At 40.1% G+C, this 144,179-nt stretch overlaps 4 protein-coding genes across 4 annotated transcripts; all 4 read left to right on the forward strand.

Annotated features, from left to right (window-relative positions):
- Positions 1-19,560: 19,560 nt before the first annotated feature.
- MDM1 (Mdm1 nuclear protein) lies at positions 19,561-42,416 on the forward strand (the record flags this gene model as incomplete). Its single annotated transcript, XM_079545843.1, has 15 exons — positions 19,561-19,578; positions 20,084-20,189; positions 23,021-23,379; positions 23,823-23,957; positions 25,985-26,137; positions 28,521-28,654; positions 30,719-30,818; positions 35,105-35,143; positions 35,510-35,685; positions 36,519-36,797; positions 37,972-38,120; positions 38,222-38,352; positions 38,780-39,038; positions 40,157-40,225; positions 42,307-42,416. The coding sequence occupies 15 exons, from the start codon at positions 19,561-19,563 to the stop codon at positions 42,414-42,416; spliced, it is 2,217 nt and encodes a 738-aa protein (XP_079401969.1).
- A 10,560-nt stretch (positions 42,417-52,976) lies between these two features.
- On the forward strand, positions 52,977-54,987 carry IL22 (interleukin 22; the record flags this gene model as incomplete). Its single annotated transcript, XM_079541288.1, has 5 exons — positions 52,977-53,180; positions 53,859-53,924; positions 54,020-54,163; positions 54,401-54,466; positions 54,874-54,987. The coding sequence occupies 5 exons, from the start codon at positions 52,977-52,979 to the stop codon at positions 54,985-54,987; spliced, it is 594 nt and encodes a 197-aa protein (XP_079397414.1).
- Positions 54,988-68,372: 13,385 nt separating this feature from the next.
- Positions 68,373-74,937, forward strand: IL26 (interleukin 26; the record flags this gene model as incomplete). Its single annotated transcript, XM_079545191.1, has 5 exons — positions 68,373-68,543; positions 68,949-69,005; positions 70,412-70,543; positions 74,709-74,774; positions 74,851-74,937. 5 exons carry the CDS (start codon positions 68,373-68,375, stop codon positions 74,935-74,937), a joined length of 513 nt encoding a protein of 170 aa, XP_079401317.1.
- Positions 74,938-96,796: 21,859 nt separating this feature from the next.
- On the forward strand, positions 96,797-100,077 carry IFNG (interferon gamma; the record flags this gene model as incomplete). The annotated part of the gene is made up of 4 exons (XM_079543019.1): positions 96,797-96,919; positions 98,744-98,812; positions 99,159-99,338; positions 99,955-100,077. The coding sequence occupies 4 exons, from the start codon at positions 96,797-96,799 to the stop codon at positions 100,075-100,077; spliced, it is 495 nt and encodes a 164-aa protein (XP_079399145.1).
- Between the last annotated feature and the right edge of the window lie 44,102 nt (positions 100,078-144,179).

Below are 144,179 nucleotides of genomic sequence, written 5' to 3' on the forward strand. Positions count from 1 at the left end.
ATCTCTTTTTTTTTTTAACATTTGATTCAACGGTGTAGAAATTATGCAGCAAGGGGACCATCCTTTCCCCTTGGAGCTAACCCCCATGTTTTATTACAAACCTGAATGGGACAACATTTGCAGTTACAACGTGCAGGAACATTTTCTAATGCAAGTCCTAGAAATGGAGTTTACAGAAAATCATCCTGCATCCCAGAGAACCAAAACTGCATGGTTTAGCCTGCGGGGGTGGATGCCTCGTGTGGGACTCGCCCATCCGCTTCTGTGACCTGGGCTGGATATGGGTCCTGCTGTTCAGCCACTGGCTTCAGAGGGAGATTTGCCTCACAGAATATGGGGTGAATACAAACTTTCCACTCATACATCTGCTAGAGCAGAGCTTTTTCTCCAATTGCTGATCTCTCCGATCCTGCTTGCTCTCTGGGGTGATTTGATCTCAAAGCATTTGAACTGAGACTATTCTTGCAGTTGTAAAAACAATGCAGATTAATAAGAGTCACTCCCTACTAGGTGACCCCTAGAAAGCCTACTCTGCAGACACTGGAAGGCAAGAATTTTTAATCCATTTTGGTCAGACAGCAATTAAATCACTGGACTTTTTTTTCCCATCAGCAGCATCTTCAGTGTGGAAACTCTGTGGTCAATTTTTATGGCCATTCAGCAGGGCTGTACACAGCACTGCACGTTTCCTGGTAGGCATGCACGTTACGTGCTTTTAAAATTCATTTCAGGTAATCTGCTGTAAAGGAGAATATTGAGGCCGTGTATCTTGGCCACCCAATCTATACTCTCCTGTTAGCAGATCTATTCGCCTCCGCTATAATAAAAGCACCATCGAGCAGAGCACATGTGGAAGTGTTCCCAAGGAGATCACTGCATCTTAATCACTGCCTTACGCCCTGCTTAGCACCACGTCTTCCAAAGCCATGCACATGTCCGTGCAGCTGTATATTTTCATCGCATGTCACTCCCAAATAAATTATTCAGCACTGTTAGATTAGTTATAAATGACACCAATCAATTAACACCACAGCCGGCCGTCTTTGGGGCTTTTGTCACAGGCCAGGATGGTAAAGCTCTTGCCTCCACATCTCCCAGTAAGAAGGATTATGTTAATGACAGCTTATTTTTATAGAATTTTTAATTGATGAGCAATACGTGTGGACTCACTGTGCTAACATTAGGTCTAGAGAGAGCTAATCTCTTGAAGGAGAATGCGATACGAGCAGAGCTGCCCTTCCCCAAACAAAAGCCCCACTTGTACGTGGCACCAAGCAATAATATGAGCTTGCTGCTGTCAGCTGTCAGAGCGTTTCACAGGACTTTACACTAAATATATGGGCCTTTTCCTGACAGAGGGCTGAGCAGGCCTTTGAGAAGGCCACACACTGACATACACTTCGTTGCTGCTCTGTAATAAGGTGAAAAACTGGGGTGGCTCCGGGTCATGTGCAACAAAGACAGCAGGAGCCTGTATTGAAAAATACTCAACCCCAGAATGGCTTTGCTGTTGTGCATGTGGAGTAAGTAATGAAGAGAGCTGTGTTTCAGTGCTGGCAGAGGATAACACAGCTGATCCAGTGTCTTCTGTGCTTTTTTAAAGAGCAGTAAAGCTTCACGATGATGGATAAATGCTATTATTGTGCATTAAATGTGTGTGTTAAGAACAGAGAGCAGTATGATGCTTACTTCTTCAATAAAGACTGACCATGCGTCTCTAACTGCTTGAGTGTTTTATATCTAAACCATTCCTGTAGCCCGAGGACTGAAACCATGCTGCTCACAGTCCAGTTGAATTCACTGTGCAATGTCACCAAGAATTGTTCAAAAACACACACATGGTACGTGGACATGGATTGATTCATTAAAGGTGATAGTAGAGTCTGAACTGGAGGGTGCAGTGAAGATGATGGTGAATTTTAATGTGGCCAGTGGCTACTGTTCAGCAAATATGAAATTGGAAATCAATGCTAGCTGTTAAATACAAATGGATGCTGCTTTCTCAGTTGAAGCTGTCTTCCATTCCTAGTCTTTCAGTATGCCAGGGGATTGCTGGTGTGAGTGAAGAAATCTCAGCTTCACAGCAGTGCCACTGCCCAGGAGTTGCGTGAATGCGTTTGAACATAAGGTTATAACTGTTTATAGATCTCGTGCTCAGGGGGAAACTTGAGGGAGTGTTTGATGGTGCAGTGGTGCCTGAACCTGCTGACACCTTGACACTGGCCTGAGGCATGAGATCAGAGTGCAAACCCTGCAAGCTAGGAGTGACCACATTCCAGCTTGGAGGTGGTATAGGAGAAGTGTGACATACCCAGTCACAGGTGCAAGGAAATGCTACCAGATGTCCCCTGGCTGCTGGTAGGAGTGGCTGGAAGGGAAATGTCTGCCTCTGCCTGCCCGGGAAGCAAAGTCCCCTGTGGTGGAGATGCAGCGTGTACTTGGGAGCGCGGAGGAAGCACCAGGAGGTCCGTGCTATATTTTGTCTAGGGCAGCAATCTGCCACAACCCAGCTGTGTTCCTGTATAAGGTGTTTTAGCCTCTGATGCAGTGGCATCTTGTGTTCTTCACTTCTATCTTCAACACATAATGTGTACGATGGAAAAAACGTTGTTTTCTCATAATAAAATACTAGAGAACACAGTGACCCCCTCCTCTGAAGCAATGCAATGAAGGAATGAGTATCCCAACCTCATTTAAATGTTTGCTGGCTCTGTTGACGCTGAAACATGGAGCAAATTCTGTAATTAAATGAGAAAACAATAAACACAAGTAGCAAGCTATTGGTTTTCATTAATCCCCATCTAGAATATTTTTAAACTGTGTCTAACAAAACGAGCATCATATTTTAAAAGCTCATCCTCCAGATCTCTCAAGTGTAACGAGTGATGTTTATCACTTCCTTTATGAAAATGTAGCTTCTCTCTCCCTTTTGCACTGCAGCAGCAGAGGAAGATTGGGGGCAATTCCCAGGTAAGGGTAAGGTACAATGGGGATTTACAGTATGTAACTGGATGTGCACTGGAATGTGCACTGGAAACAAACATGAATACTCCTGTGTGAGTATGATAGCGGTATTGGTGTAATCAGCTCTTCTTGGGTAAATAAACAAGATGAGCTGATCTGTTCACAGTGAGGGACATGGAAGACGTGGTCACTACACAGCACAGGGAAGTCAGGATGGCAGAAAGACTTTGAGAACTTCCAGCCTACAGCCTGGCATTGGAATAAACCAACATGGTCTTATGTATTGAGTCACAGACAAGCTCCATCTAACACAGCTGGTCCTGCCACCAGGGGCAGAACTCACGTGAGGACATTCGCAGGACATCAGATGTGGTTAGAAGGGACAGTAGTGCATCAGCTCCACTGTGTTATACTGACCCGTGTCAAAATTTACCTGCCTTCCCCCACTGTTTATTTTAATTTTACCTTGTGTTGGCTCCCACATGACAGCAGTGTTTTTCTCATTTCCATGCTATCCTCGAGCCTGCAATGGCAACTGGGTATCTATTTCTCCTTGACTAGTATGCAGGAATTGAACTAATAAGGTTGAAGCATTCATGATTCCCAGCTACTTTGGCCAACATTTTAACACTATCAGATGAAGTTTCATAATTTGAAGTTTATTGGAGCTGATGATCAAAATGGGAGGGAGGAGTGAAGTGTTGCTAACACATCTCTAGAAATTATTCATTTTGTGAATGTTAGAGGGTTTTTAAAAAATAAAAAATAAAATAAAATAAAAAAGATATTTGACATTTCAACCAAGTCTGAAAGCTTCAGGATTTAATTGCAGTAAAATCAATGGTGCACCAGAAGTAATGAAGTGTGCCTGAATTATTCTGACATAGATATAATTGCCGTATAACTCCCGCAGCAGGGCCTGGTCCCCCCACCACAGTCAGCATCTCATTGTTTGCCAAGAGTAAAGATGTCAAGAGCCAGTGGGGCAGAGAGCAATTAGCCAAGGTGATCTCCCTGCCTGCTTTTGTGCTTTTGAACGATGAATAGCAAACAGCATGTGTGAAGAGGAAAGAGTGCTAGAAGAAGATGGCTTGCTGGCATCCTGAGCACGCTTCACACTCCAGTGGTAGAGAAGATGAGTGTGGAGGTGATGTGGGAGTAGAGCAAAGGCTGGTGCAGAGGGTTTTGTTCAGGTGGGAGGTGTGGGTAGAAAGCAGCAGTGTTCTCTGTTGCAACTGAGTTTTGACTTTCACTGCTGTACAGAAAAATCAGGATGAAATGTCCTGCAAACTATCATCTGCCACCTCTTAGAAGCATGGCATTGCACAGGGTTAGGGGAGAATAAGGCACAGAGCCAGAGAGTGATAGAAACCAGTGTGAAGACTCTGTCCTCCTAAAGGACTCTGTGGGGCAAGCATCTCTGCTCAGGGTTTCTTACTGAGTTGTCTCTGTTGCCTTTTCTTCTCTTGGAGTGAAACATATCTAAGACGTGGTGACAGCAAGGTGAATGTCTTCCCTGGCGTGAGGATACTTTGCTCCACACCTCCTCTGCTGGAGATAAGCAAGGCACCAGGTTTCAGCTTATTTTACTGCAGAAGCTCCCTTATACACAAAATTACTGTGCCTTCGTTAAAAGCACTTAATTCAGCTGGGTGAAATGCAATGTAGGTCTGCCTACTGATGCAATTCCTGAGCCACAGGGGCAGCTTTTGTGATGAATAGATAGAAAGATAATTTGATAGATTACTATTAAGCCTTCCCTCTCTCTTTCTCTCTCTCTTTTACAAATAGATCATTTACAAGCTCAGGGAGATGTAATGGGGATATACAGTCATCTGGACTTTTTCTAAAAATAATACAAGATAAATTTAGTTAATGAGTTCAGCATGTATATGTTTTAATAGCTTTCATCTGCTACAGTGTCATACTGGTTCCTATAGTATACATCATTGCTTCTTTCAGCACATGTAAATGGAATAGAAGGCATAATTCAAATTCCCACAGAAAATAACTTGCTTTTAGTTAAGAATAAAAACAAATGCAGCAGCAATCGTACAGGCAGTATATCAAAAGTTGGGCAAACTTCTGCACTTTTACTCAGGAAAATAATCCCTACTGACTTCCTAACCTCAGTATGATAAACAGGGCTGTATTTTCTGAAGAAATTTCATGTTGAAGTATATTTCATAGTAGCTCCTAATACCAAAGGCGCTTAGGAAACTTTCCATATGTGTAGCTGAAACAGAGTGGATGAGCTCTCTACATTAATAGACAACACAACCAATCAATTAGTATAAGGACTATCTCTCCATAATCACTTGACTTGTTCATACATCATCTAACTACAGTGCTACTAAAGCAAGATGTTATAAAAAGCCTGCATTTGTTCATGAAGTCAACACTTTTAGACAAGACTCCTGTACCTATCAGTATAAGTTACAAGAACAACTGGTCTAAAACAGTGGATTAAAATCTGAGGTGCAAGATGAAATATGCTGCACGTCTCCTAGTGGTGAACTAGGCCTACTCTTTGGACCCACTTCTGCTTATTAAGACAGGGCCACGCCAATGTTGCTCAAATAACTGGATGGTGGCCTGCTATACACAACTATGGACAAGGCTTGCACTTGCAAGCTGAATTTGCAAAGAAGTGTTAAGAAAGTTATTTTCAGGCTGGCCTTATTGCATATTGGTGGTTAAAGTCATGAGGGCATCAGTAACAGTGTAACCCTTTGCTTCTGCCTTTGGAACTAAGTGTTTGAGATGTAAAATGTGTCTCCTCTCTTCTCACAAGATCGTTATTTTGTTTCATCATGTTCTCTGTTCCTATGATGATGTCCCAATTCTTAGCCGGGAAATCAGTTGAGAATGGGCTGGTAGGGGTAAAGAGTGATGTACAGAAGCTTGCTGGCCAATATTTTCTAACTGCAGGTACTCTTCAAAGAATTTTTACCTGGATAAAGTATTTTAATATAAAATATACCAATGGAATGAGATATTCAGTATGAAACTATGAAGCAGAAGTTGGTGTATCTCTTCCCTTCACCTTGATCTTAATCTACATCAGCAAGGTTTGTTCTTGTCCACGTGAAGATGGCTGCTGTTGACTTCAGTGGGATTAGGTATTAGAAATGTGCAGAGGGAATGACACAAGACAGCATTTCACAGCCTTTCTGCACAGAAAGAATTAAAATACCAGGTGCAAATTCAGGGAGAAGAAAGATGCAGATGTTGCATTTGCTGCGTTTAGAAATAGGTGGCCAAAAATCAATACTCCTTATGCATAGCTTTGAAATATGCTGCCTAAGGTGACTTGGACGCTACAGTGATGTGTGTCCTAGAGATCTGATCAATACAACATCTGCTCCAAAGGCCTACCTTAGTGAAAACTGGTGTGACTCCTGACTTCTCAGAACGTGGTGAACTCCTGCAGAAAGTAAGCACAAGCGCACTCTCTAATCAAATGTGATTATTGCAAGTAATGTTTCAGGTACAGTTTGCTATATAATACACTTATTGTACTAAATTCTAAAAAAAAAGATCAGATCTGTCTGGAAGATTTTTTATGAGAAGTAGAAAATACGTGCTCAATGCAGTAAACTTGGCTGATAAATGTACACTATTTTGCTTTGTTCAAAAGTATAAGTTTGTTCTTCTTCTACTCCATGCCTAAATTCACTGTGTAGGTATGTACAAGAAATGCACTAATTTAATATGACATCTTTCCTTGTACCTCTTGTCTTCTACTATGACCTTATAAGTCTTTCAAATTGAAATACAGTGGGAAGCAATGAGGCAAAGATTACAGATGAAGAGCTGTAAGGGCAATGGAAAATCCCTTAGGCGTTCCCAAAATATTTCCACGTCCAAAGGAAATTCCTTTTATCTTGAGGCTGATATTGTACCAGAACACTTTCCATTTAATGCCACTTTTATTCATGTTCATCGAATCACCAGCGTTCCTAAGAAACCCACACTTAAAACCCATGGTTAGATTTGTCAGAACTGTAGAAATCATGGAGAGCAAACTTGTAGGAGGACACTTGTGTGTAAGGATAACTGAGGCCCACTAGCATAGATATTCTTACCTTCCTACTGCAAAGAAACAAAAACACGTTAGAAATTCCCATACTTTACACAATAATGAGAGAGAAGTAGAAAAACAATATCAAAATGCCCCACTGCTCCCAACTGGAACTGCACAAACACTGATATTTTCTACACACTACTGCTTCCTTTCTAAAAACTATTTACAATTCAACTCTCTGAACTCAGTTAAAAACAAATCCAATAGGAACAATGAGTTCAAAGGCAGGATTCCCTTATCATCATCAGTTGTATTTATGGGCACTGGTCAGAAATGTTTTGTGCATCTTTGAGGTCTCCTTTCAGTTAAATATCTGCCTTCTTTAGCTGAGATGAAAGGTCTTGGAACTACAAGTACACTGTGCCCTTCGTTGTCTTAGTACCAGAATGAATGTATGATAGAAAAGAAAACCATTTGCATTTATTTAATCCATCAGGAAGATGGCACAGTTTGAAAGGAGTGTATATGAGTATAAGAAATTGAAAGAGCCATTCTGCTTTCTGGAGCTGAGGCACATGCATTTATTACTTTTTTAAAGGTTACTTTTAATGATGCTATTGGGAAGCACTTTCTGAAAGGGGTATTCTGAGTGCAGCACTATTATTCATAACAAATTAGTCATACTGCATCATCAAAACAGAAAACAATGAAACTAAGGAGTCAGGGCTCTAATTTGCTCTCATGTGTGCTGGTGGGACTCCATGGGACTGATTTTCTGGCTGGGCTGAGCTGTATCAGAAAAGACAGTTGCAGCCTGGAGGCTGTTCCACACTGCTGAGGCTGAGGACCGCAGGTGGCCACTTCCCTGCTCTCTTTCCCCTCCCATGGGATACGCAGCCAGTCCAGGAGGCTGTCTGTCTTCTCCCTTGGTGCTAGTGGGGTGGTATGAGGCACTGCTGGATGAGAAAGAGTCACTCTTCTTACCAAGATTAAGGAATTGCAGAAGCCCGTTTTTTTTCATGCCCCCTGAAAAGCAAGAAAGACATAAGAATGTTATGGCAGAATATGTAGAAAGATACCTTTCTGCTCTGTTCAAATAATACAATGTTCTGTGTTCTGATTAAGCTTTGTGGTGTTAGCATTTTTAACATGCATTCTTAATTAAAAAGAGCTGGAACAAAAGTCCATTCTTGGTCTGGGGCTGTGCCGGAGATCACAGGTGGATCTCTGTCACATAACAGAATGAGAACTCCAAAGACCGAATGCACATGCTTGGATTGGAACTGTGCTCTCAGCGAGGTTTCCAACAACACAGTACAGTTGACAAATTGTGGCACCATTTTAGAGAAGCAAGCTCAAAATCTGCCCTTGACATTTGAGCCTCCCTCCAGTTTAGACCAGAAGTTTTGATTCTGACAAACTAGTATTTCATTCTAGGTCTGTTGTTAAAAAGCTTCCTCCCTGCTCTTTTTCAGCATCCTTGCAGCATGCAGTATATAAACTGCATAGTAGAAAATCAAACAAGTAACCAAGCTAGTAGCAGTTAGCTGGTGCATGAGCTATCATCATCATCTGAGCAGTTCTCCCCCTCCCCCTGCTTGCCTGCTTGTTGCAAAGTATTAAATCACTGTAAGAGCACTGCCCTAAAAAGAGCTCCCTAGGAAAGCAGCTGTAGTAAGCTGGGGCTGGCTTCATCTTTCTGTATTTGTAACTGTGGTGGATGGGGGTGAGACAGCTATGTGGGCAGGGAAGTAATTGGAAGTAATCACAAAACAGACTTACATAAGTGCAATGATGCATACAAGTAGTCTTTGGAGATTACAGATATTTGGGTTGGGAGAGAAGCTTTAAATGGAACTGACCTTGTAAAACATGCTCCCTTATGCTCAGGCTTATAATCATGGGTGGGCTGGATGATCTATTTTAAAAATGCCTGGCTCACATTAACCACACAGTTTTTATAGAGAGTTTTCAGGCACTTGTTTGAGTACCGATCTGGCTTGCAAGTGGTTAATGGAAACAAGCATGAATATTTTGTGTAGCACCTCAGACAGCACTCCCATGCAATGTTTTGACATAAGAAAACACTTTCTTTCAGGAAAATAATGTACTAATAATACAAGGGTTTCTACTAGGACAGTAGATTTTCAGTTGCTGATTTGGATTTATTTTTAGCAGGAAGAGGAATTAGAGAAAAAGATCTAATAAGCAGGGAGATTCTCCTAAGAAGAACTGGTCAAAATTAGTTCCTTTTATTATAGCACAGAATCTAATCAGCCCATCAATAATAAGCAAGCCATTTAGCTTGGTAAATTTGTGCAGGAAAGAAATGCTGCATCTTTTTGCATTTTGAGTGGAGGCAGAGCTGGGCTGGAAGGGGCAAAGCAGAATTTATAAAGAAGTTCAGGGCTGCGCTTTTCAGGCTCTGGCTGCAGCAGCCAGTGATTCACTTTAGAAAGGAAGAGCATGAGTAGAGGATATCTTCAATTTGTGGAGTTCTGATTACATGTACCTGATGTGAACTTTTACACAGCTCCACTTTGGGGCAGAATGAAAATTTTCTTAGGAATAGCTTAGTTTCCTCTGTGACATGAAAAAAAAAAAAAGTATTTTCTTTCCCTCTCTTTCTAATTGCTCAACTAGAATTGAGAACATTGCTAGTTTTCTGCCAAAAATCAAGTTTCCTGTAAGGAAACTCTTTCTTATCCGTGTGTCCAATTTCTGACTGCCTTCATGTATACAACATTCATCACTTCAGTGTCTGAATGCAGCATCACACTTCCAGGAAACCAAACCAAATTCACATCTGACACCAGTGACTCAGGAACTTACATCAGAGTAATGTACTAAAACATGCTCTTTGTATAAGAAATGGGAATTGTTAAAAGTGTTTTCAAAGAAGTTGCCTCTGATCTTTTGCTTCCTGCAACCTCGGACTCCCTTAAAATCCTTCACTGTGATTCAGTTTTGTTTTTTTCTTCCAGCCAATCTTCAATTGCTAACCTCTACACAGGCTTTCAAAGTGGATGCTGTCCAGAAATCCTATTACAATAAATTTACTGTATTAGAAAAATCTAGAGGAAATAAGATATGGTCTTATTATTAAGTCTGACTGTTCACTATTGCCAGTTTCTCATCTAGCCCTTTGCTTATTGTCATTTTATTCTGCACTTAATCTCATTTAAAAGTATAGGTGCTTTAGTGTGAGGACCTTCCATTTGCTTTCTTTCAAGTGCCTTCTGCATATATGACACCACATTTAAAGGAATTATTTCAGAAACAGTTCCTTCCATGTTGTCTCTCTTTACTGTGCTTTCCATGTTTGTGATGTTAAGGACATAAATTTTTGTTACAAAAGCTTAATTAACAGTTGTGAGCCCAACTAGAACATATTTCTGTAACTTTCAGTTTCCTGTGTCATAAGCAGTGGGGCCAGATTTCCTGAACTTTCAGAGAGACTGACTATTGTAACAACCCCAGATCCTTTTCTTCCTTGCTGCTTTCCAGCCACTCTGCCCCAAGCCTGTCACATTGCCTGGAATTGTTGTGACCAAAGTGCAGGACCCTGCACCTGGACTTGTTGAACCTCATCCCACTGGCCTCAGCCCAGAGATCCAGCCTGTCCAGATCCCTCTGAAAGGCCTTTCTACCCTCAGGCAGATCAACATTTCCTCCCAACTCGGTGACATCTGCAAACTTACTGAGGGTGCTTTTAATGCCCTTGTCCAGGTCATCAATAAAGATATTAAAAGGACAGGCCCCAGTATCAACCTCTGGTATGCTCCATCCCTGGAGGCATCCAAAACCAGGCTGGATGTGGCTCTGGGCAGCCTGGTCTATCGGTTGATGCCCTTCCCACAGCATGGGATTGAAACTAAATGATGACTGAGGTCCTTTTCAACCCAGACCATTCTATGATTCTATGAAATGAACACCACTCATGATCGGTCTCCAGCTGGATTTAACTCCATTCACCATCACTCTGTGGGCCCAGCTCTCCAGCCAGTTCTTCAGCCAGCAGAGAGTGTATATTTGCAGATGGATCAGATATCACCAACTCTGAATTAAAAATGAGTTGTATGTGAGAGTGCATATCTCTGAAGAAGTCTTTCTGACCACTTACTTGAGCAAGCAGATCTGTCCTACTGAGGTGGATGACCACCCCAGGCTTGCAGGCTGACACTGCACCAGAGGACACCTGCCCCAGAGAACAGCTCTTCCCACTTTTGCAGTGCTGGCTGGGAAACCAAGCAGTGCTGCGAGCTCTGAGTTCAGGCCTTGAGGCCTGAAAGCAGGGCTGCACCCAGTGAGCAGCATGGCTACTGCCGGGCAGTGGGACAACAGTGCCAGTGTGCTGGCCTTGGTTGTGCGGGCAGCCTGAGCCTTGCCTGTCATGCAACTCCAAGAGGGAAAAAGTGCATTCTTTACTGGCTGCTGGAATATAGAAAAAAATTACAACGAGTTTTTATGCTCTGTTACAAAGGTATTACGCCTCCCTCCTTCATCTTTAAAACCGGTTTGCAAATCAAAATAGAGAGGGTTTTTTTCTACCCGCTGATGGCTGGTGAGGCAGTGATCCCTTCCCCATGCAGGATGCCGAGTCCCAGCAGTGCTGGCTGCTGCAGCACTTCGTGCCACCTAGTGGCGACAGCGACATCGTGCCGCATCCTGGCCAACCTCTTCCTGAGGAACAGCAGTAACCAGCGTGCTTTCAATTGCCGAGCCGCGGTGTCTTACGTTACCGTTCCGTACCCTGTATGCTCATGTAAGTTTGCCTCCAAACTGCACTTTAGCCCTCAGAAGACTGTAGATAACACCCCGTTGAAAGTAAATGCCAGAGGCAAGTGCTGACATTTGCAGCTTCGCCTGCCCACTGCAGGCAGCCCCTGCCTGGCTCTTGCAGCCAGAGGCTACGTGCTTGTAATAAAGCAGAATACAGAGTCATGCAGTCCTCCAGTGCCACTTCTGTAGCTCTCTACTTTTGACTAAGTCATAATGTAGCTGTGAATGGCCCCTATATTGCCTGGAAACCCTGGAAGGTACAGTTTGAAGAGAAATGTTTGTAAGTTTTATTTAACTGATTTTGTATTTCATGTTCACTTATGATCATTGTCTAAACTTTGCTCCGACTAGGTCTGCTTAACAACTGGCTGTCAGCAAACCTTCAGCAAATTCTAAATCGCATTTTTTCCATCTGTCTTTGTTCACTGACCCTGGCAGCAACGTGCTTTTGAAGGTTTGTTATCTTTCTGCTGTGTGATTTTACCCAGAGAGTGAGAAAAAAGTATCTATCCACACTGTGTCATTGGAGTTACATCAGGAAAGAATCTGCATCAGGACCTTTATCGACCAAAACACAACAGAAGAAACTGTTGACTTCCATCATTCTGCACTGAACAAGCCAGAGTACAGGCTACAGCTTTAACGAATAGACTGCAGTGGAAAATTTCTCATATTGTACATTCATGCACAGTTTAATGGATTCAGGCCAAGCCTGAAAAGAAAGTCAGCACTCAAATCTTCAGAGAAACTGCCGTGCCACAAAATCTGCATTGTCCCCACCCAGAGACTGCAGATTTGCCCTGCCTGGTGCCAGGCAGGAACCATCCCACAACCCATGTGCTGCAGAAGCCAGGCCCTGGGGGGAGTGGGGGTGGGATGACAGGAGGACATGGTGTTGCTTCCACTCTGTTCTGGAAAATATTAGAGATGAGCTTTAAATTAAAACCCCTATGATTTATTCTGGTAGAAACTGCTGATAAAAGGTGTTGCTGGACCTAACCCTCATTCCATCACATTAACAGTTGTTCCTGCTCCCTATGGGATGTGCAGGCCCCGGCCTCCTCCTTACAGCAAGGTTTCTGCTGCAAGGATTAGCCAAGTGCCCAGGAAACAAACACCACTTTTGAGTCTGACATAATGCCAGTAAGGCTTTCAGGCATTTTCTCTGTACTTCTTAAATAATCCAATCCAAAACACAACAAAAAGTATGCCTGAGAGATGAGCTGCAGCTCTCAATGAATGTAAAAAATGGATTAGAAAAGTATCGTTTATTTTGTTTATTGAGGATTAAGCATTGTATAGACAGAAGAAACATGAGAAACATATCTTCTTTAAGCTGTCTTAATACCACGCTTTCAGTGTTGAGTACATGTCAAGAGTGGAGTAAGTAGACGTAGAAAGAGTAGGAGGAAAATCACTTGGAAGAGCTGCTGCATTACAGTTGTATTGTAAAGTCATAGAACAGATGCAGCATGTTATAACAGGAACTAATGTAACATCTCCAAGAGCAAATTGTTTATGTGAGGATGACTGTCTGGGAGGGAGATAAGGCTGTGAGCAGAAAAAGACACCAAACACATTGACATTCAAATGATTTTTTAAACTTGAAAAGCCATTGATTTCACAGAGACTGCCAGCAAGTCCTGTGCTTAAGGGAGAGATCCAAAATGCTGAGAAAACCAAAATGCTCATTTTTGTGTAAGACACAGCAGATGTGACAATAGAATCAAGTTGGATTGCCTTATTCGATCCTGTTGCTACTGCTCAATTAACATGTCCAATGATTTTTGAACACTTTTTGATATTATTTCTGCTAAGTCCAATTTCTGATAAAAGCAGGGCAGGTGAAGACTTTCCTCTTTCCTTTCTTTTTTTCTTCCTCAACACAAAGTAAGGTTTTTGAAAAATCTGAAGCTTTTGCATTGAAAAATTATGATTTTATCATCAGATGATTACACACGAAATATTTAACTTCCAATTATTTCCACACAGTATTGTATCTACCAGACTATGTGGGAGGTAAATACCATCCTGGAGACTATATGTGGACAGATAGATAGCTATTTGACTACTGTTCAGCCCCAAATACTAGGTGACTAGAGGATAAGAGGTTATTATACATAATTCTTTTTAGGCCTCTTAGCAGAGATGATGAATCAATGACGCTATGGCTAGATCTGGCATGCAAAGCAGCTAATGTGGTCTGTGGAAAGGAGACACCTTCAGCAGACTGTGCCTCTGAGTTTGCTCCATTGATTTTACTGAGAGCTATGTAAGAGAAGGAAATTGCAGGACTTGCTTCCAGGTACTGTTATAGAAAGAAAAACCCTAATGAAATTATATTTGGACATGTACTTCTGCAAGTCAAGTATTTTGAAAGGAATCCAAACTATCATATTTAGTGGCACGCATTTTCTCAGAAGTACTGAAAGCACCAGTGTGTCTGAAATCGAAAAGGCATGCGAGATTAAGTTGATTGAAACTGGACTTCTGGGCATCAAGACTGAGTAAACGTGATAAGGACCAGATTGCTGGTTGGGTGGCAATTTCCAGCAGTGAATGGGAGCTTTAGATTTTGCTACCAAAAAAATGCTATAAAGCACTCTGTTTGTTCAAACCAGTTGTCAACATGGCAAAGCCCACTGTGCTCATTTTGTGAAGGCCCTGAGAACATCCACCTCTAGGATGCCAAACTCTCAAGGCCTGGGAATGATGCCATCATGGATGAGGCACTCCAGGAACACCCTCATCTTGAAGAAATAATTTCGTTAAGAAATTCAAGATGACATGTCACAGTGATGTCATGTCTGCCTCTGAAGGTACTTCAGGATTTCTGCCAAATGCAGTTTACACAGAACTCTATTAGAATGGTGTCCTGGGGAGCTCCAGGCAAGGCAGGAGGTAGAATACAGTTGCGCTGGTAAATATTCAATTTCTCTGTGCTCTTGTGTGTGCCAGGCAGAAGAGAGGCTGAGACAATTAAGAAAACTCAGTTTTAGGGAGGACATACTGACAAGACCATTAAGATTTGATTAGCGTGGTACTGTTATCACCTAGCAGTCCAGGACTGGGCAAGAGCACATGCTTGTGCTGCTGCTGAATTATCCAGAGTGCACAACATGGTATTTATACTTTACATGGTCTGCAGGGAGCTGACAATACCTAATCGGACATAAAACTGGAGTGGTATGTGCAGAATATACTAAAACCAATACAAGCACAGATTTTTTTTTAGCGCCACTGAATCCCTTGCAGCACTTTGCACCTGCAGTGTTTTGTACCTGCTGTATTAAGTGCCCTAAAACATTCTTATGTGTTGCCTAACTTAATCCCAACTGAAATGCTGAGCTGCAGAAATGGAAAGCTTATGTAGAGTTCAAAAGCTCTTGACCTTGTGAACAACCCATCAACAACAGGCACACAGTAAACCAGATTCTTTTCAATAGCTAAATAAAGCTGAGACATTTACACGACCTCCTGCGTGTACCTGGTGCAAACAAAGAGCTGTTCAGGTTTGTGCTAGCCCAGATCTACGAGATCCTTGCTACTTGCAGGTTTGAGTTGATTTTGGAAGGCAGCTAGAACTGGGCTTTTTCAGATGCCCTAGTCACTTTGTATGCTCTTTGATGGGAAACAAGCTTATAAATCAGTCTTTTACAAACTTTTAAAGCCAGGTACCACCAAGGGCAGGGACACTGGTGGCAGAGACAACTGCTAGCAGCAGTAGTGGTGGCCACGGCTAGCAACAGCAGCTCTTAGTCTGGGCTGCAAAAACACAGTTAAAACTACTGGTACAATGTATTTCAAGCTATTAGTGCCATCTCTTTCAATATTTACATTATAAAAAACAGTTCTACGTACATTTTACTCAGAACATTATTCATTATCATTGTTTTATAGATAACAGATAAGATGCAGATTTTAGCACACATGATGCCACTGGCAAATTGCCCTGATAGATGGTTACTACCAAAGCAAGAACAATTTGTACAAGTTTCTTTGTCCTGGTGCTGCCAGATGAAAAATATTTGCCTCTGTGTTGATTTAGGTATACAAAATCAGAGTTTGAACACTTTCACACTGTCCTCTGAGGTGTTAGAATAGACTCATCATTCCATTTCCAGAAGGACATCAGTGGGGTGTCTGGGAAGAGGCAGAGTTGTACATTTAGATTCCAAAAAGTAAAGGGCAATGTCCTCTGTACAGTTTGGTTAATTTCCACTCTCCTAATGAGCTTTCCTTTTTAAATGGTTATGTGGCTGTTGAAGTTAGTGCCATGGAAGGGATTTGTTATTAGTACTTGTACATAGTGCCAATAGTATGACAGCAGATTATTGTTACAGAGAGCATACAGAGCCAATGGAGAAATGACAAAATTTCATTATACAGAAAGTTCAGCAAGTCTTCTATAAAACTTTTTCTGAATATGTCAGATAGTTTTGGTCACCTACCAGATGGCCCTCTGCAGTGACAATTAGCCACTTCTTCTTCCCCTTTGAGATTGAATTGCATTACCTTGCCAACCCAGCTGAGTCCACCAAGCCCAGGCCTGAGAAACTCGAGGCCACGCTTGTGTTCCCATTGTTACGGGGCCGTTACCAGTGCATCAGGCCATCCAGGGATTACACACACACTGCCAACAGGAGTTACTCCCCGAGGGGTTGTCATAACACATTACTCATGCCAGCATTGCACAATTTTGCTACCGTGGTGTGTAAATCTTAGGCGCTTTTGAAAACAAAAAGGAGATTATTACTGCATTATGAACAGTCATGTAGATTGGGAATGATTGAGTGTGTGCAGCCACAAAAATACGACAAAGCTTCCTATAGAAATAGAGACCACTTGTTTACAGCTATAAGTTGGGTATAAGCTTCTTCACTAGAGGATAAGCAGCTGTGGTTTTATTCTGCTCTCAGGCAAATGTTAGAACAAAATTAGATCAAAATGACACATGCCTTACTACTTTGCTCTTTCTTCTGAAGCAAGAAATGAAGTTAACCATTGTCACCCTTGCATCAGCAACACATTTGAGATTGTTCTGCTTCTGAGCCTCTATCCTTCTTAAAAATCTTGTGCTTTTATAATCAAAACAATCTCACAATTAGCAAATATCAAACCATGGCTACAAATCTCATGTTGTTCTCCCTTAAGAGAAGGGAGAATTTCAGAAAGCCCAAGGATGCTGATTTCAGAAGGGATCTGATCAGAGTTTCAGGATCACCCAGCGCTGACATGCAGGCTGGTAGTTCTTGGTTATAGAAGTGCTGCAGCATGTGCCTGGCCTCAAGTGGCTAAGAAATGAAGTTCTCAAAGGCAGCAGTCACTTTCGACAGTGATTTGTCCTAAGAGAGCTCACAGCGTACAAAAAAAAAAAAGTGGATGGTGGGCAGAGAGATGAACCTTCTGTCCACATTTTATATTTTTTTACTTCTTTTTCTGTTAGGATGGTGAAATACGTAGGCTTTTCAGCAATTCAGAATGAAATTGTATCCAACTGACAGGCCAGTTTAAGGTAACATCTGATGTATTTGCCAAGCCCAAGAACTATTACTGTGGCACAAAGCCAGGATATCTTCGAATCCAGATCCTTGTAAGCAAAAAAAGTGCTGTCCTTTAACAACAGCTGGATCAGCTCTGTGAGTTGAAAATAGGATTGAAATGAGTAGTAAAGTTAGAGTAGTTTTGACACTACAGTTTCTAAATGAGTTGTAAAATAAGCTGGAACAAGTTTGCACTAGAAATATTTGCTATTAAGAGTAAAACTATGGGACTTGAGGCAGGCCAGCTGTGCTTTCCTTCTTTACTCATGTACCAGTAGGTGCCAGAGGCTACAGACACTGGAGGTAGAGAACATGTTTCACTGCTCTCATTTGATTCCCCGGGGCTGACACACAGAGTTGATGGGCTCCACAGCAAGCTGTGTCTAGCCACCCTTGGCTGGAGGGAGGATTTATGACATACTGTGTGTTGTCTTTTGGCAGGACAGACCATCAGTGCTAAAGCAAAAGAAAAGAAAAAGACTGATTACTGGTTACTGATTCTTTAAGGTGTTGCTTGTAGTATAGAGGTTTGCAAGGAGCATGAGCAACAGGTCATAAGGAGGTCTCCATTTACTTAGATGGAATAGAGAACTATTCACAAGCTAATGTTCAAGTGAAAGGTGCTCAGGGAAAATCTAATTCAATCATGCACTTGAAGTCAAAACTCAAGACTGCTGAGGCCAAGAGACCCAGAGAAGGTCAAAGATAAAGATCGTGACATGCTTGAGGGATAGTGAAGCAACTGGGCAAGCAATCAAATTGAAAATAAAAATATATGAGTCATAAATTATCTATTTGAAATTGCATGTAAAAAAAGAGAATTGTGTGATTTAGAATGTGAAAATACATCTGTTAATTCATTTGAAGAACAACAATAACATCAAAATCTGGAATAAAAATCACTTAAGGCAAGATGAAATACTGATATTTGCTTCATAGGAAACAAAGGAGGACGATGGTCATCCTCCCAAGTGTTGAGGAAATCTGAAGTGACTTGAATTGCACTGAAAACTATTTGAATGTGTTATATGGAAACACTAGTTTTAATGCTATTTTTTTAACAATGGGATTCAATAAATAACAGAGACCAATTACCAAGGGATGTACATTTACATCACTCCCAGCTCATTTATTTTCCAGAAACCTCTTCATAGGTTTTCGGACACAATATTTTCCTTCTTTTCTGTGCCATAAGTTTGTGAGTATGTTGTGACTTTTTCTACACATGGATTCATTTTGACGATTGCATTATTTATTCAGCACACATGACAATATTCTTACCTGCTTAAGCATTTTAGCATTCTTACATTATATAACCTTAAACAACTGTGAATTAATTAATGTATATGCACTGAATTCAAAGTAGCTAGTATGCGTCAGCATGGTAAGGAGCATCAGGTAAGGATCCCAGCTTCCTCACATCAGGTAGTGACAATTCTTAGCTGAAAGGAGGAGAGTTAAAATACAATTTAAGGCAATCAGTGCATTCAGAGGAATATGTATTCCACTGATTCAGGATAATTTATTTTATGAAAATAGGGAAGACACAGATAAGAAATACAATACCTGGTATTTCAGGATGGAGTGGTGTCACGTTATGTATTTGCATTATAGAATCAACCTCTGAAAGCAGACAGCTCCAAACCATCTACAAACATCATCGTTTGGCTAATTGCAAAGCACTCCAAAAATACACTGAAATTATCTTTGGCCACGTTTCCTCACATATCAAAGCTGAGAGATTCCGGGCAAACCTGCAACATGTGTACTGAACAAGGAGCACGCCAGCTGGCTTTGCATGGCCTGTAACAACTCTGTGTGTTACTACAGAAAAGGTACTGAACTAGACCTGAGCAAACATCACAAATAGCTCACTGCGATTACACAGCAACTGGTTTCTTCAGTGATCCTAAGAATCTCAAATTTGATCAATAAATAAATCATAACTTTATTTTTTCTTTTCTAAACACCCTCTCTGTTTTTTTTTTAAACTCCATGCACTCTAACAGGGGCTGAGGGTCCTCGCGGGAGGATCAGCCCGAGGAGGCGAATGAGGAGCCCGGCTGAGGGGGCAGCGAAGCCGGGCTGCTGAGAACGCTGCGAACACGGCCCCGCCAGCAGCGCCGTGAGGGAAGCGGCGGGGCCCGCCCCGCTGCGCAGCGCCGCGCAGGCTCGCTCGGGCCGGCGGCTTTGCCAAGGGAACGGCGGTGCTGAGGGCCGCGGGCCTGCGCCTTGTGGGCCGCCATGCCGGTGCGCTTCAGGGTGAGGCCCCGGGGCCCGGCGGGGAGTGCGGGTTGGCCGGGCTGAACTGAACCGGGCCGGCACGAGCCGGGCCTGAGGGCCGTTGGGCGGGTGGAGGCGGCGGCAGCGGTTCCGGTGCGGCGGGGAGCGCGGCCGCAGCTGATCGTGGGTGCCGCTGGCTTTGCGGGGGTGGGAGACCCTTGTGCTGAGGAGCTCGTAGGGGGAGACAGGCAGAGCTCAGTCGTGCTCACGGAAGAGGTGTTTTAAAGCTCTGTTTAAATATTTTGTGTGCTCTTTTTTTCTTTTTTTTTTTCTTTTTTTTTTTTTTTCTTCTTCTGCTATTTGGAGACTAATACCTTGGTTTATGTTCTTGGGTGGGATTTGGTTTTGAGGATGAAGAGCACCTTCTGAGTTTAAGTGAATCCTGCAGCGGCTTTCTGTATTTCCCCTTGGCGATGAGTTACCTGTAGGTGCAGAGGAGCTGGACCGCCGTCAGTTGCTTGACAGGCATCTCTCTTTGCTGCAGGGCTTGAGTGAATATAAGAGAAACTTCAGGTGGAAAACCCCCGAGCTGTGTAGCCCATCCCAAGAGCAGAAGTCCCCATGGGCAGGCCTTCGGTCGGATCAGTTGGGTAAGCACCTCCAAACTGCCCCCCCTGATGTTATGTAGAGTTCTGGATCCAGTTCTGAACTCCCCAGTACAAGGACAGGGAACTTCTTGAGAGAGTCCAATGGAGGGTCACAGAGATGATGATAGGCCTGGAGCATCCATCTCCCTTATGAAGAACAGGCTGAGAGACCTGGGGCTGTTCAGCCCAGAGAGGAAAATGAGCAAGGGAGAACTTATCAGTGCTTATAAATATCTAAAGGGTGGGAGTCAAGTGGATGGGGTCACACTTTTTTCAGCGGTGCCCAACAGCAGGACAGGGGGCGATGGGCACAAAATGGAATGCAGGAACTTCCGTCTGAATATGAAGAAACTTCTTAACTTTCAAGGTGGCAGAGCACTGGAACAGGCTGTCTAGACGGGCTCTGGAGTCTCCTCCTTTGGACTGCCTGGATGCTTTCCTGGGTAACCCAGTCTAGGGAACCTGCTTTAGCAGGGGGTTGGACTGGATGATCTCCAGAAGTCACTTCCAATTCTACAATACTGTGATTGCAAACTGCAGCTGCAAGGGGTTGAGAGAGGTTCCCTTTGAGTGTGTGAGCACAGTATGGACACTTTACTGAATTAAAAGTATGTTCTTAATTAACATAAAGTGAAATATGTTTTTTGGATGGTTTTAGTGCTAGTGCTACTTACATAAAACCTGAAAAACACGTGGTTTCTGATGTGTGGCATCAACTAAATCCCAAATGTGAAGCACAAATGCATTAGCCCATACAGAGTGTGTAGAAGGAGGCATTGGGTTACCTGTGGTGCACAAAAACAGCAAGTAAAACTTTGTATTAAAGAAGAGACTAACTTGGGTCAAAGTTTAGTATAAATTAAAACTATTTGGAAGGCTCCCAGGGACACTAAGTGAGACAACAAAAAAAAATGGGCATTGAAGGGTGAAGCTTGTGATGCTGCAGTCTAGGATTCAACCTTATACACAGATGCTATTATGGCAGGAAAATGTGGGATTGGAACGTAGGAAATGAATGAAATTGCATCTGGGTTGAAAGACCCATAGTGAGTAGAGGAATAGGAGTGATCTGTAGAGTGACCACAACTGCAGTGCTTTGAAAAGGAGCAGCAAAATCACAAAATAAACAGTTGTGCAATTCAGTGTGACTGTGCTATGCAGTATGTGTAATTAGAGTCCAGTATATTCATTCTGTGTTATTGTAAATGCTCTAAATTATGACCTAGTAATTAAGAGCCAGCTGTTGGATGTACAGTTGTCTTTTTTTTTTACTGAGATACAAGGCATTCCAATAACCAACTTTGCAAAAAAAAAAATATTTTATATATAAAACTAGTTTTTTCCACTTACTGCAGAATATGTATTTCTTTAGCCTTGTTTTCCTTAACACGTGGTTGTATGTATGGGTACCTGTATTTAAGAGAGCAATTTCCACAAATCTTGAAATGTGAGAACATTTGAATACGTTAACTTCTGTTGAAAACTGTAAGTTGTGAATCATCTCCAGTCGTGTGGGGTGGTGAAGCTTTATACTTACTGCAAATACTACCAGCCTTGCAGTAAATTTATGAGTTAGCTGTACAGCAGTTTCTCCTCCTTTAGTTTTCTTACATTTTTTGATTCATTTTTACTCCCACCTTTTTTCTGGCCACTTAACAGTGTGTATCTTTGAATGTCTCTCTTGACACCTTGTAGGACTTCACCATCTGTGCAGATTGCAGTTAATTCACTTGCTGGTTTTGTTGAAATGCATAGTTGACAGTTTTAAGAATGACTTGAACACTACCAGAAAAATAGGTGCAGATGCTCTGAGGTTTTTTTCTTGCAACTTTTCCAGCGTTTGTCCACTGGAGTTATTTCCAAGTACCTGTGTGCAGTTGGAAGTTGGACAGAATTGGATAGAATGTCCTGTTGAACATTTGTATCCTGTTGGACATTTTGTATACTTATCACTGCAGGCTATTGTCTGGTTTTACTCTGATTTTCTTTCTTTTTTTTTTTTTTTTTTTTTTTTTCCCCATAAAACAGGAGTTTCATTCCCTCCAAGAAAATGTTTCTTTCAACCAGTTATAATCCTTCAATTATTTTTCCATTATAGTTTCACACTTCACAGCCAGATTGTCATTTCCTACTTTAAATGAGTTTAGCCATTCAATCTTTGTCCTAAAATGTCAGGGTATATTTACTTTCATCTGCATGTGTAAAAGTCAGAAACTTTAAAATAACTTGATACCTTGTCTTTCTATGTGATGTTTTTAGAATTTTGAGAACTACTTTATGTTTGTGCTGTAAAAAGTTACCAGCAGTCTGAGATAAAAGTTTTAAGTCAAACCTGCAAGGTGATTAAGGATGGAAATGAATTCAGGTACCTCTTCTTTATTGGTCTACAGTTGTATTAAGGGTCTGTCGTGGTCCCTGCACTGTGAGTACCTGCCTAGCAGGTACATAATGCTGGTGTAGGTAGAAATGCTTGTGAGGTACTTCATGGCTGCAGACTGATTATTCTGTATCTGCATTAACCACCACCTCTGCTTTTCTATTCTCAGAATCAGCTTGGAGAAGATTGTTTGTTGGCTGTATTTTATTTATAGGTTTCATCCAGTGTGGTCCTGGAGTGCCATGTTACGGTCTCTCTTTAGTGGAAAGGAAAGGCATTTACAGATGTGAAAGAAGCCATGATTTTACAGTTGTGCCCATAATTCATAGGCTCTCGTTGCTCAAAGAAAATAGTTTTTCTCCACTGGATGATAAACTTCCCGTTTCTTCTTGTAATACAGTAATATTATATATCCAAGATTATGTCTTATGTTAAGCTTAGTATGTTGTTTTTTAAGGAATCACAAGAGAGCCAAACTTCATTTCGAAGAGAAGAGTACCTTACCATAACCCACAGATTTCAAAGTCATTTGAATGGACAGGGGATTGTGATTTGGATGACCCAGGTGAAACAGAGGCTCTCAAGACCGCAGAGTCACATGCAGACCACAGTAATGATGTGAATCAGGAAAACACTGAAACACCAGAAGGACCAAGGCTCCCCCCAAAAGTTCGGTCACATTCTTCAGATTCTGGAGTCAAAACTGCTCTTGCCCTTGCAGAAAATAGTATGAAGAAATCACCACCTGTAGCTCCACCTAATCAAAAGGAAGCATTTGTACCTCCAAAAAAGGAAGCAGAAAAGGTGAACAGAGGGGTAAGAGAAGACTTTTTTTAACTGACCGATATAAAAATTACTCATCTGTTATTTACAGAAATTTAATACAGTAATTTAATACACTTACACCAGCCTCTGTTGTTTAACTCTCCTTAGTTCTGTATTTTGATGTTCTTCTACTCCAGCTTCTCTGTTGGGGGAACTACTTTTGAGACCAGATTTTGGTTCCATGTAGATCAGTTGGGCTTCTTCCATTCATGTGCAGTTTGGATTGATTTCAGTTAAACAAGAATTTAGCCAATGACTTACAGACTTCTTGGAATTGTTGACTAAAATGAGAAAATGTACTTTGCATTCATGTAATTCAATTAATAACAACAAAAATTGGTTTCAAGATGTGCACTGAAAAGATTTCTGACTTGCAAAACATGGTAGGGAAGGGAGCAATTGGTGTAAAATTTTCTGCTTTTTTATGTTGTCAGCTTCACAGAGTCCTTCAGAGGAAAACAGGCATGAATATTCCCCATTTAAGTACTTTCCCTAGAAATTCTGAATATCAAAGTCAATTTGTTTGGAAGAGTCCTCAGGAAAAGTCACCAATACTTGCAGCTGAAGAGGTAACTCAAAGAAGTTTCGAAAAGTAGATGAATAATTTATTTTATGTTATAAGTTGCATATTTTCCCCTCTTTCCTTTTTTCTTTCCCTCTCTTTCTTCTTCCTCTTTCCTTTCATAAACTGGCATGCTGTTATGTATATTTTTTTTCACCTCCTTTACCATCTATAGATGTGCAATATGGTTATTTACATGTTTCCCCATGAATTTTCATTGTCTACTACTTGATCATCTCCTTCCTGGTTGTATTCAGCTCTTTCAAAGACCATTTTCTTCAATTTTCATGAATTAACTTTAGTTGCTCTTAAGTATTACTTTTTATTTTCATAGTTTTTATGTTTAGTATGTAGCTAATCAGCATAGGAATGTTCAGGTGTTCAATGTTAGAATAACATCTTGCCACTGAAATCATGCAGGTTTCGGTATTTATTCTCATGATCTTTTTTGGGTTACCATAGTTTCTTGCTTTCAATCTGTGTGCACATATGCTCCTAGGCCCCCAAAGGCAACTCTGTAGTTATTCAGCTGTAGTTTTCTTTCAGGAGAACTGCTTATATGTAGAAGTGGAATCTCCTGATTATAAAAGACCCTTGTGGCGTTTCGATGCATCACATCCATTTTTGGACTTTGTAGGACTGAAAATACTGCTATTTCTAATCTGGCCATAAAGAATAATTCTGACTGCAAGACTGCTTTGGGTTTTCCGTGTATTGTTACTGAGGTCAGAATGAGGAGATCCAGTCTGTCTTTTGGCCCTCTTACAGTGTAGGCTTTCCTGCAGAATTTGGATTTCTAAACTTTGTTGTAAAAGAGAATTTCTATCCTGTCTTCTGTTTCCTCACAAAAGGTTGCAGATTGCCTTAGTAGCAGCTTTCAAAGGCAATATATGATAACTAGGAATAATTCCTCCAAAAGCCGTTCCTGACTTTTTTTGTTGCGGTGCCAAGCAGGTGGGCATGCTTAGAGATACCTGTTTCCCAGCAGTCCCTCATGCAAAGAAAATTCACTGATAAGCATGGAAATAGTGTAGACTGGTTGAGGAAGAGTCTGGTCCCAGAATGTCAGTTTGATGCTTGTGAATACTGTGCTATTTCAGAGGAAAGAACGTAGAAACTAAAACAGCAAACTTTTTTTCCACACAGATTATAGAGAATAGGAAATCCTAAGAATAAGTTGTAAGTACTGTAAATGCTTAGATAAATATACTTAGATTTTTTCTAACCTCTATTTAACTTCAGCTTTTGAGCTTAAGGCTACAATGTCATGATTAAAAATTAAAATATTAACAATCTGTTTTTCTTCTGATTGTTGAGATGATGGAAAGCACGGCTGGGTATTGAATCATGACAGTATTATCTCTCAAAGAAAGTTCTGTGGAAATGACCAAGTTATCCAAGTTAGGTTAGAAGTCTGACCTAAACGTAGTAAAGCTGAGGAAAATGTGTGCCATATGTAACATGTGGCATCGTCTTTTAACTCTCAACACCCTGTGAAGGAATGACACCAGAAGACACATTGGGCCAACTCTGTGCCTTGCCTTACAATAAATGCAGTGGTGGTTGGAAAACTGCCTAGGTAAAACCACCAAACCCTAAACATCCAGTTCTAAATTGAAGAACAGTTGTTACTTAGGACAGGGCATGTACTGAGGACTCCGCGGAAGTTCTCTGGCATTTCTATTTGAAAAAGAAAAGATCTTTTATGAAAGTCTGAACTGCAACATTCCTCCACTGCTTTCCCAAATAAAAGTAACTTCTGTTAATGGAGTTCAGTAAGAATAGTATTTGAGCACAGGTCTAACCTAACCTGATTCTACCTCCTGTAATGAATGTTTTTGAAAATAAGTTTCTGTTCAGTTTGTCCTAGAAGTTAGTCTGCACATGTTGTGTATTTACGCATGGCTGCCTCTCTGCTGATTTGTGAGTACATCTGTGTGAATTGGTTAACTGATTTTGAACATTTAGCTTAAATTAAAGCAAATCACAATGCTGATATTACTGTTCTTTTTTATTTCCCCCTCTCTCCTGAAGGCTCTTTACAATGTGACTAAATCTGTACCTTCAGTTAAATCTCCTGCAATTACTTCTGAAACTGAAAATGTGAGAAATTTCAAAGGTTCTCCTGCTGCTAAGGGTCCTCAAGAGAAATCTACAGAAGAGAAAGAATTTCTGGTTTGTGAGCAAGTAAATATTTCCCTAAAAGAAAGACGTATATATTGTTTAATAGTTTTGATAGTTTTTTTCAGTAATATGGGAATGGGTTTTAAACATTTTCTAAAGTTACATTTTATAGTTGTTAATGAGTCTGGTCTCAGGCAAAAGTAGTTTTGCTGTGGAGGACTGGGAGTAACACTGTTACAGCTCTCTTTGCAATAGCAGTTTCTGTAATGCTTTTTTTCTATTTACGAAATCTTTTTTTTTTCCCCTTGAACTGCCACCTTAATTTGAATTTTCAATTTTATTTTATTTTTTAATTGAAACTTTCTAATTCTCCTGTTCGTTCTTTCATTGCTACCAGTGCAGTCTCTTAGTTATGAGCAGGGCTGGGTGGGAGAAGGTCTGGAACTTTTTGGGTAGGTCAGACAGTGTGTAGATTAAAAACAAAGAAAAAATGTGTAAACACAGATGAAACTGATTTTTAGACAACAGTTGTAGTGTAAAGGAAGATGGAGGAAGAGTTATCATTAGTTTATCTTTGCTATCATCTTTTCGAATGTCGGGGAAGTTCTTTCCAGTGATGTGCAGAGAGTGGTGAGGTGCTGGCACAGGCTGCCCAGAGAGGCTGTGGATGCTCCAGAGAGGAGGCTGTGGAGCGTGTCCAGAGAAGGGCAACGAAACTGGTGAGGGGCCTGGAGCACAAATCTTATGAGGAGCAGCTGAGGGAGCTGGGATTGTTCAGTCTGGAGAAGAGGAGGCTCAGGGGAGACCTCATTGCACTCTACAACTTCCTGAAGGGAGGTTGTGGTGAAGAGGATTTGGCCTCTTCTCCCAGGCAAAGAGCAGCACACGGGGTAATGGCTGCAAGTTGTATCAGAGGAGGTTTAGGTTGGACATAAGGAAGAACTTTTTCTCTCAAAGGGTGGTCAGGCACTGGAATGGCTGCCCAGGGAGGTGGTGGAGTCGCCGACCCTGGCAGTGCTCAAGAGGCGTCTGGACGACGTGCTGCATGATGTGGCTTAGTGCTTGTGGTGGCAAAGGTGATGAGGAGACGGCTGGACTAGATGATCTTATAGGTCGTTTCCAACCTTGTGATTCTATGATTCTATGATCCCTGCAGGTGTTTGAGGCCAGCTCAGATGGAGCCCTGGGCAGCCTGGTCTAGTACCAGATCTGGGGGTTGGTGGCCCTGCCTGTGGCAGGGGAGTTGGAGCTTGGTGATCTTTGAGGTCTCTTCCAACCCGAGCAGTTCAGTGATTCTTTGATTGTGAGTTGAAAGGCAAACAGAGGGCTGTAATGGGACCTTATGCATCAGGTAGAAGGGCCACCTGTGAGTCTCTTCAGCACACATCTGTGATCTCAATAAAAGAGAGTTTTTGTAAAACAAGATGTTCACTAGGACTGTTGCCAAGTAAAATGTGTTTGACATGGAGTGCCTTGGCTCAGTTTAAGTTGTTGGTACTCTTGAGGTACTTAAAGATGATTGTCAGCTTGGAGGCTTTATCATTTAGAACCTAGGCTTTTCTGGTGCTTTAAATCTCCTTTGAGAGGGACAGGCATTATGTGCTCTTTTGCCTCTTGTAGCAGATGTGAAGACAGCCTGAAGGGCAGGAAGATTTCAGGAAGTGTTTCTTTGCTTCTGGTATTGGAAATTCAGATTATGTTTTCCCAAGAGAACTGATAAAGTGAGTGTCAGAAAAAGAAGACATGAGGAGATGATGTATGGCAGAAGTGCTCAAAACACTTTTGGTTTATACCCACGTATTCACTTTGATGAATATCTTAGGGGAAAAAAAAAGAGATTTTGTGATGCTTTGGGGTTTTTTTTCCCTTTTTTTCATTTGGGTTTTCTTGAATTTGAAGAATTTCTATAAAGATCTCCAGTAGAATCAGAAAGAATACTTGAGATTTCCAAGGGCATAACATAAGCAGGAAGAAAAAAAGTCTTTGCTGTGAAAGCTGAATGAATCAGTCTGACCCTTCCAAAAACAGAATGGCAGCAAATGAAAAGTTTTCATTTTTGTTTATTATAAAATAGTTTCCATTGCCTCACTATAAGACTGAGAACATCATTGAGTTATTTATTTAAATTATACATTCCAGAAATTCACATGTTAACTCCAGTTTCAATGCAGGGGTATGATAGTCTTTTATTTCTGTTTCATGTTAAATTCTTTTGGTGAAATGTGCAAAATACATCATGGGTAACTCAGAATCGTAGCTTTGGCATTCTGGTGATTTGTTTTGGTATTAAGAGAGGAATGTAATATGCTAGCTTCTTTTTAATATGTGGAAGAGTTAGTATTTTAAAATAACAATCAACTGTTTGCAAAAGTTTGGTGTCAGAGGGAATAGGAGGGTTTTCAGTTTGTTAGCTAATACACTATTTTTAAAATTATCTTTGCCTCAGACTAAGAGGGAAGAACTGTTACAAAAGCCAGCAGAAGATGCATCAAAACAAGGGAAATCAGAGCAGAAACACCCTAAACGAAAAAATAAGCAGCATATCAGTCAAAAGCCCCTTTCTTTACATACAAATCGTGGGTATGTATAAAATGAGAAAACCTGCCTTGTGAGTAGGTGTGCAACTGCCTGTTTAGAATGGTGGATGATGACCTTTAACTGTGGAGTCCTGTTGTCACAAGAGCAAATGTGCTGTCTTTCCCCTGCAACACAGGGGCTGAGCTTCCTGTGGTACCTAAAAATCCTGGTGTGAATTTGCATCTTTTTCTCCAGGCAGTGGAAGTGGATGCATTTAAACACTGCTGCTTCAGTTAAGCCTCCTGGTACAAGAATAATATGATTATAAATAAATAAATAAATTTAACATGAGCGAAATTAAATTGCTGTAGTGCTGCTACTGTGTTTTCAGTGCGTGCTTTGGAAGTTGTAGTCACCTTGCAAACAGCTCTCTTGTGCTTGCTCTACACGCCTTAAAACTGTTTGGATTGTGCCTGATGTCGTCTGTTTCTGTTCCATACCACCATCTGTCCCATAGAGGAGTGCAAGTAAACACATGAAGTAAAAGGCAGTAAAGAAATTTGTCCTGTACTGGGTATATGATAAGCACTGAAAGTAAGCAGTGTTGTATATTGCTGAGAGATATCTAAGCATCTTTTTCTTCTGCCACATGCCTTCTCTGTAAAAACGGAAATCCTATTCCCATTTTCCACACATTTGAGATCTGTCAGAGAAATAAAAGCCCAGAATGGATGCAAGTTTAAAAATGCAGAAATCTGTTCTATCTTCATGCTTCGTATATCTCCCAGTGACTGCTTTCATTCATATAATTTTCTGGCAATGTCAAGGCATTAGATTGGAGGTGGGCAAAATGATCACTAAAGGTACTGTGGGGTAATATCACTTTGGGAAAAAGCATGTGGATATAATGCACTTGAAACCTTAAATTCTTTGGATTTTGTGGTTCCTTGACATTTTAGATCATTCAGTTGACTTTTTTAAAGTGTAAAATTCTGTGAAAAATTCTTGATAATATTCTGCCCATTTAAAAACAGATTTTTGCCTCCTAAGCTTTCAGTAGAACAAAAACAGAAGTTTCCAAAACAATGACTGGGCAAACAATTGAGGAAAATGTGCAAGTTCTCAGCATGCAGGCAAGGCTTGCACTTTGTATGCAACCTGCGTTGCGTGACCTGCCTGTGATACAGAACTACTGGGACTGAGGCACAGCATCGATGTGTTTCTGAGCTAATCAATTGGTTTTGTGAATAAAACAAGAAATTCTGTGAGTTACAAAAAAGAGACGTACAGAAAGAAGTTCTGAATATTTTTTTCCCCTGATACTTTTATTTTCACAAGGTGCGTTTTATTCTCTGATGATCTATGATCTTTTTCTGAAGGACTGAAAAAAGTTTTTATTCACTTGATATTGAGTATACAAAAATAAAGTTAGCAATGTTTTAAAGCAAGATTAGAAAGAAAAATACTCAAGATTTGAGCTAATCAATCCACAGTTCAGTGGTTAAAGGACTAGTAGCATTGCTTGAGCTTAGATGATGCTCATTTTTCTCTGTGTGCGTGTGTGTCAGAAGGGGAAATGACTGTCTTTAGGAACACTGAACACTTCTGAAAATCCCAAACAAGAGGAAATAGATGAATTAATACTGAACATTGTTCTGGTAGTCAGATGGATCTGCTTCAAAAGCACACCCCACTCATATGCAGTGTGTATTGCCTTTACATCAGCATTCATAGAAGGAAGTATCCTGGCTGTGTTAGTGCCAAACCAGGCATTTTACTTAAATGCACCTTCATCTATGATGTAAAGCAAGGTATTTCATTTTATATCAAAGTAATTGAGCCCTATGTGTGCTACTGTGTTCTGCTGATTTGCTGAGAGGACAAAAGCTTCCGACAGAAGTGCTGGTAGTAAAAACAAATCAGGAATAATGACCAACTGAAGGAGCTTTTCATGTCTTTCCTGGTTGCGTTGCTGTGAGTGAGCTGTGTTTCAAAAGAGTTTTCATATCAGCCCTGGGATTTAAGTGCAAGAATGCTTTTTATTGTTGATGTAACTTATAAAAAGGCATCTTCTGGATATCGAGGATAATTCTTTCTATTTTCTCCTCTTTATTTTTGATGTCTTAGGAAGATGAACACTGAGTACAGGTCAAAATTCTTGTCCCCAGCCCAGTATTTCTACAAAGATGGAGCTTGGTCTCGTATTAGGAGTAAAGTCCCCAATCAGGTGAGTGTTTTTAAAAAAAAAAATAAAAAAATCAGAGGCCTGAATATAGTTTGTAGTATGTTTTTTGTATGTAAAAGAACTGTGGTTTGACATTGTAATGCTAACAACTCAGGCTTCCCCAGGTGACTGCAAAGAAGGTTAGATTCTGACAAGACAGTAGTAAGGAAAAATAAGTGACAGTGTGATTTAAAAAGTAAATTAATTAACATGATGTGGAAGGCACAGGAGAAAATGTTTTCCTTACAAATCAGAATCACTCAGAACAGGGCCTTTTCAATTGACAATTGCAGTGTTGATGTTCAACCCAGCAGAATTTTAAAATATGTTGAATTAGGTGGTAGCAGTTTTCAAGAGAATAGGAAGAAAAGACCAATACATGTATCAGCTTAAGTCTGTTTGACAGCTGAACTCTGTCACCTGCCAAGATGAATTTATTCAAAGCAGTTGGCTAAATTCAGTCATATACAATATAAAATACAGATTTCTCTGGCAAGTTTCACTGTATCTGAGTATTTTCTTTTAGTTAATTCAACAACTACAATCAGTATTATACCCCATGGTAACTCATTTGACAGCCTGAAAATGCTCAGCAGCTTCAGGAGCATAGTATTTCTTAGCAGGTTTACTGAGAATAGAATAGAATAAAATCATTGAGGTTGGAAAAGACCATTAAGATCACCTCATCCAACCACAGCCCGTCACTACCATGCCCACTAACCATGTCCCTCAGTGCTATGTCTCCACATTTCTTGAACACCTCCAGGGACAGTGACTCCACCACCTCCCTGGGCAGCCTGTGCCAATGTCTCACTGCCCTTTCTGAGAATAAATTTTTCCTGATATCCAACCTGAACCTCTTCTGGCACAACTTGAGGCCATTACCTCTCATTCTCTTACTGTTACCTGGGAGAAGATGCCAACTCCCACCTCACCACAGCCTCCTTTCAGTCAGTTGTGGAGAGTAGTAGGGTCTCCCCAGAGCCGCCTCTTCTCCAGACTGAACAGTCCCAGCTCCTTCAGCCACTCCTCACAAAACCTTTAGCAGTATGTAAGAAACTGTTAGAGCTAGGTCTGCAACTGTCAAATTTCACTGAATTGACTTAAGCTTTGCTCATCTGATAGAAGGAGTCTCTTGAGATACGATTGTGCTGCTAAATATATGGCAAATACTTGTAAAGTGTGAATTGTCTTGTACGGATCAAGCTGACATGGAAGGCAGAACTGGAGTGATTCACTCTAGAGTGTTTAGCAAGTAGCATTCCCTAGAAAAAGCAATAGTGTGTTAGCTTTCAATTCGGTGTTATCTTACTAGACTTGATCAAGCAAGTCATTTTACTTTTCTTCTTAGGCAAAAATTTATGTATATTGAAGCAGTTATTATATATATATATCATCAGACAATCCATTATGCAAAAACAGTGTGTAAGATGTTGGAGAACTAAAAACAACAAGTATTTTAATTTTGATGAACACTGATGTATGTGTTAGATTAACACCAACCATCACTAAGGCTGTAGAATAAGCCAAGCTCCTGCATGCAGCCTGACTGTAAAGCAGCATGCAGAAAGTTTCTGTACAATATATAATTCTTCTGGCATCTAGGGCTTTTGTCTGGAGACTGGATGTTGTGTCAGTAATTTTTGAAACTGGAGCTGTTATCAGCTTCGGGTGTTATGCTTTACCAGGCAGGATCCTTTTTATATATAAATATATAACATTTAATTAGAGTGCACTGGAAATGAAGAATTTCGCGCATTTAAGGATGTGTGTTTTGGATGTATCTGGCTTTATGATGGAGATTTTCTTGCTGACAAGAAATGCAGAAAAACAGGAAAACAGTCACTGCATGAAGAATTCAAAAAATGTTTGGATTTTTGGGACCTTCTAAGTGAAGGAGTTGTGCCGGGTAGCTGGAAGAACCAAATTTTAATATGATAATAACGAATGCTTTATTGATTACTAGTGTATGTAATGTACACATTTTTAATATATACATACCTGCATTACATCTCAGTATGACTTCATATAGCAGAGACTTTTAGAATTGGAATTACCTGAATTTTTCCTCTGTTACACTTTGATTCAGATGTGTGTGGGCATATCACACTAGTTTGTCTGGAAGACAAACAATGTTTAGCTTGTGCAAATGTGTTACTTGGTGGGATTTTCTGTGTAATCTTTTTTTTTTTTTTTTTTTTTTAATTGTAACTGCCTTGTTAGCATTTCTATATAAATCTCCTGGGTTTATCACTCTCAAAAAGAAGGTTTTTTTTTGGCACAGTGGAAGCAGACAACAAGCTTAAAGCTTGGAATTTTCCGGTTGTACAGATAGGCTGGGAGAAAACCAAGATTAATTATTAAAACCTCTGTTAATACAAGAAGAAAAATTCTGGTAGATCCTTTGCTGTGCTTTATTATTATTACTATTATTTTTAATTCCTTTGAATGAGTTTGAATTACAGGATGAAATCCAGCGTGTCTGAATTAGTAGAACTGAATAAAATATTTCCTTCACTACTGAGATACAGGAAAGAATGTAGCTGTTTGAGGAGTATATTACTGCAGGTTGTTCCAGGAATGTATAACTTGGAAAAACTGCCAAGCTAATCACTTTTACTAAAGGCAGCAGAAATACTTTGGCTATTCACAGTACAGGCTACTACCCTACCAGTTTCTTAACAGTTGTTCTGGTTTCTAAATGATTCCATACCCACTCCCATACTAATGCACTGACATGACTGTTCTGCAGGGCTCCGTCTTAACCATTATCTCTAATTGCTCTTTGAGGCTCATCCCTGCTGAAGGTGCCAACAGAACATTTCTCTGTAGTGTGATTAGATGATGAGCTCTGGCTGCTCCAGTCTGCTTTCCCAGTTGAGACCTTACATAGATAACTTTGGGTCCGAAACATAGACTGAAGTTTTGAGCTCAAACAAGCAAGGAATGCAATAGAGTCCTGGTGTGACCTTAGCTGTAGTGATTATTGCTAAACTGCTACGCTATAATATATTATTAAGGGCTGCTTTTCAGCAGTAGAATGAAAAGATCTCTTTGAATTATGCTTTTGAAAAATTAATGCGGACAGTTCATAATCACATTAGGACTCTCTGGGGCCAGTGTCCTGCTGAGATAACGCTGCCTGCTGAGTCGCTGAAGGAGTCGGTTGTCCTTTGTACTTCTTCACAACTCATTGGAGACATAGTATTCTTCCTCCCCCTGCAGTGTCCTGTTGCTCTGGTTTTGTATTCCTTCTGTTGTGACTATCATAATTAATTTATCGTTCTGCTATTTAAAGTGAATAATCCAGTAAATCACTCGCACCTTTAAATTCTCTTTGTAAAATGACAAGTATATATTTTTAATTGACTACTCCTTGGAAGTTTAATGGGTCAACTATTGGGATATTAGCTGGTGCAGGCTGAGTGGATATTCATCTTCTGTGTCCAATTACTTTTTAGTAGGATTTGTGGAATTTGGCCCACTTCTTCCCCGTCTTTGCAGGAAGGACTTTAAACCTATCATGAAATTAAAAAAAAAAGAAAATGTACTAAAGGAAGCATCAGTATTGCTTCCCTTCTGTTTGATGAAATGCGTAATTCCTGTGAACCATTTGTAGTGAGGCAAAATTCTTACAATATCAAGAACTTCTTTTGAATCAATTTCAAAATAAAAGTAAATTTTTATTGCTGTTTTGTATTCTTGCTATTTAAATTGTGTTCGAAAGATGGAAGAAAGGGAGTGTTCAAACAGTATTTAACCAGTGTAATTTCAACTTTCATATCTGAAGAGAGGGTTTGCAATTTTTACTTTTTGAAACCAAAGCTGACATTTTAACAGTTTTACATCTCATTCATGTAGTTACTGCTAGCCTAGAAGGAAAGATTTTGATGTTATGACTTATATACAGTAGTACCAAGAGATCTCATGTAGTCATGAGCTCCTCACTGTGATGCGATCAGTGTAGCAAGAGACAGGTACAGTGTTCACAGTTTATGAACTTGGTATTACACATGCACATAGGTGTGTTGATTTGAAATACAAATTAATATACAGCAAATGTATTTTTACATGTTAAGGCCTAGAAATGTAGTTTCCTCAAGCTCAGTGAAAACTGGTGTAATGGCATTGTTGATGTGTTTGTTTTACAGCTTTTTACTGAATCTCAGGGAGGCAGCATAGAGCTGTGTACTTGGTTTGTTGCTTAGATTCTGATCAATTTACAATGGTAATACAATGTTGAGAGAAAATTAAGGAATTTTGAATTAATTCTGTATTCCTCTCTTTAGGCATCACAAAACCCCCTAAATTCCATGTGGTATATGGAGGTTTGTTGCATCTAAGTTCTTGTTCTGAAGTTTGGAGCACTGTGTGCCTGAACACTGATGGAAAAACTAGAATCCAGTACTAAGCTTGTTCATAGCCGCTGCATAACTTTTTGTGCTCACTGAATGAGTAATTGATAATTTTGCTTTGGCTTAATGGCTCAAATATGCTTGCTAAACACAAATTTCTGTTGTTCTTGCTTTTCTCTTGTCGCATTTACTGCAGCATGCAGTGTTTGCTCTGTGGGCGACTGCATTATGAGTAACTTGCCTTTCTCTTTTAGCTGCCATTAGCTAATGCGAGTACTTGGTAGTAAGATGTAAGTCAACTTTAAATTGGCACACGGCTTATGTAACCTTGGTGTGCAGGTGAGAGAACTTCGAGCAAGAGCAAAGGCTTACAGGCAACGAATAGAGGGAACACACTTCTCTCGGTACCATCTCAACCAGCTCCTGTCTGATAATAACAGTCTGTGGGATGTATCCTCAAATTCCAGTTCTGAAGAAGGCATCAGCAGTGACATCAGAGCACTAGATCTTGCTGGGTAAGGGAGTCAGTTCTACATTTTGTTCTGCAGCTCTGAACACAGGGCAAAATGCTTTAGATTGGCTTAGCATAGCTTTGAGATCTCTCTTGTTAGACTAAATGTAAATTTTCTGGAACTGATGTGGGCATTTACTGTTTCACAGATGCATTGGTTGATATAAGCTCCAATTTAAAATGAGGAATGGTCATGTCTTCTAAAAGAAGAGAAATGCTACTCCTTTATGGTTAACCACAAATGCGTATTTAGTGTGGCAACCTTAGTCTTGTCAAGTACGGAGAAATTTATCTTTGAATCATACTGAAGTAATGTTCCTCTTTCAATTGGAGTGGTATGAAGTATATTTTGCCTGCTCAGATTTTGTCGTTGTTCTTTATTGAGATTAATTAATAATCTGATGGTTGAATTTTAGACACAGGTTACTTCTGAGATGTAGGCTTATAAACTGGAATGATCCGTTGTTTGAATACCAGGTGGATTAATAAATATTTTGCAAGGAAAATTCAGAAGTAGTATTTTACTGAAATGTACAGACAGCTATTTCCCAAATGAAGTGTGTTAGGATAATTTTATTATTTTCAGTTTGGAGATAGTGCACTAATTTTACAGTCCATTTTTTTGAAGTGGTAGTTCAGAGATTTCAGTCTAGTTTGAAAATAGTTTAATCATCAGTTAAAGTCTCAGTACATATACATTATGTTAACTCTACTACTTTTTAATGTCTGAGCTGTATTTATTACGAAGGACTGAACTGGATGAATGTGCTCTGTATAGATGCACAATATGTGTTATGCAAATCAGTGGTATAAAACAGTGCTTTCTTTGTTACCCAGAGTTTCTGAAAAGGAGACAGCACCAAAGCCAAAAGTGCTGCAGCAACCTGGCTCCAGAGAAGAGTCTCACCAGGATGTCACTGAGAAGAAAGACCTGTCAGATGCACCAACTGTTCCAGTCAAAAGACGTTTAGTTTGGGGTGAACAAGAAGGCACTGAAGAAAAAGAGAGTCAACAATCAAGAGAAGAAGAAGAAAAAGAAAATGAGCAAGCTGCAGTTGTGACACAGAATTTAGAAAAAAACAATAAGGGTATAAATGAAGATAACAAAATTGAAGGGTAAAACTGAACATTCTTGTGTCATATATATTTTTTTCTTCTAACATCTCAGAAATGTGTAAATTAAATTATTTTTGTTTTAAAAGCAGACTTACTTATGCAAGTATAATTCAGTGTGACTCTGGTTTGGTTTTTAGTAGTTAGATAATGGACAGGAAACCTCAGAACACTGAGCTGGATGATGGAAATGGATCCATCACTAGGAATACTGGATTTCTAGCTTGCAAGACTTAAGTTGTAATTTGTATAGACGTGTGAAAAATTGGAATGAATTTTTCCAAAAGCTTTAAAATTTGCAGTGTAGGCCTATCAGAAGAGTCTGTTCATTGCACAATAGCAAAGTGTAGTGAAAATCAAAGCCCAGTTTGCTTCAGGCTGACAGTGTAGTGCTGAAAGGATGAAGGACATTCTAATCTTGTTCTTATGTGTCTGCATTTTTTCTGAAGAAAACTCATGGGCAAAGATAGAGGACTTAGGAGAATTTACTAGCATCCAGAAATCACCAGTGAGCCCAAATGGGCAAGATGTGTAGGGGAATTTAGAATAAAAAGAGGTCAATTCTGTGTGCATAGTACAGTGTGTATAACTGTATTTGTCTGTTGAAGGATCCTTAATATAACTGGTTATTGACATCTCTGGCTTTCTACTGTGCAACTTTTGTAAACTTTTTGTAAAATTTTTGGTTGAGCAGTCTGTTAGCTTGGCACGTATTTAAATCTGAGTAACTTTGGCCATCATTATCACACTACCTAAGCACGTTGTATTGCCCATTGTGTTTGGTTTCGGTTCTGTAACATTGACTGAAAAGGTAAACCCACATTCCAACTTCTGAGGTGACTATTAGCAGTCAGGTTCAAAGTTATTCTGGGTGAGATCTGTGCTTCTGCACAGCAAAGTGTTCAAAGTATAGTGGGAAACAGGCAGCCTGAATTTGAAGCTTGAGACTGTTTATGTGTTACATTTAAAAAAAAAACACCCAGCGCAACAGAAACTGAGGCTCAGAGGCTGGAATTCAGGGTTCCCCATTGCACACAGATATTCTAGCTACAGGATGTTGGTGCTTTATGGCCCTATCTGACTTGCCTTTGTTGTAGGAATGTATTAGTAGCAAAACGTTTGAATGCAGGATGCCCAACACCTTAATTAATCCTGGAATCATTTCTCATTTTTGCAGTGAGAATACCTGCCTGTTGAATTCTCCTGCAGCTGTGTCGGATTCTTCTTCTGTATCCTCGGAGCCTGGTGGCAGACTTCCTACTCCACAGCTGAGAGCACTTGGCCGAGTTCAGAGAACTCATCATGATCTCACTACCCCTGCTGTTGGTAATAGAGACTTTTGAATACAAAATCAAGAACTAAAGAAAAACAGATATGTATGAATTAGTTCAGCAAGTTTGCATTTTTTATCTTCTCCACTACAATAGGAGGTGCAGTTCTAGTGTCTCCTCCTAAATTCAAGTCTTCATCTTCACGGCAGAGAATGAGAAGTTTAGGAACAGAGCCTTCCTCAGCGAAGCAAGGTGCAAGAGAGGCTTCACAAAGAAGGTCCTTCCGGGTGAGTGAGAAAAGGAACTTAGTGTAATGCTTTTTAGGAACATGCTTCTAAAGTAATTCTGAACAGTAACTTAATTTTTTTTCTTGAGTTGTCATTTGCTATTGTAAAATTTTCAGCATCTGTGACTAAAAGGGCTGATGTCTGAATAAAAAATACGTGTTTTTTTTATCAAACCAAGGAGTGAGATTAGATGAGCTCCATTTTGGCTATTTCTACTAAATGTTACAATTTTTTTTCCTCCATACCAGGAGTTGTTCATTTTCCCATTAAAACATTAGCTGCAAATGTGAGGGACTGTATTGGAAGGCTGTTAGTGTATATGAAGTGCTTTTTTTTTTTTTTTTTTTTTTTCCCTTTGCCACTTGAGAATCCTTGAGCTCCCTTCCAGTCTAAGCTATTCTATGATTCCTTCTCTATTGTGTTTTAGCCTGAAGCAGAAGTGAAAGCTGTTTCACTCCTTACCTCGCCACCTGCTGGGCTGGGAACTGTGGATCTTCTGCCACTTAGGCAGGATCAGTGGCATCCTAACGGTGTTTCTGGTGAGACAGTTGCTATTAATTCAGCATATCAAGAGCAGTCCTCTACACCTCCTGTGCTGATGTCAACCAAAAACCACCCTGTGCCTTGTTGGAGTCCCTCTCCTCGTATTCAAGGGACTCTCAAGGATCCTGAATTCCAGCATAACGGTGCGTATTGTTTATTAACTGGCTGTGTTAAAGAATGTCACAAGATGGAAATAGCTACCTTGCAATATTCAGGCCAAGGGAGTGCTGAGCTTGCTGTCTTACTAACTTTACAAAGAGGAGTTTATAAACAAAAAATTATACTAGTATGTTTAGTCTTGCTGAGGATCTGAAGGAAAGGTGTGCAGGACTATCCACCTTAGTTTCAGATTCCACTAATATATTTCTATTCTGTGGTTTGTTGTCTAATTCTGTTCTATTAGTATCAGTAAGTACCCACTTACAATGAGAACTATTTGGTTTACCACAGACAGTTGTAATATTTAATCGTTAGGCTACAACTGTGTAAGTCCATCCAGTTGGAGCAACCAACAGAGATATGGAACAAAACTTTTAGAGCATGTCGTTATATTGCAGAGGTGATGAATTTCTGAGAAATAAGCTCCTTAACTATTTCTGCAGAACTTGGAAACAAAACAAAACAATTATTAAAAAGTTATGGGGTATTGAGGAAAGTCATGCAAACGGTGTTTTTGATTCTTCAGTGAAAATTCTTTGCTTAGGAGGAATTTGTGCTGGAGCATTTCAGAGATTTTTAGCAACTGTTGAAGGCACATTAGATAAAGCAGAGTCCTTTACCCCTTAGTCAGAATAAAGCTTATCTGCTTACATTGCCCTTGTGGTAAGGCTTTCAGTAGCTGAAACTGTGGGACAGTAGTCCCACAATTCTTGGTCCTTGTGTTATAAAGACTTGTTAGACTAAGGTAAAATTTCCATTCTAGAATGGAGCAAGTACTGGTCAGGTTAAGTGGATTGGTGGAATCCAGAGAATTTCCCTGCAAAGAGTTAGAACTGGTGCAGTGTTTTATCTGTGCACCTGGAGTGCTGTTCACGAAGTAACTGTTACAGTGTCTGTGAAAGACAGGCGAGGAGAACACGATGGAATAAATTTTACCTCAGCCTCAGGTAAATGGGTTTCATGCAGTTTTTGGCACATCTGTTATTTGGAAGACTGATGTTGATGAAAGTAATAATATTCTAACATTTTAGAATGTTCTGAAATGAAATCCTTTGCCTACTTAGAAATTATTCTAAAAAGCAACATGACTTTTTGCTCTTAGGAAATATTGGGAATCCGAAAATGAGATCTTTCCAGCTACCTCTTCAGGAAAAAAACTACAACAATGAAGGTATTTATAATCACAAAATATTATTGCGTATCATATCTATGTTATCTGGATTGACTTCAACTTTTGCACTAATGTGAGAGGTCTACTACTGGTTTATTATACGGGTAGTTATAATATCCTGGTAGTGCATAAGTACCTCTTGGCTTCACAGAAAGAAAATTAAAAATGTTCATCCCAGTAATGTGAAGTAAGAGCATGAAGTTATGTTCCAGCATAAACAAACATTATGAACACAGCTGAAAATCAAACAAACCATTGCGGTTCGGTATGCTTAATATAGCTTGCTCAATTCCATACCTAAATCATTTCCTCCCCACACATTTTTTTTAAAATCTTTGTGTTGGTAGCAACAGAAGCAAGCTTCAAAATGAACACAGCTCAGGTTGCAGCTTCAGTAATTACGGGTGCAACTTAAAAGGTACCTCATGTGCTTGAAACTTTACCAGCAAGTATATGGCATACATAAAATGATTCCTCTGACTTCACACCTATTCCTCAGATTTTCACACCTATTCCTCTGCTCCTTGCATTAGGGATACTTGTGGCATCCTGCTACTCTGATTGCTTTTTTGGCCTTTTTTTCCATTTACTATAAAGCTACTCTGGAGGAGCAGATGGTATGTGTGTGGGCCACCAGTGCATCTTGGCCCTTCTGTGAGCAGCCCCAAATAAACTCTTGTAGTATTATGAATCAACCAAAGGCTCTGTAGCTTCAATAATCTGGGCCACTTCACATCATTTCATAGCAGGGCATTTGGTGTTTGGTGCTGTGCTACTTGCAATCGCCTGCCTTTGGTTCAGAGCTTGGGCAGAGTGAGATTACATCTGACAGTATGCTATTTATAAGTATACCCCAGAATAAACACACGCTCTTTTTTGTACCCCTTACGTTGGTTCTCTCCTTGGTTTTAACCAAGGTTCGGGCCGATTCTCTGTTTTAGTCATTGCATTTGGCTGGAAAATGTGTGGGTTGTGCAGATGGTTCAGCCGAGCATCTGTGTATCTACATAAAACATGCAATATCCTATTGTACTCTGCAGCTTCCCACAAGCTTTTCTGTTCAGAGTTTAAGTGCTGTAAATACCTTTTGTTTTTTTAACTTCTTTTACTGTGATCTGAGTAATGATGTCTGAGCTTTCAGAAGCGTTGCAGTGTGCCAGATATTTTGTATGCTGGTATTTGTTGATGTACATACAAACCCAGGAGTTATTCCAATGATGTGCCTGATTGCACAAGTACAGTCAGCAGTCTTCTCATACATGGGAATATAGTTGTTATGCATAGCTTTTAAGTCTGTTTTGGGCTGTTTTCACTGGATTTCAAAGATTAGCAGATGCCACTGAAAAATTACTGGCACACTGACAAAGAACAGATCCTATTAGGGTTTAGTTGTGGAATCTTTGTTGTTTTCTGGTGACAGGGCTGAGAAGCAGTGCTACAATTTTTGTAATCCATTGCAAGAGAATTAATGTAATTGAGATTTTTTTTTTTAGAGAGCATCTTTACAGAGCTATGGCACCCTTTTAAAAATGTTGTAGGAATATAATGTCATGCTTTGCCAGAGAAGCATGCTCCAGGCTGCTTAGTTTTAGAAGTTCTGTTGGGTATGAAATGAATCTTGTATTGAAAAAGAAGACCTTTCAAAAGTTTGTAAAGCTTGCTTACTGTTGTGCTAAACTTCCTGTTTTCTTCAGAAGACACATTTCTTTCAGCAGTTTGTTGCACACAAATAAGTTTTGGCATAAAAGGACATTTTGACAGTGTAGGTTCTGCTATTTTAGTTGTAGCATTCTAGGGTTGTCCTGTTTGCTTGAAGTGATGAGTTGCTTTCATGAGTATGTTTTTCTTAAGAGTCTAGTCTGTACAAAGGTCAGTGGCAGAGGGATGATGTTGAGATCTCCTGTCAAAGGAGACTATATGTAAAGATGCCTTGGAGAATTGGGTAGTGGTGTCAAAATTCCCCAGGTGAGGCTGCAGATCTCAATTCTGGAGTTTGTGCTTTCCAAACCTGCCATGAACGTAACAGTGTTTTAAATGCATATTGAATTTTTCTTTATTTTCCCTTGTTACTCTTCCTCCAGATGACAGGCTGTCTCAGATTTCTGCTCGCTCAGCAGCCTCTAGCTCACTTGCATCTCAGATACTGGAACGAGCTCAGAAGAGGAAGGAGGATTTCTGGGGCAAGACATAATCTCTCTCACCTGTTTTCTACAAATTGTTCTGTAAAATGATTTATTTTTATAGGTTGTACATTTCTAAAAGTTGTAGATATCATGTAGCATCCTTTCACTTGTCACTACTACAGTTCCTCTTTAGAACTTGCCATCCCAATTTAAAATTTCAATATTTAAACCAGTGTTGAAAATGCAGATCCTTTATGTTTGGGAATTGTGTTACAGAAGATGGGTTTTTTTGTTTGCTTGTTTGTTTGTTTTTTAATGCAACCTCTTCAAACTGAGACAATTATTTTTGTGTAACCTGTGTCTTTATTATCAAGATATTCTGCTGCAGTGAGGCAGTATGACCTGGGGCAGTATTCAAGGGCAGCATTATTGCTCACAAAACATCTCAGTTGCTTGATTTTTTTTTAACCAGGTATCTTAAAGGCAACTGTGGTACATTTCATTATGCTACTTCATGAATGTGAGTACAACACAGTGCTGTAACAAAACCTGTTGCTTTTGCTACTTACTACTTTTAACCTATTACCAAAAACTCCTTATTACTTCTTAAGAAAGCTGACATGGCACATAAAAGAATTGGAGAAAAGGACACTAAGCTTCAGGGTTTGTTGATTGCCCACGTTTTATTTGTTTTGGCCGGGATGACTATTAGAGGTCAGTGCAGTTCTGCAGCTTAGCAGGTGTACTGATGTTCTGTGGGCAAGATCCATATTTAGTATTAATGTCAGTTTCTCTAGAAAAAGCAACCTTAACCACTTGAACTGTGGTCTGTCCCAGCATTGCTTCAACCTCAGGTACTTAGGACTAATTGATACCTTTAAGTAAACTCCGAAGAATGTTTTTTGACTTTGACGTTTTAATTACCTCTCTTTCCAGTTACCTGTTTATAGGAAACTGGAATACTGTTACAATTGTCAGAGCAAAAATATTTGTGATTTGTGCTGATAGCCTGTTTTTCCTTTGTATGTGATGCAGACAAGTTAACATGAAATAGAAGAAATGGATGGCTAGCAGCCAATTCTTTCAGTGGTTTGGTTCTTCTTACCTGGCTTCAATTTTCCGTATTATTGAATTTGAAAATTTTGTACAGTAACAATCTGAATTTTGTACAAGTTTGTATACGTTTTGATTTTCTACACAATTAATGTCCATGTATTACTTAAAATAAAAAAGGTCAAATTTGTTTTGTTGGCTTTGTTTCTTTTAGAATTACACAAGATAAATTGCTAGAGTCTGTTAAGTTGGTACTTCTCTATTTAGTGGAATATTTAGCTGTTCAGGTGGAATGTCAGTGGTCTTCTGAAAGAAAAGAGGTTTCCTCATAACTAGTCTTTAGGAAGAATAATTTACTAAATCAGGTATGTTCATATTTGGAGCAGATGAGTACTGCACAAACAGAAGGGCTGCAGTGCCCAAAGGGCCAGCCCCCCAACTAATGAGCTGTTGGCTTACAAACAGCATGATATTCAGCTATGATTATGTTAGAAATCAGTGTCCACATCTTCCAGATGTTCTGCACTGGAATATCTTCCTACCAGTAGAGTTGTTTCAAACCAATCAAGATATTTTATCTCAAAGACTTCTGGACTTATTCTTTGGGATACACTTAATACTTAAGTTATAATTGGTCAGGAGATTCCTACTGAAAATGAAACTTTATTTCCTTGTGACTCAACTTTTATGGAAACTGCCAGTTTTCCTGTAAAATAATGGTTTTACAATGGAAAATGTAATGTCTAAAACTGGAAAAGTTTTTGTTAAGATGGAAGTGTTACTGCAATACATTATGGCAGGGTTAATTTGTCAGTCTTCTGTCCATGTTCTACATACAGTTCAATGTATGTAAAAGCCAAGAACTCTCATCTTCCGTTACTTCTCTGTGATACCTGTAATCTGAGTTTTATTAACTGTCCTCTTTAAAAAAGTAGAACACAATTGAAGCCTGGAAGTAAAAAACGTTTTAACAGCTTATGTGCCAGTTTTGCTTACAGTGTTGCACTGTGAGTGATGGATGGCAAGAAGAGGATGAAAATGGTAGAGGAGGAAGACATTTTTGTTTCAAGAGTGTACAAACCAATTGAGGGATGAAAATGGAAGCCTGTGGCATGCTACCTGCCATCATGGCATTTCTCACGTGAACAGATTTTAGGCTTTGCTTCAAATGCTCTAAGTGAATTTATTTTTGGACAGAAATGTTTAGGAGAAATATAGACAAAATACCCTTTTAAAATAGTGCTGGTGTAAAGCGTCTGAAGCCTTTGAGGCAAGCACAAAATTCTTTATGCCTGCTTTCTACTGTTGTTTATCTAGTTCTTTCAGTTGTGTTTTTGTTTTTTTTTTGTTATCCTTACTGTCTCAATCCAACCTTCAGACATGCTTCCTGTTATGATTTCCAGTTCAAAAGTGCACACTTTATTAATAATTACAAATGCGTGCTATACAGTGAATGTGTATTGTTTTCTGACAAGGAAATCCTAGAAGCCTTGAAGTGGAGAGACAAAAAAGATAAAGGAGGAAGGCAGATGCTAATAAGTGATATATCTGAGGAATAAACTGCTTTGCAAGTTTGCCAAGGACAAGATCTACAAATACAGCGCCCTAACAATGGACCCGGTCAATAGCTGTTGAATTGCACGGTTTCAGCTCCCGTGTTTTGTAAATCTCACTGCTGTGGGTTCACAGCTCTCCACTATCTGTAGAAGTAGATAAGGTCCAACTTCTCATGGACCACTGCTAGCAGGGAAAAGGCCTTCCATTACTCGGTATTCCCTTACCTGAGCAACCCAATCTAGCACTTACATCAAGTGGTTGGCAGCTCTGCCTGCTGCAGAGAGGTTGGAACTAGGTAATCTTTGAGGTCTCTTCCAACCCAAGCCACTCTATGATTCATGCCAATAAGTAGTTAAATAGGCTTGTGTTTCTGTATTACTTATCTGGATCCCTGTGCAGTTGGTAATAGCCTCCTGATAATGGTTTTGCTTTCACTGATACTTGCAAGTAGTCTGAGTTTTCCCTGGGCCTAAGGGCCACAGGTTGAAAACATGCCTATGTTGTGGAAGGGTCAAGGGATGTGAAGCCACCAGTCATCCACTTTATCCTTCATTCAAATTCAAGTCCATATACTAAGATATTTTCTTTACCTGACCCACCATCGTTCCTGACAGATAGCCCTGGGAGTTTCTTTTTCCCTCTACTGCTATCCATAATAGCCAGTGAACTACTTCATAGTATTTGAAGATAAGAATCAGAGTAAGTAAGTAAGAATCAGAGCTTTGAAATATCTGGTGTGCTCTTGTTTGCATAATGCCATAGTGCCTCATTACAACTGCCTGTTCTGCCAGGCTGGGCAGGCAACTGATGCTCTGCTGTCAGAGCAGCTCTTACCGTGTGGTACATTTTGTCAGCAAAGAGCTTCGTTGCCATCTGTTGCAAGTGGGAGCTCTGCTATGCACTAGTCAACCGACTTTTAGCAGAGCTTGAAGCAAAACATAAATGAGAGAGAACAAAAAGTTCTAATTAGTATTTAAGTTGTTTTACTAATTAAGAAAACCACGGCAACCAACAGATTGTTTCAAACAGCAGCTTTCATTTGAAGCAACCTAAATAAATGCCCCAGCTCCAGCCATTGCTCAGGCTCAGGCCTTTACAGATCTGCTGAGGAGTGGGGAAGGCTGTGGAGCTGCCATTAACCCACTGGGCACAGCCAGCACTTCGGTGCGGATCCTGTCTGGCTTTGAAACCCAGTAGGAAGGTGTTATCTCACGTGGCAGCAATCCCACTGGGAGCAGAAGCTGTAGAGAGGGTGTGGGGCTGGAATAAAAATACAACAAAGCACTCGTTTGCTTTGTAAATGTACTAATTACATTTCTTCTAACTTACCTTTCCTGCGGTAACTAAAGTCATAAAATATGCAGGTTCTTGAAAGGGCCTCAAAGCTTTTCCTTTTAACTGTATTTATGTCTGAGGTGTACATATATTATACGTGTGTACATATGTATATATATCAACACTTTTTGCTCAAGATTTGTGTTTGTGTCCTGGGGTGTCTCCAGCCAATTGAAGCTGGATGGTAATGGCTGACAGGATCCAGAAAACCCATCCTTCTGGGATAATCCTATCTCTGGTCCCTTTCCAGTCACTGGGCTCATCACATACGCACAGGAGCGCACTTCCCGTCCTGGGGCGTTGCGTGCCCAGCTCTCTGGTGGAGATGGGGGATAAGCAGACTGCTCCTGTCCTGACAAGCCTTGCTTGTGTCCTGCCAGGCTGTATGGGGCTGCGTGCTCCCTGAGGAGTGCTGTCATGAGCAGTGTGCAGTATGCTTCCAGGGGAAGCCGGCTCTTGCTGGTTTATCCGTTTTAGCTTACACAATATGCAGCTAAAAACAGATAACCCAGGAAAACAGCATCCTAAGTGCTAGGCAGCAGTTGTTTTCTTTGGGACTCCTTTTGGCTCCATAAATCTTATGTTTGATCCATAAATCTTTATGTTCTATTATCTATGACAATAGCCCCAATCCAACAGGAAGCTCGCTGGCTACATTATTCTCCTGAGGATGGACAATTGCATCACTTAGGGCTGGAGAAGGGCTGGGGCTCGGGCTATTGGCTTCCTAGAGACAGATGCTAACTAGAAGGCCACTGTTAAGGAGATAGGAGCTGTGACCTTCTCTAGCACCCTGTCGTACAGGGTAACTGAGCAGCTGAGGTCTTCTCCAGGAGCCTCAATAGAAAGTGCTGATGTATGGGCAGTGTCTGTGTAAAAGCACTTCACCTTGAATTTGTTGCTTCCTTTTAGAACATTTTTAATTACTGAAAATGATGTGAAATTGTTACGTGATAAGCCTTTACTTGGTAAATCAAGGTGCATGATGCTGAGGTTATTTCTTAAACTAAGTAACCATGTACCACTGAATTTCAGATTATAAGACAGCTTGCGTAATTCTGTTCCTAGTTAGAGTGGTTTTCTTCAATGTGCACTATGTCAGTAATTCCACTTTGCCATGCCACTGAGTCACTGCTGTGCAAGCACACCACATTAACAGGAAGCACAGAAGTTTCAGTTCACCTGATCTGACTCTTTGCGAGACACAGTTGGATATGTAGGTCACTATACAAAGTGACAGAGCGTGTGCTTGATTTTACATCCTGAGGTAGGAGAACTGTTTGGTGGAAGGATGAGTAGTGGTACCTATGGAGGAATGGAGACGTGTGCACTGAGATGGATTCAGCACTCTTTTCTCCCATCCACGTAGGCTACATGATGGATCCACTGGGAAGTCCAACTAAAATTTTCTTCATGTTTTATCGATGTCAGCAACAGTTTGCAGAAGAAGAGCCACTGGGCTAACATCTATTGCACTTCCACTGGCTCCGTTAATTACTGTTTTCTTTTTCACCATGGAATCCTCCTGACACTGCAGTGGAAGTTACAGCATCAGGGATCCTGGGGTAGCAGTAGTACTATCAGAAACATCTGCATAGTGTTGTCTCAGTGTGACTTTGGGTGGCTTTATCTTGGAGCTCCACTATGTCAGCGTTTCTGAGGTGACAATAAAGGCTTTCATGCCAGGAAGGATCACCTGTTGTAGAATGTAATTGAAAATTGAGACCACAGTGAAATTATTAGTTCTCATCCACTTAGACTTTATATAAGATGAAATACCAATTTCACAATTTTTACTATATAAAATCCTTTACTTAATAGATCCAGAGATTATGTAACAGAATTGAGTGAAGATCAGAAAAAGTGTTTGATGGAATACCAGATATACAAGCAAAAGTGTTACTGACGGAGGAAATATGTTACTCACTGTATAAAAGTAAGTGGTCATGGGAGGTATATGAATCGCACATCCTCTGGAAAATGCCTGAGTCAGAGGTATCTGCTCTGAGAACTGGTGCGTCCCCATACAGAGGTCTTGTCCGGATTCAACTAACGTTCCCAGGCAAAGCAATTTTAGTAATATAATCCTCCTTCCAACAAATTCTCTCTGTCTAATTCATCATTAGGCCTTTGATGAAGACAGGCAAAAATATGAATTTCAAATACTGTATGTACTCTGTAAGAAGAATCAATTTTCATTACTGATGTTTTCATTGCTGGGCAGAGAACTGACTAAAATAAGGCTCCTCTGGAGATTTATCGCCTTGAACCTCACTCCTCCTTCACCTCTGTTCAGTTCTGGTGAAGCCACATACGGATTGCTATGCCCAGTTCTGTGCCTCCAATACACTAGAGACATGGATGTGCTGGAGAGAGTCCAATGCACCACTGCTATGAAGAGAGGCCGAGAGGGCTGGAACTGTTCTGTCTGGAGAAGGAGATGATGGGGGGGACCTGATCAGTGTGAACAAATATCGGAAGGGAGGGTGCAAAGAGGATGCAGCCAGGCTCTTTGCAGCGGTGCCCAGTGCAAGGACAAGAGGTATGGGCACAAACCTGAGCACAGGAGTTTGCCTCTGAACAGCAGGCAGCACTTCTGTGCTGTGAAGGTGAATGAGCACTGGCACAGGCTGTCCAGAGATGTTTTGGAGTCTCCTCCCCGGAGATCTTCAGAAGCCACCTGGAATGGCCCTGGGCACCCTGTGCTGGTGGCCCTGCTGGGCAGGGAGTGGAGCAGATGGACCCAGAGGGCCTTGCCAACCTCAGCCACTCTGTTGCTGTGATCTGAAATATTTTCAGAGTCTGCTTTACTTTTTTCCAACCTTGAAAGACTAAGAAAAATCTTAGCTTAGAAGAGCTTGCATGAAGTGCAGTGAATTAGCTCATTCATGAGATAGTGCATTTTAAAAGTATTTATCATAATAAAATAAAACTGTAATCCAAAATTGATTAAGTAAATAATGGAGCAAAGCGAAGGGGATGAGAGTGACCTGAAAAATGGAGATAGATTCATAGAATCATAGAATGGCCTGGGTTGAAAAGAACCACAATGATCATTGAGTTTCAACCTCCCCTGCTATGTGCAGGGTCACCAACCAGCAGACCAGGCTGCCCAGAGCCACATCCAGCCTGGCCTTGAATGTCTCCAGGGATGGGGCATCCACAGCCTCCTTGGGCAGCCTGTTCCAGTGCATCACCACCCATCCATTCACCAGTATGTGAAAAACTTCCTCCTAATATCTAACCTAAACCTCCCCTGTCTCAGTTTAAAATAATTCCCCCTTGTCCTATCACTATTCACCCATACAAACAGTCATACTCCCTCCTGTTTATATACTCCCTTCAAGTATTGGAAGGCCACAATGTGGTCTCCCCCGTAACTTCTCCACATTAAACAAGCCCAATTCCCTCAAACTTTCCTCATAGGAGAGGTGCTCCAGCCCTCTGATCACCTTAGTTGCCCTCCTCTGGACCTGTTCCAAGAGCTCTGCATCTTTCTTGAGCTCAGAGGTTTTGCCTGTTCAGTTTTGAGCACTTTGTCATCTGTGGTATATTTGTACAAATACTTACGAGAATTACATTCGTCGGGTGAAAGACCCAAGAGGACAACGCAGAGTCTTCAACATCTCTGCTCTTGACAATGTTTCCAGTCTGATGCTTGATCCTGAGGATGTTTCTAATAATACAGTGCAAACCCATCTAATTGAACATGTATTAAAGCTGAAGGAACCTCCTGCATGGCAGTGTGCTAGTGATACACAGATTGAAGTATAACATGGAAGTACAGTATTGGTTATTCACCTGTGGCCTCATTCAAAGCAAGAAGGAAGTGCCTGTGGCTTTTGAGGTAGACGTGATGTAGGGTTCCAGTCCTCCTCAAAAAATCCTCTGTGTTCAATATGGGTCAAGAAGTCATTGTCGAGAATATTCAACCGCTATGGTTTCTTAATGAATTAGGGAAACTCCACATAATTGCGCTTAAAAATTATATTAGTGAGGTCAGTGGTAGGATAGATGCATGGTTCTTGGAGAAGAAAATGCAATCTGTGAACAATTTCGTAATTATTTTTGAAGTGATTACACTCAGAAATGCAATGCAAAAGACACTTTATAGAAGAGGAGAGGCCTTTGTTCTTTTTGACTAGAATAGAACCATAACACGTATGTTCTCTCACTAATTTTTTTATGTTCTCTTATTAGTTTTTTTAAACACTACTAGTAGCCTCAAATATTAAAAATAACATTAAACCTACAGAAAATCACAAAAAGAAAATGAAAATGGGCCCTCCTGGCGATATGGGAGGCCTATCTCCATTCCCAAACATCTTATCTTGACATACTAAGGGGAATAACTGCAGACATGACCATTGCTGTGCCATAATTCAGAGGTACATCAAGAACCAGCAGTCAACATGTGAAAAGTGGTCAGGAAACGTCCAACTGTTGACTGATGTGCAAGGAGAACCATGTGAACTGCTAAAATTAGTGCCCAAAAAGACTCTGAAAATTCATTTTTGGGCTTGGCCATATTCTCAGCAAGCTAGAAAGAGGGAAGCAATGTTGTTATAACCCACAAAGGCAAGCAAAAGATTAAGTAATGCAAAGGCTTTACAAATGTCATAAAAAAGAAGTTCATGAAGTATGAATTAATTAGAACTTAATTTTCCTCTCGACGTCTGGAAAATAAAGGTGAGTATGAGCAGCAGAGATAAAGCAAACAAATGAAATAAGCACATTTTGCAAGTCTCAGAAGGAAGACAGCATGGCACAGCCAATGATGTGTGACTGAGAGATTTCCGACAGCACAGATGGGAGGGAGGCTCATGAAGTATGACTTAATGCTTCCTCTGGAAATACATACATCCCAGTCTATGATTTGCAAATACTAGAGAAGCCAGATAGAAGAGATCCTGTAATCACTGCATAAAAGAGGGCAGGAGGCAGATTCAGCATCTAATTCCTCATCCATCTGCCTGATGTTATTTAGATATCCATCACTGTGGGAATCCTGAGACCATGTGGTCTCCTCACTGCAATTTGAACAGATGTGTGTAGTACAGCATGTGCTTGCACAGGCCACAGATACTTTCCGTGAGATCAGAACTACCAGAAGAGGTCAGGCAAACTGGAACCAAGTCAAATGAGAGTGAGTGATCGGAGGGATGTGAGGTGCTATCTAGAAGTTCAGGAGGTCAGGATGTGGAGCAAGATGGGGGCTATTGCTCCCCTTGGAAAGGGTCAGAATTTCTGTTCGTGGTTTTTGTTCTGTGCTTGGGACATCTGAACTGCTGATGAACTGGTAGAGAAATGAGAGAAACCTAGCTTAGAATTCAAAGCAGGCCATGGTTATCAGATTGTGTTAGCCCTTGAAGAGGAGTTCATGGGAGTGCATTTCAGAGCCTGACCTTTTGAAACAGCCTCTGCCTGTATTTCTCCCAGTTTGTTCTTCACCGCCCAGTTTGTTCTCCACTGCCATTCTACCTATAATGCATCCTCCCACCTTCTTATTGACCTGCTCCTCCACTGGGCTTATTCACCTGGCAAATGACAATTTCACAGAACAGAGTTTATAAACATGTTCTTGAATAGTCTTTTGGTACATCTGACATATGAACTGTGTGGTCAGCATCCTGAATCCAGGCTTGCTGTTGGAAGCCAGGTATGAGAATGGGTGGGATACATTTGAGAGTCCTGGAAAGGGTCATGGTGATGGTGGCTCTGCTGGAAGCAGCTTCAGGGTGAGTAAGAGCAGCTCCAAAGGCTGTGGAGCCATGCAGAGATGAAATGGGATGTAACTGGGGTGACAGAGGCATGGAGAATTGAAGGATGTGAATGTGTCAGAAGAAGATAAAGTATAAGTGTATTGCCTCAGCTCTGGTTATTACCCCTGGTTGCAACCTGAAAAATGGATCATTTTTTGGAAAATGGGAATGTGAGGATAAGGAATGTGATGAATTCAGTGTTGGTCCTATACAGTTTCTGATGTCCCAGAGAGAAATGCAGTGATGGGCAGACAGCCCATGGTTCCAGTGCAGCCCAGTGTGGGAAGGGATTTTTTGGGGTGAGAACCACACCTGGTCAGAGTGCTCAAGGTCAGGAGCAATCTCTGACCATTTGTGTTCATCCATCAGCTCCAGTGGGTCACTAGTCTTGTACTACAGAAGATGAACATAAATATATGATGTTATTTGCCATGGAACTGCCAATGCAGTCAGTGTGGCACAATCAGGACAGAAGGCACAAATCTATGAACTTCTCAGATGTTTTTATGAGAAAAGGATACAAGATCCCAGTCCCAATAAAAGCCCCTGCTTTGTCCCTGCATTAAAAGTTGGTTTACTTTATAAGAACCTGAAGATTACAATTGCCTTGAAGTTGTATTTGTGGGTTTTGTAGTGGTTAGGAAGTTCTCAGAAGAAGATACAGGAAAGTAAGAGACTTGCTGATGTCATTTTTAATTCACCACCAATACTCCCCCCCAAAAAAGCTGAGAGAGATGTTGATAGCCCTATATAAGGCGCACCTCACCTTCTTCAGAGCACATCTAGAATCACAGCAAAGGTAAGGCTTACAGCCTGTGTGCCTCTCTCCCTTTGCCCTTGCTCTCTCTCCCTGATGCTAACACTGTTCTCTCTCATCAGTGCTGAGTGCTGTAACTGCAGCCTCTGGGACAGACGTGAGCCATGGCCACCCTGCACACCCTGACCAGGAGCTTCTCAGTATGGGTCATTTTCTGCTGCTGTTGCTGTCTCCCTCTTCTTCTCACCAGTCCCCTGCCTCCAAAAGGGACAGGGGTGGCTTCCAATGCCCATCAAGCCTGCAGCCTCAGAAAGATCAACTTCCAGCAGCCCTACATCAGGAATCGCACCTACACCTTGGCTGAAATGGTATGGTTACCCACTTTCCCTTCATGGCAACACATGAGGACCTCCTTCTGTGCCCTGGTTTCTTGCCTTCATCATTTCTCTCTCCTTCATCTGCACTTCTCCAGAAAAAAACCCACAGACATTTGCAGTAAGACAGAAGTTGTCATGAGGAATAGTCCCATTGTCCACCGGTGGTGTGGCCGAGGGAACTGCTTAGCTCCTCTGGAGTGGCTGCTGCTACACAGGGACAGCTGTGAGACATGATCTTTAATTACTCTTGTTCTCAGAGCTGGGCATGTCTGGCTTTCCAGCTCTATGCCTGGACAGGTTTCTTGGCCATCTCTACCATGTGTGGATCCCCCTCACATACATCTTTGAGGGCTGTATTGTGGGAGACAATGCAGCACTGTGGAGATGCTGAGGATAGCTACCCGCAGTTCTGGTTTAGTCATCATAACCACTACGACCTCTGATGTTTACAAGAGGGACAGGAATTCAGATTTCTGCTTATTTACTTTCCTGTGACCTTGATTCTTATGCAGTTCTGGAGAGAAACAGCCAAAATTTCCAAGCTTATCTTCCTGTACCTTGTCTACCTGCTTATAGTGTCCATTTCTTTTTGTCACTGGAACTGTTAATGATGAATCCTCAGGGTTCACTGTTAATCCTCACCTGACGTTTCCTTTTTTTTCCCCTCAGGCCAGGGTCTCAGATCAAGACACTGACAATAGATTTATTGGTCAGCAAATCTATGCCAACATCAGGGTGAGTCTCCCAGCTAGAGACAGATCCCATGTCCTTCTGCAGCACTCATTGGCCTCTTTCCACAACTTAACATGACCTCTTACTTGCATGCGTAGGAGAACAACCGCTGCTACATGATGAAGAGAATTACAGAGATTATATTGAAGGACGTCCTCCTCACAGAGGCCAAGGAGCGGTACCCGTATGCTGAGGATGTGGCACAGTTTCTGGCATCCCTGACCTCGGAGCTGAGCAGATGTGTAAGTGGTATTGGGTTTCTTTCCCCTGGCTGTGATTCTTGTCACTACTCCCGAATCTCAGCTGCAAACAGTGGCAAGAGGCAGTGATATGAAAGGAAACCTCAGATCTAAGATATCAAACTAGAGGTTGATAAAAATGTATGAAAAAGGGGAAAAAAAAAAGAAAAGAAAAAAAAAAAGCAGCATATTGTCACATGCAGCTGTCAATGTTACCTCTGGATATTTTTTCTTTTTTAGAAATACTCAGGAAACAGAGAGCATATTGAAAAGAACCTGGAAGAAATGAAGAGCAAAATGAAAGAGGTATATTTTCCCCCTATTTTTAAAAAGTGCAGTTCAAAACTCCAGTTGTTTAGCTAAATTAAAGCTGACAAAGTTTTGAAGCGAGCTCTGGAATTTATGTAAGAGGTGAAGTTTGCAGGGATGTTAAAGAGGGGACGAGTGATGTTTCCAGTTCCAGAGTTCCTTCATTTGTGATGTTAACTCTCTGCATGTCTTGTAGTAATTAGCCCTTAGAAATTGAGTTGCAAGTCACTGCGTATACTAGACTGGATCTGAATGAACTAGTTTATATTTTATGATATAACGACTTTAACAGAACTGCTTATGAGAAAGGAAAGTAAGTTCTCTATGCAGTTTCCTCAATGAGCCTAATTTTAATCTTCTGAGAAATGTAGAAATTTTAAAACCTGTGTTCTGCTCTTTTGTAGTTGGGAGAGAATGGAAAGAACAAAGCCATCGGAGAACTGGATTTACTGTTTGACTACATAGAGAATGCTTGTACTGATGCCCCAAAGAAGGGAGGGAACAAGAAGAAAAACTGAAAAAAAAAAACAGATTAGTCTTGAAGGAATGTCTCCAAAAGCTCTTACTACTACCCAAATTGATTAACTACTGTGGAAAAAATCCCGCCCATAACTGCAGTACATTTTTTAATCTGTACCAGAAATAGCAAACCAGGTGGGCACAGATGGATAAGTATTGCTGCCTTCTTTGAAAACGAAGACTGCAGAGCAGTGCTTTTGGTTCCACTTCAGTGTTGCACACTGGTTACCTTCAAAAGCATGCTCCTATCCTTCTCATCCGCACTGGAATAAGACAACTCTTTCTGTATTTCATAGGCTGAGATTTGACACCTCTGAGTCAGCTTTGGCCAAGGTAGGCAGTGCTCCGTAGCCAGGAAGTTTTCAGCCTTTGACTTCAAAATCTCTCTTGTGTATGTTGCCCTCTTCTGACCTTTACCTGAAAAGCTGGAACTTTAGACATTCGTAAATTAGTTTTGTTGCTCATATTTAATAGTAACTTATTTTAAGGTAATAATTTTGTATTAATTATACAGTACTTGTATTTATACAGAATAATTAAAACATAGTCACAGGAATGTATTTATGGAGACCAGAGGCTTCAGAGTGAACTTTAAAATTAAAACCGCCGTGTAATATTTATATGCAGATGGATTGCTTTATAAATGCTTATTTTTTAATTTATTATAATAAATATATTTGTTTTCAAATACTGCCATCTTATAGAGCTTTTCTCTTTTACTGAAAGGCCAGGGAGGTGAAGTATCATGCCTGGGGGGCTGCTGGGCTGAGTGGCTGTATTCTTGTGTTCAGAAAGGATCCAAACTCAGTCTGGGGACACCAAATCTGAAATTCAATTTACCATAGGCCAGGGATTTGTGGGGAGTGTGTGGATCAGCCTTTCTTGTGAACAGTTGTTGGAAAAATAGCACTTCTCCTGAGAGTCTTTGGTGTGGTTCGCTGAATCTGCCTAAGTAATTCTCCTTAGGTAAGGTCCTATCTTGAACAGCTGATAACAGAAAGTTTCAGACTGTCCACCCTTGAGTCAGATGAGATGGAGATAAATGGACAAGTAGTAGAAGCTACAGGAAAACTCACTGACCCATAGCGCTAAGACGAAAGAGTGCTCAGCAGCACCATCGATTTGGGAGCACTTCAGAAGAGAATTGCTTGGTGTCATTATCTGTTCCTTCAGCAGTGTCCCCTGGGCAGACAGACAAGTCTCTCTGGTACACCCAGGATCTTGCCCACATCTTGAAGAAAAAAAAAAAAAAAAAAAAAAGGAAAAGAAAGGAAAAAGAAGGGGAAAAAAAGTCACCAAAGTTTTCCTCAAATAAGTGATCCAGTTGAGTTGGCAGTACAGGTGAAGTTTTGTGAACACAGCATCTTAGGGAAATCCAAATTCTAAAATGTGTGCTAAAGAGGCATCTTAAAGATTCCTCAAGAGTGGATATTGTAATGTGCTAAAAATACTGGCAGGAAAATATTTCTGCCTGTGTAGCTTCCTCAATTACTCAAAGAGAAATCGAAGCTAAACCAGATGTAGTCGCAATGTATTACATCAACTATTGTAATGAATTAGCATTAAAGCAGGTTAAACTATGCCTTGTTGATTGTGATCCAAAGGGATTTCAAGACAGAAGCAATTGTCCATACCCACTATTGAAAAATTTTATGAGAGCTGAAATAACATTTGTAGGAACTCACATTCTAAACTGATACATGATCCATCTGGGTAACAATGTCCATCACCTGTCAAACTGGATACAATCAACATGGTTTGCTTTGCTCCACACTCTCCTTTGTATCTGACGACATATGAATTACATGCCTGTTCACAGTCAAGGAAGAAGTGACCCAACAGTGATAGCCAGCCAGGTTTTGTTACCATATGACAGTTCTAGGGATTTAACCTTTTATTATATCGAATAGGATATTTATTTTCTAACTTGTGGGATAAGGAATTATACTGTCAAGAGTTCTTGGCTGACATCCTTTCTCTTATCATTCAAACTTGCAACAGCTGACAGCGAAGAGAAGGAAGCTAAAAACAAATAAGGGAATTTATCTCACTGTCTATTCATGACCTTCTCCCAAAGATACACCTAGCTCCCTTTACAGGTGATGGAAGGTAAAAGGAATTATCCAGGTGTGATTTGTTTGATCTCCATTTGAAGTTTATGAAGGTAATGCCTCTGAACAGAATAAGATGGCTTTGTTCTAGAAGTACTTGTTTTCTTCCTTATTTAGAAAGACGAGATCAAGAACTACTTGTACTATTGCTCACTGATACAATCTCTTTACCAATGGATGATTAACTTTCTTCTTTCTTCTACTTTTTCTATGCTGCCCTCTTTTTCAGCTGCCCTACCTATCCAGAAATGTCAGGTGCATCTCCTGAGCTTTCTATGTTCTGGCTCAACATAAACAAACCATTTGTCCACAGATGCAAAAGACAGTCATTCATCTATTTATTAACTTCTCTAATCTTGAAAACCACCAGCTAAAAGATTCTACAATGGAAACCTAATGAGCTGGAGCCCTGGAAATGTCACACAGCAGAATATGCAGAATGTCCTACTAAGTTTTTCTTGCAAGACACATGTGGCTTTTGGATGTGTGAAGGATGGTGGGTAGGATTTCCCTTACAGCAGGGGAAATGTCTGGGGCAGTTACTGACCAGAAGAAAATAAAGAGGTTCTTTCAGTCAAGCAAGTTGTGTTTCATTTCAGTCAATAGTTACAGCTCAGAAAAGGGAAATCAAATTGAAATATTTCATTCTGATGTTTTCTAAAGAAAATAGTTTTGCGCTTGGAAATAGTGCTTTGGTTTAGAGCTTTACTTACATTTTGTCTCAAGTGATAAAAAGAGATTTGAAAGCAAAGTGAGATGTTTCATTTTGAGTTGGATGAGTGCTTTGGGCTGACTCCAAATTAATTTTTTTGTTTGATTTTTCAGTTGGGTCACCCAACAGAAACTCTGTTGTTCACACAATTCTAATTTCCGTTGCCCTATTTTCCTCTCCTCACTCCTACCCTAGGCAAGTCACAGACAGTTTGCAATTCCAAGATGTCCTTGACCTAATGTTGTTAGGGAGCGCATCTGCTCCACGTCCTTCACTGTGAACACCTCTGTTGTAGATGGTGGGGGACTTCTCATGGGGCAAAAAATGGACAGAACTACCTACTGTCAAATTTGCTTTTTGTTGACTTTTCCTCCCTGTTGCTTACACTTGGGGATCGGAACAGACATTTTTTTTGCTGAATAGGTAACTATAAAACATTTATCTAACTCTGAAACTATGTGTAGAGAAGACAAGGGAACCCAGTGCAGAAAAGTTTCCACATCCTGCTCAGTAAGTATTGGTGACATGTTAGGAAACCTCTCTTAAATACATCGTATTGAGCATTACTCAGTTACAAGATTTACATATTCAGCGTCTGAATATACTTTTAAAGTGACCTAGAATAAGAAAGTGTCAATATTTCCAATTTGCTGCTGGAATTGTATTCTAGAGAATGCAGAGCTGAAGCTATCCCAATGGTTACCCAGCAGCCCATGCTTTAAAGCACAGCTAACTAAACTCTGCTTTGAAGAGCATATGGATTGCATTGAACAGCCATAAACACCTGATAATCCTTTCATTTATAATCATAATCAGTAGCTAATAGATATTTGTTAAATGAGTGTGATCTGGAGCAGAACTGGCCTGTTACTGTGAAGCAAGGTTGTCAGAGACATTGATAGTCGGTCTCAAGCTCATCACTGATATTGTTGATTACTGGTATTGATGAAGAAGATAAAGGTGGTTGTAAAGAAGGAAAACCTAATCATGGGTCTTGGGACTCTGGGGATATATAGGAGGCTGCTACCCAATGACATGGTACATAAACCAAGATATTTGGATTAGAAAGTAATGCAGCCTCTCATGATCATGATTCCGTGTTGTTCAAGAGTTTGTTAGCAAGACTGATTTGGAAGAGAGAAATGGTTAAATACAAAATGTGCTGAGACTGATGATATTTCTGGGGCCACATGTGGCTCTAAAATTGTACCTATTTGCAGCAACTTTTTCTGAGATAACACATAGCCAGATCTTATCAGATAAACTGTATGAATTTCACCACTAGAAAAAGTGCTAAACTAATGTGTATGTGAGAAGTTTTATTCTGAAGTCTAGGAAGTTGCTCTCTGCTTAACTTACACATTTCAAATCTCTAACCAAATTCACAGATATATTGATATCTGCCTTTTCATTTGTAATACACTGATTAAAGATTTAGAAAGGAAATCATTCTTGCATCTTTCTTTCTCTAAGAGAAAACTGAAAAAGAATCAACTTCAACAGATTAACTCATTAGACCTAAATGTGAATGTTTTCTTGGTTACAAAGTTTATTAAGGCACAACATGTCTTAGGTTAATACTTCTCATCAACCATGTCTCTAAAATTTCTGGTTTGTAGTTCTTTAAAATGTAATTCCTTCAAGTCCTGAACAGCAGAAGAAGATTCAGATTCTTTCTCTCTTTTTTGTGTTTTATCCCCCCAAAAATGAATAACTGACATTTTAGATAGATAACCCCAGATTTAGAGGTTATCAGATCTGATATTCATTCTTCCTCGAGTAACTAAAAAATGGAGAATACTTGTTTGTCATGCACAGAATTTGGCAAAAATACATGTCTCATTTATAAGCATTAGCTTGTTAACTACATCACAGTGGTCATTGCTGCTGCACATAACAGAAGATATCTAATGTTTTTGGTTTGGTGGGACTCATGCCTTTCTCAGAAAATGCAAGACAGCTACTTAGACATCCATCTTAGCTTAGGCTAGGGTGGAATTTTTTTCTTGAGAGTGTCTGGTATGGTGTTCTGTTTTAGTTCTAGGAGAAAAACAATGATAACACACAGATGTCAATAGTTACTGCTAAGTAGCATTGTATAGAACCAAGGCCATTTTCAGTGAAGGGTCCAAGGAGATGGGAGGGAACAGAATTAGGACAGATGACTTGAATTGGCTAAAGGGATATTGTGTACTGTATGACATCAAGTGGAAGGAATTTTAAAGGGAGTGGGAGTTCATCTGGCTCTCTTCTGCTGAGCTTTGGTTGGGGGATAATGAGCAATTCCTTGTTCATCACTTGTTATATATGTTCATATATTTGTATATATATGTATATATTTATCATAATGATTATCCTTCTCTTTTTCTCTAATTTAGTAAATAGTTTTATCTCAACCCACAAGTTCTACTTGGTTTTTTGATTCTCTCTCGCATCAAACTGGGAATGCGGTAAGTGAACAAATGACTGTGGTGCTCAGCCACATGCCAGGTTAAACCACAACAACGCCAACTGTTTGATTTAACCTGACATAAGGCTTCCATAGCAGTAATCTGCTCAAAAATGGCTTCATGCTTTCATTTTGAATCTGTCAGTGATCCAGCTGTTATGTGACAAGAACTTCTAGTCAGTGACTGGGAATGAAAAACAAAGCAGCGACCAACCCTCTGATCCAGCAAGCCAGTACAATTGGCTTACACGTTTTCATAGTGACCTTGTATTAGTCATGTCCCTTACCTTGGGTGCCAGAAAAATAGCCAACAAAATCTTGGTGCCCATAGGCTCCCACAGAGACAGTGCTGTAGACATATATCTCCAGAACCTTTGGCAGCAAGGATGTCAGGCAGATGAAGTGAGGTGTCCTCTGAGGGCCTGTTCTCTTCTGTCAGCCACAGAGAGAACCCCTGGTGATGAACATGCATTCAGAGATCCAAACCCCTGAAGTTTGTGTCCAGCCATGAGAAATCCCAGTCATAGACCTCAGGATATTGTGTTCTTACCAGATCAAGCTACCAACAAGTGAGAAAACCAGCAACAAGTAGTATTGCCATTTTACTTTGGAAACATTTGACATTACAGAATCACCTGGGTTGGAAGGGACCTCAAGGATCATGTAGTTCCAACCCCCCTGCCTAGCAGGGCCACCAAACATACACATTTAGATCAGGGACATTAAATTTAGATTTTGTTTTTCAATTCTTAACCATTTCCCAGTGGCATTTTTAACATTACTTGCAGTTATGAAATCTGATTTATGTTGGTAACCTAGTGATGCTGGAAATGTATACTTAATAATAAAGAATATGTTTTAGACTAGAAGAATGCACAAGTTTCTCTGAAAATAGGAAGAATAGGGCAACTCATCTTTTCTACAGTTCTGAAGAGTAAAACAGAGAATGTCTCAGAGATGCAGTTTGAAGTTTTGGCCAAGAAGGTCGGGTTTATGCTGTAACCTCATTATCAGAACTGAGGTAAGAGAGAGGTTGCAAGTTGACAAATTAACTCCTGTTCTTTGCTGTGATAAATTAAATGTTTGCTTTCAAAGTGACAGAATAGTAAGAACAAACTTCAGTAGAACTCAGAGTTTGGGTCAAATATTTCAGACCTGGGATACTTTTCAGGTCTGAAATATTTGGTATATTGGGGTACAAGTATGATTGGGGTACAAAAAGAAAAATGATGACAGAGGATTACTCTTCAATTCTTTTATTTTTTCTTTTTTTAAAGGTTTGATTAATAATGGAAGTTTTTTTTTTTTTTTTCCATTGAAATATTTTACTTTGTTTTCCACTGGTAAAAGATGGGCTTTGTGAAGAAATGAATGTTTTTGCTGCTTTTCTACTGAAGTATTGATTTTCTCCTGGAAATTAAAAAACCGAAAAGCCAAGTAGTATTTTGAAGAAGTTGTTCTTCAAAAATGGAAAAAAAAGCCAATCTGCCTTCAGTGATGGTTTCACAGTAAAAGGTGGATCTTTATTTTTTAAAAAAGAAATTATTTTCATATGACAGTTCAACAATTTTAGAACTAGTTTCAAATTCAGTCCTACAAACACTTGAGATTCTTCAAACTTCTGTTACGGGTACAAGGTTAATGGAATATATGGGGTTTTTAAAGTTAGGGCTCAGGTGTGTAGTTGTCATTTTGCACATGAGGATTCCCTAAAAGCTTTACTAAACCTACAAGCAATAAAAGTTGGAGTATTTCTGATTTCTTAAATGAATTAATCACCCCTTTTGCCATTTAAAATATTGGGCTTCAGACCAAATAAATAGTGAAATAAACAGAAAAATTCAGAGAAGAGAGTTATGCAAAGTTAGATATAATCCGTGTTTTACTTTATCTTAAGTTTCTAAAATTACTTCAAATGTTGTAGAAAATGTGAAATTCATTGTCTCCTGATTTTCTAGATCTAGTTACAGTCATAATTAATAGCTACTGATTTATATTTATTTTGTTATACTTATCATAATGGTATATTGTAAGTCAAAATCTTAATGCATGTTTTGACATTTGGCACATCTATCTGTGTGATATTCATATTTTGTGATAATTTTTTCTGTAAGTTATAGAATTTCTACAATGAACTTTCATTTAAATACTGCCAACAAGAAATTTAGATTTTACTCTATCCCCAGGTATTTTTTGTGCTTATTTATGTGACTTATGCTTGCAGGATTTTATGAGCCTTGGTAAATAAATCCAGTGTGAGTAATTCATTATTTAGCCCCTACATCTTTTGCTGGAAAAAAAAATCACCAGATGTGGTCACATCTAAAAAATATATTTCCCTCAAAAAAGACCCCTACTGATGAGATTCATTCAAAGTGATATTTCACAAAGAAAGCATGTACACAGTGGGAACTGGAGAAATCTGGAGGCACTGAGGGCTGTTGGATGAAAGCTAGAGGAAGGGTGCCAAGGCAGCAATCTCTGATTTTAGGTCACGGAACCAACAAGATGGCTCCCAAGGGAAATGTAGCGGAAGGAAGCACTTCTATTACCATTAGGTTTAAGTTCACCAAAGGAAGGATGCTACCTCAAATGGAAAAAAGCTTAAGAAAATAATTTTGTTACCCACAGTGCTGTTGCTTCCTTTGCTGTTGTTTTCTGGGGTCACTGCTGGGGAAGTTTGCAGCAGTACCATGGCAGTAGGACCAACAGTAGCTGGGGTTCACATCTTCAACAAACTTTTTTTCCAGTGTCCACAATCCAGCTCCCAGCTGACATGGCTCAGAGAGCCTTCTGAGCACAATCTATAGGCGTTGCCAAGATGATCAGGGATGGACTGGGAGAAGAGAACAGAGGGGAACCACTTTAAAAGCTAAATTTTATAAGTTAAAAAAAAATTACACAAAGCAAGAAGGGTAAAGAACAAACAAGCAACAACAAGGAGAGAAAGCTGAAGAAAGAGGCACAAAGGTAGAATGAGAGAGATTCTCAATGTGAATGTGGTACTATACAAACCAACCCACTTCCACCAGCCTAGCAGATGTAGGCATTCTCCTCTCCCAAAACCACGCTCAGGTTTCCGTGTGATTTGGTTTTTCCTTTTGCAGGTTTAGGACTACTTTTTAATAAGGCTGCAATGACATTGCAACAGAAAGAAAGTCACAGATGTCTGAATATTCCTCTATGTGCAAGAGCAAGCAAAGAGTTTGGAATAGACATCTACCAAAGTGGGGAAGCTGAGATGTCTGTTACTGCCCAGCATGCCTGTAAACCAAGGAATAATCCCTCTGTATAGAAATTTCCTAATAAAAGTTGGATGGCATCAGACTAACATTTTATAATGAGGTTAGAGGCTGAATATCTGTCATTAACTGAGATCACTTCACTGGTTGATGGGAACAATGTGAATGCGCCTGAACATTTCCTCATATTCAATATTCTCTCAAATAGCATTATCTCCATCAGACTACAAAAGCATGACTAGTAAAGGCCACCTACATAAAAGTTTTATGTCTAATACAGATCTTTACCTGGCCATGAAGTGATTTTTAGTTGCACAGCTGAAGATACTGAACAGCATCCTGAGATAGTCAGGTAGTGCTGAGCATTCTTCCAAGGTGCCTAACCAACGGGTGCAATGGTTCACTACTGCTATGAAATCTTAAACTCCTATTTATTTTCTGTGTGTAGAGGGAAAAGATCAGTTTTAGCACCTTGGTGATTTCAAACTGGACCCTCTGTGCACTGCCTCTGGGGAGACTGAGCATGCTAAACATGGCTGAAGTAAGAATTGCTTGGCAGACAACTGCTGGCTGCCACCAAACTGAAATACAGAACCAGACCAGTAGCCTAGAGAGACCCACCGTATGAGCCTGTCTGTGTCTTTTCCCGAAGATGAGAGGACATTATCAGTATGTTTTATAGCAATTCACATTTGAGACTTCTTCATGAGATGTTACTCATACTGAGCAAAGAGATGCAAATGCCTGGAGGAAATGTAATTGGGTTTGAGGTTTCTATTTTTTTTTTTTTTTTTGCTTGGTTTTTCTTTTTCACCTTGGTTTGATTATGATTTCTGCTTTACTTAATATCTTAAAATTTTTATTAGATTCATCTAAGGCATAAAGTGAATAAATTCTGTCTGGACACATGGTCTTGCTGGTGCATAGACACAAAGATGATTAAGAACCTGGAGCATCAAGAACAGACTGAGAGAGCTGAGACTGTTCAGTTTGGAGAAGAGAAGGCTCAAGGGGGAACTTATCAGTGTACAGAAATATCTGAAAGGAGACTGAAAGAGAATGGAGGGAGGGAAATGGTACATTATGCAACACAGGAGATTGCCTCTGAACACCAAGCAGCACTTCTGCGCTATGTGGGTGACAGAGCACTTGCATAAGCTGCCTAGAGTGGTTTTGGAGACTCCTCCCTGAAGATCTTTCAAAGCTGACTGAACACAGCCCTGGGCACCCTGTGCTGGTGGCTCTGCTGGACAGAGGTTGGAGCAGATGGACCCAGAGGGCCTGGCCAACCAAAGTCATTCTATGCTTCTTGGATATATTCAACAAAGGTAGTTGAGGAGCATCCAGGCAGGCACCATAGACTGTGAGTGCACCGTGGGAACAATTGTAGTCATAGTTAGGGGTGGGAAAGGCACCAGACTGACATCCCATATTAGGCATCAAATGTTTGCAACCTTTCTTAGACTATCCCAGTTTCAAGGTGCACTCCTTTCCTTTCCTTTCCTTTCCTTTCCTTTCCTTTCCTTTCCTTTCCTTTCCTTTCCTTTCCTTTCCTTTCCTTTCCTTTCCTTTCCTTTCCTTTCCTTTCCTTTCCTTTCCTTTCCTTTCCTTTCCTTTCCTTTCCTTTCCTTTCCTTTCCTTTCCTTTCCTTTCCTTTCCTTTCCTTTCCTTTCCTTTCCTTTCCTTTCCTTTCCTTTCCTTTCCTTTCCTTTCCTTTCCTTTCCTTTCCTTTCCTTTCCTTTCCTTTCCTTTCCTTTCCTTTCCTTTCCTTTCCTTTCCTTTCCTTTCCTTTCCTTTCCTTTCCTTTCCTTTCCTTTCCTTTCCTTTCCTTTCCTTTCCTTTCCTTTCCTTTCCTTTCCTTTCCTTTTCCCCCAAACCATAGCAGTGTGCATACAATATTTAAGCAAGAGCTGCTCTGCTGATTGTTGAAGATGTATTAGTGAATGACTGGGTGCCCATGTGCTGAGTTTGCATGGTTAGTCTAGGCCCTCATGTCTGAAAAGTCGGCTCATAAATGTTTAGTAATTGTCAAAAATCTGTACCAGTTCCAAAGTCTCATACTACTTCAGATAGCGAAGAAGGTTAAAAGGAGAAGTTCTCAAGTGCTGATGGGTATTTTGTGCCTACCTATATGACTATATTCATTACAACCATGTTCCAAAAACTGCAGAATCTTCTTTGGATGATAAGAGATGCTCCACTCCAAACTTCTGTCTACGATGGAGGTATTAGGACTTTTTTGGGGAAAATCTCAATAAACATCATCATTACTCATCAAAACATATTTTGGTGCATAAATACTGCAGCTCTTCATGTAGAATACTATTTTTCAGAAGATTGAAGTTAACTGAAAAAAATTGTCTATAGGAAGCATAGGGCTAATTTAGTTCTAGTTCTAGTTCTAGTTATGCTAACAGGAAATAAAATCAACAGAAATGTGAAAGATGAAAAGATTCAGAAGTAAGAGTGGGGTATTTTATGGATACAGATAAAAAAGCCAACTAAGCTGCAAAATAATAGTATGTTTGTTACCTGAAATTGACTGAGAACTTTGTAGCAGTGGTAGATGTATCCATTTGCTTTACACAGACCAAGAGAATTTAGTATTAATAATGTCTGGTTAACTCATATAGATCGAGTCAGTTCCATGATTCACAACAAGATGGTGAAGAAAAGATTCCCTCCATGGTGATGTTCCTGTGCACTGAGCCTGCGTTGACGTGGATTGTTGCACTTGTAAATCACACACAGTCCTTTCTGAAACTTAGTCCCCAGCCAGGGCAAATTCAGCAAGATTTTCTTCTCTAATATGTTGGTCATTCTGTTAGTTTTTTCTTATTCTTAGTGGTTTACATCCACCTGCATCCATTTACAGAACTCTATGGAAAACTAGATGGATTCAGCAAGATGTGTGCTGAGTCACCAAGGAAGCTCTCTAAAGCCTAGTGCATCAGTGTAACTACTATAGCACAATGGTAGGAGCTTGCAGAACAGACAAAATGAAACTTGTGGGTTCAAGGGTTTTCCAGCAACAACAGGAGTTTTCAGAGATGTTTAAAATTATTGATTTTCTCGTGAAAAGCCATTACAGTCTGGCTACATGACACATTTATTCCATCTAGAATAAAGCTATTGATTAGAGAGTACCACACCTTGGAGAAAGTAAGGCAGTTATGCATTCTGATTCTGCTTCTGGTATTGCCTGAGATCCTTCTCTGGGAACAAACTAAAAGAAAGTGTTTAATCTGCTGTCCACATGGCTTGAATGCTGGTCTTTAGTGTATCTCATCAAACAAATCTGATAGCATTTAGAGAGCTTAAACACAGACCAGAGATCAAACGAGCACTGAAGTGCATATAGGGCCTCAGATCTCCATCATCTCCACTTAACCAAAAGTCTTAACTCTCCTCCTCTTGTCAATTCTTTGGTCCTGAGCCACAGGAGCATAGAGTGAAGCTACTGGAATATGTGGATTGGTCCATAAGTAATAAAATTGGTTCATAAGTAATAAAACTCCTTTCCAGGAGATGTTACAAGCGAGATCCCTGGAGCTGAATGTGAGTTCATCTTGACTGAGAATGCAGGCATATTTATTTGCATAAATAAACAGTGGGATCAATGCTGAGGGTAAATTTACTATCTAACTTGTCTCATCCTTTCTCCCAAACCTGCTATCACTGTAGGTGGAAGAGTTGGTATGCTAGACCAGAAGCTGCTTTCTCCTATTTCTATCATACATAGAAATGGGGGTCATACAGGTCATTGGGGTTTTGATGGCTGACTTCACCAGTTCATTATTTTATGGCCTCACACTGATGGTATCACTTCAGGATTTCTAACTCCATCCTTGGTGTGACGTTCCTTGTATGAATGGAATGGTACCTGAGATGAATTTATCCCAGTCACCCAACTGGGATGGACAGCTCTGTTATTCCCAGCATGTGGCAGGCTAAAAGCAGGCTCAAAAGCAGGCCAGAGATACAGACTGCCCAATTTCTGTTTGGGTATGAGTGTAGAAAAGCAAGCATCAGACTCTACACTTTTAATTTTATAACCTTCCTGGTGGGTAGGTTGGGACCTCTCATGTCATTTCCTGACCTTTACTTGGTGTGCTCTTAAGGAAGCTTGGTAGCCAGGCATGCCCTGGTGCATGAGGAGAGCTCCAACTGGAGCCCTGCCTTTCATGATGCACAACCTGCTGCTACTACAGGTTCAAATCTTGCCCCAGCAAAAGATTCATTAAAGCATTAAAATAAACAGCAAAATCCTTTGCTACTATCTGCTGTATACCTGAAATACACTTCACAATGGACTAGACAATGAAGAATTAAAAGCAACATAGTCTAGCTTCCTTACACATAATGGATTTTCAAAACTATTTTAGTTTAAATTAGCAAAGATTTTTTTGTCTCTGGGCCACTACGTGTTAGAAAATTGCTGCCATAAAGTTTTGTGAAAAAATAATTTTAGAAAATTCACGTTTAGTATAATTTGTTATGAAACCAAACTAACCAGCTCAAACACTTTTCCTTCAAATGACCACCGCTTAAGAGAAAGACTTCTCACATGAGAGGGAAGTTCTACTTTCTTGGAAACCTTGACCCTGCTGCCAGTAAATATGGAGATATCGTTTAGAAAACGTCACAGATGATTGTGGTAAAACTTGTTGAAAGTGGAGCAACATCTATAAAAAAGCCCAGCAACAATACTAATGAGCCAGCACACGAGCATTAGGTTATCTACATGAGCATCTCAGTGCAGAAGCTGTGTTGAGGGTTAACAAAATTAGGTTAACCTCTGTAATCTAACCAGTCTTGCTGTATCACATACGCTGCTGTGACTGTAGAGCACGAAGATTTGGGAGTGAAGATGAAAGCGTATTCTATTTTCAGATCTGGGTATTTATTAGTTCTACTTTGTCTTTTCTCTGTAGAAGGCAAAAAGTCACCTACAGGAAAGCGTACCTGCCGGAAAGGACTACTCTCCCAAGTGACAGAGAACCTATATACCAAGGCAACTAGTTTAAAATCATCTGTTCCTGTAAGTTGATCCCACTAGCTGAAGTTTATTCTATTTACGGATGCTTCTTTGACAGCTTTGCTATTCATCACCCGGACACTTCAGTAAGCTGAATGTATCTCTGTGTTCTTGAGAGAAAAGATAATGCTTCTACTCCTTTTGTAAAGATGGGAAAAAAAGAGGATGTATGCAGAGGTGGGATGAGTTTGCCAAGGTCATGGAAGAAGTTCATAGGCTGACAGGCTGGGACTGGAACACAGATTTACGGGGACATCATCCTACATCTGAATAAGATCATTATTATTACTGTGACTAGAATACACCTTGGTAGGAAACAATACTGTACAGAGTTTTGTACAGATCAGACTAAAAACTCTTTCTCCCTTCCTCTTAGATTAATTAATACTAGAACATTGTATTTTACAGAAGGATCTCATCAAGAATACAAGACTTCTAAAAAAGACGACAAAAATGCTGTTTCTGGTAAGAGTTATATTACTGTTTTTCCTCATTTTTGCTTTGATTTTCCTTTGATCTGTAGAGATAGGAAGGAATGACAGCTGACACAAAAGTTAGTTGTGTTTAATTGTCAAGTACACAATGTTTACTAGAGCCATAACTCTAACGGAATTCTCTGCTTAGAGGAAGTGTTACATCTGTACCACAAAAACTGGCTTTCCTATGGGACTTGAGGGGAAAAGTGACCGTGGTATGAGGAGAAAGAGGTGGGTGTGGAAAGCCTGGCTAGAGGCGTTTTTCACTAGCTGGTTGCAGTCGAGCTCTCCTTGGAGCATTGGGGTGACAGTGTCTACTGCATTGTGAAGGAACATGTTTGTGGTAGCCCTTGCTCCTCCCTTGAATACTTTACACATGTGTGATCCTCTACAGTAATGCTTTTCAGGTACCATCTCATTCATATGAGGCCCGAGGCCAAATCCACCATCCTCACAGTTGAGCTACCTTCTGTGAGGCTATGCGTACTGGAGATAGTCCAGGGATTTTGAATACTGGCCAGGACATCCAAGCAGCCAATAGCTGCTTTGGGCTTAGACCTCTGCAGGTGCCCTAGAAGAGAGAGATTTGATTCCCCAGATATGATTTGGTGCGGAAGTGAGACACTGAATTTATGGTGCCTATTCATAGGTGACTACAGATGTGTGAGTGGTTTTAGCATCTTTTATGCAGAGATTTAGTCAGTAGGGCAGACTGGCTCAGTGGAGTCAGTCAGTAGAGACCTACTAGCCTTTGAACTTCTGGGGATCTCATTGAGTGGATCCAGGATTGAAGGATCCTTACTTGCCCATGGGATGTACATGCAGGCACCTGCATTTCAATGGCTTAATTTTGCACCCAATACTTGGTTCAGTTTCTTAAAAATAGGCATATAGCTTTTTGAAATACCTTTGGGTGTCCAAGATATCCCCTAGATAAGTAGGGTATTAAATAATGTGGTCTCTTCTGGAGAAGCAGCTGGGGCTGGGAGGGATTCCTTTACAGCATCTTGTATGGCATGGGACACTGGTGTGGAGGAATCAGACAACAACACCCACAATCACACCTACAATGTGGCTAAGATTATCTGGCTTAACTCCCCTATTGATCTTCTATTTATTCATTGTGCATAGATAGATTTGTTACTGTCTCTTCTGTTCATGGCTTATCTTACTGGTACTCCTTGCTGTGTCAGTGCAACATCCTCCTGACCTATCTTCAGAAACCTCAGGGTTTTGAAAAAAAGGATGCAATGTGATGGGATACTGAAGTCCTTGAAAATATTCCTATTGATTACATGCTTTCTAACCACATGTATTTTTACAAATGTAACATTTCAGACAAAATTTGACTTGTGAGATCTTCATTTGTCAACTCCTTGCTTGCTTTGTTTTCAGACAAATTGTAATGTTCGAGATCAGCTCCTCTCATTCTACATGAAAAATGTTTTCAGTCACCTTGGAATGGAAAGTGAAAAGCTGTACGTTATTAGTGCCTTCCGGGTCCTGCAAGAGAACATGAATGCCTGTGTGAGTATATTACTGAGAGCCAAACTATCTCTATCCAGCTGAAAAGCTAGGAAAGGGCTAGATCATACTTTTTTGACAGCTAAAGAGTGTGATTCAGGATCATGGTGTGCCCTATGCTGCAGAGGACTCAGTTTCCCAAGGGCTTCCCCCTGATCCTGGGGAAGTTTCACACCACTCGTTTCCTTCCAGAGTGTGTCGGCAGGGTTGTGGAGGTGCCATGGGTACTCTTACTTACATATTATCTCTACTCCACCACACTGAATCTGGGAAGAGCTGATTCATGAGCAAGTGATTCATAAGCAAGCAGTGGCATGAAGTGATATAGACTTGGGAAAGAGCATCTGTAAAGTTACCAAGCAGAAGGGACATGGGAATACTGGTCAACAGTCAGCCGAACATGAGCCAGCCATGTGCCCAGGTGACCAAGAAGGCCAAAGGCAGCCTGGCCTGCATCAGAAATTCAGAAATAGCGTGGCCAGCAGGGCTAGGGGAGTGATTACTTCCTTGTATGAGGCACTGGTGAGACTGCACCTCAAATTGGGTCCCTAGAAGAAGGATATTGAATTGCTTGAGTATATCTAGAGAAGAGCAGTAAAGCTGGTGAAGGGATTAGAAAAGAAAACATACGAGGACTGGTGGATGGAATTGGAACTGCTTAGTCTGGAGACAAGGAGGCTGAGGAGAGATGGCATCATTCTCTGTAGCTATCTTGAAAGAGAAAGTAGGAAGGAGGGTACCAGTCTTTTTTCTCAGGTAACAAGTTATAGAATGTTAGGCAGCATCCTCACGTTGCAATAGGAGAGATTTAGACTGGTTACCAGGAAGAATTTCTTCACTGAAGGGTGAATTGCAAGGGGATCAATGAGGGATATGGTGGAGTTGCCATCTTTGGACATGTTTAAGAGATGTGTGGGCACGGTTCTTAGCTACATGGTTTAGTGGTGGACTTGTAGTGTTAGGTGGATCATTGGATTTGATTCCAAAGGCTTTTTCTAACATAAATGATTCTATGACTCTATGGTTCTATGACATGGGACAAACCACAAAGGAGCAGCTTTCATGTACTGGTTATGCAGTTGAAGCTGCTGCCCACTGGCAACATGTCCCAAGAGTGAATTGAGGTGTCCTACCAATACCATGTCATCATCCCACCTTGCACACGACACCAGGACAATAGTTAGTACACATTTTTGCATGTGCAAATATGCACATAGATTAAAGGGTGATACTAAAATGACCCCATCACTCGTAGGCTGATTCTCTTCCCCTTCTTGTCACATACATGCTAGGCTGCAGAATGTCCTGTTAGGCCTTACCTCCCAGCTCCTCTTTAAAGGGTAGGTGAATAGGAACAGGGTAAGCTTTATCATCCACAGCCATTTTTTCCCCTCCAAATCCTTTAGTCCTTATAAATAACAGTGTCACAAAAAGTGAAATGTGAGTTAGGCTTTAATACAACCATGAACAGTCAGGTAAATATTTATGCTAATTTTAAAAAGTGAAGGCAGAATGAAAAGTCAACAAAATGTTATTGAATTACAGTATAGCTTTGTCTAATTTGAAATATGTGGTAGCATGTAAGAAAGGGACAGTGGTTCTTTATGCACACAGATATTTGCAGTTCAAAAATAAACAACTTCAGACAACTTGCAATGCTGTATCTCAGAACACAACAAAAATATTTGTGTAATGTAAAAATGTTCAGAGCTCAATGGGAGAAAACTCCCCCATTTCTCAGGTTCAGTGTTTAAGCCATGTTACATAATTGCTATCATTATTCACAGAATTCTGTTACAATTATCTGTGTCTGTCAAAATTCCAGGTATTAGAACAATACAACAATACAACATAATTGAATGAAATTCCATTCTTATCTAGAAAATTGTCTGAAAATTATGCCTCATACAAGAGTCAGTACACATAGAGGAGTTCAGACTATGAGCTATGACTCAGTTCAGCACATCAGTTATTATGACGTGCCGTCAGTGACTGGAGCTAACTATATAACTTAGTAACCCTTCTGTTTCTGTGCTCTATGGAGACAAAATGCAGTGCATTTCCCAAAGATACTGAACTCTTTTCACAATTAGTGCCAGTATTCTATCCAACACAAATATAAACAAAACAATTTAAATTTTCCAATCTTAAATATATATATATGTAGGAAAGAAAAGACTTCTTCTCATAGAAGAAAAACAGTAAGTGTTCAGAAAATGATGACTTGTCATGATTTTCTAGGAGACACCTCATTTCTGGAAATGGTAGCACTTTAAAAATAATTTTTTATTAGTTCAAAGTCAACAATAGAAAAAAAAAAAACATTTGAAAGAATAATAGAACTTGTGATCAGAATGAAAGTAATGAATTTTCTTCTAATACTTAGTTTGTGATTTCTCCACTGTATTATTCCCTCATAAACTTATGGATGAATTCTTTAATGTTCATTGTATAGTTGAACTGTAAGATGTTTGTCAGAAGGGATTTCCACCATGGCAACATACTTGCATAAGAAATGCATCATCTTTCCTGGGTCAAGTTCTTTATGCAAGTGAGGGAAACAGTGACACCTTTACGTACATACCCACCCTATATTCTTTTGTGAACTCTGCCTCTAATTCAGCCAAGTAGACTGGCAAGCCCTATGTAAAAATCCTAACAATATTTGGTTCCAAACAACTTCCAAAGACTTTGTACTACATTATTGTCATGCTTTTAACCTTGCTATTCTTTTTTATTTTTCTTACTGTCCCCCCCCCCCCCCTCCATATATTAATATTTTCCAGTAATGTAAGAGCCCAAGTTCAGTTTTTCAAAATGCACAGGTACCAAAATCTCTAAGTCCCTTTTCTGCAGGGAAACCAAGCCCTTTCACTTAGAGTATGACTGCACTGTTAAAGAATTCTACATTTTTTCTTGGATACTGGGATCATCCGTCTGCAGCACCACGGTCCTCAGCAAAAGCCCATTTACTTGCTCATTTTTCCTATTGAGATGGCAACAATGTGAGAACAGCCGCTGCTTCTGGGGATATTTCTACATCAGTAGGAGGTTGAAGAAGTTTTTTTCTTGTATGTGAGTGCAGAAAAGCAATACATTGGCTGTAGGATTTTTAATATTGCTCTATCATTGCAAATAGAGCTGGTTGTCTTTAGTAGAGATTGCAGCGTAGCTTGAAATGAGCAAGCTTGCTTTCTTGCTCATTTGTTCACTTGCTCTGAAATACTTGTGTGGAAATTTGCATCATGCAAACTGACCTTTAAAAAAAAAGGCATACGAAAAACCAAAAAACAAACCAAAAAAACCCGCATCATAAAGAACTGCCCTAGTTAGAAGATTGTTAAAGGCTTAAAAACGCGAGTTATTTCTACTCACATTTTCAGTTTGCAAGGTGATTTTAACATACACGGAAAGCAACTTGAAAAGAAAAATTGCACTCCTTTTTAAAAATTCTGTTTGAAGTGGAAAGATGGACGTCACATATTTTTAAATGAATTCAGGAATTTTGCCTCTTTTCTTTTCCAAAATGCTGGCTTTGCTTGTAAACTGGAAAATGCCAGATATGTCCACTTTTTCAACAGTAGGATTTTTCCCTTGAAAAGCATAGAGAGTTGGGGAATCAGGTAGCAGTGCTGAAGGTGCTGCTTAGGAAGTTTATCCAGAGTGCTCCAGAAAAAGCAACCAGAAAAACACAATTAAAAGAGTTATGATGCACACCTGTGAGCATGCAGATCAGGCACAGTGAACAGCTGATGGTGGCACAGATGTCGGGGCACCCTGGGGCCATGGGTGCCAGTCTGGTGATCCCATGGCAGCTGTCAGGCTGCCAGGCTGAAAATTCTAGTTAAAGGACATGAGCCTTATAGCTAGGTTACACCATACTAAAGTTGTCACTGCTACTGATATAAAGACCCTTAAGATAAATAGGAAATTTGCAATATGAAGGCTTGGTGATGCCTATATTACGGTTTTTGTAGTGTGATCTCAGTTTTCCAGACAGCACACAAGTAAAACAACACTTCTGTAATAGCAGGAGGTGCTGATTTCACACATTTTACACATAGTCCAATGGTGCCACACAGTGGGTTTGTCTCTTCCTCACTGCTTTTTTATTTCCATCAGCACCCTTGCTGCAACAAGCTTTTTTGGTTTCTTCTCATCCCTTCAGCTTCCATGTGCTCCGTCCACAAGGTTAACTTCTGCTGTCAAAAATATAAAGAAAACATTTCTTAAGGTAAGAGCAGGAGGTATTGGCTCTTGCTTTGGTGGTGTGGGTGGTTTCACTTCTGATGTCTTTATCTTCTTGACAGCTTGGGGAAAAGGGAGTATACAAGGCCATCAATGAGCTCGATATTCTCCTTCCCTGGATTCAGGCCTACATCCAAACCATAGTATGAGGAACAAGGAAGTGACTGAAAACACGTCATCTCTATATTAAGAACAGATCCTTACCCAAAAGGCCTGACAAACAACCATGTGCTGGATGTACGACTTGCCCGGCAGCAGCACTGCAACACTGGAGAAGAGCTCTTGTAAAAAAAGAGCGGAAAGAGGAACTTTCAAGATCTTTCAGAGTTGTCTTGGCAGCTATTCCTACCCTCAGTACAAGAGCAGCCCCTTGAACAGTTACAGCATGACGCGCTTTGTGTCCTGCCCACCAGTTTTTTGCCTCACAGGCACCCCTGGACACACTGCATGAGCCCATCTTGTAGTCTACTACCACAAGGATCAGGATCTAGCCATGCCTTGTGTCACCACTGTGTGATTACAATTTAGAATAACATGGAACACTTCAGAACCTTCCCCTACAATATATATGTAAACATATTTTATAGATATGTAACTATGCACAACTATTCTACATCTAAAGAAGAAAAAATGAGTATATGCTGCTTATCATTATTATTAACTTAAAGTAATAATTGATACCTAATAAACATACTCCAATTAATGACAAAACCTTGGTCTATGACTCATGCACGACCTTCTCATGTCACACACTCTACTTGAGATCCCATAGTGCAGAAAACATGATTAGTTGATTGCCATTTACTGGGTTTGAAAACGGTTTGAGTGAGATTTGTGGGACATTATTACTCAATTGATTGGTAGCTGTTTCCAAAAGATCTTTTGCATAAGATTCGTACAAGATAAAAACGGTGTTCTAGTTTTCCCACATTTTTAAAGACTTAGAAGAAATTATCCAGGTAAGAAAGAATTCCTCATCTGTATGATTGAACTTCCATAAGGATGAGATTCTGCAGAATCGCTTGTGAGTCACTGCCCAGCATCCTGGCAGAAAGCATGAGCAAATCCATGAGTGAACTGTTTCTTTAGGAGCCAGAGCTCTATGCTACCCCATGCTCCAGCAGCTCCTTACAACCCCACCTCACCCCTCCCTGCTCACAAACCCTATCTGACCTTGCCTTTCTTATGCCCTGGGGTTTTGCAGGATGGCGGCTTTCTCTTCCAGGTCCTTCCACAGCTATGCAACACGCTGTGTATTTGCTGATCGCTTGTGGCAATTTTAAATTGCATTGTGGGAAGTTACTCATTAACACGTTGTAGATCATTTAAGAAAGAAACAGTACACCTTTGTTTTGGGAAACTGACAGTGAATCTCAGCAGGAGTGGCTTCTGATGGCAATACAGTAGTTTTAAAAGCAGTTTTTTTAATGTAACAAATGATCTCAGACAGGTTCAAGTGCTGATCTTCAGTGAGAACACGAAGCAATTACTTTGTACTTATGTTTGACATTAAGAGCCATGCAATGAGGACATGAGCCCTTCAGCGCAAGCAATGAACTGTCATAACACTGGCTTCCTAGCTTTGTGTTCTAGCAATTATCTTCAAGCAACTGTATTCATTACATGTTGAAATACAGAACATTTTTTTGTTAAAGTGGATGCTCTTGGGAAATACCACTGACTGATTGGGACAGTCAGTGCTGGGACAGCAATGAAAATGAGAGCTTTGGTGCTTAGAACTCAACTGTCAGTGCTGTGTTACATGGCACATGGGCCTCTAGGTGGCCTTGTGCTGAACTTCAGGCATTGCATGTCAACCAGAGTAGCTGGCCTGTTAGCATTTTAGGATAAACTCTGGAGATGCTTTATGATGATTTTTATGTAAATATATGCTCATATAGCTTGTTTCTGCTCACTGATTATTTTCTTATTTTACCATGACATGACAGGTACTTGTTGATCCAGAATATAAGTGAGATTACATGGAACATGCAGGTGAGGCCAGGAATACTGCCTTCTGCCTCTCCTGTTCCCCATCTAGGCCTGCAGAGAACTTTCTCAAGTGCTCCAGAGGAATACCAGCTCCACCTGAGTGCCTGTGCAAGCAGAATAGGATTTAATCTTCTGCTTCATAATTAGTAGTATGTTATGTCACATTATATTGTATTATTCCACAATTTGTTTTTTTATTACTAAAAGGAGTTGCAGAATACAACACACCAGGTTTTGTTGCAGTAACTTACCAGATCACTGCATTTTATCTGAGCATATTTCATTCTAAGACAAATTGAACAAAATCATTTCTGGCTCTGAGGAAACACCTCCAAGTTACTTGAATCTTACAGATTTTTAAAATTATTATTTCTTTGTCATTCGGGGATGGTAATACCTAGGATATTCACAGGCTAAAATGCAGCCTTAACTTTGCATTTGAGATTTGCAAGTACATTATCTGTATTTGCCTCTGTAATAGGAAAGGAAGATGGACATAAGCTCTGTGCTCAGCACTGGTGTTATAAAGCAGTTTCCAGAACAAGATAACAACAGCTTTTTTTAAGTTTTGAATGGTTTATGATGATTTCTGAAGTTGAGCTTTGTTTTTTGAAGGCATACAGAGGTGACACAAAAGGAAACAGATAGAAACATTTGGAATCTAAACTGTGGGTGTCCGACCTTTCAGCTTGCCTGGACTGCATTAAGTGAAGAGGAATTGTCTTGGGCCACATACAAAATATATGATATAGCTTACGTCTATAAGTAACAAAACTACTTTTATTTTTTAGACTTTTATTTTTTAGGGCTTTTAAAATCTGGTGAAGAGACATAACTGGATTTTTGAGTTGACTTTCTGATTACAACTCAGTTCATTCCATTTGAAAATTCACAATAATGTACTTACGTCAACTGAAAATGGAGTTGTAAATATACCAAATAACTGATGATTTTTTGGTCAATCTTGACACCAGTTCTCAAATTCCTGTAGCAGAATGGAAAGCAGGGCTGCATATTTTCTGCTGATCACAGGACTGTGTTTATCCAGTGCATCAAAATGCATAACATTATTTGCCACGTTTTGAGTTAGCATTGCACTGTGCCCTCCCTGTGCACAGGGGGTGGCCACAGCATGTGCTAAGCCAGGCTACACGTGGCCCATAGGCCGTAGATTGGACACATCTGGTCTAAATGGGTCAGACAGCTGGTTTTTACAAGTTTCAGTTGAGCTTAAGCAGTTTGTCTAGTTACGTAAAAGTCAGTCCTGATTCCTCCCTTCATGTGATGGAAAAATCAGATTATCATCTTACGGCAACAAGCCTCACGACATGGTGTTCTTACCCTCATTTTCTGCATGGCTCAGGACACTTTGCAGTTTGCACTTACTTGCCTTGTCTATAAAATGAGAGCACCACTGCTTCTGGGGAAGGTGCATGCCTTCGTGCAGGAATACAAATAACACTTTCAAAACAATTTGATGCTCATCAATGAATACTTAAATATGAGGCCTGCAAAACAAAGGCCTTTGTTTTATAGAGAATTGTTCCAGTAAATGACAGATTAAATATGTGGGCTGCTTAACAACAATTTTGTATGAAATCTGCACAAAAACTTACTAACAAATTACTATTAAGTATATATAACTATAAATTCAAAGTAATATGCTCATACAAATGCCTATTGCCTTCTAAACCTGGACAAGTAAAGAACACCTTTTTACATTTTCAGATGAAACTCTAGGTGTCACTCTTAGAAAACAAGACTCATGTTGGTCCCAGTTTACTTTTGACTCTTCAGTTAGTGGAGAAAGTGTTAGATGATGTTTCGAAAGTTGTTTTCTTGTATGTAAAGCTGACATGGACATGCAGAAGATTTTTTTTAAACATTCTATTGCCACAATCTTAAAACTGAAATTAAAAATGCAGAGGAAAAAGGATGGGCATCTAACCAGAGATTTAGGTTTATAAATTTGGTATGAAGTTCCTGCAGATTTCTTAAGAGAGTATCATATGTCACTTCATTAAGGCACCATTCCTGTGTAGCAAATAAAAAAAATATCAATTAATTGCATAAGTCACTTTTTTTCTGCTTTGTGTATGGAAATCCTCAGAAGGAAATGAATGTATGTGTAGTGTTAACTGTCAAGGTTGTGCAGTATGGCTTGTGCAATACACTGTTTTGGTTTTTTGGGAGCAGCGACTCTTTTTAAGGGGAAAAATCATATTTTGTGACTGCTATGAAAATGAAAAATGTGTGGCTGTGCATTAAAATTTTCACTAGCTTGTAGCTTCTTGAAAAACATGGATCTAGTGGAAAGTGGCATCTGTATCTGCACTTTTGATGTCATGCAAATAACAGAAACAGTCAGCAAAGACAACAATTTCTATCACATATAAGACCAGTTAGTTACAAATTTACCCTACTTCCCTGGGTTTACTTGCCCGAAGTGCAAAATCTCAGATCAAAGACCATTTCTTAATGAGTAATTTCTGCTGTAGCCAGAACCATATGCAGAATGTTCCTTATCCCAGCTGGAGCCCTGAGGTGGTACTGTGAAGTAGTCCTCAGCATACACTGTGATGGCTTTCTTCAGAAGGCATTGGAAGGAACGTAGCTGTTCCTGAAACACAGAACAAGAATGGCCTTTGGACAACCATGTAACTTGTGTCAAATTTCACCATTTGATTACTGTTTCTCTAGGCCTACAACATACATCAACATCCATAGTAGCCTCCTCACGGCAAAGACATGTAACCAGAGGAGAAACGGATGCAGTTGTGCTGTAGCGTTTAGCAAGATGCTTCCCGAAACAGCCTCCTGCAGACCCTGAGCCCAGATACAGCTCATGTCAGCTTCCCCACCAACACCTACACAGCGCTAGGTAGGGGAGAGCTGAGAAGGGGGAGGATCTCTGTTACTGTTACTGGAAGGGAAAGGTTACACCAGAGCTCACACAGCACGTCTGTGGTCACTTCACAATGTTCCCCAATCTCTACCCAAGCTTCTTTTTATTGTAAACAGCGACTGCCACTGCGGTATTCACTTGTGAAAACCAACAGGAGCTGGAGGGTTTCCATGCACATGTTTGGAGAACAGTTTCACCTTAGTTCAGATTTCACTTTAGTTCAGGGTTCATTTTAAAATCAATACTTTGGTCAGTACTTCTATCCTATTCTACTGGAAGAGAGATTAGGAAATGCAAAGGCAAGCAGTAGGCTTATAAAAAGCATTGCTATATGGAAAAGGAAGGCAATGGAATATACAACCACTGACTAAAGCTGGAGACGACTGTGGAATAAAAATCCTGGCAACATATTTCGGGAGTAAGTTTGAATGCTAAGCTGCAAAACATTCTGAATAATGACTTTGCAATCCTGTGGATGGGGTTGCAGCTCTGAAGGACATCAGTTAACATAATGCCACAGTAATTCAGGCTGACTGCCCTCCAGAGGCCCCTGGTTTGACCTCCTGCTCACAGCATGGTCAGTCAGGGTATTGGATCAGGTTGCCCTAGGCATTAGACAGTTGAGCCTCAAAAACCTCTGATAGAAGCTGTAGAAATCTGACTTTGATATTTCTGACATTTCTGGACAGGCTAAAATATTGCAGAGCTGGATGCTGTGTGAGCATAAGCAGTGAAGCTACGCAGCCACAGGGATGCTCTTCTGTCATTGAACCATGCATGTCACACAGGAGTCATTTCTGGTGACCCCTCAACCAGGATGGCACAGGTTAGACACTATGAAAAATGCCTTAACCTCCCCTCTGACTGGAGCTGATAGTCACTGACGCAGATGCGACCACCAGCCCATTCCTCTCTGCTTTCAGCCCTGCTCCCTGCTGTGCCTCTCCTCCTCACCCCAGATCCTAGTGATCTTTTTAAGGATACAGAGCCTCATTAAGCTACAAAAATCACAGAATCACAGAATTATAGGGGTTGGAAGGGACCTTGAGAGACTATTGAGTCCAACCTCCCTGCAAAGCAGGCCCCCTACAGCAAACTGCAAAGGTAGGCATCTAGGCGGGTATTGAATATCTTCAGAGAAGGAGAATCCACAACATCACTGGGCAGCCTGTTCCAGTGCTATGTCACCCTTACTGTGAAGAAATTTCTTCGCATATTGGTGTGGAACTTCCTATGCTAAAGTTCATGGCTGTTTCCCGTTGTCCTGTCCCCACAGACTGCTGAAAAGAGGTTGGCCATGTCCCTTTGACTCCCACACTTAAGGTACTTGTAAACATTATTAAGATCACCTCTCGATCTTCTTTTCTTAAGGCTGAACAGACCCAGGTCACTCAGCCTTTCCTCATAAGAGATGCTCCAGGCTCTTTCTCATCTTTGTGGCCTTCACTGGACTCTTTCCAGGAGATCCCTGTCTTTTTTATACTGGGAGCCCAGAAGTGGATACAGTACTTCAGCTGAGTTCTGATCAGGGCAGAGTAGAGGGGGAGGATCACCTCCCTTAACCTTCTGGTCATACTCCTTTTAATGCACCCCAGGGTTCCCACTGGGCTTCTTGGCCACCAGGGCACACTGCTAGTTCATTGCCAACCTGTTGTCCACCAGGAACCTCAGGTCCTTCTCCGCAGAGCTCTCCAGCATGTCATGTCCCAACCTATACAGATACTTGCAGCTATTCCTTCCCAGGCACAAGAGTACGCTCGCTTTTGTTATACCTCAAATGTTTACTGCTTCTGTTAAAACTCAAATCTGAACTTAACATATCTTATTGGGAGAAGATATACGGAGGGAGAGGCCACCCAAGGAAGACAGCATTGGAGTGCCATTATAACATCATTAAGGTTGGAAAAGACCATCAACCCATCACCACCATGCCTACTAATGGTGTTCCTCAGTGCCACATTTCCATATTTCTTGAACTTCTCCAGTGGCTGTAACTCCACTACCTACCTGGCCAGCCTCACCGTTGTTTCTGAGAAGATTTTCCTAACATCCAACCAGGACATCCCCTGGCACAACTTAAGGCCTCCACCTCTCATCTGATCACTTTTACCTGAAAGAAGAGGCTTGCCAGAACTTCCTTTCAGGTCACTGTAGAGAGTGATAAGGTCTTTCCTGAGCCTCCTCTTCTCCACACTAAAGAATCCCAGTTCCCTCCCTCAGCTGCTCCCCATAAGACTTGCACTCCAGAACCTCAGTGTCTTTCACAGTGAGGAGCCCAAAACTGAACACAGTACTCAAGGTGCAGCTGAATACAGGGGGACAACCACCTCCCTGGTCCTGCTGACTATAGTTTTTCTCATACAAGTTGGCCTTCTGGGCCACCTAGGCACATCGCTGGCTCATGTTTAGCTGGCTACTGTCTAATACTGCCAGATCCTTTTTCTTCTTTCAGCTTTCCCGCCATTCTTCTTGAAGCATATACCGCTGCGTGGGATTTTGTTGTGACCAAAGTGAAGGACCTGGCACTTGGTCTTCTTCAAACTCATACGATCAGCACAACTTGTTGTTCCAATCTGTCCTGATCCCTCTGTAGGGCCTTCCTATCCTTCGGCAGATTGACATTTCTCCCCATCTTGGTGTCATCTGCAAACTAATTGAGGGAGCACTCAATCTCCTCATCCAGATCATCAATAAAGATATTAAACAGAAGGGGACCCAGTACTGACCCTTGGGGAGCATCACTTGTGATTGGTCACCAGTTGGATTTAACTATATTCACCATCATTCTCTAAGTATGACCATCCAACCAGTTTTTTACCCATCTTCTGGTTTACCAGAACCTGAATGGTATGGAAATTTTCATCTGGAGCTTACGCAACAAACAGCTGAGATCTGGTGGCTTGATATATGAAATATTATTACCCTCCAAGGGTTATGCAGATTGGTCTTTGCTTTTCAATCATTCTTCTAGTTAGTTATCACAGGTATTTGTTTTTTTTTTTTTAATTATCTCTAAGGCCTCTGAGACTTTCAGACATGTGATTCAATACCTCCGTTTTGGCCTATTAGTACTCATGTCTTGTTATCATTAACTGATTGATACTTTTCCTTCCACTTTCCCCCCACGCTGCTTGTTTTAAGTCATTTTGGTACTTATGGTGCAGTCATGCTTTCCACTGAATTGATGACAAGGAAGCAATGTCCTTGGAGAAGCAAAACTGCAGGGCAACTTTGTTTGTTTGCTCATTTGTGCTGATGATTTGGTCGTAGGTTGTTACAGGGGGTTGATTGTCATAGGTGAAGCTCAATAGCCCACACATATTGTTAATCAAGCATCATCAATTCTTTCTGCTTTTTCCCTCTCTGCAAGAAAGAAGAAATGATATGTGCCAGCCCAGTCTGTTGCCCCTAACCACGGGCAAAGAAGCCACTGACATCTCCTAGGTAAACTTCGTCATGCCAGCTTAGATGTTTTCTCCATTTCTGTACAGCAATCAGGGAATAACAGTAGCACTTTCCAAGTGATGAAGAGAGCTCAGCGAGATAAACCACAGGCGTGGTAAATTAGTCACTTGATAAAGCATTTGCACTCAAGCCTCCTGTATGTGAGGAAAAAAAAATTGTGAATGAGAAACCACAGCTGTCAGTGGAAAAGGCAGCCTGTTTTTCTACCCACAGCAGAGGAAAGAGCGCTTCACGTAAAACTCAGCATGATGGCTGGCAGATGTGAACTCCAAGCCAGCGGATGACCGCAGTGGTGGCTGGAGAAGAGCAGCCTACGTCAGCATTAAATCTGGAGTTTCTTGGTCAGGTCTCATCCCTGCTGTTGCGAGGTTCCCAGTGTGAGGAGAGAACTTGAGCATGGAAGATGATGGGTCATTACCCTGCTTCTCAATTTTAAGCTATTTCTGGCCTTCTGGGGCTTCTTTTCTGTAACTACTGAAATAGAAGAGGGTTTCTTGTTCTATGAAATATGAGGGGATTTTAGAAAAAATTCTCATTTCACTTGAATGAGCAAAGCCAAAATTGTTCCAAGTTTGGATTGTAAATGGTTACAAAGAGGGGGCTGCAAATAATGTCAGCAGCTTGGGCTCTCTGAGACCTACAGCCTGCATTTGCATTCCCTGTACTTTCAAAAAGCCCTACTGACACTAGGAGATGACCGAGGAGAATATACCAGTGATGTGAATCATGCTCAGCTAATAGATGCATTCAGCACAATCTGCTTTCAGGCCATGAAAAACAAGATGCTGGTGCATATTCCTTTATAGAGTGGAAAACAAAGTTAATCTTTGAGGGAGACTTAATAGGTGGAAGGGAAGAGGCCATTCTGGTTCTCTGGGACCTGCAATCTGATAAAGGCTATTTCCGAGATCAATGACAGTAAAAATACTTCAAAACTGTTAGAAACTGTTCTTGTGGTACAATGGCAAAAAGTGCACTCAGGTGCTTTCAAGGAGTGAGGGCAACAAAGAGGATGCAGAAATATGTTTGTTCTTACTTTTGCATGTGGTCTCACTATTGATTTTTCTGTCTGAATCAAATTTTCATTTCTTTGAAATTCTGAAATATTGCAAAGGAGCTGAAGAATGGTTATAAGTAAATGTGCATTCTGTTAAAAACAAGACATTAAAGACATAAATTAAATCTTGTCTATGAAAGGGAAAATAAAAATCAGCTAGAATGCAGTTCATCTACGTAAGTGACCTTATAAGAAACAACAGAATTCTCCAGTCAGACTGAAGAAAACACAAGAAAGATTTACTTTTTCCACTAAAATTGGGAAATCCATTTTGCCTGGAATTGACAATAGACAACTGCTCACCATACAAACTGGTGTAAATTATCACTTCTAAGGCTGTAACAGGAAACTGTTTTTAATAAACTTTATCCATGAGACACCAAGCTCAAGCTTGGCAAAAGTTGTTTTGAAGAATGCAGATAAGACACTCAAAAATTTTTATAGCTATGAATCCTTCCCTGTTCTTTTAGGAAGACTGTTCCAGAATTTCATGCTTGGGATGCCAGAAATCTTCCATTTTTTTGGTCTAAATTTGCTCATGGTCATCTTACAGCTACTTTTTCTAGTATCAGTTTATTCTTTTAGCCTATATTACTTAGTGAATTCACTATTTTCCTACTCTAAGATAGTTAGATAACAATTAAGTCCTCTCTCAGAATTTGCTTTTCTGTATTTGAACAAGGCAAGCTTTTCTAAACTTGGATAATACAGAGGATGACTACTTGTTTTCTGGACAATTTCTACTTTTAACTAATTACAGCACAGGACAAATCCACAACTGTATATTGGCATTATTCCCTTCTTCCTTCTCCCATACCATACTTTGTACAACTAACTCTCACTGCATCCATAACCATTACAGCATTCCCTTGATCTTGTGATGTTCTCCTCCTTCAAAGGGCACCATCTCAGCTTCTTTGGACTAGAATCCATACACTTGGCATGGCAGTTGTACAATCACATTTCTCCCTATTTTATTAATCCCACTCACAAGTTTATTAAGTTCCTCTTAATTCAGTCTTCTTTGTCTTTAGTGACTGATTATTCCACAATTTGTTCTAAAGCCTTGCACACAATTGTTGTCGGATAACATGTCTGTATCTACCTTGCTTGCTATTTCTCCCTTTCTTAATGACATTTGTTTAATTTGCTGTAATCCAATCTGACAGCTGTTATCACTCATCTGAAAGTTTAATAAGTTTTCTCCTTACTGCAATTGCACTTTTACACATCCATATATTCAAGTTTTTTCCCTGATGAAAGAACCCTTAACTCCACCTTCTTGCTCCTGCTTTCTTTATAAAAGACAGCATAATTCTAGTCACTGCCAGTCATCCTGACTTTGCTTCCATACTCTTGAGTTTGCCGCTCTCCAAGTCATCTTGCTTTGTATTAAAAATGGAAATAAATTGTCTATTTAATTTTGGGGCTATGCTATAGACTATCACATATCACAGCTTTAATTTCAGCCTATTCCAACCTCACTTCTTTCTGTAGAAGCACTGTTGCTTATATGGTGATGGCATGTTGTGCTTTTTTTTCCACATCTGCCTTTGCATGAACTGATTTGCTGTGAATTTAGAAAGTTCTAAGTTGCATCAGCACTTCCTTCTGTCTGTCAGGGCTCTTCTATATTACTGCTGTTCTTTAAGAGATGGTTGGATTGCCTGCTCTCATAAAAATAGGATCATAAAAGAACCCAAATTGGAAAGGAGTACTGAAGACACATAGTCACGTCTTCTGTTGAAAGCAAGGTTATGTATTAGGCTATATAGAGCCCTCTTTATTTTGAGGTAAACTCCAAATAATTGTGTAATCCTGGCTTGCAAAAATTCCAGTTTTTCTTCATATTCTCCTTCCCTTTAGACCCACTAATAAGTTTCATTAACTTCTCAAAACATTTCTTTTCAAAACGAAAATACATTACGTAACTATGGAGTTATAGCTCATCTAACAACATCCTGCCAGAGAATTAGGATCTCCTTTCACGATACATTTCCCAGTACTATTTATCTTCTCACTCATTTTTTGTTTGATTGTATTTTATCTTTATATAACTGTGGTATTGTATAGTGGACAACCTGCAGGACTGCAAAGGAATGCATTTTACAGTGATATTTTACCTAGCAACATTTTAGGCTTTCTATGATGTTCTTTCAGACTTTTTGACTATTAGGTCCTTCAGCAGCATACAACATTCTGTCATCACTCATTTTTTTTTACTCCTACTTTTCCCTAACTTTGTTGTCTGTGCTCTTGGCATGACTGCTACTTCATTATTCCATTTTTGTTATTTCTACTGTGTTTCTGGAGATACTCTAAGACTTACACTAAGACTTTCTAAATGCGAATCCTACCCAGATATAATGTATGCTGTGATTCAGAAGGACTAGAAAACCAACATAAATAAATTCTTTCTTCAGCTAATCAATACTTCATAATCACTGACTCTTTGACATACTATTCCTGCCTAGATTTCCTTGGAAGCAGTGACATCCGGCCATAGTTTCTTTTGAGTGTAATTCAATACAGAGATTATGAAATTTAAAAAATAGGGTTCTATGTGTGTTCAGGTATGAGAAAATTCTTGTTTACTTTCAAATATTTAATCACTTTTCCCATATATATATTTCTTTCTGTACACCTGTTTGTCCCCTTGAGACAAATCTCCTTGAGATTGTTTTGGTTAAGGGTTACACCAGGATTTTAGTTTCCTGCTTCCCAATGCTTGGAACATTCAATGCTGGTGCTTAAAGAATTCGAATAAGACATGAGAAATTGCTGCATGAGAAATTCTATGTGCATTAGCAAAAGGAGTAGAATTGCCCTCCATTCGGTAAATCAGAAACCTGGTGTTAAGAACCCAACTGTTAAGAACCCAACTGATTTGTTTTGTGTTTATTTATAGTGGGCTCTAGTTTGGGTCCAGGGCCTAAACTCCCATTAATTATTAAGGAGTTTCTGATAACAGCTTTCCACTTTATTCTATCTGAAAGAAATTAGTAACTGATCTGAAAGTTCTTTGGACTTATTTGGAACAACTATCTAATAAGAACTTGTGATTTTCCAAAGGAAAATTCTCCCATGGAAAGAAGAGAGTATTTGAAGTGTGCTAATGAAAGCAAGACTTCATGTGTTTGAAATTTGAGTCCTTCAAAATTGAAATTCAACGTATATATATGCTTTGCAAAACTTTGAAATGATGCCTGTGTACATGGTGTGATACTACACCATAGCTAATGCCTGGTGTATCATGGCTCTTCTGCTACTAATATCCACACTAGACAGATTAAAATAAAACAACTCTAGGTACTGTGTGCTAAATCTCTTTAATTTTACCACGGAAACAGACATGTGGTTTAATTTTTTGGTAGCCTCATGTGAAGCTGGGATCTGAATTTGGTGATCCTTGTGAGTCCCTTCCAATTCAAAATATTCTGCTATTCTAAAATAGAGGTAGATTCGACTGATGTGGCACAGCAGATGCAGAGGCAAAGGCAAAGAAGGATGAAGTAAGAGTCCAGAGCCCTGTACAGATTAATATGGAAGAATAGGATTATTTAGGATGGGAGACTAAGTCTCTTTTTGTAATTCTTCATGGTTTTGGAAGATTGTCATAGACATCATGTAGGCTTTCCAATATATTAACAAATCCTTAATTAATTGATGCAATGAATATGATGTCACAACAACCAAATACCTGTGTAAGGAAAGCAATTCTTCTCCTTGTGGTATTCAACTCATACAGACATTTAAAAATACCAATCTGTGGTCTGTAATTAGCAGAAAACCTTGCTGTTGCTTAGCTGTCAATTGTAATGAAAGCTATGAATCTTCTGACTCCTTCTCAAATTAGGATAAAATTGCTGATTCTGTTCAAAAATTACTGAGGGGGAAGGAACTGACTGCTAGAGAAACGAGTTTCATTTCCTCAGAAAAAGAAAGATTAGCAAACTGACTTGCATTTTGTTCTTTTCCAGCATCTCCTTGTTTTAATGTCTTCCATTTTTTGTTCTTTTTTTTTTTTTCTTCCCCTGGGACTTGCTTCAAAAAAGCAACAGAAACTTAGGTCTCTCATTTCTCTATATTTCTAATGCTTAGTATTAGCACACTTTCTAATTAAATCTTCACATCTCTCAAGGCTGATGAGAGAGAGAGTATCCATTCATATCACTTTATAGCTGCTAGTTCAGGCTTTTGCAAAAAGAAGATATGTGACTTTAAAATGAAGTACATCTACACGCAGTAGCTCTTTTACAAGGCAGTCTTATTTCCTGTGGAGATGAAGAGGAAGTGTACTTAGGGTGTGAAACATTTATTTAGTTTATTTATTTATTTTTTTTAGCCCCAAGGAGCAAAGATCTTGCATATTTCTCCTTTCAATTTAAATTCTGTATCTAACTGGAAACTCTTTGCCACTAAATTTTTCTCAAGAAGTCCACTTGTAAGTAAAAATGTCATCTGTGGATGGATTGCTTGTATGCTTGGATTTCTGGTGTGCTCATAAGTGTTCTGGAGGCAGAACAGAAACAGGTAGCACCAAATCATCACATAGATTTGCTTTCTTTTTCCTGTGAGTAGAGATGATTGGTTTTCTCGGTCACGCAATTTTGAATAGCACTAGAGAGTAAAGTGGGCAAGGGGAATCCCCACTGAACAGTCTCCTGGATTGTTTTAGAAGAAAGGATTACATCATACAGAAGGTTTCTGCTAGAAACATCCTGTGGACCTTTCCAAAAGGTTATGACAAGATGTGCCCGCTCTGTAGGCGGATTTTAAATATTTCATGGATATTTTCTTATTGATTCTGGAAACAGATCATCAGCTTCTGCCATATGCCCGCATCTGTACATTTGTGCTCATATATGCACGTGTTACTTAATTATTTTAAAAGTGCAAGGAATAATGTGAAAATGACCAGATTTTCCCCCAAAATGCTCATTTTTCAATGTATTTCAGAAATAAATAAAAGCATTGCATAATTGGTCTCTCTAGTGCTTTCCTCCAAATTTAAATATGCAAATTAATTTTCAGTCATGACTGTGTCTGTGTGATAAAGATATTTAGGTTGGGAAAACAAATGTGAAAGTACAACGAGAACTTGAATAGTATTTGAATTTCTTATTAGAAACTAAATCAAATGCTTTCCCCTCAAATAAAAACCAACAATTTAGATAACCAACATAAGGAAAAGGAATAAATTGCAAAAATCAACATGTGAAGAAAATTTGGTAATCATACAATCACAGAATCATAAAGGTTGGAAAAGATCACTAAGCTCATCAAGTCCAACTGCCAACCTATCATCACCACAACCACTGACCATGTCCCTCAGTGCCACATGTCCACATTTCTTGAACTCCTCCAAGGACGGTGACTCCATCACCTCCCTGGGAAGCCTGTGTCAATGCTTCACCACTCCTTCCGAGAAGAAGATTTTCCTAATATCCAACCTGAACCTCCCCTGGAGCAATTTAAGGTCATTACCTCTTCTCTTAAAATGGCAGGAAGATGAATGGAGCTGGCTCATTGAAATGTGGAAGATCTGAAAAGCACCTTAGGCATATCATATTGAGAACTTGTGGAAAGTAATGGATTAATAATGGAACTGGAAATCATAACCCCCAGATGAGTCTACAGTGAATTTTCAGGAGGTATTGCAAACTGGACCCTGATGAAATGGATGGTCCTGAGGCCCTGGCTGGTATTTACCCACCATGTACAGCATCTAACAGACAGCTGATCAGAGTCTAGCATCATTTAGACTTCTCTCTTTAAAAGGAACATGGTCCTCTTGAATATGCATTCAAGAGGATATCCATTGAATATGCAGATCACTGGATGCAGAAGTTCAGATGACTTTCTGGCTTCTTTTGAATGTGATCTGGTTCTGAGAAAACAAATCTGAATAGCAGTCTCTGAAAATGCCAGGCATCTTCTCTGGGTGGGGAGATTGTGTATAGAGGAAAACAAGTTGTCATTTACTGGGAAGTGGGGAAAGATACTGTGGGAAAATTGTGATGTTTTTGTATATATTGATGTACAGCAAAGACACATGTATATATATATTCAAAGGAAACAACAGAAAGTCATAATTAGATAATATAGACTAGCCAACTTACAATGGATTTGGTTTCTTCATCAATTAATTCTCTCTAAGTGAATTAAAGTGTTGTACTAAAACAAACAAAAATATCTGTGAAAAAGCTAATGGAAATACACTAATTCTAATCTTACAGGGAATGTGGCTATTAGGGAAGAACTAGGAAACCCTGCAAGATCATATTGTGAAGAACTGTATTTAATGGTGTCTTTATTTTATAGAAAACTTTACATCCAGCAAGTTACAAAGTGCCTTAACTTAAGTCAGGAAGTGGTACTGATAGCATTGGATTGATAGCATTGCATGGTTAACATCAAAAATCAACAATATTAATGTTGTAGATGCCATAACTGCTTACAGAACTTTGGTGGAAGTGTTTGAAAGTCTTTAGGAAGAATCTGGAAACAATTACATTAAATAGTAAGTTCTTCTATTTGCTTTCCTACTGTTTTAAAATTCTTGCTTTCAATATTTTCCCTGCAATCTTGACAATTAAAAGTGCTTAGAAAAAAATCCCAACCCCAAAACTCTAACATAAGCCCCGAGATTCAAAAAAATCACATCAAGTAAGACATTGAGGCTTTAGAAAGGAAAAAAAGTACCATAACATTCATCATCTCACGCTCAGAACAGGCTTAATCTCTAAAAGATACCATGGTGCTGAAAACAGAAAACTTTCGGGACTGTTTTATTCTTCTTGGAAGAATGAAGATGAGCTGGTGAAAATGGAAGGTTTTATGCAGAAAAACCAATAGATACTCTGAGGTTATAGTACAGGAAGTTTTTAAAGTAACAGCGGCCAACGGCTAACCTGCCTTTCCATTGATGCAACCTTAAAGTAAAAATGAATAAGATTTGGAATTTTCTTCTATTTTATGAATAACAGATTTTAATTAGGAGGTGGATATGTGGAAATACTCCAAGCTGTACAAGTATGAAGTAAAAAACTGCACTGTTTCACTGTCATTGCCTTCTGTACTGCCATTATTATTTTCCATACTTCATTACAAAGAAAAAACACGTTTTAGGACTGCATCTGCCTTTCTCATGGCTATTTCCTGCTGGTCACTCAGAAAATTTTAATCATGCCTACATGCAGACTGTGTTTTTTTTGAGAGCTGGAAAGTAGTTGGTATCAACCTCTACCAAAGCATGAGGAGCAAGGAGGACTGTTCAGTGCCCTTTATATATTTGTGTTCTTGAGCAATCAGCAATGCCACAACTTTTGTTGTAGGTCCCACTTTCTAACCTCCGAATTCTTTACACACCTGAGCTCAACAGACATTCAAAGAAAGGGAGGGGAGGCAGCATGTTGTGCTTGTTCTATATTTATTGTCATCTCTGTATTTCTCTAGAAAAATACTTGAATTCAGTTTCTGAATTTTGCTGTTGCTGGGCCCAGGGAAAAGAGGATAAATTCTCAAGGCAAAACCCAGGCAAGGCTGAAACTTGATTTCCTCTTCTTACAGGGTGGATGAGGGATCATGAGGGGACAGTTCTTTCCTCTTACTGTTTCAGAAAGTAATCACTGGCGTTTTGTGGGGAAAGGCTTTCCCATCTCATAAACTTTTTTCATCCCACATGCGGTTACCAAATTGAAATTCTGAAAGGAAGTATGAAGCAGAAGTCTTGTGTTATTCAAGGTACCATGTTTCTAATTTATTTTACCTCATACTCTAATCACTTAAAATAGTAACCACTAGTTAATTATCTAGCTGGACATCTCTCTTTCTGGACATCTATCACTGCTGGGTGTCAGTTTTCTCCTCTTTTCAGCAGAAGACTCATCAGCTAATGTGTGTGAGAAATTTTGTGAAAGAAATAAAACACCTATGATATATTTTTTTCTCAAAGCCAACCATGTGCAGGCAGGAGCATGAGGCTAAAGGATTTTCCCCGTGCTGTATTCCAGGATGGTACAATCAGGTTTCCTTATTTTCTCAAACATTTCTAAAAAGTAATTGGAATGTGTAGGATATAATATTTTGATTAGAAAATGCCAAAACAGATGATTTTGAGAATTTCAGAATTTACTCCCCCCTCCAAAATAATAAAAAGATTAACTTATGAAGCCTTTCTCTCTTTATTTCTCTTTCTTTCTTTCTTTTGGTGGTAGAGATAAGTGTTAGTCTTTCAGTGTGTTCACAAGGGCTAGTTACCAAGTCATGAAGTCTGATTGCCAAGACATCCTCTTTGCGGATAGATAGCTGTAAAATGAATAATAATATTCAGAAATTATGTAGTGCTGGTATAAAGTGTGTAAAATTTCAGTCACTTAGACCACTTACTGCCCCCCAGCATTGAGAAGATGAACAGAAAGAATTACTTCTACTTATAGGAAAGTTAAGCAAAGAATGAAATGTTATACGAGGTCAGAATGGGCTTTCCAACCCTGGGCTGCCTTCCTTGCTCAGTGGTAATAGAAAGAGATACTGAGTTTTAGAGAAATGAAAGTCTGACAGAGATCTGGGCTGGTAAGTGAAGTTCCTTTGTAACTACTTAGTCAGCACAGTGAAGATTTCACATAAAATAAAAAATGAAAAACTTCAGTCAGTGGTCACGGTGAAATCTGACATGATTGTGCAAGGAAATAATTGGGTAAGCAATGTAAGGCATTGCCTGAACAAAAGGGTATGAAACCTCTACTTTGCATGAAGAATCAGAACATTTCCAAGCAGCAAAATGAAAAAATGCTTTGGTTTCATTTCCTATGGCTTTTGGAAGAGATGACAGTCCAGCTGTGACTGCTGAGCTACATACCAGGACCATTCAAATTACGTGGCACAAGACTTTTCAGTACTGTTCTGGCATCTCTTTTACCTAGATAACAGCTAATGCTCAGGTAAAGATTTTGGTATTAGTAGCGAGCGTTCATTCCTATCCAGCATGTGCTCAGTACATATGTACCAACGAAGACAATTAAAGAACTGGATGGTCTTAAGCCCTTGTCTCTGTCTAGAAGAGGGGAGATATTACAGATATTCCATTATGTATGTAATGATACTGATGGCTCAGGAGAGACAATGTAGACCAAATGCCCTAGATTGAGCTTTCCTCCCAACTTTATTGCCATTTTTGGCCAACAAGGCATGTATGAGACATGGAGACCTGTTTGGACACATTGTGTGGGAGCAGGAAACAAACCAGCTGGAAGCAAAGCAAAAACTTGAGAGCCCTCACATTCTGATCACCTAATCCAGGTTGTTGCTTAGCTTCAAGGTGATTTGGAGAGGTGATGGCATATGCTAATAGAAAAAAAAGTTATGATAAAAGCCATAAATGTTAACATGGCACAACTTATTCAAATGTAAAAGAATTTTTATATTAGAATACATTTTCTGTCCTGTCACCAGATTATGCATTTACCACAGAATATTCAAATGTTTCTCCAATCATTCAAATGTGCTGATGAATAGAAGTACTGAAATAGGAATATAACTTTGATAGTCAGAAGACTGGTACCTGGAAGTCAGACCTGAACTCAGAAGATAGCATGATGAAACTATATGTAATGAATTTCTTCTTCTTTGATATTGTTTTTCAATTTATTGTCTCAGTTTATGATATAATACTCATGGTGATACTTAGTGGGCAAAGGACCAGACTGAAACTGGAAGATAGTGTTTGTGTTCCTTGATTTGCATTTCCAAGATGCCAAATCCCATCGCTATTTGCTCCCATTTTCTTACCTAGAAAATAAGATATTTGTTTGATTGCAGTCTTCTCTGTAATTCATGAGATCTAGTGATGACATTAGCTATATAAATCCCCAAAACTTCCAACCAGCATCTACAAAATGTGTACTGGAACAATCCCTCCTTTCCTGTATTTCTTATTCCTATTATTCGTAAAAAATTAACATTCTGTTCAGGAATGGGAGATCAAAGGGAAATGACTCTCCTGCAGACAAAATGCATGTTTGGTATGCTTAACACAGCAGTCTAACCTGATGTGGTGTAAGTAGTTGTCTGCAAAGGAAGGCAGTGTTACTGACTTCAGCTTTCATCTCCTGCAATTATACCTTTTGCCTGGTTGGTTCATTACAGCAATTAATTGCATTCAGTTATGTTGTAATTTGTTTGAGTAAATGGTTCCAAACTATTTACCCTCCTAGCAGCACTTCTTTACACATACATAATTCAACAGAAATCCATTATTCAAATCAGGACATGTGGCAAAAGAATTTGACTTGATGACCCAGTCCCTCTTGCAGCTGTATGTTTCTGACAGTTTAAAGAGCACCATATATAACAGGAATCACTTTCCATATGCCTTTGACATTTATTTTCCAACATTTTGCCAAAGAATCTTTCCAGTGTCCAGCTGATATCCTTTGACATGTGTCTCTTGTAAAATTTTCTTAATTTTCCCATTCATACAAACCCATACCCATGTTTAGCAGTGCCACAACATGCATTTTGTCCTTGTTTGGTTTGTAAAACAATCCAGATACTTTCACATCACCGATACAATCAAAAATCATAGAATCACAGAACCCTTAGAGCTCAAAGAGATCTTTTAAGATCATCTGGTCCAACTCTCTTGCAATGAACAAAGTCATACACAGCTAGATCAGGTTGCTCAGGGCCTGATCCAGCCTGGCCTTGATAGTCTGGTATTGCTATTGTGTTGCACGTGAGTTCACTTTGTATTTCTAGCATGATGACTTTATCTTTGTGCTATGCTTTGTGGAGTCACTGAATAGCCATGATTAGCATTATCACCTCACCTCCATGGCAACACTTCTGGCAGTTAAGTCATTTCTTAAACTGTTTTAATTTTCCAAGTTAAAGCCAATAAGGATATTGTCTAACATCAATACTTCAAGTGCACTTACAGCCACAACATTAGTGCAGTACTGTCTCTGTTGTGAGATGCATGCCATCTTGGCATGATGAGGTTCCCTTGGAGTTTTGTGTGTAGATTTTGGGCCTGTCACTGTTGATGGGATTTGCATCTTCTGTCAGCAAAATGGCAGTTCTCTGTTTGCAGTGGTCATAGCAGCCTAGACTTACCCTGTACATGAAGATCTTCTTTCAACCTACAGATAAAAAACTTAATTAATTTTATTTAATGGCCATTTCTTGAGGTTGGAGGTGCTATAGAGGAAGGGGAAAACTTATTGTAAGGAACATCTGAAGACTCATAAAGGACTGCGCTGGGGAGCTCAGATCACTCTTGTTCGTAGCCACTTTGAGTCCATTCTGTTTCTCATGGGCTACAGACATCCTCTGCTGAGGACTGTGTGAACTGAGCCCACATCTTCCTCCTTCCTGATCCTCTCTCTTTTGCTTTTTTTCCTATGAGATTCTTTTTCTTTTTCTCATGAGTCTAGTACCCATCCTGCATTCATTTCTTACAGTCTGAAATTACTCTGACTTCATCATAAAGCTCTGCACAGTGCGCTTTTTTTTAAGTAATGATATTCCTCAAAGCAGAGTTCAGTGCCTACACAAGAACCCCATCTCCAACAACCTTCAACAGATATGTTGCAGGGATCTATATACACTTGGAGATCATCCTGTTTGTCTGCTTCCACTGGGCTTTTTTTGAACAATGTTCTTCTATTTTCATTTTTCCCATATGTAAATGCAAGTTAATACGCAGGTGAGGAACTAGAATCATCCATGGCAACACTTCCAGCAATTAAGTCATTTCTTAAACTGTTTTGATTTTCCAAGTTAAAGCCAATAAGGACATCGTCTAGCATCAATGGTCCAAGTGCACTTACAGCACTTGACACAGATGAGTGCCTTGAGTAGAAAATATCCTGCTTTTGCAGATAGTTGGGAATCATAGAGATATTTAATATATCATTGCATCCATGCTAGAACCTCTTTTTCTTTAAGTCCAGTTTGAATTCAGGGGTAAATAATGAGAAAGAGCTAGAATAAACTTCAGAATATGGAAAGAATGAAATTAGTGTTCCATGAAAGGACAGCACTAAGGAGATTCAAAATTTAAAATGATTCTGATATATTTCACAGTAGTCTCAGTGGTTACTTTAAAAAAATACCAGAAATGAGTTGACTGTTATATTGACCCCTTAACCACATGATATGATTTTTCAGATAGCTTGTAAGAGTGTGCCTGAGCCACAAGGGATACTCCTCAATCAGTATCATAATTTCCCTCTTTTTCCCCACCACGGGTAAAAGAAACTTCAGAAATTGCCACGTAAATTTTACCCTCCGATGAACCACTGAAAAATTTTCCAGGACCATGCTTTAAGAAAGACACTTTCGAGGGATTCTCTCAACCAGCCCATAGCAAAATCTTATCTAACACTATCTTGGCTAAATATACACAGCCTGTGATGACGAAATAAAAAATTTCAAGACCAGGTATAAATACCACTGACAGGCAGATGAAGTTCACTCGTCTACTTTCTTCTAATAGAAGATATAACTATTAGAAGCTGAAGCTCACTGAGCTTATATCTCTCAGAAGTTATCTGAGCACTTGAACTGAGCCATCACCAAGAAGATGACTTGCCAGACTTACAACTTGTTTGTTCTGTCTGTCATTATGATCTATTATGGACATACTGCAAGTAGTCTAAATCTTGTTCAACTTCAAGACGATATAGACAAACTGAAAGCTGACTTTGTAAGTACTGCCTTCTACTGCATTTTTCTCCTCCTTCTGCTTCTTGTGCTGTAGATACAAATGCAGTAGTGCTGCAGAGCACTGCTTGTTCTAGACCTCAGTGTGTATCAGTATATAATATAGGGTGATTATAGAATTATTTTTCTGTTACTTTTTTTTTTTTTTTTTTTTTTTTACAATAATATGGTCAGTTTCTTTGGTTTTGTCAGCTTTTGCTCTCTCACTAGTATGATTCAGTTCTTCTTTCAGTTTTTCATACAGTGACTGTTAATGCAGCTATTTGCATTTATTTCAGGGACACTCCACCTTTCACAAGAGAATCTCCCAGCCCATTTGCTTTTGAATTCATGAAATATTTTATTACAAGAAATCTTAATACAGTTTATTATGAATGAATCTTGACTCAATTCTATTCAGATGCAATTTACTGCCACTTGAACAACCTCCAGGCATCCTGACTTCATGCCTGTGACTATAGTCTGATGTGGAAGTGTAAAGTGATAGTACCTTTTCTCAGACAGAATTCTGATAACTTAATGACTGTAATAGTAATTCACCTGTCTTCAAGTAGGAGGCATTGAAGAAGTCCACCGCTGACTTCAGCTGGGATTAGTCATAGAGATAAGAGATCTACAGTAGCGGCACTTCGTCTTAATCTTTCATCTTAATATACCTTTGGTTTTGTTTCTCTTTTTCTTTAATCACATGAAAGTCACAGCAAGAGTCTGCTCCTATTTCCAGCTCTGACTTTTCAGAATTTTGTGCATGTGAAAATTGAGATTTAGTAGTCAATGAATCACCTCAGAGATGTGGTTTAATCCTTTATTATTCCAAACTGCCAGGAGACCAGCTGTAAAATCGGCCTTGTATCCTAAATTTGTCATTAGTGTAGATAAGAGACATTCATACTAGAAGATATAGAACTTGGTCTGAGAGATCCTACGTGCTGATGAGCTTCTGGCAGAGAAATTAAAAACTGCAGTCAGCAGCAGATGCTTGCCACCCTTCAGAGCTGCAGAGTCAGCTTCAGCAAAGTGCTCAGCACCAGCAGCCTATCAGCCTGCGGGGTTACCGTCAGCCTGCAAGCTTTCCCATTACACTCACCGTATTTAAATTACCAAGCAGACGAAAAAGGAAATAGCAGCTGTTGTATATAAAAAGAAAGACAAAACATAGAAAAGGAAATGATTAAGTTTGCCCTTCCTTGGTGGGAGAATTGTACTGTTGTTTCCTAGAGCCTGTCACAGCGTGTGGCTAACACCTGATGGTTAAACTCCGACCCTGCAAGCCTCTTGGTAGCCCACAACTCTTACATATCCCCATATCTGACTGTGGGCTACTGGGCTACTCTCCAGTTTCGCAAATGGTAGTTTTATAGTACAGTTTTATAGCTAACTCCTCTTTGTTCCACGTGAGATTGTACTGAGACAGAGTGAATTCGAGCCTGCAGGTGCGACCAAATCTGACAATGCCTAGCCAGCTGCTGGGATTAGTAAGTTTAATTCTCAGCTGTCAATAACAAAACTGACAGAGAACATTCGGTAAAATATGGTGGTGAATGGCTCTGTTCATAAGCTGTAGCAGAAAATTACATTTAGAAGAAGACTAATGGGGTTCTTGTTACTATATAGTCATCTACTGTGATTTAGTGCTTAGATAATCTCTTTGCAAAGTAGCTCAGAAGCCAAAAGCATTGCAGTAATTACACCTTAGTGGTGCAAAAATCATGTGTCTGTGTTTTTTACTGTTCATTTGAATGGAGAACACTATTTGCCTTGCAATAAGTAGTGTTTATATAACAGATGCTTATGTTCTCTGTTGCAGAACTCAAGTCATTCAGACGTAGCTGACGGTGGACCTATTATTGTAGAGAAACTGAGGAACTGGACAGAGGTGAGTCAGAAAACATCTCATGTGCTCTGAAGGGCATTTTTGGTAAAAAAGCAGCTCCAAGTCTAGTGTAACTAGCCTGGGAGGAGAGAACACAAGCAGAGGCTGCTTCAGTAACTCGGAAATGAGAAAGCAGCTTCCCTTAAAACTCATCCCTTAAAAAAATTCAGTATGCTTTATGCTGCACCATGAACTGATCCTGAGGTACAGCCAAGCCCCAGAGAGGGCTTACAGCATCTTCTTTGTCATGCTGTCACTAGAAGCAGAGAGGACCTTGGATTTTAGTTTCCTTCATTTACCTTTTGATGGTCACTCACAGATCTTTCTTTTTGACTGCATTCTTCAACAGAGAAATGAAAAAAGGATCATACTGAGCCAGATCGTTTCAATGTACTTGGAAATGCTTGAAAACACTGACAAGTCAAAGCCGCACATCAAACACATATCTGAGGAGCTCTATACTCTGAAAAACAGCCTTCCTGATGGCGTGAAGAAGGTGAAAGATATCATGGACCTGGCAAAGCTTCAGGTAAGACTCTTTGTCTGCCTCCAAGGCACTTGTGACCTTGTGTTTTCCAGTTTAGAGTCCTGACACAAGGCAATGTTGGTTTGGCAACGTACCCAGTAACCCCTGGCCGGCTCCACTTGGGCTGGAAAGTGTGATGTTTCCACTGCATGTGGGGAATCACACTGGGGCTGCTCATCCTGAGCCTTGCCAGAGCCTTGCCAGAACCCATTGGGTTGGGAGGTTGTTGTCTGGCTGCAGCACATCCCTGTGAGCTCTGAGTCACCCAGATTGTTGGATGAGTGCTTGTGGTGTGAGTCACCAACCTCTGTTGATCCCTGTGCTCTGAAGGAGCTGGCTGCTGGTGGGTACCGCAGGCACAACACAAACCACCAATGATAACAGAGTGCCTCCATTGCACAGCATGTGCTTGGTCTGTTACACTGCAAAGTAATAGAGAAGGCAGAAAACAGAAATCTGTGAAAAAGCGGTTCTTAGTTTCAGGAACCAGGCGGTAGAATAACTGAAAGTTTCCAGTTTCTGTTCTATGTCATTAGCAGTTTAGCCTGAAGGATGCAATCCACAAATAAATACAGCTCTTGGTGTGACATTTGTTCTGCCTGTTTCTTGCTCAAAACAGATGAATGACTTGAGAATCCAGCGCAAGGCTGCAAATGAGCTGTTCAGCGTCTTACAGAAGCTGGTGGATCCTCCGAGTTCCAAAAGGAAAAGGAGCCAGTCTCAGAGGAGATGCAAGTGCTAATGGCATCTTATGACCTTCTGTGCTCAACTATTTTAAATTTTACAATGCACAATTTTTATTTTTTGATTCTTTTTTACTGAGTTTTTTCATTTATTTATTAATATTTAAGTATTCTAAATAATTATTTATATTTAAAAGAAAACAAACAATGAAAGTATTTATACCTCCTACTGCTAAGTAAGAAACAATTTTGTCTTAAAATCCTGTCTATCTGTTATATGTTTGTTGACCTGAAAATACTGACTGAGGTGATGTTTACCAAGTTTCTCTGTGGAAATACTGAATTGACGTTGATATTGCACTCAGGAAAACCCATTCATATCTGCTCAGCTCTAAGCATATGTAAATCCAAATCAAGGAAATAGACTTGCATTAAGGTGAGAAAATGCTGAAGCACTTTTCTGAACTGGGATCTGGGTGATTTACTGCTGATAATTATTGTTATGCACTGAAGAAACTGAGAGGCCAGGCTACTTGGCAGCTCCAGGAATTGTGACAAACTCTATTGCACTGACTTAACTTCAACTCACTTATTATGAATGTCTCTGTACATTTTTGTATTGAATCATCTAAGTGTGTCTGACATCAATTTATTTATTTGGAAGTAGCAGTTTGGAAGATTTTATCTTAAGGTCTGTATTTTTGTACTTGAGTATTATTTAAAACTTTGGATTTCACAATGAAAGTTTCTTAAAATTTGGATATTAAATAAAGAAAAGAAGTAAATAATTAAATTTTCTTGAGCTTTTATTCACCAGAATCTCTGTGAAAAGTAGAATTTCAATTTTGCTTGATGTCGTCACAAAAGACAGCCCTACACAGGTAGATGAAGGCATATTTCAGTTCCTTGTCTCTGCCCAAGGTCTGGGAATGGATTTGAATAGTCCCAGAGGCTTAGGCTTAGGCTTGGAGAGGGGAGTTCATGAGACTTCCCAATTTTCAGGACTCAAGGGTGCTACCAAATAAATGATCTAGGGGCAGACTGATTGAGCTGACTGGGAACAGGGCAGGTTTTCTTTGGGATTCCTGCCAACATGAGACTTTCAATCCACTCCAAACTTTGGCTGAATCTATAAGCTGAAGCAGTAACACTTCACTGTGCCCAAAGTTCAGTTGCAATAAACCCAATGGGTTTCACTGCAATTGCTGAAGCCTTTTCTACTTCCTCGGGCCCAGTTGTATCCCCTGGTGTAAGACACCTTCATTCATGACCCCATTCTATAGTCATAACAAAGTGATTCAGTAATCCTGCAGACTTGAATTGATTTTGAAGGAAACAGCTGTTCTTGTTTGTAGTCATCACAGCCATGCATGTGTTTGTGACATGCAAGTGATATAATGCTGTGGGATTTCTCCAGTTTATGGACTACACATGAGAAACCTCAGTACACATTTAACATAGGCAATGCATCTTTCTCTGTATGTACTGTTACATAAGGTGTTACTGAAAAGGGAGCAGACAACTGTTCTCCAGGGAAGCAAAGCCAGCTGCAGCAGCTTCTGTATGAAGGAACAAGCTGAAGTTTCATTAGGCACTAACAGTGAGACAATGACTCTCCCTGCCCCTCCTGCGTAAATGAATTTTTGGAGTTTACAGCTAGAACTGGTTAGGAGCTCAAAGGGAAATTCCCTGTTTCATTAGACTACAGACTGAAATCTCTATCTCTTTCCACTCCTTTCCAAAGGGTTCCACCAGAAACAACTAAAGGTAGCTTCTATACATCCAACAGAGACAACATTTGCCCATCCATCCTCCCTCAGCTGTCCACACCCATGCAAAACGCCATTCCCTGCTCTGTGCCATCAGATAGATGTATTCCTGCTGCTACCCCATCAAATCTGGCTCAAACAGCTGGCTATTTTGGGGGCAGGTAGTTGCTCAGGCACATCATGTTGGATCTCCTCTGAACCTTCCCCACCCAGTGTGAGTCTGTAATACCAGTTCTGCAGGGTGCTTAATATAATGTGCTGAACCAGGTGTTCCCAGTTTTGTTCCATTATTGTGATAAATGTGCTAGATGAGAACACCATAAAAATACGACTTCACAAGAGCATCAGTTGTGTACCATACAAATGAGGGGAAACACACATGAAAGCCTGTCAGATCTTCTTTCATATCCAAGGGAGTCCTGGATCTCCTGCACTGTTCCTCATAATATCCAACTAAGGAAAGTGTTTCCAGCTAAACTATATTTAAGTGCAAAATGGATTTTGATGGTTGCCCTAAATCTTTTCAAAGAGAAAAACAGTGGAAATGCTGGATACTTCTACAGTCAGTACAATTTTATCCAGCGATGCAGCCTGGGAGACCTAACAGATGTGTGTGCACAGGAGAGAGATGGTATCATCTACTCTGTGGTAGTTATAATTAGAAAAGGAAAATAAATGGTTTTTAAAAATGGATCGATTCAGATTGTTTCAGAAAGCCTGTGTATTTGATGCACCACTTCTGCAGTACATTAATTCTATCCTTGCTCTCTTCTCCTCCACATGGCTCTTCACACTCCTCACTTTGAACCTGATATTCACTCTTCTCACCCCACCTTGGGGCTGTGAGGGACAAGGAGAGCCTCTCTAATCCCTCCAAGTGACTCCTGCATTTAGACATTCACATTTCACTCCACCACTGAGTTGTCTCTGTTGCAAGCTGAGCAGTCCTCAGCATGCAGTTGTCTCCCAAACAGCAGCCATGCCATCACTTTGTTCCTTTCTATTGATTCTATTGATTGTTTTTGAGACGTTTTCCTGTATTCTCTTTGAGATAAGGAACCAGGGCCATACAGCAGGCTGCAGTCATGCTGTGCCATAATGATTTCTGTTTTCTGACGATTCTTTTGTAACGGTTGCTTGTTTTCTATTTGACATTCTTACAAGTACTCAGGCAAAACAATTTTTTTACAGAGCTGGCTGCTGAAATCCTAGAATCTTGTTCCTTAAACACACAAGCTTATTCAGCACCTGTCATTGTGTGTATAAATTGAAGACTGCTTTTTCTCGTGTGTATAATTTTGTAATCATCAGCACTGATTTCAAATCTGCCAATTCACTGCCTTGTCACTCAGTATTTTAAAGTTCTTTAACAGTTCTCTGCAGCTGGACCTCCTCTTTGCTATCCCGAATACCTCAGTACATCAGCAAACTGATGTACATTCCACAGTTCACCCCATTACCCAAATGCCCAAATTTCAGATGCCCAAATTAAAAAGCCAGGCATGCCTTCTCATGATTAAACTCACTCAACTGCAAAACCCACATGTTGAGCCCCTTGCTTTATTTCTTGTCTTTTAACCAGTTGTGCGCTTATGTGAGGCCTTTGGTTTTACATAACAACTCAGCTTCACTCGCAGCTGTACTGTGAAAGTCAGTGGAGACTCTAGCAGATTCAAGGAGATGATGTTTTGACTCTGCCTTGAGCCTAGCGTAACAGTGAGGTGTGACTTCCTTTCATAAACGTCATATGTATTAATTTCTTGTGCACCACATTTATCCATGAGCCCACTCTGTCTTGAAATTGCATGGTATGGATGTCACCTTTACTGGCTTGCAAATCGCTGGGATTCCCCTGAGACATTTTAGATAACTGATAGCCAATAGGACCACTTTGTGTAGGTACAAACCTTGTGCCTATGGTTTGTAGTTCAGCCGTTTCACTCCAGAATCCCGCAGGACTCCTGGGTCAGCGCTGTCATTTCAGATCTGTCCTACTCATCCCCTTCTCCTGAGTGACTCTTCCAGGAGTGACCATGCTTTTATTTTGGTTTTGACCAGTGGGAGGTAGGGGAAATGGAATGTCCAAAAAAGGGCTGCAAGTTGAAAACAACCCAAACCTGGCAGAGAGTAGTGGGGTTTTCAGCCTAAAATAGCTACTCATACAAAAACTCTCACATCTCTGCTACCTTGTAAGAGACAGAGGAGTGATAACAGCAACTTCTGCAATGCATAGGATGTACGTAGGCTGCTGAAGTAGGTGAGGAACAGCATAATGGTTGAGCAACATCAGCAACGACGACTTCTGAGTGCAGCTTGTCCTAAAGCAGCATGGGAAATATGACTCCCAATTTTCCAGCTTCCTCTTTTCTTCTTTTCTTTCTGAGGTGCTCCCTCACAGTGAGCATATTCTTCCTGGGAAGGCATAATGAAGGCTTGTGCTGGAAATTTAACTGCAGGTGTAAGCTGGGTAATTACTTGATCCATGGCAAAAATGGCTGCATATGCTATGGCCATACCATACCTGAGGGAGCTCGAAATAAAAAAGGTTTCAGTTTCCTGTTGCACAAAGTAACTCCAGCTCCACTCCATGCTGCACTACAGATGAACATTCTGTTTGAGAGGTTTTATGTAATTATTCCCACAGGAAAATATTCCTGAAAAAAATGTATCGACTCTCTCCCATAGGTTCATATGCCATGAGCCCCAAATCAATGGCACTTGGAAGGAAAGTCATTCCATAATTCACAGTTGTATGTTATCCTCAGGCTGTTAATGTCACTGGCTCTAAGGAAATTCCCCCAGATGCATTCTTCTTATAGGTCTCTGAAGGTTAAAAGACAGACGTTACCCACTGACATCTTTCTCTATGTGCAGCTCTCTCCTCCATCCACTTTCTCATCTCCCTGCATTAGCTGCTGATCCTGTAATACCACCCTGAGCTGCCTTCCATAGATTTATTGTCTCAAAGTCTGCATATAGGTGTTGGTGATTAATGTTCTTATAGGAGCAGGTTAAGACTCATCATTTTATTTTCATCTTTAGATGGAGTGTTAAATAGAAATAGTCTGCAAATAGTTCTTTTTCAGAAAGTTAAAATGTTCTTTCAGTTTTTTATTAAACATCCTCCCAAGTTGGCCTACATTTAGATGACTACACTATCTCAAGAAAGCTTAAGTCTAATTGAGTGGTGTAATTAACATAGCAAATATAAACAAGAGTTGAAAATTTGGCTATAGGGCTAAACAAATACTAGAGGACACAGTCTGAACCAATTTGTTGCAATGTCAGTGTACAGTTCTTCAGTGTCTCTAGTGAAAATCCAACCCGACATTGTTCACTTGACCTATAGTTCATCATCCAGGTTTGTTGCTTAAGATTCCTGTTATAGGTTGGTTGATTTCAAAGTTCACAAAAATCAATGGAAATTTTTTTAAAAATTTATTTAAAAGTTATGTAAATTGTGTTCTAGACATATTGCATAAGGCTCTTATTTTTTTCAAGAAGTGGGCCCCAACAATTGAATAAATAAATAAAGGAACCACTATGGGAGAGGTTGTGACTTTAATATAGATATTACACATTCGTGACTTTATACCAAAAAAGACCACCAGTGTTTTCTTTATTTGTTGCTTACATTTCCAGACTCTTGTTAGTCTTTCATAAACAAAATGAAAAGAACTTAATGCAAAGGAGAATATTCCCATTTCCTAAATAATCTCAAAACTCCTCAAATTTACACCTGGCATAAATACCTCAGAAGCTGGAAGAACGTGAGCTGCTTCACATCATCAGAAAACAACTATTTGTCATGGGCTGCATTTAATTTGGATAGTCAAGGCTTGCAGTTTGATTCTTCAGTCAAGTTTCTCTTATGGACACTCCAGATACCCAAGGAACACTCTTTACCTAATGCTGGAAAGGTTTTTTTACTCACTGTAAAGCTAAGTCGTTCTGGTTTTGATTACAAATGAATGTGTTAAACTCCCTCATTAAAAACAGTGGATGAACATTTGGAATAAAATGGTTGTGTAATTTCTGGAAGAGCTCTTTTAGTGATAAATGACAATATTCTGAAAAATACATAAAGGATCAGAAAACAATTAAAAATGTGGACAGTAGTTTACAGAGATTCGTTGAAAATACACAAAATACGTCTGCTGTATGTTATTCATATAAGTGTTGTCTTAGTTTGTAGATGAGCAGGGAATTATTTTATGAGAAATGGGCTATGAATAACAGATTTCTGTGGTTTTGTATTTGAAACAAACAGTGCTGAAGGTACATGCATACTATCCATCTGATGAAGTTCCTGGTATCTACCTAGCTGCTGCTTTTTCTTTCTTTTTTTTTTTTTTTTTTTCTTTCCATAAACATTGCAAAAAATTATTCGTCTCTTGAACACTGCAGAAAAATACTTTGGTGTATTTATGAGATGATATTTTTCAGAAGTGGCTAATGACATGGATATAAATGGAAATAATTACTCATTTAAAAACTTCTAACTGATCTTCTTATCAAGCTAGCTCTTTGTTTTTAGAGTGTTCCTATGAATTCTAAAATGATGTATAGACCAACCGCACAAATGCTACATGAACAATTAGGAGAATTAAGACTCAGGCATTTTTGTCTCTGTCTCTAAAATAAGTTATACTCAGAAAGGATATGTAGAAGTTAATTCAGCAAGGTATTTCTATCCAGTGATTGAGGCTGCTTCCAAATAAATATTTACCACGCCATTGAAAAGCTTCAAAATCTTTGGAAGCTCAAATATACTGCTATTTTCACTTTTTATATCTATCAAAAGCCCTGCCTCAAACCAGAGGTGCTCTTGGAGAGAGTGGAAGAGTGGAAGTGCAGTGCTGAGGAGTAGCTCTACACTCCCTCTACCAGCGTTCAATAGCTCTAGGTACTCTTGTCATCCATATAGCAATCTCTTCACATATATTGAAATTTGTTAGGCCATGTATGACATCAGTTCATGCATTTTCATTTTTGCTAGGTCATTTTCTGCTCTGAAGTGGCTTTTCTCATAAACTTTCCAAAATCATGTGAACAAATGGCTGACATTACAGAAAAGATGTATTTCTGACTTTTCTGTCAGCATGATCTATCCTTTCCAGGTCAAGGGGCTTGTATGCATTTCTCTGCAGGGCATTTCTGAAAGTGGCAGGGATCTTAGGAAGCTTTGAGTCAGGATCTCCATCTGAATCAGTGCTCATCTCTGGATAGTATGAAATATGCAGTGCATTCACCCTGCCCTCTTGCTGCATAGACAGCTCTGCTCCTGCTGCTGTCTTTGCTCTCCTCTGGCCTTGTGCTCTGGATGAATGAGCTACGACTGAGCTACAGCTGAGCTTATTGGTTCAGATAGGAAAACAAGGAAGATTTTGATCCAGTTTTAACCCTCATCCTCAGTTCTTGTTTCTGTTTCAAATTTCCACAGCTGCCTTGTGATGGCTTTGCAGTGGAATATTTTTCCTTTGATCATCTGATTCTCTTTCTCTCTCCCACGGAAGTTCCCTGATTGTTGTTCTCATTTGGTCACTTCTGGAGCTCGGCCTCCCGGAGCTGATGAATAGGGCCCAAACCCACCACTTCCTATATAATCATAGAATAGTTGAGATTGGAAAAAGAACACTAAGATAAGATCATCAGGTACAACTGACAACACCTCATCATCACACTCGCTAAACCTTGTCCCTCAGAGGCACAAATTTGCATGTCTATTGTTCTGCTTTCCCTGAGATGTGACTCTGCTTATGTTGTCTGGGGACTATCAACAGATGACTACTGCACAGTTGTTTGCAGGTGTATATTAATACATGCATGTTAGTTTTTAGAAATGTCTCTGCCAACTCTTTTTCAACCCTCCACCTCCACGCTTTAAGAAGAATGTTCAGATTCAGCCACACAAATTGGTAGTTTTTAAAAATACTTGATATTATGACCACTCTCATTTCATCCTGTTCCTTACTCTTTTTATTGCATTCACCTCTCCTCTGGATTTATGCAACACAGCATAACAGCTTTTAGTTGGGACGAAGGTGTTGTGAGCTCCTAACAAACAATATTAGCAATTTCAATGAGTTGATACCATTATGCTTTGGCCCTTCCATCTTTCATGGTATCCAGTAGTCGAAGAGACTCTTACTCACCCACATAAGTAATAATGAGTCTAAAAATTAAGTGTGGGAGTTTTACTTCTTGTCTGGCTACAACTTCCCTGTAACTAATTAGTTTTATCTTCATAGGAAAGTCTGTGGTTTTTGCTACTTTTTACCATTATTTTTTTCTCCCTGATAGTTATTCTTAGTTTGTTTCTGAGTTAGATGAGTCCTCCTGTACAATGCCTCCCCTCCTGTAGGAATATGCAAAGATATATGTAATAAATTCAACATCTAAGTAGCTTTTTGTATTCCAAGATGCCAGCCAGACACAGTTCTAGCTTTTCACTTCCAACGAGGACTGAGAGGTGGCTTGGTGTTTATAAATGTTTGACATGCTGTCAGCGCAAGAATAAAGATGAATTTCCATTTCGTTGCAGTCCTGCATTGCCACCCCAAAGAACTGCCACACAACGGATGATGCACAAGATGCTACAAGAGATGCACACACTCACACAAGTTGTCCAAATAATGTCTTTGCAGTGGCAGAATTAATTCACTTATGCGAAGCATCTGGACAACAAATTTGAGTTTCAACCACAGAAAAAATTGTTGCAAAGGAAACACAAGCTCTCGTGTTTGAGAAGGCTGTGGTGAGAAGGATTGTGAAAAAATTCAAAGCTAGAAGTCCAAGACCAAACCCCACCTGATGTTCAGCCTGATTTAGTATCACCTCTTCTGCTTCAGAGTGCCAGCAGCAAGCCTCATTTTCTTTGCATCAGACACAGAACTTTAAGAACTGCTGAGCAGCCTGGACAGAAATTCACTGCTGGGCTGAGCAGCCAAGGCCCCAGCAGGAGCACTGCATGCATCACAGCTCTGACACCCTCCTGCCCCTAGCTTGCACAAGCAGCAAAACAACAGAAAGGCCAAATATATACTTTGTGAAATGGAGGGTAGCCACTACCATGGCTTACAGAGACGTATGTCTCAAAGGAACCACTGATTCCCTGCATCTCCCTAATGCACTGCATTACATACCTGCTGCTGTTGGACCATTTGCAGGAAGAGGTGATCAAGATAACTGCAACAGTTTTGAGGTGCAGGCACTTCTATCAAGAGAAATGAATCCCACTCTAGTCTTAGTCAGATGTGGTCAAAGCTAAGCAGTGAGCACAGTCTGCAGCAAAGGAGCAAAGAGTTCAAATGCAACACATTAAAGTGGTACTAAAACTTTCCTACTTATGTGTTGTTTGGTGTAGATATTTGTATAAAAAAGGTACTGAACTAACACAGGGCTATTGAACGAGTCATCTTGCTGACTCATATAGGTAAAAGACAACGGACTAATTAAAGAAGATAGGCACCAAAAAAAGTTTGTGTTTAGAAATCCAAGATGTTAAAGAGTAAAAGTGAAAATGAATTGCTGTCAAAACAAGGATAATTATTAGAGCAAAGGGGCAGCACATTATTTCATTATTTCATTTTGAATTCTACATTATTTGAAGGTAGTATCTCCTGTCAATTGATAATGCTTTTCAAGAAAAAAAAAAGTATAAGTTCATAATCTCTAAAAATCCCATTTCAAAAAATTGTATTGAAATGGATATCTCCTGTGGCAATTATAAATTGCTCACATACCTCAGACACATCTGCATTGCAGATGCAGAAAGGCAAAGCAAATTAAAATTACAGAGTGGGCTCTCCCACCTGAAGAATAAGGAAAATATGGCTGCAAAGAAATGCATTTAACAGCTGGAAGGCAAAGAGGAGGAACTGCACAGAGGTGCAAGTGCAAAGCAATTGCAAAGGGAACATTCACCTGGCAGTTGTGAGAAAGCAGAGGAGCACATTTTAAGTGAGCCCACCCAGGGGCAGGGATCCATGGAGGAACAATGTTGGGTCTCCTACCTGGGGAACTAGGGAGAGCAGCCCAAAGTTCCAGAGTGGCAGACTGATGTAGGCTGATTGGTATGTTGCCTTTATTCCTGCAACTGAGTAATAAGCTCGACAGCTAAAGCACAAACCAACCCACCTTCAGAAGCAGACAGAGTGTATGTGCATGGAGCTCTGCAGCATGTACGTTCAGTACATTGCTGAATTGGAAGAGGTTGAAGTCATTGTACGTCTCTATCTAGCTCCTTCAGCCCTTCCATTCCTGCCAGCACTTGTTTTCCAAGGAAGATAATATTATTTTTTGTAAGTGGAAAGCTATCTATGTTGATTAACCTATGTTTAATAATTGACAGTAGTCAAGAAATTTATGTCTGTAATTTAATTGATTTTGTATTTTCTTAGCTGGATTACTTGTGCGGACTTAAGCTAGAGCAACAGTTACTCATGTGACTTCAGCTGGAAATTACTCATTTCCATGTTCTTGAGCAGTTACCACCACAGGGTTGGGTTTCCATCCAGAGTATACCTGTTTGCTAAGCAAACAAGATTCCCTAGAGGTGACAAGAAGCCACGAGAATAATTTCATCAGTCTTGCAGAATTTTGAGTTTTGTCAATTTACATTGTGTAAAGCCTAAACTTGGTGCAAAAGCTTATCTCACAAGACTGACTTGCCTTTGTTTAAGTTAGAATTTGAATTTTCCCAGATAGAGACCTTGATAACAGGATTCCATTTTTGCGAAGGAGAAAAATAAAAACTGATTTTTTCCTACTTTTCTTTGTTAAAAGTTGCTTACACAATAGGGTTAAATATTTAACATTACACTCATATTTCTCTCTAAAAAGCAAGGTAGGTGTCCAGAAGAGAAGTACATAAGTACAAAAGGAACCCTGGGAGGTTTGCATTTCATGCTCCAATCATCTCTTGATGAAAAAAGTCACAGAAAATATAATGGGTTTATGAATTTGTTATTTCAATTGGCAAGAAAATTTCAACTTCTTTTTGTAGTATTTTTTGAATTCCTGAGAGAAACAGGCAGACCTCATCTTCTCCACTTATACAGACAAATTCAGCTTTTTGACTCATGATGTTCCAGCTTGAAGCTCTTGCATCTTTTGTTTTTGTGCCTTAGCCTTGTGCTGTTGGGAAATACGATCACAACAAGGCTTACCAATTTCCCCAAAGCAAAGGCTACATCCCATGGCAGGGATGCTGTAGCTCAATGATCTTTAAGTTGTCTTCCAACCTAAGCCATTCTGTGATTCTACAATTCTTCTTGAGTCTTGAGCATACAGTAGGCTGTGGAGCCAATGACATACAAGAGATCAGTGCTGATTTCATATTATGAGCACAATTGCCTCAAAAAGCACACTCTTTATCAAGGGAATAGCTACCAAAATTTTCAAGAAAGCAGATGGAAAACAGTAGATTTAGTAGGACCCGGGTAGGTCTCACCAGCTTGATTGTACACATTTGTCTGAGCATCTTTTGACAGAAACATGGTAGCCCTGAGTTTGAAAGACCAACATGAAGCTGACGCATGGCTCTGTAAGACCTTTATCCCAAAAGTAAAGCCTACTTGCTGATAATTTATACCAAATCAACAGGAAATCACTGTCCACATTCTCATATAATTGGAAACTGGATGCCATCAGGTTCTAAAACCACTCAAGTCTTTTCTTAGAAATGATATAAAACCTGATATAGTTCAATGTGTGAAATACCAGAAAAAAAAGGTTTCCAGATACATCTCTGCAGTGCACGGGAAATGAGAGGAAGGATAAAAAGCCAAGCAAGTGCATACAGGTAGATTTGGCATGAAGGAAAAAGGGAAATTTGTTGAAGGACACAGTGGTGATAGCTAATATGACACAGTGCAAAAAGAAAGATTAAATCACTATGAATCAGCATAGTCAAGGCAAGACTGCATTGCTCCAGCCCAGGAAAAGAGCGCTAAATATGATGGAACATGAAAGTAAAATAAAAACTTGGCTGTTAAATTTACCTGTATGGATGGAAGAAGTGCTGTATTTGGTGGCGTTAAATTTGTAGACTGTAGAACTCGCAAGACAATAAGGATGTGAAGACCCAAAGAATGCTGATCTGAAGGAGACACGTGACTTGCAGGCCTGAAGAAAAGTTGCTAGCCTGGATCTAAAAGTGGTTGATCAGTAGAAAACTACGATTTCATTTGACCACACTAAGTTGGTCATTCATGAGGAGATTTTAGTTTGGATAGAGAAAGATGAATTCAAGGACTAGAGCAGGTAGTTCTCAGAAGAGAGAGGGGTTGAATGTCTTCCCGTGAATGAGATCAAGAAGAAACAAAAGTGAGAGAGCTAGACAGACAAGGAATAAAGAACAGGAGTCTACAACATGGCTGAAGAACCCCCTGCAAAAAGATTGGGCAGGTGATAGGGAAGATTTCCAGTTTTACACAAACAGATACAGCTACACGTAGGGATGGGGAACAACACAAAATTCAAGACAAAAAATGGCAGCTAACTTTTGAATGACTTTAGGCTAGTGGCTATAAGTCTGGTCAGAGAGGTCAGGAAAAACAGGAATAGCTACTCCAATGGAGTGTGGGAAGCAGAAGATGGATCTATCATCTGAAAAGGTGGACGCTTTCAAAGGAAACCAGCAGACATATACACACTCTGTAAAATCTCTTCAAATATTATTTTGAAAAAATCTTAAGCCAAATTTCTTAATTCTCAAGGGAATTTAACTGATGTGGCATGAAACAGTGTGAAGAGTATGACTAAACAAATATCAAATAAAGACATCTAAGAATGGATGATGACTATCAGCTGAGGTGAGTGAAAATGAAAGATAAATAGGGAAGGATAAAGCCATTGAAATTCAAAACTGATTAAATCAGATTTATTGTTTGTTCATTTCAATTGAGGGTCAGTCTTATATTACACATTTTGCCTGTGGCACAAGGACACTGCTAGAATTCAGACCGCATTCTTTTTGGTAGCTCTGCATCCAAACTATGGAGGTGTGTTTTCTGTTTTATCTCTAACCACCAAATTGTGTTTAGTGGAGGTTGCTGGTGTTGTATGAAACCACTGATTTGATCCTTTCAGATCTGATAAAATGCAATGCAAATCAGCTGTATGCGTCAGTCTTCACTGGGTTGCATCTCATGACAAGGAAAGCAAAGGGTCTGTAGCTCAGGAAGGCATTGGAGGCAATTCCATTTTTACCCCCACCAGGTTACAGTTTTAAATGGATGCAGACCACTGCTATTATTGGAACTAAACACATTCAGGAATCTGGAAATTGCATCCAAAAATCTCACTGCTTGCAAGGTCTGGGATGAGTCTGGGTTGCTCATACACACTCTTGCATGTATACATGCCAAAGGATGACTTCACCTTGGGATTTTTGCTACATAGCAAAGCTACAGAATGCTCCTATAAGCAAAATCTCTTGAATGCATCTGCTCTGTGTCGCTGAAATAAAGAAAACCACATTCTCAAGCAGTCAGCTGTTATATATAACTCCAGAGAAATTCCAGGACATGAATACTGGACTACTGTCCCACACAGCCACAGCCTCTCTATTAGCCCCACGTGGGAGCAGGAGCCCCATTCTCTCCTTGGCCCAGGGTGGCCCCTGGCACCTGGTTGGGGAGATTGGGCAGGGAAAAACATGGCCTGCACAGTGCACAGGGGGTGGTTATATCCTGCCTTGTATTTCTCATCTCATCCCTTGCTGCCTTGCATTGCTTTTCTATCTGTGTGGAGGATGTGTAAACAGATGGGTTTTGAAATGTTGAGTTGGAAAGATATCAAAAACACAACAAAATAGAACCAAGAAAAATGGGCTTTGAACATTTTACTTGCTCTCTACATTATGTAAGCCAGTTTAAAAAGATTCATCAGGGCCTTTACCATGGCTCTCTGATATTTTAGGTCACAAAACATCACCATTTAAATAAATGTGTATTTTCCAGATGCTTTTGTATTGTGAAAACTGAACAAAAGCAAACTGCTCAGCAGAAGTAGTTGATAGCACCATACAAATAATTTCTGTGCAACATCTGTGCAACACCAAGGTGAAGCCTAAACATGTGGTTATCAAACCAGCACATACCACACACTAAGTGCTGCATAGTTACATAAGGATCCTCATATCCCTTTATACCAGCCAGCTTGGGCACAAGCTGCCTCTGGGCAGTGCTGTTAGGATGCTGCCCTCAGGCAGGAGAGGTGCTCCACTAATCCCATGTTGCAGAGCTCAGTATTACCGCTTGACTCTATCTGCTGGATTACAGAAGAGCAATTTGAGGAAAGATTGCTGTCTGAGAACAAAAAAAAAGTTTTTGCATATTTCCTGACTTCTGCAGTAAACCTGTAGGAAAGGACCGAGGAAGCTGAATCTTCCTCTCATATGGATGGTGAATATGGGGACATATGGAAGCATTTTACAGTTGATACAAATGCTGCAAATTCTGATCACCTTCCTTGGAAAGGAGAAAAAAAATTCATTTTGTACCAGTGTTATTCATTATACACATAATGGTAGGGAATTTCCAGGCCTACTTGAAGCCCTACAGAATAAAGATCAAGATGCATATACTATAAATTACTTATTCATATCTTACACTATCTACATCTAAGTGCAGCCACTTCTATTTAAGTCATGTGGAGGAATTCCCTTTGGCTTTGGGGCCTACGCCTCAGAAGCCTCACACATTGTAATGTGATAATGAGTAGGAAGCCACCATCATGTTCTTGTTCTTGTATGTAGCTTAGAAGGATACACAGAGTGAAACAAACTTCTTGCAAGATCCTTTGGAACTGACTGATCACTAAACATCTCCACCCATAACACCCTGCAGAGTAGCAATGCTTTTTGCAACAGAGAAAATGTAAGTGTCTTAAAAATGATAATTTTCAGGCTTGGTACAAATTGTACTAAAAGAGTAGCCAGTCCAGCTGATGTGATGAAAATAAAACAACTTTAAAAAACCAAAAAATAAATCAAATCAAACAATATTTCTCATCTGTGAATGGCTTGTGAATGGCTTGCTTAGTTTCATTTTGTATTGCTAGCCCACAGAAGGTTTACAGGAAATTTCAGCTGGTAAAATGTAAATTTACCGTAATTGTGTATTAGCACCAGATGCAGCTGACCACAAGATAGTGCTTTAGAAAAAATAAGCGTTCATACTAGCAGGGCAATAAATGACAGGAAACAAACCTTCCTGATGCCACCACTGTTTTTTAAGCTTTTGACTATCAGAAAAAAAAAAACCAAAAAACCAACAAAAACAAAAAACCAACAAACAAAAAAAACAACCAAAACCAACCGACCAAACAAAAAAACTATACTCCAAAAGAACACCATGCATTCTAATGAAATTTTCACAAGCAAAAGTTACGTGATAGAGAAAGATAAACTGTTTGGGAAAGTGGTGTGCTTGTTTTGTAACCTTATCCTGTACCTCTCTGAGGTTTCATAGGAGATAACAAGTTAAGCTGAACTTGAGACACCCATTCCACTGTGTCAGGGTAGGGAAGTGCTCTTCTCTGCTGCTGGGAGAACCAAAGACATTGGAAAGCAACAAGGAGTGCTCTGGAGCTGGGCCCAGAACCAAAGCAAAAACCTACACCTAGGAGCCCATATTATACAGAGCTCCTCTTGGTGCAATCTTTCAACAGCCCAGAAAGTCCCTGAATCACAGAATCATAGAATCATTAAGGTTGGAAAAGACCATTAAGGTCATCTAGTCCGACCATCAACCCACCACCACCATGATCATTAACCATCTCTCTCAATGCTACATCTCCACGTTTCTTGAACACCACCAGGGATGGTGACTCCATCGCCTCCTTAGGCAGCCTGTGCTGCCCTCCTGAGGGCATCACCACTCCAGAGAAGACATTTTTCCTGATATCCAACCTCTGGCACAACTTAACACCATTACCTCTCATTCTAACACCTTTATAAGGGAGAAGAGGCCAACCCCCACCTTGCCCCTACCTCCTTTTAGGTAACTGTAGGGAGCAATAAGGTCTTCCCTGAGTGTTCTCTTCTCCAGGCTGAACAATCCCAGTTCCCTCAGCTACTCCCCATAAGACTTGTGCTCCAGACCCCACACCAGCTTCATTGCCATTCTCTAGACATGCTCCAGGGCTTCCCTGTCTTTCTTATACTGAGAGGCTCAAAATGAACACAAGGGATGAGATGCCACCTCACCAGTGCTAAGTTCAGGGGAATGATCATCTCTATAGTGCTGCTGACTCCACTGCTTCTGACACAAGTCAGGATGCCGTTGACCTTCTTGTCCACCTGGGCACACTGGTGGCTCATGTTTAGCCAGCTGTCAACTAACACCCCCAGATCCTTTTCCTTCACACTGAAGTCCTAGTTCACAAACACACCATGAAAATACTCTGCCCATGCTCCAGCCATGATACTCCCCTTCCCACTCTCCAACAGCAGTGGGCAAACAATGCTGCCAAGCCACTGTGACTCCTCTTGCACAGAGCCCTGCATCAGCCCTATTTATACCACAGTTGGCCATCCTGCTGGGTTTAGTGCAGCCCCTTTCCTCTTACTTCATCTGCTACATCTAGTGTGGTTTGTACATGGTACATACGGAATATGTATCAAACACTTGGTATCTTCAAATCAATTTTTTTCATCACTTTTTCATCACTGACCTCTTTCCAGACATGACTGATCCCAGCCCCATGGCGAGACAAATGTTTTATTACAGGCTGTTTAGTAATTACTCCATGACTACAGGTTCAACTCCTGCCTGATCATTTCTTCCTCTTCTACCAACCCATGCCTGACCCTTTCTTACCCTGCCATTACTTGTTTCACAACCTGTTTAGACTGCTCTCCACACATGTAGCAAGCCCACATTGAGTAAAACCCATCAGCATACTCATTTAGGTGCTTATTGGGACCTTGCAGATGCTACGAGAAAGCAACTGAGTGAGACTGTTTTAATAGGAAATCAGCCCAGGTAAGTCAAAGGACCTTTAGCATGACAAAAACACTATACATTCTACACGCAGAGATGCAAGCAAGGATAAAGCCTGTATAATCCCCAGAGCTCCTCAGCGTGTTGTTCATGTGAGTATACTTCCCTTTTATTAGTGTCTGCTCTGATGTGATTTTTTCCAGTGTTACACAAAGAGTAAGTCTGCTAACTACAAAAAACATTAGGGAAAAACTTATATTAAGTTCCTAGATAAAAGCTGTACTAGGTATTGAAAGACAGACCTAAGAAGCAGCATGTCCTTTTGTCTTCTTCTGGTACTGCTTCTAACTCTGCTCCACTGTAGTAGCAGAGCGAGATCTCTGCATGTGCTCCACTGGTACTTAGGCAGCATGAAATATCTGTGTCCTACAAGCACCTTCCAGTGTGGGTAGCCTGCTTCAAGGACCAGCCTGCCCCTCCCCTTCCACTCTAGTCCTTGACAAGGCAAGAATTTGAGAGCCAACGAACAAAGGGAGAAGAGCAAGGAATTTGGAGACAGATGTGCAGAATATGACCCCCACCAAAGGACTTCCGACTCCTAGCAGAGGGAAGGGCTGTGAAGGTTTCACCTTGGACTTTTGGTCAGCCAGAAGTCCTCACCTAAATGTATGGCACCACTGAGTGTGGCACTGGGAGATTTTGGGATGAAAAACCATGAGGTCTTCATCTGAAGGGAGCCTCATGAAATCACCGCAGACTGTAAGTATCTAACCCCTCCAGAAAAAAATCCCAACAATGGTGGTCTGTTTGGGTTTTTGATAATGTATTGGTAATCCATCACACTGCTCTCTGTGGAAAGCAGGATTTCCTGACAATCATAACACTGCCCTTCCAGGTGGAGTTCAACTTACCTGTTTTCTATCTTTTCTGAAGGTGTTTTTTCCACTGGCCCTGTGGAAACAGCACAGCCTTAATAAGCAGAAAACAACCGCAGACCTGACTTCTGCAAAACACCAAAATGAATGACTTGATGCTTGTAAGGACATGAGGAATGATTAGCTGAGCCAACACATGTCACACATGACAGACTAAGATGTATAGGGCCTGTAGGAGGTAAGAACACACCAGGAAAGGGCACACCATGCAAAGGCTGGTGGCAACTTTTCTGTCTGGATAAAACTAATCAACTACAAGATATTCTGTAGGAGAACAGCAGAAGAAGCACAGATAAATACTACCTGATCATAGAAAGAGGCTCCACCAGCCAAATAGGATAAGAAATGCCAGGAATGACTTAACACAGTTATGGCTTTAGGGGATCTACCTCCATCATGCACAAATGCTCATCATTTGCAATGAAAGAAGATATCAAAATGTAAATATCCAACTTCCTCCTAAATTTGTGAAAAAAGAAAATCCTTTTGAGACAACGCATAGAAAAAGAATTGAAATGCGATTAATTTAAATTTTGAAGTAGTCAAGTACTTGTATTGGCTATTAATCACTTTTTTTTCCTCTCTCTACTAATAAGAGGTAGTGCTTTGTATCATACATACATTACTCATGTCTAATTGGAAGTTCATATTCAAGTTTGGGATAATTTCTCAAACAGAGGAAGAAGACTCCTATGACCTTCGGCTGCTTTAGATGGACAAATTAACTGCAGCAGGGACTTCTTACCCAGTATCTTCAAGTAGAGTTCCAGTTTACAACAGCTCTTTTTTCAAAGAGGAAAAATAAGGCTCAAGCAACCTTTGTGGCAACAAAAGGGCACACATGGTAGCAACTTAGGTTTGCTGAATGCTATTAAAAAGCCTTGTATCTCAGTTAAATCTACTGGTTATACTGGAAAGCAATCCATTTAGTTCTGTAAACTTTGAATCAGGCCCAGAATGAAGATGCAACAGGGACATTAAAACATAAAAATGGAAAAGAATTTGTCTTCTTATTTTTTAAATTAAAGGTGCTTTATTTGTGTCATAGGCATCAGGTTATAATTAATTATATGCCTAGGCTTATGAATTGATTTTCTCCAGTCAAGTGAAGCAATTTCTTTTTGGTCAGTGTGCTGTTTTCATGTTAGGATATTGCTTTTCTTAAAGAAAATTCGACAGGACAAGCCATGGTTTTACGGTGAACAAAGCCTGTCAGACATATCACTGTAGAAGCTAAAATAGTTGTAGGAAGATTTCAGGTATTTTTCTTGGATTATTCCCAGTGTTTTGTAATCATTTTTCAGTAATAGTCTGTAATACCTTAATTACAGAAGAGCACATAAAGTATCCATATCCCACTGATTCATTAGGACATTCAACACCCTTAGCCTTCTTTCAAAGCTATTTTAAAAGTTGCCAGCTGATTCTGCAGTTTGCAAAAACCACCGCAGACCATAAGAAATCATTTATATGTGATCGTGGATGGTTATAGGCTAGATCAATGCTTGCATAAGTCAGACAATTTCAATAAAAAAGATAAACATGATACACTTATTTAACATATCCTTCTTTAGATGAAGGTGTGAAGATTCTCACTGTGAGAAGTAGCAGTTCATAATACATTCCTGAAAGAGGAAGTGTTTGACTTTCTTATTCAAGAAACCCAAAAATGTGGTTGGTTTTGCAAATACTTCATTTCCGTCAAGGTAAACCACATTAAAATTCCAAAAACATTTGACCATTCTTTATCACACACTAAATCTACAGCACCTTAGATATGGGATTTTCTTTAAGCAGACATGCTTTAGGAAACAGAAACTTGACGTTCAGACTCAGCAAGTTTCTTTGCCAGGTTTTACATCATTTTACAGGACATGGTAGGGATTGTTGCTCCCGTTCTTAGAAAGAGAAGTGGAAATAAAAAAGGGTGTAATAAATGATAAAAGACATAGAAGAAAATTCAGCATTTCAGTTATCCAGGATATAGGTATATAAAACTGATAAACAAAGTGACTTCATATTCTATCTTAATAAGCTCATATCAAGTTCAGGGAAGAACTTCCCATGCACAAATAATAGCCCAGCTCAAAAGGTTAAAGTGGCTCACTTTGGCATGTACTGTCATTACTAGTCTTCTGCATGAAGAGTTAAAATGCATCTGAATGTTGTCAGCAATTGTCAGAGCTCCTGGAAATGATACTTTTTTTTTATCCCAATGTTAGTCTTTTTTTCAAAATCTCTATTGTGAGGAACAAGAGTTAAAAAGTATTTCTGATGTAACTACATCTAGTGTTTGTTTTACTGGAAACTATTACCAATTTTCTTCCTAAATGTTCACATATGGCGATGTTTGATTTTATAGAATAAAAATCATAGATTTGTTTAAATTGGAAGGAACCTTTAAAAGTCACCTGGTCTGACTCCCTACAATGCACAGGGACATTTACAGCTACGTCAAGTTGCTCACAGCCCCGTCCAGCCTGGGCTTGAGTGTCTCCAAGGATGGGACTTCCGCCACCTCCTTGGGCAACCTGTTCCAGTGCCTCACTATGAAGTTTTTTTGTAAAAAACTATTCTTATGTCCAACCTAAATCTCCCCTCTGTTAGTTTGAAACAATTTCCCCTTGTCCTACCACAACAGACCCTGCTAAGACTCTGTGCACTTTCTTCTCACAGCCTCCCCTTTAGATAATGTAAGGCTGCTTTCAAGTCTCCTGGAGACTTCTCTTACCAGGCTGAACAGCCCCAGCTCTCTCAGCCCGTCCTCACTGGGGAGGTGTTCCATCCCTTGGGTCATTTTTGTGGCCCTCCTCTGGACGCACTTCAACATGTCCACATCTCTCCAGTACTGAGGACTCCACATCTGAATGCAGTACTCCACGTGATGTCTCACCAGCACAGAGCAGAGGAGCAGGATCAACTCCCTCAACCTGCTTGCCATGCTTCTTTTGATGCAGCCCAGGATACAGTTGGCTTCCTGGGCTGCAAGGGCACATTGCTGGCTCATGTCCAACTTGCCATCGACGAGTACCCCTAGGTCTTTTTGGCAAGGCTGTGCTCCATGCTTACATCCCCCAGCTAGTACTGATAGTGGGGGATGCCACGGTCTATGTGAAAGACCTTGCACTTGGCTTTGTTGAACCTCATGAGGTCACTTGCACTCACTTCTCAAACTTATCTCTCTGAACGGCATTCTGTCCCTTAAGAGTGTTAAATGCACCACACAGCTTGGTGGCATCCATAAATGTGCTGAGTGTACTTGATTCCTCTGTGGATGTAATTGATGAAGATATTAACGAGCATTGGTCTGGTGAGGAATACCACTTGTCACTGATCTCCAACCAGACATGGAGCCATTGACCACCACTCTCTGGGTATGATCTTGCAACCACTTCCTTGTCCATTGAACAGTCCACCCATCAAATCCATATCTTTCCAATTTAGTAAGTGATGACATTCCTGTCTCTTCTCACCTGAAGGCTGATGTAGAATCTGATTGCTTTAAAGATGTAACCACATATAAAGACAGTTGATTTCCATTAGCACTTCTACCAGGAATTTATTTGGTTTAAATAATACTTTTACCTCCTCTACGCTGGAATGGGCTGCCCAGGGTGGTGGAGTCACCAACCCTGGAGGTGTTCAAGGAATGTTTGGACATTGTGTTGAGGGATATGGTTTAGTGAGTACTACTGGTGATAGGTGGATGGTTGGGCTGGATGATCTTGTAGGTCTTTTCCAAGTGTGGTGGTTCTGTGATTCTGTGCTCACATACAACAAGCAGTGTATACAGACTGCTATTCTCTGAACATATTCCATATTCAATATGCCATTAACATATTCCAATTTCAGTATAAGTAGGTTGCTTTGAAAGAAATGCCTTCATTTCTGTGGAAACTAGAAGAGATACACAGTAATATTGCCTATTTGATAGAGCAAATGATCAGATACAAAACACAATTTTTCAACACGGTAACCACCATTGGTTATTACATTCAGAGCAGACCTTGAAACTCCCTTGAAACTGCATGATTGGAACCATGTATGCTGTTAAAGACAACAAGGCACCACTACTTTCATTCTTCTGGCAGTAAGTTGGCACCGTAGACTGGGAGTTATTGAGGTACTGGGGAGCAGGGAAATTACTGGAGAAAATACATCTGGACCTCAATGGCAGTACGGAAGTTTTGGCATGGCACTTAGGCCATTTTGGCCCTTGTTTGTACTTACTATTTTTAAAATGTAAAAACCATAAAAAATAAGTTCAATGAGGCACAGACACCACATTTAATCCCAGCTTAGAAATGAATCTATTAGTATTTTCTTACATTAACACTTTGTCACTCGGCTCTCTTTTTTCACAGCCTAGAACATGATTAACAGAGCCAATGAATGCAAGTAAAATTATTTCCTCCCTCATAACTTTAAAGAAATAGAAGAAAATTAATTGACTGGAATGCAGAGGTCATGAAGTTAGCTGAAAACAACAACAGCAAGGAAACCACCAAAAAGCAATTAGACTGAATCGAACAGTTTTCTAGCTCCCTCTTTAGGACAGAAAGTGAAAGCTGGAAATGTATCTTATCTGCAGCATTTAATTTCATTTCAAGCTCTCTGGAATGAAAACGAGTGAAAAGAAGTCTTCCTGCTGCCAGTTGTAATTTATTTCCCTCTGCAGAATTTGTGAAAACTCTTGTGATGATTTTTATAGAGGGTTCCTTAGAAAAGGAGAATATGGATTAAAAGAGTTCTCTAAATCAATTATTTTATTTATTTATATGCTTTGTTTAGGTTGGAAGGGACCTTAGAGTCCATCCATTTCCAACCCCCTGATATGGACAGGGTTGCCACCCACCAGATCAGGATGCCCAGGGCCTCATCCAGCCTGGCCTTCAATGCCTCCAGAAATGAGGAACACACAGCTTCTCACACTGATCCAGTGCTGTTCCAGGTGGATGGATTGATGGATGGATAACAGGTGGGGACGGGAAGGTGGATGGGTGATCTGAGCAGAATGTGGAGCAACCCCTCTGAAATGGCCTCTGCTGGTACCTTATGTTCCCACACTATGGGAAAGGGACCTAAAGATTTTATATGGTAATTGAGATGTCTTGATTTGAGGAAATTATTTTAGAAGCTCTGTACCATAAGCAAATAGAAATCTGTATTACAGGCTTTGAATAGACATAATTCTTCTTTTTTCTTAAAAACCAGTATTTGTAGCAAAAATGAGGGAATGAAAACATAATTTACTTCTGCAACTTTCCCAAGTTGCTACTTCATGTATTGTCAAACGCTTTCAATTCTGCTGAGGCAACAGCTGAGGAATATGCATGAGGTGTAACTTTAACAGCAGCTGAATTCACAGACAGGGTTTGTGCTTTCCATAGGGATTCTGCTGTGCTGAGATTTCTTTTCCTTCTTTACTGTAAAACAAGACCCACTGTGAAGAAGGCAACCTCTGTTTAATCCTGTGTCCCTTATTTGTAGAAGAGCTCAGGTACAGCAAGAATAAACTCTTAACATGAAATGGGGCGCTCACTTCCTGTGGTTACACATTCCTCTTTGTTGAGAAGCCCAGCAGTCATTTATACCTTCGTGGCTGCACCAGGTCATGTATGACTGAGGTGTTTCCTTGAAAATTGCCTTGTTTCAGCTTACTCATCATCTGTTTCACTGAAAACGAGTTCCTGCCTCATCATCATAATAAAATTACTCACCGTAAATTCAAAGGCTTTGGACTAAAGCAACCCACAGGTTAGCAACTGCAGAATTCATCTTTGCAGAAAGACAGCAGTTTACTGCAAAATGAAAATACTGTGGTACTTGCTGTTGTCATCATCACCACCGTTACCGATGTTTAAATGACTGGATCTGAATTCTCCTGCTTTGCATTTAATGGAGCAGGATGGGCCCTCTGAGCAGCACAGCTTTCCAACCTCTTGCACAATCTCGTATTTGTAGATGCAGGGAAGCACAGATGTACATTTGTACCCTAAAGATTCACTTCTCACACCATTGGCTTTACTGCACCAAAAGCTGTACAAAGCCAGCTGAAATTAATGGCTGTTTTCCTACTGAGCTCAGTGGCCTTGTGAGCAGGTGACAATTGGATCTTCTCAGGAAATGCAACCACAGGAAAAAGGATTTCTGGGTTTTTGTGGTTGCACAGGGAAATAATATTGGTTTGACCGTCAGCTCAGAGTAGCTCTGCAGCCATGTCAGTGCAGCACTATCATCCCATCATTTGAATTTCTCCAGAGAAGGAGACTGCAGCCTCTCTGGGCAGCCTTTTCCAATGCTCTGTCACCATCACAGTAAAGAAGTTCTTCCTTGTGTTTTTATGGAACTTCCTGTGTTCCAGTTGTTGCCTATTGTCCCTTGTTCTGTCACTGCACATCACTGAAAAGAGCCTGGCCCCATCTGCTTGATTCCCACACTTCAGCTATTTATAAACAGTGCTGAGATCCCCTCTCAGTCTTCTCTTCTCCAGGATGAACAGTCCCAGCTCTCTCAGCCTTTCCTCATAAGGGAGACGCACCAGGTCTCAGTCATCTTTGTCATTCTCTGCTGAACTCTCTCTAGAAGTTCCCTGTATTTCGTGAACTGTAGAGCCCAGAGCTGGACACATAACTCCAGATACGGCCTCACCAGGACAGAGGAGAGGTGAAAGATCATCTTCCTCAACCTGCTGGCCGTGCACTTTTTAATGCTTCCCAGGATACCACTGGCCATCTTGGCTACAAGGGCACACTGCTGTCTCGTGGCCAACCCGTTGTTAAACCAGGACACCCAGGGCCTTCTCTGCATAGCTACTTCCCAACAGGTTATTCCCAAGCCTTCCAATTTGTCCAGATCTCACTGAATAGCAGCACAGCCTCCTTGGTTGTCAGCCACTCTTCTTAGCTTTGTATCATCAGAAAACATGCTCAAGGTGCACTCTGTCCCTCCACTCAGGTCATTGATGCAGAAGTTGAACAAGACAGGACCTGGTACAAACCCGTGGAGAACTCCACTAGTTGTGATTATGTTATGATAAAAGAGTAATTGGTTATCAGTCATGATAGCAGAGGTACTGGAAAGTTGAGACATGGGATGCGATGCTGAGGAATTCAGGATGGGGCAATAAGGGACAAGACAGGCTGAGCACTGGACACCCTACAGTTGCAGTGAACTCACCAATGGGCAGGTAAAGAAGTACATACCTGGACATGGGCTGCACTGGCGTTAGAGACAACCAGGAAAGCAAGGACCCAAAAGAAACATCCAACACGTTTGCAAACCATGCGTAGTAAAATAAGATTTAAAGTGGATTTGTGGATTAGTGAAGAAAGAACAACATGCAGCATATGAAAATGACCCCACATTTCATGTCACTCCATAGAACAATAAGCCATTGACATTCATACCACATTTTTCCCTGTGAAGGATTTGGGCTGTGAGTGTCTTGAAATACCCACCCAGGCCCAGATTGAAGCCATCAGGACCCTGAAGGGAGTGGAAAGCTGAGCACAACACCAAATAAAGGGGTAAAGCTGGAAGGTGTATATATAGCAATTTTAAATGTATAGTTATTCATGAAATATTTCCGCTGTAACAGCATTCTTCTCTGCACTGACTTTTTTTTTTTTCTTTTCTATAATTAGATCAGTGCTAATATCCATTCCTTGAATGCACTCTTTAGGTTTCAATTATACTTAGAATAAATTCTCATCTTTATACATCGAGTGTACTTTCTGTTTTCCCATAACGAGGATTTCAGGGTAATGGGATCACAGCTGTGCAAGTGCTGATTCTGGAGACTGCACTGATTCCTTGTTGCATCAACTCGTGGAACTCTCTAGTTTGAATCTAATCTAGAAGTAACATGATTTAATACACTAAAGCTGTCTGTTACAAAAAAATGCAGATCAAGAAATATTTCCTGAATATTCCCATTTAGTGTAAGAGTCCTTACATCTTCAAGAAATAATGGACTGCTGTGTGGAGCAGGATAAGGTATAAGCAGACCCATGGAAAATAAGTTTGGATAGAGGGAGAGAGTTGTTAATCCTTTTTTGTATTTGCTAGAAAAATTGGTGTGAGGACAGTCATCAACCCGGACTTGTGCAAGGCCTTTGACATGGTCCCACATCACATTCTTATCTCCAGATTGGAGGAATATGGGTTCCAAGGGTGGACCGTTCAGTGAATAAGGAATTGCTTGGATGGTAACGGCCAGAGGGTTTGCGGTCAATGGCTCTATGCACATATGGAGACTAGTGATTTATGGTCTGCTAGTGACACCAAGTTGAGTGGTGCAACTGATATGGCAGAAGGAAGGGATGCCATCCAAAGGTACCTGGAAAGTCTTGAAAAGTGGGCTAATGTGAACCTAGTGAGGTTCAACAAGGCCAAGTGCAAGGTATTGCACTTGGTTCAGGGCAATCCTGGGTATATCTACAGACCAAGAGAAGAAGTGATTGAGAGCAGCCCTGCTGAGAAGACTTAGCTGTCCTGCTGGATGAAAAAACTTAACACGAGTCAACAGTGTGCACTTGCAGCCTAGAAGGCCAACAACATCCAGAGCTGCATCAGAAGAGGGACGGCCAACAGGGAGAGGGAGGTGGCTATCCCTCTCTATTCTGCTCTTGTAAAATCCCATATGGAGTACTGTGTCCAGGCCTGGGGACCCCATCACAATGGGGCCCCCAGCAGGGCCACGAGGATGATCAGAGGGTTGGACCACCTTTCCCGTGAAGACAAGCTGAAATAGATGGGCTTATTTAGCTTTGAAAGTAGAAGGTTACAGGGGGGAGACCACATTGTGGCCTTTCAGTACTCAAAGGGAGCTTATCAGCAGAAGGAAATCAACTTTTTACATGGGTAGATAGGGATAGGACAAGGGGGAACGATTTTTAACTGAAAGATGGGAGATTTAGATCAGATGTTGGGGAAACATCTTATTGTTTCCCCACAGGCTGCCTGGAGAGGTAATGGATGCCCCAACCCTGGAGGTGTTCAAAAACAGGTTGGATGAGGCCCTTAGCAGCCTGAACTGGTGGGTGGTAACCCTCTTTTTTGCAGGGATTGAAAGTAGATTATGCTTAGAGGTCTCTTCCAACCCAAGCCATTCTGTGATTCTATGATTCTGTAACAGACAGAAATGCCAACTGATAGCAGATAGTGATTAGGTAGTAACTTCAGCACAGTAAATTGCTGATATTCATTCCAGCACTAATGTATAATCTTGGAAAAAAGCTAACATTAGCAAACAGAAGCCACTTTTCAGTGCAGAGTGCCTTTCTGATCAACTAGATTTTTAAATGAACTCCCAAGCACCATGCCAGTTATTTTAAAGGTGAAGATAGCAAAACCATTGCAAACTCAACTTTGAGCTGCTAAAAGTGAGATGCAGATGTGCTTTCCCATATCTGGAATGTATGACTCAAATCATTATTATCTGCTTCTGAATAAGAGGAAAAGGAGAGCGTTTAGTTGCTGGTTTTCAGTTTTTCATCAAAACCCCCTTACTGAAGCATGGGTCCAGAAGTGCAGCACTCTTCTCCTCCTACATCTCAGGGCAGGACTGGGGCAGAGTGGACTGGGCAGGAGGCACTGCTGGTTCTGCAATGCCTGCTGCCAAAGTCTTGGTTGTCAGGTGTGCCCTGAGCCTCTGCTTTCCTGCAGAGAAATCCTCCTTTGCAGGAAGCCCAACATAAAATTCGCTTAAGCCAGGCTTCTTACTGGATAGGAATGAATGGGAGCTTCCTTGGCACTACACAATTCCCATAAGGCCTACTTTAAACATGTTTTTGCACAGACTGTATCTCTCTGGAAGTAATAAAAATCAGTCAAACAGAACAGCCTCTGGGGCAAGGCTAGTCCCAGCAGGCTTTGTTCACTCATGGAGTGAGTCAAATTATCCATCCATGATTTGTAAAGAATATTTTTCAAGTTGCCAAGACAAGGGTACACAGGTTAGGAGAAACTGACTTAGAAAGCATTATGCTGTGCTATGCAAATGCAAGGTCCTAGGACGGAGAGAGGGAGCAGGCGTGCTGCTTTCAATTGTTTGCTGCTGCATCACCGAGGTCGTATCATACAAACACAGTAAAATGCTAATAAATCATCACAGCTGCTCTGCAATGAGATAAATGTGATTTCTACCCCCTCCCTCCTCATTTTTACACACTGGAATCCAAGGTCAAAATATATTATGATGATTTGTTATGCCCAGTTAACACTGACCTTGTCTTCTGGGATACAAAGTACTCTGTAGCAGCTCTTTGTGTCTAACAGGGCTATAAACCATTAAAAATTCTTCCACAGGGAAGAGTTCAGCAATGTAGACGTTAGATAGCATGACCTATTCTGCCCCAAGTGTAGCACTTTTGTCATGCAAGTGATTCCTGCACTTTCAAATGGAAAATTGTAGAAAGGATTTAATAATATTATTTAACTGGGAATTAGAACTTCACAGCAATGAACTTACTTGGCAACAAACTGAAATTTTTGTTGAAATAAAAAATAATCATCCAGAAGCTGTCATCATTATATTTACATGTACAAGTGAGAAACAAAGTACAAGCCTAGATAGCAATGGCTGTTCTTGATTTTTGAAGAAATGAAGATTTCTAGCCTTCGCCTACGTTCTGCTTCATGTGCAGTTTCTTAAAGCTGGGGATTTTTGAATACTCAGATTGCTATCGGTATTTGTGCGTATATAAGTGAAAAACAACATGATGATGTTGATGTAAAAGTTGTGAAATTCGTTTAAAAATATGAAATAAACTATCTCACATTAAAAAATACCACGTTAAAGTCAAGCTTTGTCAATTGTTGAAACCCTCTAAAACATAAATTCCACAGGTTTGGCAGTATAAGTACTTAGGAAAAAAATGATTACTTAAATGGGAAATATTAGATCCTGAGATGATAATTGTCATGAAGCTGAGCACACTATTTCCCAACACTCATTTTCATTTTCCATTTTGCGTGTATGGTCTGTCCCTGTGCTGTCATTTTCAGTACATTCCTCTTTTATGATGTCGTTCTTCCTGGCAGTTTGTTGGCCAATTACAAAGTTTTTCTAAGTGCTAGACATTGTTTGCAGCTATACACCACATAAATCTCCAAAAACAGTGTAGTACGCTTTGCATGGAACAGTGAAAAATACCTCTCTTTCTCAAATAAGAAATAAATCATGAATATCACACTGCTTAGGCAACCTGTAATATCTTAAAAAGAAGCTTCTATTTATTTTCTGTTCAAACGGTTTATAAGCAATACACGACACACGGAAACCCCAGCAGAAAATGACTATGGCCTGTTCCTGCCTATGTCAAGATGGCTTGTATCGCTATCTGATTCAGGTTCATTCAAAGACCAGGAATCTTGTATCACCAGTGAGGAGGGCACCTTTTTCTGGGGCAAACTGGAGATGTAATAAGCCAAAATTACCTATCATTTTGCATGTCTAACAAATAGATTCCACTGTGTTGATAAGGGTCATTCCCAAACACTTCCTCTGGAGGAACATTCCTGTTACCTGACTTGGGCTTACCTGGAGTCAGTTCTTAATTTGGTCCAGGCCAGCAGGAGCTGGTACCACACTCACCTGCGCAGCCTCTCATTGCAGGGGTTGCATCCACAAGCTGAATCTGCCTAAGAGAGACATTAAAAGCGTGAGTCACATCTGCTGTTTTCTCAGTGGAAAGACAGAATCTCTCTCACTTGGAGAAAAGCATCTATGTGATCTGCCTAAATATCTTGAACTCTTCAGCACTGTCTAATTCTGCTGGTTACGTTGAGTTCCATGCACTGGATGAGGCCAGGGGGTAGGTGCTGGCTTTCATACCTGCAGATGCCTTGACCGAGGTGGAAGTCAAGGTCTTGCATTTCTTCCTTGCTCATCATAGGTTATGGAGTACAGCACTCAATGATTACATGAGATGTGGAAAAAGTATGACTTCCTCCTCTCACTTCTGTGTTCCGAGGAAATCAAAATAACCTTGACGTAATACTAATATGCTTTCAAAGGCAGCAAGATAAAACCAAAGCAAAACATTTCCTGGAACAGTTTCCCTCATAAAATATTAGATCTACGAATATGAGATATGGTATCAGGAAGCTATCATCATATACTGCGCTTAGTCAGATATTAATATCTTGTTGACCACTACAGCCACAGGAAAGCACTGCTAAATGCCAGTCCCTGTTCCTGTAGTTCTTGTAGTTCCAAAAGCTTGGCTTCCATGGGAGAAACACTTTGGAAGTAGGTCTAAGTTAAGCAGCTGGCATGCAGATATCATTGAAAGTCAGCATCCTTTGCAGAGATAAAAGGCCTGGCCTCTAGGTACTGCAGCTTTTTTACCATTCCCTCATGAAGGGCAATTTGATCGTATTCACACATTATGCAAGACAATTAATGATGCTTACATTACAAGGATGACCCCACAACACTCTGCCATAAAACTTTTTGTCTTGTAGTCTTTCAAATCTTGTTAGGCTTCATTCAGTGAACGAATGGTAGCTGTGAAACCTGTGAACAAGATGTCTGCTTTGTGCCCAGTGCAAAGGTATTACTGCTGGAGGTAAAATCTCTTCATTTCATTATCATCATTTTAATATCAGGTTAATATAATCTCCTTTTCTGATGGGGAAGTAAAATCCCACAAAGAAGTTAGGAACGGTGTTTTCAGAGCAAGAGTTGAGCACTGAACCAAACAAGTGGCTTAAGATCATTTTAAACACCAAACAGACTATTGAGTACTTTTCAGATGAGCATCACGACTCCAGTGACATAAATGGGGCAAGTGGTACACAACCATGATCATTAACTACACCATATTGACTGTCCAGCATGATTGGTTTACACAGGCAAGCTTAATGCTGCCAATTCTCTAGGTGATGATGGTGACCTTCCAACTTCCAATTCTCTAGGTGATTGATGGCTGACCTTCCAACTTAGCTAGTATTTTTTAACAGATCCTCCAAGAATGGTGAATCCACTACCTCCCTATGGTGGAAAACACCTTATTCTTTGGGAGGAAAGATCTCCTGTCCCCAAAACAGTGAAATAACTCAATCATTTGACTGAACAGAGAACACTGTGAGAAGGAAGTGTGCTGATTTTCTTTAATTTGGAAAATGTCCTTATTTGTTTTAGATTCATATACAGATTAAACTATACAGTTTACACACAGATTACACAGATTGTGTGGATTATATATTGCAAGAATCTATATCTGTGCAGAAAAAAACGAACAACTATTATTAATGCTGCTAATGGCAAATGAGTATGGAGATGAGTTAAAAGTATTACAGGGAAAATTCTTAATGCTACTATGAGCTTTACAACCTAAAAAATAATTTGGGAACGTAGAACTCCACTGATTCATGATTTTCTAATTCATATTATGTTTCAATCAAAACAGAAAATGAAATTGATTTTACTTGATACATCTGACACACATTCTAGAATACCTTTGTTTCAGTGTAATTATCTAATATCTGTGGTTACAGCCATAATTTGTAATTTACCTCCTACTATCTTTTTAATAGAAACTTGTGGCTTTCTTGGTGTTTCTGTGTTACTTGGAGCCTACAAAGCTTTATCTTCTATGAATCTGTGAAATCACTGTTCCTCCACTGCGTTGTTGTTTGTGAATGCTTTTTATGGACAGTAAAACAGAAAGATCTGTGAAAGGAACAGCCTGGAGCACACTGCTATCTGTTGAGCTCTCTGCTACTTTCCTGCCATCTAAATGGACCTCACTGGTGGGGGTACTTCCTAAGAGTAGTGTACAATGGCCTAAAAGAGGCTCTTTCTCCTTATGAAATCCTTTTTCTACGTTTATTTTACTTTTTCCAGCTTTAACTACAAGGGAAGGAGAGCTCTTACAAGCAGGACTCTCCACTATGCAACTCAGAGCCTTCCTCTGCACATCACCTTACATGACCTGAAAGGCTCTAGGTGAGCAGATTAAAGTGTGCTGTGGTCGATTTAAAGATTATCACAAAACAGATATATAGGCAGAAGGGACACAGATGACTGCTTTGCAGTTATCCTGAGCAGTAGCATTTCCTACTTGTGGAAGCTTGGTTTTATTAAAAGTTAACATTTTTTAGTTTGGTATTTTCAATTTCCTATGTTTTTAAGAAATGAAATTAATTTAAAAAAATCCCAAAGCCAAGAGTAGTTCTTACAAAGTCTCAAAAGCTCTAAAGAATGAGGCTAAGCAGAATTACAGTCTTTGGATCATTACACACGTTTGCCACATGAATCAATGCTCACTGTTTCCAGGAGACACCAATTCCTTTTCACAAGAACCTGATGATGGGAAGATGATGGGAAGTCAGCTTTGCCTTGGCTAAGGAATGGAAACCACTTTTTTATTCACAGAATCACAGAATCACAGAATTGTAGGGGTTGGAAGGGACCTCCAGAGATCATCGAGTCCAACCCCCCTGCCAAAGCAGGTTCCCTACAGCAGGTCGCACAGGTAGGCAACCAAATTCCCTGCAACCAAACTTTTATCAATGATCCAACCTTTTTGTAACCACTCACATGAGAGGAATAATAAATAGCACATTGAAATACTTTCAGAGAAAAGAAAATAAGAAAGGAAAAGGTATTACAGAATGGTGCAGGTTGGAGAGCACCTCTTGAGGTTTCCTGCTTCAACCTCCCTGCTTGAAAAGGGACACCTAGAGCAGGTTGCCCATGACTAACAGAGTAATTCAAGTTTAAAGTAGTTTAGTTGATGAAGTAATTCATAGTTCAAAATGCTTCAACTCCATTGCAACATGGCTGAGAAGTAATGTTGATGGTTAAAATAACAGATGATAAAAGTATTGTAATAAAAATAGAAAGCCATATCAGACTAGAAATACAAGCCATGTGGCTTCCCAGCTTGATGTCAAGTTTTGTGATGACTTTTATCCGGTGGGGCAGTTGGCAGAAGAGTGCTAGAGCTACTGAAATGAAAGGAGGAAAACAATCCAGAAGTTAGTTATTAGTAAGTATCTAGAAGTTAGTGTGGTGTGAAAGGTGATCTGTCTGCTGCAAGAACCATGGCTACGTATGTCTCCAAATTGTTTGTAAACAGACTTTTCTTCAAGCCAAACACTCCTGCCTCAAGTAAAACCAGAGATTAGCTGCCTTAAAAATTTTTACTCTATCATACTTCAGTGGAAAACTTTTAAGAAACACTGAATGATGTTTACTACACACCAACAAGGTGTAAATGCAACTTTCTTTTTAGCGTGTTTCAATCATTTTCTTGGCCACTATGAAATACCTGGGGGGTATATGCAAAAGGTGGCTATATATTTTAATCCTGACTCATTCTTCCCAAATGATCAAAGATAAAAATGATAAATGATCAAAATTATTTGGTCAAAACTTAAAGTTCAGTGCTAAACAGCTTGCATATTCTTCAGAACTTCACTATGTCAGAGGATATACTTGCCATCAAGAATAGTACTGCAAAAATCTTTGATGAGCCAAGATGTGCAGTCAGTTATCTAAAGTGCTGGGGGGGGTTAATGTATAACACTTTCAAAATAAAAATGCCTCAATAAAACCCAAATGCTGCCTACTCCGGAGCAGTTTCATCTGTTTAAAAATTTGTGGCTGTTGCCCCCTGGCTGAAATATTGGTCAGAGCTGTGATTGCTGCTGAATGAAATGTAGAAGTCACAACAAAGCATGAAAGCAAAGCCTTGGCTTTGCTATTGAGCCAATTTTATACAAGAATTCTATTTTCAAGGAACTGATGAGGTTCTTCTGTCTATGATATAAAACATTTTTCAGAGCTGTCCTCTTGTCACAGCAAATGCTCCCAAGATTTAGTTAACTAAAATCTTATTATTGACTTTCTGTTCAGCTATGGAGAATGGGATTTTCAGACACTGGCTCAGACAAATTACAGCATCCTCTGCTGTAAGGAAGTTTCTTCCCCAGAACTTAGGCTCTCTCCAGGCCCAGCACAGTGGTGCCCAAGTCAATAGCCCTAATAATTTCTCTACCCCGATATTGAATTGAGCTTCCTAACTGATTTGTGCCACTACGCTTCCATTAGGTTTATCCCTATTTCTCTGAAGGTCAGCTCTGTCCCACCCAGCATATGTTGCAGCCCCATGACACAGGGACTGACATCTACTGTCCTGACGAAGAGCACCAAAGCACAAGTTCAGCAGGATGTGCAGACATGGAGGCTGGTGAGAAATGAGACTGATCATTATTACTCTGATAGGGTGTGGAAGACTTTCTGTCCCTCTGGCACTATGGCATCCCCAAAGGAGAGGCCCCTGAGCTAAACAGAGCTGAAGCGTGAAAGAACCAGGTGTTCATTACCTGGTATTTTGGCAGGCAAAAGTGAATCAGCTATCTGCAGCCTTCTTGGGTGCATTGAGAGAGGGAGGGCAGAAGATCCCACAAGATGTACTTGGAGGGAGAAGGTGGGAAAATGGTTAAAATTCTTCTTCCAATGAAAGAGTCAGTCAGTCAGGGGGAAAGTGTCCAAGTTAAGCCATTTATGGCACACAGTTGTTTTGGTTTTAGGATTAGCTAGCAGAAGTGTTCAATCACTTGCTGTGATTATATTGGTAAATGAAAGTGTGACAACACCGGCCAAGACTGTCAGAAGTGAAATGTCATTGCTATGGAAGTGTGGTACCAAAAGAAAAGTGGGCTGAGTGAAAGCACCTAGGGAAAAGGAGAGAAGAAAAAAAAAGTGAAAAATACGCTGTGTTGTGCTTGATGCTAAATTCACATAAGATCAAGAGAAGGTGATGAGAAATTCTTTTTCTTCCTGACATAAATCCTTTGGTCAATGTGGAATATTTCAGTCTTTTGCCCTCTGACAGTCCTACAACCAGCTGGAAAGAGCTATGCCCACAACTCCTCAGTGCCCACTTTGTCATTGTAAGCCAGAAGATGAAGCCTTTATAAAAAGGCAAACATTAATGTCATTAATAAAATCAAATTAGAACACTTGGCAGTAAAGTTGTTATAGACACGTGAGTATGCATACATGCATATACATATACATGCATATGCATACACACCTGCCCTAACAACCACACAGCATTTGAAGCATATTTTAAAAAGAAATTTAACAATAAATCCATTTAACAGTGTTCCCTCTATTTCTTGTCTTCTTAGCAAGGCCAAGTTGCCTCCCTCATACCTTCATCCTATCTACTCCTTTGGTTATCAGGGCTTGCATCTGACTGACAACTCCTGTTAATGATGACACTAGACACTCAACTGGTGTCTGGCATGTGGCTGTAGCACATGTGAGAGACTCAATGAAGTTGAGGGCTGGAAGATGTCTGCTTTTTTCCTACAAGTAGCACAGATAAGCTGGTCTGAGAGGAAGCTGAACCTGGTGAATGACATGGAAGAAACATGGAGAGGAGAAAGAGGTAGTAGTGAGGATATGGAGGAGAGATGAACCTGTGCAGGAATGTCAGTGGGGTCTCCCAGTGAAAGGTCAGTGAATGATCCCTCTGAACCCTTATCATTAAATAACCTTGAGGTGCTGCATTTCTGGATGGGCCCCCAGAGCTTTAACAGAAACTCTTCTCAGTATCTTAAGACTGGTCCCACTTGAAGATGAGTTACACATCCAGAAGCCCTGCACAACAAAGCCACAATTGCAGAGTTACCATCTTTGCATTTTGCAAAGCATTGCTCTTATGCGATAAGAAAGATCACTTCTATTTTGGGATCCTAAACCATATGAAAGTTTCGAAATAGCATCATAGTTAAACGCACCTAGTAGAGATAAAAATTAAGAAACAGAACAGGCATAGAAATAGAAACAAATACAAATGCAGAGAGCCTCATGTTAACACAGCTTTGCTAACATATCATGAAAATGGAGAGGACATTAAAGTGTTGCCATGAAGTCAAGTTATTATGAATTAGAGTGTATATAACATGACCAAAAATAACTATTCACATCAGATGATTCAGCAATGTATACCATTCTACATCTTCCAAAACCTGCTGATTACATACACACCTCAACCTTTGTTGTTTCAGTTGAGAGACATAGGAAAGTGGCTAATGCATCTCTGATTAGGATCAAGATTTTAGAAATGAGTGAGAAATTACTTTTGATCTAATGCCAGTATGTATTCGGTTGCAGCCTTATCTCACTTAGGAGATTCATATCTTGCAACACATTTGGATCTTATCTTAAACAAGCTTTTTCCCTAAGCTTTATTGGTCTACTGCAGGCTTGCAAAATAACTCATTCCAGCCACATTTAAAGTAGGTTTTCAAATTGCATTTGCAGTGGTAGATAAGAGACATTCTTGCTCATAATGATAGTAGCTGTAGAAAGAAAATACAGCTGGAGCTGAGAAGACATGTTGATTACATAGAGGGTGCAAGGTTAATCTGTGATTGTAAAACAATAACACATGGAAGTAACTATCCAACTCTTCTAAATATAAAGGTTAAGAGCTAAGTGACACATGACAGTGTCTAGAGAAAGTGATGAGTATCAGGTAGTAATGATTTTATTTCTCCAGAGATGTTTGATGTGTTCAAAAGGGTCTTTCTGCTACTTTCATGTATGAACATGGCTATGATGAACAAGCAGGCCCTATTTCTGTCACAAACTCTTCCTTAAAGTCTTCTGGAGAAGATCTGAAGTGAACACAATATGAAGAGAATTTTATGCTCTGGGGAAGTAAATCTCATCCTCACAAAGTAGATCCTCTGAGATTCCTTACTGAATGTTCTTAGATGAGTGTAGAATCAAAGTTGGGACCAGAACTCCACAGTGATGGAACTAAATTCTCAGAGCAAGTCTAGTTCATGAGAACGTCTCACAAAGTTCTATCAGATCAACATGACAATTATGAGCTAGGCTTTGATGTTTTGACAATGGCCACATTACAGTAAATACTATATACCTTTAAGGCTCCATTATTTTTAATAAGATATGTTTAGGTGCTCCTGTTAAAAACTGTATATGAGTTCTCAAAGGTATTTAAAATATTTACTTTTCAAGTTTACCATTATATATGTCCAAACTATTTCAGAGATTTTAATTGTCTGTAAGCTAAGCAGTTTTCCATCTCGGTGTGTGGCAGAGTGCCCCACCAATAGCTCTTTTCTTCAAGTCTGATTCAGATGCTTTTCACAGAATCACAGAATTGCAGGGGTTGGAAGGGACCTCAACAGACATTTGTTGCCGGAAACTGCAGCATAGGAAGTTCCGCACAAATGTGCGCAAGAACTTCTTTACAGTGAGGTGACGGAGCACTGGAACAGGCTGCCCAGGGAGGTGGTGGAGTCTCCTTCCCTGGAGATGTTCAAGACCTGCCTGGATGCCGACCTGTGCGACCTGCTGTAGGGAACCTGCTTTGGCAGGAGGGTTGGACTCGATGATCTCTGGAGGTCCCTTCCAACCCCTACAATTCTGTGATTCTGTGATTCTGTCTGATTCAACAGACAATTGAACCCAACCCCCCTGCTAAAGCAGGTACCCTACAATAGGTCACTTAGGTAAGTGTCCAGCTGGATCTTGAATATCTCCAGAGAAGGAGACTCCAAAACCTCTCTGGGCAACCTGTTCTAGTGCTCCATCACCCTTACCATACAGAAGTTCTTCCGCATGTTTGCATGGAACGTCCTATGTTCAACTTACAGGCCTTTACTCTTTGTCCTATCACTGCACACCACTGAGAAGAGCCTGGCTTCATCCACTTGCCTCCCACCTCCCATTCCTCTTGTGTGTGTTTAGCATCAACACAAAGTTCTGTAAACACATTTGCCACTTAGTACTTTCCAAGCTTTCGGGAAAAAAAAAGAACACAACAAAACAAACCTGTTTAGCAACTCTGATTTTAAAACTCAGTGCCAAGTCATGGTAGAAATTACAGCTACACAGGGAATACTTCATTTACTATCCAGACAATCCATTCAGGTAATCAGAAAAGGATGTATTTAGGGAGTATTGTCAATACAAGATTGCTCCAAAAAGAAATCAAAGCTCTAAACTCCATAGATATGTGGGCAGAACTTGCTGCCTTCGCATGAATAATGAATTCTTGAGTCAGAGTCCACAGGTGCTGGGGTGCTGTGACGTTTTAAAAATGCACTAAACTAATATTCACAGAAGTTGTCAGGGCCAGTCTTAGTTGTACAAACACATCTTTTTTGTTATTTAAGAATAGAAATCCCTTCAGGCAAAATAGACCTCAGTGCTGATAACATTGCTGTCAGGCTTTGGATACAGTTATTCTTCTCTTACCCAGTTAGCCTCATTTATTTTTCCCAAATGGATTCCTTGTCTGCATTGTGGTCCTAAGTCTGTGATGAACAGTGTTTGAAATGAGGATTCTGCGACTTAGAGACTGAGAAATGGAGCCGATGCTATGAAACACAGCCTTTATCTGATAATTGGTGCAAAGAAAAAAAAACAGCTAACTTATAGTCAACCAGTGTGACTATAAATGTCACAGAAACAGAGGAGCTGTTCCAAGGCCCCTTCCATAGCTATCCACTCCTCAGGGCTAAATTGGCAGCTCCTGTGACCTCTTACAGGGAAGGATTTTGAAGTTACATTTGAAGTGATTCACTCTTTACTGTCCTTGACAAAAACCACCAAAGTAATCTTTAACTGGTTACAGCTTCTGAACATCATCAGTGTGGCTCACAGCCGTAAAATTGTCATTAGTTAACATTAACACCTGACCCACACCAGTAACAATCAGAAGCTGTTGCTTCTTTTTCATAGTTGTGTCCTGTGACCAGACACACACAGACATCATTGTGAAGTCACTTGTATTTATAAGGATATATTCATAAAACACTTTGTTATCTAAAGCTGTCAGTTAATGAATGTTGTATTTAAGCATAACTTCGAAGTTGAGCTTCATAAAATACAGACCTGGGTAATCACTTTCTCTCACCAGCTACAGTAGGCACTCATGTAGACATAAAAGGAGAGGCTACCCGTGAAGAATAAACAAACTGTGCTCGAATGCTGCTTGCTTCAGAGACATGTTTACTTTACTGGCATGACACTTTTAACACCTTCTAGTTAAAACTGTAGAATCAAACTACCTGCATATTCAGCACTGATACCTTTAAGGAAATACAGTAGACGCATTTGAGTGGCTTAATCTATGCAGCTGCTTTGAGAACAGACCGCAAAAAGGATTGGTTTATAGTGGTTTTTTAAGGCTATATTATTTCTTAGTAACCATTTTCAAATGTTGAACCACAACCCACAGTTAATTAAACTGGGTCAAGTATCATTTTTTTTAGACTACAAATGAAGTGGCAAATAACCACGCTTCACTTCAGCAAACCATGTCCTGTGTAAGTACAGTATCTCTCTCATCTCTCAGGGTTTTATCGTTCAATCAGTCATGATGGTATCTAAACACCTTCAGAGCAAAACCATGTAGCAGCAATAGCAAACTCCTGGACAAGCACTGCACGGAGAGCTCTCGTGGATGCTCTGCAGCATCTTATAGGGAAACGTTCAGTTTAGGAGATATATGTGTGCATATTCATGCATGTATGTGTGCTTGCGTGTGTGAAAGGATATCTGCATATGTTAATCTTTTCTTGCATTGCCCCATCCTCCCACACCCCAAGCATTTTAAAGTACTTGTTTTGTTTTGTTTCTCTCAGTAATTTGTTTATAAATGATGCCAAAACCATTCTTTCACATGTGTATAAATTTATTTCATCCTACTATCTCTGTAAGTTGTGATTAAAAAATGCTTCTTCCACAGCTTTTGGGCACTTATCCCTGAGCTTTTGTGCTGTTCTGAAGTTCAGATAAACAACAAAACCTTCTAAAATTTAGTCTATTCCAGTCAGGTGCCAGTCTGCAAGGGTTGAATGCTTAGTAATATAAATTGAGATCTTTCCCTGAGCAGAAAAAGAATCTAAGAGCAACAGCTTTGGACTTGCAGTATGTTCCTAGAAAGAAAGGATTAATCAACTAAACATATACGCTGATTACCCTGGAGATAAAGATCAATGATTTGAACAGATTAGTGTGTTTCAAAAGCTGTAATATTATTCAAATTTCCTCCAATTGCTTTACGTTAGAACTTGCGTAAATGTTAAGTACCTCTCATCTTATTTTAAAAAGAAATCATAGTTTCTCTCCACAGAGTAAAGTGATCAAACAATTATTAGTAATTCCTTTGAGATCTTTGAGGAGAAGCAGTTCAGCAAGCTCAGTATTTGAAATGGCAGCAACCTTTAATGCTGAAAGATGCAGAAAGCCTGTTTCCTCTTCCACCCTTAACTTGGAAAGAGCTTCTGTAGTAATTAATACCTGAAAAGTCTACAACCAATACTAGAAAGTCTATAGAAAGAACTTTTTTCTGCCTATGAACAGATTGCTAGAGGGAACACTGAGCATGCACACATAGGAAGAGTAGGGTTTTCTAAAACAAACACTTGTTTTATGTGAAAATACAACATAGAACAGTTTGTGGACTGAAGACTTTTGCTGGTGCCAGGATTAGAATTATTAACATCTACAGCATAAGCAAACTATCAAATCCAGATAGCATGCTGATATACTCTAATCATTAAGGCAATAATCAGGAAAATAATCCTTCCTTTACTTGAATTAATGTTAGAAAAGAACCAGAACCAAATATCAATAGATATTTTTGGTTCCCAAAGTAGGCAGGGTAGCAGGGGGGTTGAAACTAGCTGATCTGAAAGGCCCCTTCCAACCCAAGCCAGTCTATGATTCTATGATTTGACCTTAAGGCCAAGACATCTGGAATCATTGTAATTTTCAGAGATGCTGCCTGTGACATCTAAATGTTTTTTTCCCACCATATTTCATTCATACTTTTAATCATGCCCTTCCTGCTTTTACTCTCAGATGTCTTCAGGCAATGGATAATCATCTCAGAGGGGCAACAATGCTTCTGTGGTTCACAGGTATTATCTGGATGCTCTGCCTTTAGGGGCTGGTTGGTCTCTTTGGTTGTGACTCTTTAGACTCTTTAGAGGAATACTTCAAAACCAGTGTCATCTTTAAGAAAATGTCCTGCTCTGTGCTGTGGTTGTCCTGAAGTGCCACTAATGGTGCATGAAACCATGATTCACAGTTACATATCGTGTTGCTTTTCGCAGTGTAGATAAATATACATCAAAATCTTCATCTGTAATGAATCTACAAGGAGTGCAGTCTTCTACGCTGTACAGGAATCTACAGTGGTGATTCACATAGACAACAGATGTCTAAGTGGATAAATTAGTATTATTTAAGGGATATTTATCTCTTTCCACTAATTGTACAACAATTTAAAGAACTTGAACTAGATGCGTAATTCTTAGACAACAAACAATAGACACAATAACATAAATAGATCCACCAAATTTGGAAAATTATATGTTAAAAGCCAGTAAAGCCAGATGAGCCGTTGGACCAGATGATCTCTTCTGACGTTCTTCTATGTGAGAAAAATCTCAGCTGCCCACTCTTCCCCCAGATAAGGTTCTTACTTATCTTAACAGAGTCACTTCTCAATTTCATTTTGATAAACTAAGAAGATTTTTACTGATTCTCTCAAAGTCATTCTCCGTCATGGTTATTTTCAGCTTATTAATACCCTAAAGAAGCGTGGGCAAAATATTCATTCTTATCAACATTTAATCTGGAAGTTAAACCACTTCCCTTTCTTTTCTTGATAATTTTTGACTTAGAAAATCTGATGACCATCGTTATTAGCTCACTGAAAACTTACACTCACTCTGCAAATTTAGCTGGATTTAGTCATCACTTTCCAAGATGCAGTCATTTTTCTTCAGGTCTGAATTTCTTAGATTACACATATAGATTTACACTGGTTGCGTTATAATGCATTTAACTTAAGTATACCTCCATTATTAAAGCCAGATTTATATGTGGTCATCTGGATTATTTAGCCTGATTTAGAGTATGGGCATAGGATGGCTTCAGCATCTCCATTAGAAGATAATTCCTTGGTGGATTCTCCTACTTTAAGCCAGTTCTCCTTCTATTCAGTGCAAACTACTAGCATTTTATAGATCTATATTTTATCTAAGATATCAAATTATATTAAAGTCAAACAATAAGGTTTGCTCAGTAGGCTCCATTTTCCGTAAATGACTGGAATTATTGGCATTCTTGTATTTAAATTCTTTGTTCTTGACTCCATTCTGAACTTTTCATTTGGGCCAGGAACAGGTTTAGCTTCTGGTTGCCTCAGACACCCTTCTTTGCATCTTTTCAGTGTAAGTACAGTATTGACACTTTACCAGACAGCGTCTCACTGTTATTCACAGGAGTATTATATTATTTCTCAAAAATTATCTGTGGCACAGAGGTTTGTTCAGGCAACTCCTTTTTGCTTCCTTAGATATTTATAGTTTGGAAAATGCTTCATTATCCTCATGCAGACAAGCGTACCATCCCCTTCCTGAGGAAACATGACAGAAACATTTTTCTGCACCATTCCTATGCATTTTAATATCTCCATCAATTAAATTATTGCTTTCATGTTAATAATTATATCCTTTGCTGTATGGAGTCTGTTAGACTTCCTGCTTCCTTATTCTCTAAATTGTAATGGCCTTAATCTGAACAGATTACTGTCTGGCATCCTTCCTTTCCCTGCTTGACAAGTACATATAGATAAGTAGATAGATAGATAGATAGACAGATAGGTAGATAGATAGATAGATAGATATGTAATTGCTCCTTACAGGTGCGTCATTACAACAATAAACGCATAAATATTTGAAAATGTTTTGAGGCGTGATTTTGACATAAATGAAATTTTCATGAATGTCACTTTTCAATGAAAGAACAGTAAAAACTCTTTAAGTGAATCAGAAATCATTAGGACATTTCATCTGGCAGCAAGAGCTGATGCACGCATTTGTTCTCCAGAAGAGGAAAACAGTGCATTATCAGGCAGAGTTTGGCAGCACTGCACAACCCCATGTCACACAGACATCTTAAAGTCTTAGCACTGCAATTCATTCCATCCCAGTAAGAGAACAGCCTTCTCGTGGAGATTCTGTCATGCAGCCCATTGCCATACAAGAGAGCTTAAAGGGCCCTTCAGCTGCTCACTAGTCAAGAAGACCCATCGTCATAGGTTGTTTTCAGGTGCATGCTCAACTGGCTCTCAGCTGTTGAACCAGCTGTCTGCTATCAGTTCTTTCAGCACCTAGTTTGAGATGGATGTGTGGTCACTACCTGTCTTAGCAAGGCCTTTAGTATAGCCTGTGCTATGCTCATTATCTGTCTGAGCAATGCCTAGCACGCCATGGCCATGCTGCAGGAAGAAGCTGAGGTGAAGGGGAACACACCATCACAAGCCTCCAAATGGATGGATATACACTCTTTTTCATCTGCGATTTCACTCACAATTTTCTTTAATGGAGACACTGTACATCTCTTAAGAAAGCTTTTTAAGCTTTAAATCTGTCTTTGTTGTCAGGGAACATATTAGGAAACAAATCAAGTTGCTTGAGGCAAATCAGTGTCTGTGTCTGTTCCACACTGGCCTAAGCATATCACTGCACATTACACCCAGCTCATTGCACGATCAAATACAGAAAAGATTCGACATACAAGAGTGGAAGGGCTTAAGTGGGGCATCTTGTGTTCCCCAGAGCTCCAGGCCCTCAGATCACAGTGCTGGGTGCATGTCTATGCATGATAGATGCCACCTGCACAGGTGGGAGAAAATGGCAGTTTTTACAGTAAGCCCATTCCCAAACACTGCTTTTGTCACTATGAAATTTTGCTGTTTCTGCAACTATCTGTGGAGCATCAGAGATGTTAGTAAAGTAGTGATGAGCTTTTCTATAGTTCCTTGAAACGTGGTCTTCTCTCCCCACATATGGTGTACGAGTTCTCGCAAACTTAAAAAGAGGACTTCAGAACAAGGACCACCTGGCTTGCTTATCACAGAGACACAGTCTGGCAAAGAAGAGGCCCCATATCTCTAGGAGGATCTAGATCATTCTTTGCATTACATATTGACTGTGTGACAAAAGGGCTCTGAGAAGCTGAAGTGCAAATTTCACTTGCCCTAGTTGTAGTACAGTTACATTATACCATCTCCATCTGTGTTGGGCAGGCATAACACTGAGTCCCAACTTACAGTCAGGACTGTAAGACTTGGATGTTTCCTCTGGTTTGTCTCCAACAATTAATCTGTGGAAGGCTTACCATTATGAGCTCCGGGGAGAGCATGACTTTCTCCCCAAAGCATGTTCTATTAGGGAGGAAGGGCTTTGGCTGGTGGGATGCAAATGCTTGTGCAGGCTCTGTGTTGGATGGACTGCTGCTGGCTTCTAAGGGCTGTCTGTGTGTTAAAATGAATGCAGACCCATAGGAGCAACCAAGCAAAGACATAGCTTCAGCTATTCTCCCTGCTGACGTGTGGGACCCATTGTAGCATAGCCCCAGATTATAGCACTTGCAGTGCATCCCTCCTGAAGACTGGGAGGCCAAAAATACTTCTTAATCTCC

Source organism: Tetrao urogallus (assembly GCF_951394365.1).
Source record: "Tetrao urogallus genome assembly, chromosome: 1".
Lineage (NCBI taxonomy): Eukaryota > Metazoa > Chordata > Aves > Galliformes > Phasianidae > Tetrao > Tetrao urogallus.